Source organism: Gopherus evgoodei, chromosome 13 (assembly GCF_007399415.2).
Source record: "Gopherus evgoodei ecotype Sinaloan lineage chromosome 13, rGopEvg1_v1.p, whole genome shotgun sequence".
Lineage (NCBI taxonomy): Eukaryota > Metazoa > Chordata > Testudines > Testudinidae > Gopherus > Gopherus evgoodei.
This window is the reverse complement of record NC_044334.1, coordinates 30,768,013-30,878,864: the sequence shown is the minus strand read 5'-3', so window position 1 is coordinate 30,878,864 and position 110,852 is coordinate 30,768,013. Positions and strand designations below refer to the sequence as shown.

Sequence of the window (110,852 nt, the reverse complement as noted above, 5' to 3'; positions counted from 1 at the left end):
CCATTGCTGCCGTAACTGTTACCAATCAAAAACCAGTCAGGGACTCATGATGATAAGACCACCTAATGTTACCTATCTGGGCTGACTTTCCCTATGTATCCTCAAGATCTGCAATCCCCTGATGCCTGCTCCCAAATGTCCCTTGTATTTGTCAAGGTGTTTTAAGAGTCCTGGCTCTCTGGCTAGCACTGTAAGAATGGAGGAAAACAACAGGCTCTGAAAGACCTTCTGACAGTTACAACTGGCTTTCTGAGGCCCTTGGCAACCTGATCAGAGGGCAACAAGGTCAGTGAAATATGGGAGGGAGGAGACACTAACAAAATTACACTTGAAGCTGCATCAGCAACCCTTCCTTCCATCACACTATCAAATCTGCCAGTCTCATTCTGCAGCAGCTGTAGGAGCACCTGGAAATGGATACAGAAGCTGGCTATTCTGGCGCTGCCCTGCCATCGCAATCCCTATCCGCTCCCAAGAGGACTATGCTATCCCCTTAGGATCACTGCTGAAAGAGGTGGGGCTGGTTACCTAGCAGTGCATTAGTTAAGAAAGCATCCAGTCACCAAAACGAAAGGCCTTTTGCCCTCCTTAAAGAAATGGTAATGTTCTGTTGTAATAGCCACAACCCTGGTGGCATTTGGGACCAGCCCCGTAAAATATCAGTATCAAGTTATCCTGCCGTGACTCCAGTGCGTGAGAACCAGCCTCAGCGCAGACTGCTAAGAACCAGGGCACAGACCGCACATTGTCTGGAGTTCTATACTTCGATTTCACCCCCCAGTTATCAAGTGTAAACACCTCAGGTTCTATAAAAGCCTGAATGTGGGGCACGGGCTACACTGGCAAAGTTACAGTGCTACTCAGAGAGCGCTGAAGGGAAACTGCTGTTGTGTGTTCACACTGACGGCTGCCTGAGCAATAGCGTGTTCACACTTGCAGCAGTATTCTGAGCAGTGCACTCTGGGCAGCTTTCCCACAGAGCATCTCTTCCTCTTCTGCTGCTAAGACTTGTGGGAAGGCGGAGAGGGTCACGGGGCATCATGAGTCCTGTCCCAATGCCCCATGATGCCTTGCTTCACATCCCAGCAATCCCTGTGCTGCTGTCTGCATTTGGCGCCATCTTTCAACCATTTGTGTACTGTGTGTCCTGCCTCTTCAGGCTGCAGGAATGGATCCCGAACTGCTGACCAGTACGCTGCTCGCTCTGACCAACACCTCACAAGTAGCGGTGGAGTTATTCCTGAAATTACAAAGGCAAGAGGAGTGTGACATTGATCTCACCACGTGTAGTAGCTATAACACGAGTTTGCTTGTAGCATTCACAGAGGTGCTGACCAAAGTGGAACGTTGCTTTTGGGCTTGGGAAACAAGCACTGAGTGGTGAGATCACATTGTCATGCACATCTGGAATGATGAGCAGTGGCTGTAGAGTTTTCAGATGAGAAAAGCCACATTCATGGGACTGTGTGAGGAGCTTGCCCTCAGCCCTGTGGCGCAAGGACATGAGAATAAGAGCTACCATGTCATTGGGAAAGCCCAGGGTGATTGAACTGTGGAAGCTGGCTACTCCAGATTGCTACCGATCAGTCGCTAATCAGTTCGGATTGGCAAAGTCAACCATTGGACTTGTGTTGACAGAAGTGTGTAGGGCCTGCTCTGAAAGACCATGACTCTTGGCAACGTGCATGACATTGTGGATGGCTTTGCACAAATGGGCTTCCCTAACTGAGCAGGGGGGATAGATGGCACGCATATTCCAATTCTGGCACCGGACCACCTAGCCACTGAGTATATTAATCGCAAGAGGTATTTCTCAGTGGTTCTCCAGGCGCTTGTGGATCACTGTGGACATTTCGCAGACATTAACACAGGCTGGTCTGGAAAGGTGCATGATGCATGCCTCTTTCAGAACACTGGCCTGTTCCGGAAGCTGCAAGCAGGGACTTTCTTCCCTGACCAGAAGATCACTGTAGGGGAAGTCAAAATGCCCAATGTGATCCTGGGAGACCTGCCTTCCCCTTAATGCCGTGGCTTATGAAGCCATACATAGGGCACCTAGACAGCAGCAAGGAGCAGTTCAACAACATGCTGAGCAATGCCGAATGACTGCTGAATGTGCTTTTGGCCGTTTAAAACCTGCTAGCGCTGCCTCTATGGGAAACTGGACCTGGCTGATGACAATATTTCTATGCTTATAGCTATGTGCTATACGCTCCATAATATTTGTGAAGGGAAGGGTGAAAGCTTCACTCAGAGCTAGACCACAGAGGCTCAGCACCTGGAGGCTGAGTTTGAACAGCCAGAGACCAGGGCTATTAGAGGGGCACAGCACAGGGCCATAAGGATCAGGGATGCCTTGAGGCAGCAATTTGAAGCTGAAAGCCACTAGTATTTGTTGCTGTGCTCAGGATTGCAGTGCTTGTAATGCTAGGAGGTGACTGGTGCACATGATGCAATAAGGGAGGTTAACGTAATTGTATGTTGATTTGCAGTGGTCTTTTTGTTTTCAGTTAATAGAATAAAGATTGCTTTCAGACCAACACAATTATTTTATTAAAATACAACAACCGGAGGAGAAAATCAAACAAACAAACAAACAAAAACATCAGCAGGGACGGGGATGGGGAAGGGAAGGTCCCAGGAGGAGTCGTCGTCCCAGAACGTCTAAAGATTTGTGTATGTCCAGGGATCATATCCAGCCATCTCTTTTGGAATATAGTGCAGCGGGTGCTGTACTTCAGCAGGGCCAAGCTGCAGAGGGATGGGTGTTGAGTGCAGTGGGAGTCCACAGTGCTGGACTGTGAGGCGGGAGGAGTGGAATGCCGCAGGTATAGAGTGGAGCCAGGAGGTTGATAAGAGTGTGCTGGCATTGTCTGGGTGGTGCACAGGAAAGAGTTTTGCCAGAGCGGCTGCAGGGGAGGGCGGGCGCAGAGCTGCTCAGTTTGCAGAGCTAGTAACACCTGGAGTATGTCCGCTTGGTGCTCCATAAACTTTAAGAGCCGCTCCATGGCTTCATTCTGGTGCGCAGAATTCTCCTTTCGGTCCCTCTTCTCGCTGTCCCACCACTCCTTCAATTCCTGTTTCTTGGCAGCGGAGAGCATCATGACCTTACACAGAAAATCCTCCTTAATTCTTCTTGGCCACTTTCTAATTCTGTGCAGCCGTTCAGCTGCCGATAACAAAGGGGGAGGCTGGGCTCCCAAGGGCATCTCTGTGAAGTTTACACGCAACATTTTACAGTAGCAGTATTGTTTGCAACACAGACAACACTGTTTCAGTGCTTTAAAACACAGCCAGTGCTCACACACCTGTCACTAACTGGCTGGCCCCAGGCAAGCACACATGAGCCACAAGCCCCCCAAAATGGTGAGTAGCCGCAGGGGCAGAGTAAATCACTCTTCCCGGACCCTGCTGTACACTGGGCACGTTGCTCTTGGGGAGAGCCAGCACTGTAGGGGGGACCTGATAATGATTCCTGTCCCCACACTTTGCACAGGACGGATCATTATGGAAGATCTCGCTGCTGAGGGTGAGCAGGGAATCAAGGGAGGGTCTTCTCCAAGACTGCAGCTTCTACCCTGGCCCCTATGCGGCTCACCTGTGTGCAGCAATGGTCCATCCCCCACCCCACCCCAGGATGGCACAGTGGCGCGGGAGAGTTACCGTTAATAGGGCAAGAAACAAAGCAGCTCTGCCGACGAACCTGCGGCAGCGGATTGCTCAGTATCTCCAGGAGAGTTTCCTGGAGATCTCTGAGGTAGATTCCCATGAAGTGGGGGAGTCAATCAGCACCCTGTTCTGCCGTTCAGACTAGGCATGTGGTGGGAGACAAGCCTGCTTTCTGCAACCCTCCTGCCCCCAACAACTCGCTTCAGCAATTCCTCAAATCAGATCCACTTACCAGGGGCCTCCTCTCCTGTTTGCGCTTTGCCAAGATCCGACTGCTGTGACTGGCTAGCTTCCTCCGGGGTAGAAAAGAGCTCCATGGCTGCATGCATCTCTGACTTATGAATCCTCTGCCTCTGGGTCCCTCTCCCTCTCCCTCTCCACATCCTCATCCAAGATTTCCTCCTCCTAGCTCGGTCCACTCAATTCACAGTGGCCTTTGCAGTGGAGGTGGAGTCGCCACCAAGTATCGCATCCAGCTCTTTGTAGAACCGGCAGCTCGTGGGCACAGCACCGGAGTGGCGGTTTGCCTCCTGCGCCTTGTGGTAGGTGTTCCGCAGCTCCTTCACTTTGACCCTGCACTGCAGCGTGTCCTGGTCATGGCCTCTTTCTGTCATGCATTGAGCAATCTGTCCGTAGGTATCATAATTCCTATGGCTGGAGCGCAGCTGGGACTGGACAGCCTCCTCTCCCCAGATGCTGATGAGGTCCAGCAGCTCAGCATTGTTCCAAGTGGGGGATCATCTGGTGCGTGGAGCAGGCATGGCCACTTGGAAAGAGGTGCTGAGATACATCAGCAAGCAAGCAGGAAGGGGACTTTCAAATTTCAAAAGGAATGTATGGGGTGGGGCTGACAGTTGGTCACCTGAGGGCAGGGAAGTAGAGTTCAAACTGGTGGCCAGAGAGGTGAGAACAGGCATTGTGAGACACCTCCCACAGGCCAATCTCAGCGCTGTAATCGACCAGGGTGTCTATGCTGGCACTGCAGCGCTGTGGCCCCGGTGCAGAAAGCTGCACGCCTCTCGTCGGGGTGGTTTATTTAAAGTGCTGCCACTGCGCAGTTTCTGCGCACTAAGTGGCTTGGCAGTGTGTAACCTCGGCGTTACAGTGCAGAAACTTGCCAGCGTAGACAGGCCATAGTGTCACAGACAGTCCCCCGCGATGCTCTATCTTTTCACCTAGGCAAGTCAACCATTGTGAGAGATGGTCCCTCACAGCAGGAATCACAGCAGTAATAATAAGCAGCTAATAAACGATGGTCACATAAACACCACCCTATACCAGAAACCTACTGACTGCTACACTTACCTACATGCCTCCAGCTTTCATCCAGACCACATCACACGATCCGTTGTCTACAGCCAAGCTCTAAGATACAACCGCATTTGCTCCAACCCCTCAGACAGAGACAAACACCCACAAGATCTCTATCAAGCGTTCTTAAAACTACAGTACCCACCTGAGGAAGTGAGTAAACAGATTAACAGAGCCAGAAGAGTACCCAGAAGTCACCTACTACAGGACAGGCCCAACAAAGAAAGTAACAGAACGCCACTAGCCGTCACCTACTGTCCCCAACTAAACCCTCTCCAGTGCATCAGCGAAGATCTACAACCTATCCTGAAGGATGATCTCTCACTCTCACAGATCTTGGGAGACAGACCAGTCCTCGCTGACAGACAGCCCCCCAACCTGAAGCAAATACTCATCAGCAACCACGCAATAAAAACACCAACCCAAGACCTATCCTTGCAACAAAGCCTGATACCAACTCTGTCCACATATCTATTCAAGGGTCACCATCATAGTACCTAATAACATCAGCCACGCCATCAGGGGCTCGTTCACCTGCACATCTACCAATGTGATATATGCCATCATGTGCCAGCAATGCCCCTCTGCCAGGTACATTGGCCAAACCAGACAGTCTCTGTGCAAAGGAATAAATGGACACAAATCTGACATCAGGAATCATAACATTCAAAAACCAGTAGTAGAACACTTCAACCTCTCTGGTCACTCAGTAACAGACTTAATGGTGGCAATTTTGCAACAGAAAAGCTTCAGAAACAGACTCCAATGAGAAACTGCTGAACTGGAATTAATATGCAAATTAGATACCATTAAATTTAGGCTTGAAAAGAGATTGGGAATGACTAAGTCATTACACAGACTGAATCGATTTCCCCATGTCAGGTATCCTCACACCTTCTTGTCAACTGTCTGAAATGGGCCATCCTGATTATCGCTATAAAAGTTTTTTTTCTCCTGCTGATTATAGCTCACCTTAATTAATTAGCCTCTTAGAGTTGGTATGGCAGCTCCCACCTTTTCATGTTCTCTGTACGTGTATATATCTCCTTATTATATGTTCCCTTCTGTGCATCTGAAGAAGTGAGCTGTAACCCACGAAAGCTTATGCTCAAATAAATGTGTTAGTTTCTGAGGTGCCACAAGTCCTCCTGTTCTTTTTGTGGATACAGACTAACACGGCTGCTACTCTGAAACCTGGCAATATTCCAGTTACTTCCAGTCCAAAGGACCAGTCCCTTACCCCAGGTCAATTGCACCTTAGACCTCACACCAAAAAGACCATGCTTGTAGCCAAACAAACTATTGAAAGATTTATTAATAGGAAAAAGGAAATAAGTGAGTTATTTATACACACACACACACACACACACACTTATGAGTTACAATCTTAAGGTTCAAAAGGTAACAGAAGCTTCGATAATAAGCAAGCTCTATATGTCCTTAAGGGCTAACCCAGGCTAAGCAGCTGGGAGCATCTTACTTATGGCCAGAAAACCTTGCCCTTCAAATTGCAAGCAGCACAGAGATACAGTTCCTTCTTGTTTTTTTTATTCCCTTCCCCACCCTTGCACTTTGAGCTGCGAACTCAGCTGATGGAAGGAATTCACTCACATGACTCATCTTCATGGGGTGCGGGGGGGGGGGGGGAGCAATTAATGTTCCACAGTAGTTCACCTGGTGTCAGTGGGCCCTTCTTGTTGGCCAGGGTGTAACACATTCTGCTAGAGACCAGCATTTCACACCAGTTAATGTCTCTCTCCTGTCCGGCAATTTACACTGTCACAGAGGCTTCTACTGCAATCCAAATGTTTAAATATTACCTTGCAATATGGGTTACAGATGTTATAAGGGAGATTAATGCCTGCAGCAGTTTACAAACATTCAATAAAGTCTAAACACTAAGCCCATTTTTATCATCCTAATACCTATTTTAACAATACTAACACACAGGTGAGCCAGACTGATTTCAGCTATGTATCGGTCAGCCACGCGGCACAGAGCACCAGGTCAGGCTGCAGCTCTGCAGCTTTGCTGCCCCAGGAGCTGACCGCCTCGCCGCCCAAAGCATTGTGCCAGCAGTGAAGGAAGCAAGCGAGCTGAGGCTGCAGGGAAGGGGGGGACAGCAGGGGAGGGGCTGGGGGTAGCATCCCAGGCCAGGAGCTTGGGGGTCAGGCAGGACGGTCCCGTGGGCCATAGTTTGCCCACCTCTGGTTTAGATTCTTAGGGCTAGTCTACACTGGCAACTTTAAACGTGGCTTGTGTAGTCACGGCAGAGCACTTGGAGAGAGCTCTCCCAGCGCTCTAAAACCCCACCTCCACGAGGGGTGCAGCTCCCAGCGCTGAAACTTGCTGTGCTCAGGGGGGTGGTTTTTCACACCCGAGTGAGAAAGTCGCAGCGCTGTAAAGTGCTAGTGTAGACAAGCTCCTATACAGCATCCATCACCAGGAGATCTGAACCTGCTCCGTGCCATCACCCATGTTCAAGAAAGATATTCAAGTGGGAACAGGGCCACAGAAGAACTACATGGTGAGCAGAGGTATTGAGGAGAGGAGACAGGAAAAGCTTGGCTTGTCTAGCAAAAAGCAGGCTGTGAGGAGATCTGATTGCTCTCTATTAATACACTGGAGGATAAACACCAGGGAGGGGAAAGAGCTCCTGGAGCTAAAGGACAATGTTGGCATAAGAACAAACAAGGATAAACTGGCCTTGAATAAATTGAGGCTGGAAGTGAGAAGGTTTCTAACTGTCAGAGGAGAGTGTGTCTGGAACAGCCTCCCGATAGGAATTGTGGGGCAAACAATTATTTGAGAGAGAGAGAGAGAGATGGACACATTTATGAGTAGGATTGTATGGCTGGGTTGCTTGTGATGGTGGGGAAGCAGGACTCAGTAGTCCTGGGGCTCACTTCTGCTTTATGTCTCATTCTTCAGGGATTCCCCCTTCCCCCAACAGGTGGTTTGATTTTTGAGGGGGGTCTCCTTCCTCTGAAGCATCAGGACCAGCCACAGCTGGAGGTAGGACACTGGATTGAGTGAAAAAACAACAAGGAGTCCTTATGGCACCTTAGAGACTAACAAATGTATTTGGGCATAAGTGGGATACAACCCACTTCATCAGATGCATGAAGTGGAAAATACAGAGGTAAGTATAAATACACAGCACATGAAAAGATGGGAGTTGCCTTACCAAGTTGGGGGTCTGTGCTAATGAGCCAATTCAATTAAGGTGGAAGTGGGCTATTCTCAATAGTTGACAAGAAGGAGTGAATACAAAGAGAGGAAAAATCACTTTTGTAATGCTAATGAGGCCAATGTAATCAAGGTGGCTCATTTCAAACAGTTGATAAGAAGGTGTGAGTATCGCAGGGGAAATTAGATTTTGTAGTGACCCATCCATTCCCAGTCTTTGTTCAGGCCTAATTTGATGGTGTCCAGTTTGCAAACACCATCATAGGACCTAAACACCTAGTCTGCAGAAGAGAAGAATGAGGGGGGATTTGATAGCTCTTTCAACTACCTGAAAAGGGGTTCCAAAGAGGATGGATCTAGATTCTTCTCAGTGGTACCTGATGACAGAACAAGGAGTAATGGTCTCAAGTTGCAGTGGGGGAGGTTTAGGTTGGATATTAGGAAAAACTTTTTCACTCAGAGAGCGGTGAAGCACTGGAATGGGTTAGCTAGGGAGGTGGTGGAATCTCCTTCCTTAGAGGTTTTTAAGGTCAGGCTTGACAAAGCCCTGGATGGGATGATTTAGTTGGGAATTAGTCCTGCTTTGAGCAGGGGGTTGGACTAGATACCTCCTGAGGTCCCTTCCAACCCTGAGATTCTCTGATTCTCTGATTCTATGAACACATTAGCCACAGCATCAGGGGCTCATTCACCTGCACATCTACCAGTGTGATATGTGCCAGCAATGCCCCTCTGCCATGTACATTTGTGTAGAGACTGTCCAGTTTGGCCAAAGAATAAATGGACACAAATCAGACATCAATAATTATAACATTAAAAAACCAGTGGGAGAACATTCAATTTCCCTGGACACTCAATAACAGACTTAAAACTGGCAATTCTTCAACAAAAATAAATTCAAAATCAGACTCCAACGAGAAACTGCAGAACTGGAATTAATCTGCAAACTGGACACCATCAGATTAGGACTGAATAAAGACTGGGAGTTGTTTTTGCTGATACAGACTAACACAGCCACCAGGTCAGCTTCCAGACTGCTGCACTGGGCAGCACAGCATGGGGAGGAGGTGACCAGCCCTCTGTGGAGAAAGAAGTGGTTTGGGACTATTTAGAAAAGCTGGAGAAGCACAAGTCCATGGAGCTGGATGCGCTGAATCCAAGGGTGCTAAAGGAGTTGGCGGATGTGATTGCAGAGCCATTGGCCATTATCTCTGAAAACTCAGGGCGATCGGGGGAGGTCCCGGATGACTGGAAAAAGGCTACTGTAGCGCCCATCTTTAAAAAAGGGAAGGAGGAGGATCCGGGGAACTACAGGCCAGTCAGCCTCACCTCAGTCCCTGGAAAAATCATGGAACAGGTCCTCAAGGAATCAATTCTGAAGCACTTAGAGGAGAGGAAAGTGATCAGGAACAATCAGCATGGATTCACCAAGGACAAGTCATGCCTGACTAAGCTAATTGCCTTCTATGATGAGATAACTGGCTTTGTGGATGAGGGGAAAGCAGTGGATGTGTTATTCCTTGACTTTAGCAAAGCTTTTGATACGGTCTCCCACAGTATTCTTGCCAGCAAGTTAAAGACGTATGGGCTGGATGAATGGACTATAAGGTGGATAGAAAGCTGGCTAGATTGTCGGGCTCAATGGATAGTGATCAATCGCTCCCTGGCCAGCTGGCAGCCGGTATCAAGCGGAGTGCCCCAAGGGTCGGTCCTGGGGCTGGTTTTGTTCAATATCTTCACCAATGATCTGGAGGATGGCGTGGACTGCACTCTCAGCAAGTTTGCAGATGACACTAAACTGGGAGGAGTGGTAGATACGCTGGAGGGTAGGGATAGGATACAGAGGATTGGGCCAAAATTAGAGGATTGGGCCAATAGAAATCTGATGAGGTTCAAAAAGGACAAGTGCAGAGTCTTGTACTTAGGATGGAAGAATCTCATTCACTGTTACAGACTAGGGACCAAATGGCTAGGCAGCAGTTCTGCAGAAAAGGACCTGAGGGTTACAGTGGATGAGAAGCTGGATATGAGTCAGGGTGCCCTTGCTGCCAAGAAGGCTAACAGTATTTAGGGTTGTATAAGTAGGGGCACTGCCAGATCGAGGGCCGGAAGGGCTGTGAGGTGGCACTGAGCATTCTCTCTTTCAGATGGTTGGTGGGCTGGTTCTTGCTCACATGTTCAAGGTCTAACTGATCACCATATGTGGAGTCAGGAAATTTTTGCATTCTGCTGCAGTGTGGGGTGCCAGCATTTGCCAGCATTACCTGGGTGTATCTCACTTAATCATTTCTCCGCCACTGCAGGAGCCTCGGACACTCATGCACCTCATTCTCTCCCTGTGGCACATACTAGTCTAGTCTCCTGTGGGCTGTAATACTCTGGTATAATTTTGGTTGCTGGGTTTGGTGTGTGGGTGCTGCATGGTGATGTTGGCTTGTGATAGACAGGTCAGAATGGATGATCTGGTGGTCCCTTCTGATCTTAAACTCTAGGACTATATTACCTGTTCAGACTAGAACCCACACAAGAGTATCTCCAAAGGAATTTTCACCCATTAGAAACACACTGGATATGGTCTCAATCATGGATATCTAAAATAAGGTCTGAAAGAAATTAACATTCATTTAAGAAGCAGAGAAACGGAACACACACTATATTGTACATACCTGAGCCTCTTCCAAGGAAATCTGTAGCTTAACTGCTAACCACACTGTTTGAAACCTCCCACCTACAGTTCTGCAAAGAAATACTATGTGGACCCAGGAGTTCCTCCACCAATGGCTACAAAGCAGAACTGGGATATTCCTCCACCACCTGCAGAAACTAGAAAAGAATATCAAACCTGGTGCAACACCAACAAAAGCAGCCAACAAGCCCCCCACTGCAATGTGTCAAAGGATCAAAAACTAAGTCCAGACAGAAGCAGAGTCCACTCCTAGACTTCAGACCCAAGAGTTCCATGAACTTTGCACCAACAAGACTCCCACCAAACCCTTTGCCTTAACAGACCCTCGCACCCTGGAATATGCAGTCTCTGACCAAATACAGACTTAGTAACCATAAACTAGATATAGAAATGGGCCATGTTTACACAACGGGCTAAATCGGCACTGCTGTGATCAATCCAGCGGTGTCAATTTAGCGGGTCTGGTGTAGACACGCTAACTCATTAGGTAACTGAACTGGTCTAACTTAGATGGACTTACCTCGATAGTGTTCACCAGCCCTTCACACAATACTCTTGGGGGAATTCTGTGCCACTGCACATGCGCAAAATTCAGGTCCCCCACAGATTTCTTTGCTTCCCCATAGAAAAATGACTTTCTGACAGGGAAGCTGCAAGAGGAGCTATGCACCACTCCCTAGCAGAGCAGGTACATAATTTCACACACCCAGAGCAGCCAGCAAAGAGGTAAATCACTATAGGGCTGGGGACACCGCACCCAGTGGTTCCTACCATGAATCGGGATCAGCTGCTAGTCCTGGCTGGGCTGGAAGCAGATGACACAACTTCCTCTTCCCCTGCAAGGAGCATCTGGGGCTGTGTCAGAGCCATCCCCAAAAACCTCCCACAGGTGTAGGACGCTCAGCATCCATCCCTGCTTCCTGCCCCCATCACTCCTCAGCTGCGGAGGGAGGGGTCACTGTATGGGAAGCTGCTCCTCCATCTGGCAATTCCTGTGCATCTGGACCTCCCATACGCAGACACCCCCACCAAGCCTCACCCCATACATCCAGAACTCTCCTAGCCCTCCATACCCAAACCCCACCCCCCTGAACCTCAACCCCTGCATGTGGAGTCCCCCTGCACCCAGACCACTCCCCACTGAGCTCCCTACACTCAACCCCCCACCCTGACAAGCCCCACCCCATGCACCGGAGCCCCCATGCTGCTGGCCAACTAACTTCACCAAGATCCCTGCCCCACTCCTCCAGCACCCAGCCCCCCATGCTGAGGCCCCCACACCCCTCCACTGAGCCAGAACCACCTTCACCTGGAAGCCGCTGCAAAGTCCCATTGCCCCTGCCCCTGCAACCCCTCAACAAGCCTCTGTGCATCCAGATTCCCCCCACACCTAGACCCCCCACTGAGCTGCCTACACCCATATTGTCCCCCAGAAAATCCTCTCACCCCACACCTGGATGCTCCCACTCCGAGCTCCTCCACACTTGGATCCTGCCTGGCTGAGCCTGCCTGCCCCACACCGTTTGTTTCTGGGGCAGGCCCAGGCCTCGCGCTGTGGCAGGGTCAGGTGCAGCCTCCCCACTGACTGTCCCGGGGCGGGGCGGCTGCGGGGTGATCTCCCAGCCAGTGGCCTGTGCGCCCCGCTGGGGCCTCTGCAGTCAGTTATTGACCCATAAGACCTGCAGGCTCTGAGAACACTGTGTGCGGAACGGCGAAGGGGCTGGCGCGGCCCCCCAACAGCGAGCGGGGGGAGGAGCCCAGGAGCCCCCAGGGCAGGGTGACAGCCGAGCCAGACTGGCCCGCGAGGCCGCAGCCGCCCGGCCGCTCTCGGGAGCCGCAGGAAGGAAAGTGACGGGAGGGAGACAGGGAACCGCCGGCCACGGGCCAGGCGCGCGGGGCGCTCGGCGTCAGCCCCGCCAAGAGCAGCGGCGTCACTGCCCGCCCCGCCCCTTCCGGCACCTCTGGCCACTTCCTGGGGCCAGCGCAGAACTTCCGGTGAACTGGCTCCGCCCCCACAGCCCGCGCCGGCTACTGCCCGCCCCGTGCCCCGGAAGCGCTCCCCCGCCCCCAGCCTCACTTCCGTCGGGCCGGTGGCGGTTGCAACGAGCGAGCTCCGGGCAGCGCGGAGGCAGCGGTCGGAGCCGGAGAACAGACCGGTAGGGAGCGAGCTGGGGTCCGGGAGGGGGGGTCGTAGTGCCCGGCTCGGCTCGGCTCGGCTCGGCTCGGCTCGGCTCGGCTCCTGCTCTGTCCCCCCCCGAGCGCTGTGACCGCCCCGGCCTGTCTCCCGCCCTGCCCGCTCCGCCCCCCTCGTGCGCTGTGACCGCCCCGGCCTGCTAGGCTCCCCGCCGCCACCCCCCCCCCCGGCCTGGCTCCCGCTTTGCCACCCCCCCTCCGAGCGCTGTGACCGCCCCGGCCCGGCTCCCGCACGGCTCCGGCCTACTGGGCTCTCCGCCAGCCCTCCCCCCGGGCCCCACTCCCGCTCTGCCCTGCGCCTACCCTCTCCCTTGGCCCAGGTGGATTTGCTTTACGGTGGCCCAGCTGAACCCAGGAGCTCGGTGCCGGCTCCTGCCAGGCTGGGTGACTGGGCTCCAGGGTTCCCAAGTCCGGCAGGCTACTGCCGGCTGGGGTCCCCGGCCCCAAAGAGGCACTGCAGCCAGGGCTGCCATCTGTGCTTTTAAGCACCAGCTGATTTTTTTTTTCTGGTGTCCTGTCTTGTTTCTGAATGGTCCCTGCCTCGGGACCTGACCACAGGGGATCTTGCCAGTGGGGTGAGTTGGGTTTAGCTGCCTTGTTTAACTGAACTATATTTATTAAGAGGAACTATTTTGCTAGTGAAGACTTGTCTTTTCCCTTAAATAAGAAACACAAAGCAGTTTCTAGCTGACAAGTAATTAAGGCTGCTGCCCATCTGTGGCCTGTGAAGGAAGTGATTCAAAAGGGCAGCGATATTTCCGTGTAATAAATGGTCTCTGTTCACTTACAGTGTAGAATGCATGTGCCACCTCCTGCTCTGCTCCTGTGTGTGTGGGACCAGTGGGACAGTCTGTTCTGTTACTCCCACCTCTTCTCTCCACAAGCCCAAATTGGCATGGTACTTGCATGTGACACTTCAAGCTAGAAGTTGATTTTTTCTAACTGATCTGCGAAATATCTGGAGGCCTTAATTTTGCGGAAAGTGACATTTTGAAGATGCAGAAACTAATCTTTTGAACAAATAAGCTAGCATTTGGCATGCTTGCAAAACAATTTAAATTCACATTTGTATAGGTGTTCTGATACAAGCACGGTAAAAAGGCCTGGATGGGCACTTGGGTCTACCCTTAGCCTTCAGACACTCCTGTTGTACTTGCTCTTTTCCCTCTGATAATGAGCAAATCCTTGAGGTTTTTGTAAGGATCCAGCTTTATGTGAGTTTTTAGAATCAGCTGACAACTTTGCTTCCTGCATAAGAGCTGAATCTCTATTGCAGCAACAGGGGTGTGTCACTTCCCCACCACTGAATGAAGCCGATGACATGAATTGTTCATTTTGTTTGCATTAACATTCATGCTTCCATTCCTCATGCTGTTTAGTTAGCCTTGGAGCAGGTGCTGTGGGAATGCATATTTTCTGACAGGTTGCTGTGTTGGAGTGGCTATGAGTATGTCCACACTATGGAGACTATGCTGGCATAGCCCTGTAGTGTAGACATAGCCTACATGAACAAAAGGGGGTTTTCTGGCATACACACTCTTGAATGAAGCTGGCATTGTCAGTGGAACCCCTCTTCATAACTTTGTCTACACTGATTGGTATAGCTATGGTGGTTGGGTCTGGGTTTTTTCAGACCTCTGACCAATGTAGCTTTGCTTATATAACTTTTCAGTGTAGACTGACAGTCAGTTTAAATCTTTTTCCGCTCTATTAGTGATCTATCAGATGCCAGCATTTTTAATGTGATTTGTAACTATCTAAACTAAAAACATAGGAACATTGGAAGGCAGTGCCTTCCAAATACCTTAATTTTAAAATTGGATTAATTGTTGTAAGCGGTTGAATATGCTCTGGAGCGGTGCGGGTAATTGTATTGCAAAGTGGCTTTTGGGCAGGCCTTGTGCTCTTTGTGTCGTCTACACCGAAGTATTACAGTGCAACCTTGCAGTTAGAGTAGGACAGTTTTTTTTGCCATATGAAACTTATTTGTTAATCCAAAATAAAACAGCTGCAGCTTTACTCAGCAGTAAATCACATATTGAATTATTTTATATGTAATCTCAATTCCCCCCCCGCCCCCTTGACTCCAGGTTATAGACATAGACTTCAGCTGTTTGCTTTGTGGAACAGTCATTATCGTTGTGCAGTAGATAATGGTAACTTCATAGTTAATATTGCAGGAGCCATTCTATTCCTACCTTATTCCCATTCTCATCTTATCAACATATAAAGCATCTTGTGCTGGAGGTGCTGATGTTTGCATCAGCTCTGTTCTGTCAGTAGGATTGGCGGAATTTGATTTTTTAGTTTATCATTTTGACAGATATCAATGTTTATTTTTAAGCATTTTTTATTTAAATTATCACAGTTGTGGGAAATCATGGGAGTGGGTCAGACAATTATTTAATGACAAGGTGAGGTTCAAAAAGTTGACGCTTCATAAACAGTTAAAACACATTGTTGACATTGTAAATATCCTCAAACCAACAAATCATACCTGTTTTTACTGTTCATTTGCAACAAGCCTAATTTAAAAGTCTAAATCACTGGATTGAGACTGAGTTCTCAGGCAGTATTTTTCTTTCTTTTGCTATATGCAAGTTTATTGATGGAAATATTTTGTTGTTGGTTTGTGAGTGTGTACAGGGTGAAATCAGCACATACTGATAGGCTTGGAAGGATTAGATTTTTAGCTGTCCCCAGTGAGTACAAGCTTTGTGTGTTGCTGGCTGTCAACTGTCCATCTGGAGCATGGCTGTGTAGTTAAAAAGGAGGTTGCATAAACTATTGGAAATGCTGCGTTAATGTGACCAAAACGTTCTGTTGTGATGTGGGTCTTCAGCTAGGCTGAAACGTCTGTTATCCAAAGGTTGAAGATTAGTGTTCCAGTTATGGCACTAACACAAGGTGCTGTGAGTGTCCCTCTCCCTCTGAGGCTCTTTCTACATTTACATTCTTCCAGTTGTTCCTCCCAGTGCAGCCCCTCTGGTGGGAGCAAATTAGCGCTAGTGTAGGTTGGCTGGTGTTTTGACCACTGTATCATCGAACTCCAATCAGAGCAGTTTCAAACAACAGTAATGAAGAATGCCAGGAGCCTTCCCTGCACTAAGTATACTCTCACCAGTGGGGAAACCTTGAGCAAGAGTGTGTGTATAAAAACGGCTAGTGTAGACAGGCCCCAAGCGAGCATGAGTGATCTCAGCAGCACTTCCCATCACCTCGTTAGAGCTTAGGGATCAGGGTTCAGAGTTGTGGAATTTGTAGGCTGGGGTGGCCAATCTGGCTCTGGCCACATGCGGCTCGTCAGAAGTTATTAATTTGTGTCTCCTTGTATAGGCACAGACTCTGGAAAGTTGGTGCCTGTAGCTCCAGCCCTGATGTGCCGGGGGGTTGCTCACTGCTCAACCCCTGGCTCTGCCACAGGCCCTGCTCCCGCTCCACCCCTTCCTGCCCCCTTCCATGAGCCTGCTGTGCCCTGCCCCCTCCCCACCTCCTGCATGCCATGAAACAGTTGATTGGGAGGAGGGGGAGGCTCTGGGAGTGGAGGGAGGTGCTGATGTGGGGGGCTGCTGACGTATTACTGTGGCTCTTTGGCAATGTACATTGGTAAATTCTGGTTCCTTCTCAGGCTCAGGTTGGCCACCCCTGTTCTAGGCAATCCCCTAGATCTGGACATAATGAAGCATTTGGGCAAGTATTTCTGGCCTCATTTATGCAGTTGCTGGTGGATGTTCTAGTCCATGTGTTACATAAATTCATTTGTAAAAGCAGCAAAGAATCCCGTGGCACCTTATAGACTAACAGACGTTTTGGAGCATGAGCTTTCGTGGGTGAATACCCACTTCGTCAGATGCATGTAGTGGAAATTTCCAGGGGCAGGTGTCTGTGTGTGTGTGTGTGTGTATGTATGTATAATATATATGCAGGCAAACTAGAGATAATGAGGTTAGTTCATTCAGGGAGGATGAGGCCCTGTTTGAATCATCCTCCCTGATTGAACTACCTCATTATCTCTAGCTTGCCTGCATATATATATACACCTGCCCCTGGAAATTTCCATTACATGCATCTGATGAAGTGGGTATTCACCCACGAAAGCTCATGCTCCAAAATGTCTGTTAGTCTATGAGGTGCCACAGGATTCTTTGCTGCTTTTACAGATCCAGACTAACACGGCTACCCCTCTGATTCATAAATTCATTTATATCCATATACACATTTATGTTGTTTTCATGGCTCTTTGCTATCCTCATTGTGCCAGAATTTCCACTCCATTTCCTATAGCTAATCTGTTTTTCCTTTTGTTTTCAGATGGTATATTCAAAAAGTTGTCTATGAAAAAGGATTTTTGTTTGTTTCAGTGTGGGTATCCTGTTTAACATGGAACCAAATGTGCCTTTATTAACAGATCCAAGCATTAGATGCAAGGGATATTGTTTTCTTTATTAATAAAATCTATTGGATGAAAACAGTCAATCCAAGAAATTCTGTATCCTAAATATTTCATATCCAACACTGAAGGAACACTGCCAAGTCAAAATGTAGTTAGTTTTAAAACTGAAGCCTGGTCTACACTAAACAATAGGTCGACCTAGAGGCAGCTTACGTCAACCTAATTATGTCAGTGTGCACCAGGGGTTCTCAAACTGGGGGTCAGGATCCCTCCCGAGGTCACAAGGTTACTACATGGGGTGAGGGGGGGCATGATATGTCAGCCTCCATCCCAAATCCCACTTTGCCTCCGGCATTTATAATGATGATAAATATTTTAAAAGGTGTTTTTAATTTATAAGAGAGGGTCGCACTCAGAGGCTTGCCGTGTGAAAGGGGTGACCACTAAACAAAGTTTGAGAGCCACACATTACAGCCTTGTCCCACTGGTTTAAGTGCAATACTACGCCGGCATAACAGCTCCACCTCCACGGGGGGCATAGCACTTGTCAGTTTAGTTAGAGTGACACAGTATGTATAGACACTGCATTACGGTAGAACCTCAGTTATAAACTGGTCAAGCACACACCTCATTTGGAACCAGAAGTATGCAATCAGGCAGCAATGGAGATCATAAAAGCAAATAAAGTACTGTGTTAAATGTAAACTACTAAAAAAATTTAAGGGAAAGCATCATTTTTCTTCTGCATAGTAAAGTTTCAAAGCAGTATTAAGTCACTGTTCAGTTGTAAACTTTTAAAAGAACAACCATAACGTTTGTTCAGTGTTACAAACGTTTCAGCATTAGGAACAACCTCCATTCTGGGTTCCTAATTCTGTGGTTCTACTGTACTTGCATTCCCTATTGCCTGTCTCATCAATTTCAATCTCCATACTCCAGCCATGAAATTGACAAGAAAGCTGGGCAGCTGGAGCCTGGCTGCTCCTGGCTCCCCGCTCCAGCAGGGCTGCTGCCCGGAGGTTCCCTGCTCAGGGAGCCAAGAAGCCCGGATGGCTGCCCTCTGCTCCCAGCCATGAGCAGGGAGGTGAGAAGTAATTAACTGCAATGGGCTGTAAGTTGACCTAACATAGGTCAACTTAAGTCTGTAGTGTAGACATGCCCTGAGTTAACAGTAGTTTTAGCTGCTGCACTTTCTGTGGTTTTACAACCACATATCTTATTTCTTTAAAAAAATGGCTTTTCTCTTTCCATTACAGCTGTCTTAGATGTAGCAGTAGTAGTGAAACAATATTCAGCCACAATTGTGGGCATTTCCTTATGCTGCAAGTCTCTTCAGTATCCTGCTTGAAATAGTCTGTTCAGTTCTATAACTAATGAAGTTAAGGAGTGCTCAACACAGTTCTGAATTAGGTCTAAAGTTAATCCCTGATATGAATTTTTTTTATTTTGTTTTTACTTCATCATAATGTCTTACAGTGCCTCTTTCCTTAAAGTGCTTTACAAACAATAAACCCGATCCTGAAAGATGTTGAGCTCCATCAACCTCCATTAACTTTGCTACAGGGGCACAGCACCTCCCAGGATCAGACTGTACATACACAGGAATTGCTTCTACTGCCATGGAAATGCAGCCATGTCTGGGGTGGATGGCAGTAGTTGTGCAACAGTACCAGGCAGTACTACACAGCAGCATAAGATAGGAAGAGGACAATTTTGGTATTCCTCTGTACTTCAACTGGATATAGAAAGGCAGACGCCAATTACCCAAAATTGAAATTTGGCCAAAATAACAGGGTGAACAACCTTGCTTTGCAGAAAGCACCATAGGATCTGAAATGGTCACATGTGTTCAGGACTTCAGGGTCACAGCTCATGTGAAAGACAGGCTTATGATAGTCTTCAAGCCCTGACTGGAATTATGCCAGCCCTTCTGTATGGAAATGTTGTGGTTATTTTAGAGCTTATGCCCAACAGCTTTGACTTTGTGCCAGTTGCTGAAGGTGGTGTGGAGTGTTAGGTTCTCTCTAGCTGGCTGATGGGTTAGATGTAGTACTGTTGAGGGTGCATGTTATGCTCTAATACAGTGTGCCAGGCCTAGTTTGGGTTATTTGGTGTATCCTCTCTCTTCCATCCCCATATGTGTGGGTGAGGCTGCTGGCTGTGCAATGTGACTCCCTCTAGCCATAAAACAATCTCCTTCCCCTCAGCCCTTCTGTTTCAATGCTTAGCTGCACTGATCTCCCCTAAAAGCTTTTGCATAACTATTCTTGTTTCTTTGCCTGTCCCGGGAAGGATCTGGGACTTCTTGGGATAGTATAATAGAAATATGGTGCAGTGTACTCATGTCAAGGAACTCTTTCATCCCTCCTAAAACAGGTGACTTTTTTTTTTTCCTGTAGTCCAAGTTGTAGCTTTCCTTGTGCTGGATTGGTATTGATTAGTGTTTTGGGGGTCCCTTGATTTAAAACTGAAGCTCTGAAGGCTCTGAGATTCCTTCTCAACTTTTAATTGGTATGTGGATTTTCTTAGACTCTGGCTTTGTGTTCTGTAATTATGGCTCTTAAGCTTTGTACGATTCCCACGAGGCAAAGGGTTTTACTAATCAATCATCCTTTATGCTCAGAAAGTAATGCTACTGGTCCTGACTTACCGCCCTGGGTGCAAACTGAAGGGGAGGAGAGAGGGAACACTTGTCTCACCTGTTTCTTGTAATGACCCTGTACTGTTAGTGTCCTTCATTTTGGACTCATTATTGGATTTGTTAAATGAGGCCCTCATTGCTGTGCAGCTCCCTATCCTGCTTCTTACAGGCTCATGCTCGGCATTCCCCAAAAGCAAATGACTTTCCCATGTGCTTCCCTCTTCTTTTAGACCAGGGCAAGGCAACCCATGGCACAGGGTAGCACGCAAGCTGATTTTCAGTGGCACTCACACTGCCCGGGTCCTGGCCACCCATCCGGGGGACTCTACATTTTAATTTAATTTTAAATGAAGCTTCTTAAATATTTAAAAAAACCTTATTTACTTTACACACAACAATAGTTTAGTTATATGTTATAGACTTATAGAAAGAGAACTTCTAAAACTGTTAAAATGTATTACTGGCACGCAAAACCTTAAATTAGAGTGAATAAATGAAGACTCAGCACATTGCTACTGAAAGGTTGCCAACCCCTGCTTTAGACACTGATAATTGGTGTCTAGCACCCAGATTCCTAGTTGTCAGAGGAAACAGTATATTGCCATGCATTTGCTTCTCTTCCTTTCCATTTCAAGGCACGTAGTCTCTCATGAGATCAGTTCTAAAGCATGTTCCACCACTTCCAGATTTCAATACACTGTTATGGAAGCCAATAAACTTGCGTTCCAAGCTCGCTGGGAGTCACATTCACCAAGTATATTTCAAAACTAAACTCCTAAGAACTGCTAAAATATGAATAAACACAGCGAGGCGTGCTCTTATAATGTAATAACTAGGTAGGTAGTTTATCATAGCTGTAACCGTGTGCCTAATGCGTACAGTTTAAAATGGTTAATGTGGGCATTGCACACTTTTTTGTTTAAAAATAAATGCTGTGCTGCTTTCTTTTCCAAGCAACATTACATGTTCCTTTGTCCAGGACTTGAAGAATGTAACTGGTTCTTATGAACAAGAGGACTAGTACTAGCAGTATGAAACCTGTGCTGCCATGTCTCCTCACTCCCTTGAACTCAGAGGAATAAAGGAGTTGTGTATTGAATGTAATTGTAATTTGTGAATGTGACGGGTTCTCCCTGGGGTGCCACCTGGAACTGAGGTACCACTGAGCCCCCTGACCCACCAACCTGGGCTCCCACTCACACTGCACTGCTATGACAAGCTACAGGGCCCTCCAGCCTGCACTTTCACCAGCTTACATACAGGTAGGGATGCACCCAGCTGCAGTTACAAGCAGGCTCTCTGACCAGTCCCTGCTACTCTCAGCTCCTCAGGCATGCACCGCTTCTGGAGTATAAACCCAAAGTTATACCCTCTTGTGCTGCATAGGGAACTGACCAGTGTAAAATTCATGTTTCCCCCCTGCCAGTGTGGAAAGGAACATGCCACAGCCTTTTGTCCCTGAATTATGATTCCAACACACTAGTTTAGATAAGGCCAAAGCAAGTTTATTAACTATAAAAGTGATTTTGAGTGAATATAAGTGATAGCAAACTGATCAAAGCAAATAAACAAACGCAAACTAAGCTTAATATACTAAATAGTTAAGGTGAGAATCTGCTATTCATACCCAAGAGTTTATACAAGCGGACTGCAGATTCTTAACGGGAAAGTTGTACTTGCTTACAGCTTGGGATACCCAGGTGTTTCATTCACAGGCTAAAAATCCCTTTAGCCTGGGTCCAGCACTTCCCCTAGTTCAGTCCTCCTTCCTCAGGAGTTTCCAAGAGTCTTCCTGTGTGTGGAGTGAAGAACACCAGATGATGTCACTCCCCGCCTTGTATTGCTTTTGCATACGGTGGGAACCCTTTGTTTCAAAGCTTGGTTCCCCGAGTGGTCTGTGGAAAAACACTGACATCCCTAGAGACGTGGTCACATTACGTGTCTTTGTAGAGTTAGAGCAGCCATTACTCAGAGGTTATCTGTAGCCTTCTCAGGCGGGCTCTCCACGTGGGAGATAAGCTTCTCCTAAGGCCTGTTGTGTTTTCCTTATGGCTCATTGCCCTGAATAGACCATTCCCCATCTGCTATATATACTGAAAGCATCTTGTCTAGTGGGCATTACCCTGGTGTAACTACATTTGAAATACCGATACATAGTCAATATTCATAACTTCAGATACAAAAATGATACATGCATATAAATAGGATAATCATTCAGCAACTCATAACCTTTCCAACGACATCTTACATGACTTATCTTGCATAAAATACATCATAACTATGTCACGATCATATCATATCACTATGAAGAATATGGGGTGCAGTGTCAGTCACTTTTTAAAACAGAAAGTTAACATTATAGCTCTGGATCTTGATGAACTCTTTTCATTCTTGGCTTCCCTCCACTTTTTCTTAGTTTTTCTTTTCCTAGAACAGTTGTCTTGAGTGTCCATTTCCTTCTTCAGTATACTCTTTACCTCTCCTCCTGTATTTTTTTTCTCCCATGTTTTGTTTCCCGCTTCTTTTCTAACGCATCCGACAATCTCTCCCACCCACCCACTCTCATACATCTCCACACAGGCAACCGCTTAAAAGGTTTGGAAATCTTTGTAGCCAAAGAACTTAGTCTGTGAGCCCAAGACTGATATGGAAACTGTGGAGGCGCCACTGTTCAGGGAATTTCCTGAAGTAGAAGCCTGCCTCCTCCTTTCCTCAGCTGTTGGGGAAACTGGCCAGTGCCTGTTCTGTCCCTTGACTCTCCTTACAGGAGTTGTCTCTTGTGGTGTTCTGTGACTAGTAGGTATCTGAGAAATTTATGGCGTCACCCCAATCTGGGCTGGCAGCTGAAAAAGAGAATTAGCATCTCGGGATTCATAGGCGCTCCAGAGGGGCGGGGGCTTTACTAGGCTGTGTTGTCTCTACCCCATCTATTTTTGAGTTGCCATTGCTGCTGCTCCTTGCTTTCACAAGCAGCCGCAGGGTGGAATTGACCTTATTTTTCATAGAATCATAGGACTGAAAGGGACCTCGAGAGGTCATCTAATTCAGTCCCCTGCACTCATGGCAGGACTAAGTATTATCTAGACCATCCCTGGCAGGTGTCTGTACTGGGCCCAGTCCTATTCAACGTATTCATAAACGATCTGGAAAAAGGCGTGAACAGTGATGTGGCAAAATTTGCAGAAGATACAAAACTGCAGACTGCGAAGAGCTACAAAAGGATCTCTCAAAACTGGATGACTGTGCAACAAAATGGCAGATGAAATTCCATAATTTGATAAATGTGAAGTGATGCACATTGGAAAACATAATCCCAACTGTACGTATAAAATGATGGAGTCTAAATTAGCTGTTAGCACTCAAGAAAGAGATCTTGGAGTCACTGAGTAGATGTTTTCAGAGAACTATTCACAGTGCTCAGCAGTGGTCAAAAAAGGGAACAATGTTGAGAATCATTAAGAAAGGGGTAGATAAGAACATAGAAAATATCAGATATGCCCACATCTTGAATACTGCGTGCAGATGTGGTCACCCCATCTCAGTAAAGATATATTGGAATTTGAAAAGGTTCAGAAAAAGGTAACACAAATTATTAGGGGTATGGAATGGCTGGGACTTTTCAGGCGGGAAAAGAGATGATGTGGGAAGGGGAAATATAATTGGGTCTAGAAGATCATGACTGGTGTGGAGAAAGTAAATAAGTATTTACTCCTCTTCATAACTCATGAACTAGGGGTCACCAAATGAAATTAATAGGCAGCAGGTTTAAAAAACAAAAGGAAGTATTTTTTCACACCATGCACAGTCAACATATGGAACTCTTTGCCTGAGGATTTTGTGAAGGTCAAGACTATAACAGGGTTCAAAAAAGAACTGGATACATTCATGGAGGATAGGTCCATCAATGGCTATTAGCCAGGATGGGCAGGGATGGTGTCACTAGCCTCTGTTTGCTAGAAGCTGGGAATGAGCAACAGGGGATGGATGATTACCTGCTCTGTTCATTCCCTCTGGGGCACCTGGCATTGGCCACTGTCAGAAGACAGGATACTGAGCTAGATGGACCTTTGATATGACCCAGTATGGCTGTTCTAATGTATTTGTCTAACCTGACCTTAAAAATCTCCAAGGAAGGAGATTCTACAATCTCTCTCAGCAATTTATTCCAGTGCTTAACCACCCTGACAGGAAGTTTTTCCTAATGTCCAACCTAAACCTCCCTTGCTGCAATTTAAGCCCATTGGCTTCTTGTCCTATCCTCAGAGATTAAGAACAATTATTCTCCCTCCTCCTTGTAACAACCTTTTATGTACTTGAAAACTGCTACCATGTTCCCTCTCAGTCTTCTCTTTTCCAGACTAAACAGACCCAATTCATTAGACCTTTAGACCTTCAATAATTTTTGTTTCTCTTTGCTGGACTTTGTCCAGTTTGTCCACATCTTTCCTGAAATGTGGTGCCCAGAACTGGACACACTACTCCAATTGAGGCCTAATCAGTCAGTTTCCTTGCTCTTTAGGGTTCCCAACAGCCTGAGTGAAAACTGACCAGCGTCTAGGCACTTTGCTGCAGTTGAGAAAGCTCTGAGCAGCCTCGAAGGCACTGGTATTGTATGTCTGGCAGACCTAAGGACAGTGCTGAATTAGTGACTAGTTGATGTTTTGAAGGCTTGCTTTGTGACCACATGGGCTAGAATTTTTTTAAAGAAAGAAGCTTGGATTCTGCAGAAAGTTGATGGCACTTGCCTGGGTAAGCTTCTTGCTTACTATGGGTGAGAGCATTTATTAAGTCTTCCACATGTTGCTCATTTAGAGGCGCATATTATGCAAGTCCGTGCTCTTTATCCCTGAAGACTGAGATACTTGAGAGCTATTAGCTTTGCTTTCAGAGAGCAATAAGTGATCAGCTGTTTCCAGCCAATTCTAAGGCCAGAAGGGACCATTGTGATCATACTGACCTCCTGTGTGTTACTAGTAAATCTTTCCCCTTGTTTTGCTCTTACACGGGGCCTCAGCGTCTTTCACTGGAGCTGGCAGCTGCCCTTGCCTCCTTTCCCTTGCTGTGTTAGCACACTGCCTGCACACATGTTCTCGCCTCCCTGCAGGTGTTACCGGGTGATGGAAGAAGAGGTTACTGTTGAGTGTTGCTCTCAGCAGAGCTCAGGAGGTCAAGGACTTCTTTCCCCACTCCCAGAACTACTTTTCTGAAGGTTCAGGCCAACTACTTCTCAACGGCTTCCCTGAGGTGGGGGCGTAGTAGCTGGTTGATTTGGGGGGGCTTGATGCTTACTGGAAGGACTTTGTCATCTCTTCCTCTGCCACTCAGTGGAAAAATTGGTGTCTGGGAAGGAATGAGACTTCTCATGATCGCGCAGGAAACAGTTAGATTTGCCCCTCCTATAGACCCATTGACCTCAGCTGAGCTTCTCCAGGCATAAATGTGGCTTATTGTCAGCTCTGAGTGCTGTTGTGGTCTGCTCCATGTGCCACTGGAACATTGCATTCAGTGCCTGCCTTCAGTCAGGCAGCAGAGGCAAGAGATGGAAAATTGCCAATAGGATCCAACAGCAGAGCACTAGTTTGGAAGATTAAATACTCTGTGTGTTTACTCTGTGACAGCTAACAGTACTAAAGAATCAATGACAACAGAAAATTGGCACAATCTCATTGTCAGCTAGTGGAATCTGAGTACTAGAAGCTTGCTTTCTGCTGAAGCTGGGTTCTTACCCTGGTTACCTTCGGGGATTCAGATGGCTTGGCAGATGCTGGTATCAGATGTGGCCAAGTGGGTGTAACTTATTTCTCTGTCATCCAAAGACTTCCATAGCTGCAGGATCTAGTGCAGCCGTTCCTTGATCTGAGGGTTTGCCTAGCTTGGCCTCTGGCTGATTGGTACTGTAGTGCTTTACATACACTGAGGTACATATTTGGGGGGTGTTGGCTTTTCTTTTGGTGCCTACCTTTACCTTGTCTTTAAAGGCACAGATGTCAGTGAGGCCTAGTAGACCATATTATTTGTATTGTGGTAGCACCTTGGGTGCTGCACACACACAGGACAGTAACTCCTCGCTTAATGTTCTAGTTTTGTTCCTGAAAAATGTGACTTCAAACGAATCCAATTTCCCCATAAGGATTAATGTAAATAGTGGAGGTTAAGTTCCAAGGACAATTTTTTCACCAGATGAAAGTGTGTCTCTCTCAAAATACACACACGTACGTACATACGTACGTACGTATGTTTTTTTTGAAACAATTTAATACTGTACAGAGCAATGATGATTGTGAAGCTTGGTTGAGGTGGTGGAGTCAGAGGGTGGGATATTTCCCAGGGAATTCCTTACTGCTAAATGATGAACTAGCACTCGACTGAGCCCTCCAAGGGTTACCGCATTGTTAATGTAGCCACACACTCTACAAGGCAGCACAAATTGAAGGAGAGGAGACAGCATGGCAGACAGACACACACCCTGTGTGTGTGTGTGTGTGTGTGAGTGAGAAAGAGGAGGGGCATAGCCTCTTTAGGTATGGTGACCCCACTCTAAGAACATTGCCTTTTTAAGTAAATCGGCAAGTTGAGACAGCAGCTGCTGCCAGCAAGCTTCCTCTGTCCTGAGCCCTGTTGTGTCCGTCTTCCTCCCCCCCGCCCTGTGGAGAAGGGGGGTGATGGGACACCCTGACATTAGCTGCTGTGTGTGCGCCCCCCCCCCCCCAGCAAGCAGGAGGCTCCTGGGAGCAGCTCTAAGGCAGAGGGCAGGAGCTGTACATGGCAATGTAAGGGTCAGATCAGATGATAAACATTCACATAAAGAATCTGGCACATCAGAAAAGGGCAGACAAATAAACAGGGACAAGTTTTTTTTTTTTAATGTGCTTGTACACAAATGCTAGAAGTCTAAATAATAAGATGGGTGAACTAGAGTGCCTTGTGATAAAGGAGGGTATTGATATAATATGCATCTCAGAAACCTGGTGGACTGAGAGCAATTAACGGGACACAATCATTCTGGGGTACAAAATATATCAGAAGGACAGAACAGGTCGTGCAGGAGGGGAGTGGCACTATATGTGAAAGAAAATGTAGAATCAAATGAAGTAAAAATCTTAAGTGAATCCACATGTTCCATAGAATCTCTGTGGATAGAAATTTCATGCTCTAATGAGAATATAACATTAGGGATCTATTATCGACCACCTGACCAGGACAATAATAGTGATGATGAAATGCTAAGGGAAATTAGAGAGGCTATCAAAACTAAGAACCCAATAATAGTGGGAGATTTCAATTATCCCCATATTGACTGGGAACATTTCACTTCAGGACGAAATGCAGAGATAAAATTTCTTGATACTTTAAATGGCTGCTTCATGGAGCAGCTGGTACGGGAACTCACAGGGGGAGAGGCAACTGTTGATTTAGCCCTGAGTGGTACGCAGAAGCTGGTCCAAGAGGTAACTATAACAGAACGGTTTGGAAATAGTGACCATAATACAATAGCATTCAACATCCCTGTGGTGGGAAGAACATCTCAACAGTCCAACACTGTGGCATTTAATTTCAAAAGGGGGAACTATGCAAAAATGAGGAGGTTAGTTAAACAGAAGTTAAAAAGTACAGTGACTAAAATGAAATCCCTGCAAGCTATATAGGCAGTTTTTAAAGAGACCATGAGACCCAACTTCAATGTATACCCCAAATTTAAGAAACACAGTAAAAGAACTAAAAAAGAGCCACCGTGACTTAACAACCATGTAAAAGAAACAGCGAGAGATAGACTTCCTTTAAAAAGTGGAAGTCAAATCCTAGTGAGGCAAATAGAAAGGAGCATAAATACTGCCAACTTAAGTGCAAGAGTGTAATAAGAAAAGCCAAAGAGGAGTTTGAAGAACGGCTAGCCAAAAACTCCAAAGGTGGTGGTAAAATGTTTTTTAAGTACATCAGAAGCAGGAAGCCTGCTAAACAACCAGTGGGGCCTCTTGATGATCGAGATACAAAAGGAGCACTTAAAGACGATAAAGTCATTGCGGAGAAACTAAATGGATTCTTTGCTTCAGTCTTCATGGCTGAGGATGTTAGGGAGATTCCCAAACCTGAGCCAGCTTTTGTAGGTGACAAATCTGAGGAGTTGTCACAGATTGAAGTGTCACTAGAGGAAGTTTTGGAATTAATTGATAAACTTAACATTAACAAGTCATTGGGACCAGATGGCATTCACCCAAGAGTTCAGAAAGAACTCAAATGAGAAGTTGCGGAACTGTTAACTAAGGTTTGTAACCTGTCCTTTAAATCGGCTTCAATACCCAGTGACTGGAAGTTTAGCTAATGTAACACCAATATTTGAAAAGGGCTCTAGAGGTGACCCTGGCAATTACAGACCGGTAAGTCTAGTGTCAGTACCGGGCAAATTAGTCAAAACAATAGTTAAGAATAAAATTGTCAGACACAAAGAGAAACATAAACTGTTGAGCAATAGTCAACATGGTTTCTGTGAAGGGAAATCGTGTCTTATTAATCTATTAGAGTTCTTTGAAGGGGTCAACAAACATGTGGACAAGGGGGATCCAGTGGACATAGTGTACTTAGATTTCCAGAAAGCCTTTGACAAGGTCCCTCACCAAAGGCTCTTAAGTAAATTAAGCTGTCATGGGATGAAAGGAAAGGTCCTTTCATGGATTGAGAACTGGTTAAAAGACAGGGAACAAAGGGTAGGAATGAATGGTAAATTCTCTGAATGGAGAGGGGTAACTAGTGGTGTTCCCCAAGGGTCAGTCCTCAGACCAATCCTATTCAACGTATTCGTAAATGATCTGGAGAAAGGGGTAAACAGTGAGGTGGCAGATGATACTAAACTGCTCAAGATAGTTAAGACCAAAGCAGACTGTGAAGAACTTCAAAAAGATCTCACAAAACTAAGTGATTTGGCAACAAAATGACAAATGAAATTTAATGTGGATAAATGTAAAGTAATGCACTCTGGAAAAAAAGAACCCCAACTATACATACAATATGATGGGGGGCTAATTTAGCTACAACGAGTCAGGAAAAATATCTTGGAGTTATTGTGGATAGTTCTCTGAAGATGTCCACGCAGTGTGCTGATGCAGTCAAAAAAACAAACAGGATGTTAGGAATCATTAAAAAGGGGATAGAGACTAAGACTGAGAATATATTATTGCCCTTATATAAATTGATGGTATGCCCACATCTCGAATACTGCGTACAGATGTGGTCTCCTCACCTCCAAAAAGATCTACTGGCACTAGAAAAGGTTCAGGAAAGGGCAACTAAAATGATTAGGGGTTTGGAGAGGGTCCCATATGAGGAAAGATTAGAGGCTAGGACTCTTCAGCTTGGAAAAGAGGAGACTAAGGGGGGGATATGATAGAGGTATATAAAATCATGAGTGATGTTGAGAAAGTGGATCAGAAAAAGTTATGTAGTTGTTCCCATAATATAAGAACTAGGGGTCACCAAGTGAAATGAATGGGCAGCAGGTTTAAAACAAATACAAGGAAGTTCTTCTTCACGCAGCGCACAGTCAGCTTGTGGAACTCCTTACCTGAGGAGATTGTGAAGGCTAGGACTGTAACAGTGTTTAAAGGAGAACTGGATACATTCATGGAGGTTAAGTCCATTAATGCTATTAGCCAGGATGGGTAAGGAATGGTGTCGCTAGCCTCTGTTTTCAGAGGATGGAGATGGATGGCAAGAGAGCGATCACTTGATTATTGCTTGTTACGTTCACTCCCTCTGGGGTACCTGGCATTGGCCACTGTCGGTAGACAGGATACTGGGCTGGATGGACCTTTGGTCTGACCTGGTACAGCCGTTCTTATGTTATTATGTAGTGAGGGGAAGGAAAGCTGAACTACCCAGCAATTGATAGCCTACTGGGTGGCTGATACACAGACAACTTAGGGGAGTTGATGGGGGAGCTACTGGTCCAACTTGGTTCTAAGCCCCCACCAGCTAGCTTCAATGGAATGCTCTTTCCGCAAGCAGTGGACAAAGCAGGCAGCTGCCAAAAAACATTATATGCACAACTTTAAATGACCGTGTTCTCAAACTGATCAGCAATGAAACAGCGTTCACCGGGACAACTTTAAGTGAGGAGTTACTGTACTAGTCAGTTCCTTCCCCAAAATGTTTATGGTCTACGTTGATAAATCAAGGATCACAAGGGAAACTGAGGCACTGAGCTCTAACGTGACTTGCTGGAAGTCAGTGGCAGAGCTAAGATTCCACTTTCAGGTTTTCTGCTTGTGCCTAGTTTGCTAGGAAGGCTGCTTTACAAGCAGTCTGATAATTCTATTTGTTTAGAGACTAAACACCATCTTGATTGTCCTCAGATGCTCACTTTTCTGTGACTCTTTTCCACTCTCTCTCTGGAAGGTCAGCACTATCATTAAAAGCTCAGCATGGTCCACCCTAATCTCTGTTAAAGGACTGGCTACTTAAGTTAGAGCCATTTATTTAGCGGAGTTTATAGAGTGAAACCAGAGCTTGTGGTTTGGGCTGCAACCATCATGTGGTTCCCACCCCCAACCTGTGGTTTCTGTTTAGCATTGCTCATGTTCTGGGTATCCCAGAGCATTTAACAGAGCACTGAGTTACCTCCTGCTGCTGCTGCCACCGTTGGGGATCGGGTTCAGCAGGAGTTCTTGCAGCTTAACATTACAGTCTGTTTGCTAAGGAAACTGTTTTAACAAGGTGCTGGAGTTATCAATTGCTGTCATAGGAAAGGGCTTTTAATTTGCATCTGGGCAGCCAGTAATGAGTAGAATTAACCTCTGGCATCTTGGGACTGGCTTAAGTGCATCATTAAACTTGATGTGGTGCATTGACTCCCAGGATTCCTGACTTCATGTTTTAGTGAGTTCAAATAGTCTGTCTGAACTAATTCTTAAGTCAAAGCTACGCTGTCAGTTTTGATACCTGGCTTCTAAGCCGCAGACACTTCTAACGCACAAGTTGAGTGTCTTAAAATCTTGTAAAGTTTTTTGGGAAAGAAAAAAATATAGGTCAACAAAAATCGGTTGCTTTAGAGTTCAGTATCACTTTGTTGCCTTATGAAGTCCCTGTATGTAGTGGATCTAAGAAACGAAGTGTAACTGCAGTACCCAGAGTATGCATCCACAGAAATGGTCAAAATCAGAATATACCTAACATGACCTTGTGACGGGTTGGATCACAGAAACCCCCAAGACTACTTCTGCCCCTGCTTTCCCTGCCAGCTTGGGACTCCAGCACCCTGTCTTGTTGAGCCAGACACACCAGTCTGCTCCAACACAGACCCAGGGTCTGAACCACTTTCCCCAAAGCTGCAGACTTAACTGAAAGCAACTTAAGAAGTGTTCCTGTCTTTAACACTCAGATGCTCAACTCCCAATGGGGTCCAACTGCCAAATAAATCTGTTTTACCCTGTATAAAGCTTATGCAGGGTAAACTCATAAATTGTTCACCCTCTCTAACACTGATAGAGATGCACAGTTGTTCCCCCACCCCCACCCCAGTATTAATACATACTCTGGGTTAATTAATAAGTGAAAAGTTATTTTATTAAATACAGAAAGTAGGATTTAGGTGGTTCTAAGTAGTAACAGACAGAACAAAGTGAATTACCAAGCAAAATAAAATAAAATGCGCAAGTCTGAGTCTAATACAGTAAGAAAACGGAATACAGACACAATCTCACCCTGAGGGGGGTTCTAGTAAGCTTCCCTTTACAGACCAGTCTCCTTCTAGTCTGGGTGCAGCAATAAACTCCTCAGGTAGACTTTTTTTTTTTAAATAGGTATATCTCCAATCTCCTAGAACTGGAAGGGACTTTGAAAGGTCATTGTGTCCAGCCCCCTGCCTTCACTAGCAGGACCAAGTACTGATTTTTGCCCCAGATCCCTAAGTGGCCGCCTCAAGGATTGAACTCACCACCTTGGGTTTAGCAGGCCAATGCTCAAACCATTGAGCTATCCCTCCCTCTTATGTAGATTGAAGCCTTCCAAGATTTATTGTCCTTGAAGTGTTCCTTGTTTGGGCACTTAACTTGCACGTTCCTTTCTCAAGAAGCTGACCAACCAAATGCTTTACTAAGGCTACTTAGAAATCAAGCAAGTACACAGCCAGTATTCATAACTTTGAATACAGTAATGACACATGCATGCAAATAGGATGAATAGACATTTACAGAGATGTCAACTGGAATGTGTTTTATGCTACATATGGCATTCGTCATATATCCATTCCTAAGCATATTTCCATGAAGCCTTATGGGGTGGGTCCGTGATAGATCTCTTCTTTTGCAAGTGGCAGAAGAAGAGAGAGTCTAGACCATGATATATAGCTAGAACAAAGCCAAGCAATAGAGGCCACACACATAGAATGGTCAGGATTGTGGTATCAATGCTATCTATTCCCTCAGTGCGTGCGCGCTCTCTCAATATTTGATCAACAGCTGAATTTTCTAAAGACATCTGCCAATTGCCAAGACTACTTCACAAGGTTTTTGGTAGATTGGAATTCCTTTACCCAAAAACCTTTCCCTTGGCTTGCTGGTCTCCTCAATTTGGCTAGGAGTGGTAGGGGGAACACAGCAATCTTAGGAGAGGCAGGATGGCCAGCAGTTAGAGCACTAGGGCTTTGAAGACCCAGGTTCAATTTCCCACTCCGCACAGACTTCGTGTGTGATCTTGAGCAAATCACTTAGCCTCTGTGCCTCAGTTTCCCCATTTGTAAAATACTGGGGACTAAAACATTCTCAGTTCTTTCACTTTCCATCTCATCCCTGTATACTTGTTCTGAAGCCAGCTGCATCTGTAGCTAGTATCTCGAAAAAGGTACTTTTCTGTACAGCATGCTGGTGATGTCAGAAGCTAATTAGCCAGACATGCCTGCTTGAAAGGCAGTGTACTTTTAGTGGTTAGGTTAGGTGGGTCAGAGGACTGACAGTCCAAATACCTGAGTTCCAGTCCTGACTCTGTTACGATTCACTTCAGGGCCTTGGATGGAAAGAGTCCAGCGGAGGGCAACAATGGGGGGGCTGGAGCACATGACTTACGAGGAGAGGCTGAGGGAACAGATTGTTTAGGCCATGTCTACATCTAAAATTTTGCAGCGCTGGTTGTTACAGCTGTATTGGTACAGCTGTATAGGGCCAGCACTGCAGAGTGGCCACACTTACAGCAACCAGCGCTGCAAGTGGTGTTAGATGTGGCCACACTGCAGCGCTGTTGGGCGGCTTCAAGGGGGGTTTGGGGAACACGAGAGCAAACTGGGAAAGGAGACCAGCTTCGCCGCGGTTTGCTCTCGCGTTCCCCGAACCACTCTGCAAACCGCAGGGAAGGAGACCTGCTTGTTCGGGGAACGCGAGAGCAAACCGGGAAAGGAGACCAGCTTCGCCGCGGTTTGCTCTCGCGTTCCCTGAACCACCCTGCAAACCGCAGGGAAGGAGACCTGCTTGCTCGGGGGTTCGGGGAACGAGAGAGCAAACCAGGAAAGGAGACCAGCTTCGCCGCGGTTTGCTCTCGCGTTCCCGGAACCACCCAGCAAACCTCAGGGAAGGAGACCTGCTTGCTCGGGGTTCGGGGAACGCGAGAGCAAGCTGGGGAAGGAGACCAGTTTGATTACCAGAGGCTTCCTCAGGTATGCTGGGATACCTGCTTATTCCATGGAGGTCAAGAAAAGCGCTGGTAAGTGTCTATACTTGATTACCAGCGCTGGATCACCAGCGCTGGATCCTCTACACCCGAGACAAAACGGGAGTACGGCCAGCGCTGCAAACGGAATTGCAGCGCTGGTGGTGCCCTGCAGATGTGTACACCTCCTAAGTTGCAGCGCTGTAACTCCCTCACCAGCGCTGCAACTTTCTGATGTAGACAAGCCCTTAGTCTGCAGAAGAGAAGAATGAGGGGGAATTTGATAGCTGCTTTCAACTACCCGAAAGGGGGTTCCAGAGAGGATGGAGCTAGACTGTTCTCTGTGGTACCAGATGACAGAACAAGGAGTAATGGTCTCAAGTTGCAGTGGGGGAGGTTTAGATTGGATATTAGGAAAAACTTTTTCACTCAGAGTGGTGAAGCACTGGAATGGGTTACCTAGGGAGGTGGTGGAATCTCCTTCCTTAGAGGTTTTTAAGGTCAGGCTTCACAAAGCCCTGGCTGGGATGATTTAGTTGGGGATTGGTCCTACTTTAAGCAGGGAGTTGGACCAGATACCTCCTGAGGTCCCTTCCAACTCTGATATTCTATGATGTGATGTGTTGCTTACACTTGTCTCTGTCTGTCTGTCTAATCTGAGATTAATCCTCACCTTTGTAGGCAGCACTGAGATCCTTGATGAAAAATGCTGGATAAGTGCGCAGCATTTGCCAAGCAGTCCTTCACACTTCTAAATGGCTGGTCAAGCCTTTCCGCTCCATATTTGACTTTTTCTCTTTGTAGATCCTCTGCATCCTGACACACCACCATTCTGAATTGTTTTCCTTAGGCAGTACGGTTTCGTTCCACCCAGTGATATGACCCACTTCCATCCATCGCTCCATCTGTCCAGTTTGTATCCTGTAGCCATTCCCTAAGTGCTCATGAAAATAGTTAATGTAGTGAATCTTCTCCACTGCCTTGGGGAACACGTTCTGCACACTGCCCTCTGCACTAAGGAATTCCCCCTACACTCATTGCCTGATCTTAGTTTCGGGATATGCCCAATGAGAGAGTCTTGTGGAATTTACCTTCATTAGGGTTATATAAACATCTGTCATGTTCTATTCAAAAATCTTGCCTGATTGCTGCCCCAGAATGCCTTGTTACCGGTGTCCCTCCCCTCTTCCTGTGATACAGTTTACAGGACTGGATGTACAGCCACAGAATCCTCTGTTATGGACCTGCATCCTGTTTGTTCTCACAGCCACTGCCAGACGCTGAGCTAATGGTTTTATATTTCTATCCACTACTTAGTTTGGTTTTATTGCAGCGTGGGATACCAGACCCCTTACACAGACTCCAATTATTCTCAAGTCTGGAGCTGGGAAGCCAAAAGCAAGATCACAGCAACTGATTCCAATCTGTTCACGCTTGCTCGGAAAACAGCTTGTGTCAGGATCTTGTACACTCCTTCCCTTTTGGTATTTCTGCCCCTCTTTGCTTCTGCCAAGGTTCAACGTTAGGAGATGTGGTCCCCCAACCAGCTAATGGTGGGATATGAAAGCATGCGCTGCAGGATCTGAGAGCTGGAGACCAGGAAGCAGGAAGGAACTAGCTGCTTTAGCTAGTGATGTGACAGCCCCAGGTACTAGCCCAATAGTTCTTGCCGTAGATACTATTCTTGGTGACTCTGTTTTGTTTTGGTGTCCAGGCTGTTATTGCATGATACCTCTGACCTGGACCACTTAGCCATAGTTGTGGCAAAATTCCTCCTCCTTTTGTGTGTCTGGTCACATGTGCTACACACAGTCTCTATGCATCTGGCTCTTTAGTGGAATGTCTGGCAATTTCTGTGTTTCGTACAGGTCACACCAGGGTTCCATTTCGTCTCCAACATGGGACTGTACCAGCTGCTTCACAGGAAGGGACAAAAAGTTATCCAGGAGGCAGTTATGTTGCTCTCCGGCTTATTTTGAAGCAAGGATGATAATGTAAGACTGTATAACTATTGTGTGATAAGAACAGTGTAATCCTATGCTGACAGAGGGGTTGCAGCAAATCCTCCCTATTGTCTTACTGCAAAGAATAGGATATCTGCAGTGATGTGCAGAAAGGTGCTGCAGCGTAGTCTGGAAGCTAAATGCAGTTCGTTGGTAAGGTTGACATTCTGTAAATCATACTTAGTAACTGCAGAAGAAGATGCTGATTAAATCCAAGAGAAGTTAGGCACAAATAGTCTTTTCTTGCCTTTAAACTCATAAAAGCAAGGACATCTGGAAAGGTCAATGTCCAGTCTTACCTGAATACACCACACAGAGCTATTACTCTCTGTCTCTCAAAGGGTATGTCTGTGCTGCAGTTAGACCTCCAGCGGCTGGCCTATGCCAGCTGACTCGGGATTCTGACTCTTCGGATAAGAGGCTATTTAACAGTGGCTAGGCTTTGTGCTCGGGCTGCAGTCTGAGCTCTTGGACCCTCCTACCTCACAGGGTCCTAGAACCTGAACCTGAACATCTACACCACAGTTAAATAGCCCCTTAGCTCAAGCCCCTTGAGCCTGAGTCAGCTGGCACGGGTCAGCCATGGCTGTCTAACTGCACTGTGGGTATATCTAAGGCAGTGGTCTGGTCCCCAACCTTTTTGGCTGGTGGGCGCCAGCCGAAGGACCACTGCGGCGGTGGAGCACCTGCCGAAATGCCGCCCAATTTAGGCAGAATTTCGGGGGCGACGCCGCTTGATTGACAGCAAGCGATGTCATCGAGAGGCGTCGCTGCTGAAATTCGGGGGCGACACCTCTGATGTCGCTTGTCAGCGACAAGCGTCGTCATCGAGAGGTGTCGCCGCCGAAATGCTGCTGCGGCATTTCGGCGGGTGCTTTCCCAAGGGCCAGGACGCGGGCGCATTAAGATGCCCCTGTGGGCACCATGGCACCCGCGGGCACCGCGTTGGAGACCCCTGATCTAAGGGATTGAACAGCCGGCCATGTAAGCTTTGCCATCCAGGCACAGGTAAAAGAGTTAAGATTACATTGCGGTAGCCTTCTCTGAATATTATTTGTAGCAGTTTTACCCTCTGTGTTAAAAAGACATAACTAACAACAATTAATAATAAAAAACCCTCTATCTGTAGTGTTTTTGCAGTTGAAATACAAGACTGTTTGTCGGGACACCTAGGTTCTCTTCCCAGCTCTGTGACTTTGCACTGCCACTTCCCTGCAATGTGCCTTTGTTTTCCTCACTTATAAAACGGGAGATTTCTTACCTAGTTCACAGGGAGGATGGGCCGTAATTCATTAATGTCTGTAAAGCTCTTTGCATGTCTCCAGATGGATGTTGCTGTCTAAATTCAAGAGATTACTACCTTCTTAAAAATGGATGGTGGGGGTGGATGTAGAGCCTGATTCTTACTTACCATAAAGCCCCTTTTTGTGTTAATAAGAAACAGGCCTCTAATACATCATGTCTGGCTTTGTTTCTTCCTTATTCCCCTCTTAGCTTAGACAATTAAACTAACCTGGTCAGTTCTCTCCTGTTGGTGATCCTTGGGTTTCCAACACTGAAGTTTACTTCTTGGGCAATTCTCCTCCACAGATTTCTTTGCTTCCCTGCAGAAAAAGACTTGTGACAGGAAAGCAAAGGGAAAGCTGCAAGAGCAGTCACGTGCCCCTCCCCGGTAGAGCAGGTGAGTTGGTTCGGGCACCTAGAGCAACCCGTAAAGATATAAATCAAGGCTCCTTTTTATTGCCAGAGTGATGTAAAGGACAGTGTGGCCTTAAATGCTTATGGGGCTTTAGTGATTAGAACTGGTCTAAATTTTTGAACTGAAAAAATTTCTATCAAAATGTGCTCCGTGAACTGTTTGCTACTGACCTTTCTGGAGATGGTCAGTAGCCAATATAAATTGTGAGTTTGATTCCCCAGCCCTCACTGCTTCAGTTGCTTATGATGTAACACTGAGTGTATGGCTGCATATATTTGTTGACTAATAACTAGAAATGCAGGGTCAAATCTAGCTACATTACTGTTAGGCAAGGAGGTTTGAGGATTTTCCCCAATGCTCTCCACTCCCATTCTCCATCCATTGTATTGCAGTTTAAATAAATTACCAAAATAAATAAAGTCCATCAATGGCGTCCCTAGCCTCTGTTTTCCAGAAACTGGGAATGGGCGACAGGGGATGGATCACTTGATGATACCTATTCTGTTCATTCCCTCTGTGTCACTTGGCACTGGCCACTGTCTGAAGACAGGACACTGGGCTAGATGGACCTTGGGTCTGACCCAATATGGCCATTCTTATGAAACCAGTGTGATTTATATTGTGGTGTTACTGATAAATACAATTAGCAGAATTTTAAAATATTGTGTGCAGAATTTTTGTTTGTTTGTTTGTTTGTTTTGGTGCAGAATTCCCCCAGGAGTGGAAGTTACACTTAAGTCATGTTTTAAATTTGAAAAAAGAAAATCCTGAGGAAAAATGTATTAATAAAAACTCTCTTTTTTTGTGGAACCAACCTAATTTGGCAGTGCTGCCCTAAGTTCTATTTATCTAGTATATTGAGGGACTCCTGAAAACCCTGTAAGAACATGGACAAACTTGCAGTTGAAGGATTAGTAAAATATCACAGAAAAAGAGACCAGTCTGGAACTTCCCAACCTTCTAAAAAGGCCACCCACTGCTTAGGTATTGGACTGCTGCCAGACTGAATTGGCCCTGTCAACACTGGTTCTCCACTTGCGAGGTACTCCCTTCTCTTCATATGTCAGTATATAATGCCTGCATCTGTAACTTTCAGTCCATGCATCCGAAGAAGTGAGGTTTTTTACCCATGAAAGCTTATGCCAAAATAAATCTGTTAGTCTTTAAGGTGCCACTGGACTCCTTGTTGTTTCTTGTGGATACAGACTAACATGGCTACCCCTGATACTTGACCTCAGCTGTTTGGGATTATATAATATGGCCTAAAGAGCTTGGCTGAGTGTGACGAACTAGGAATGTTCTTAATGTTTGCTCTGAATACTGTGTTGGTGCCTTAGTGTCCCTATGGCAGTTCTTAAGTATCTGGCAGAGCAAAAGGACAGTGCACCCCTCTGTCTCCTAGCAACTGATGGCCTGGGCCCCTCCCCTGCAAAGGTGCCAGCTGAAGGTGTTGGAGACAAAGGGATCAGGTGACCTCCTGGCCCGGGAAAGGGGCTGAGCAGAGAGGAGGGGCTGGGGGGGTTGTTAGTCTGGAGCTGGCTGGGGTCAAGGGTGGAGGGCAGACCTGGGGGTCTGGCTCACTGCCCCCCAGAATGGACCCAGCCGAGGGGTCCAGTTCGCTGTATCTACAAGCTCTGTTTTAGACCCTGTTCCTGTCATCGAATAAACCTCTGTTTTACTGGCTGGCTGAGAGTCACGTCTGACTGCAAAGTGGGGGTGCAGAACCCGGTGGCTTCCCCAGGACCCCGCTGGGGTGGACTCGCTGTGGGAAGCGCACGGAGGGGCAGAGGATGCTGAATGCTCCAAGGAGAGACCCAGGAGGTGAAGCTGTATGAGCTTCTTGCCCTGAACAAGTCTGCTCCAAGGGAGAGGAGGCTCCCCAAAGTCCTGACTGGCTTGGTGGGGAGCAGTTCCAGAGCATCGCCCGGGGACTCCGTGACACTGAGTACTGCATGTTTGAACTTAAAGGAACAGTGCTTCAGAATTGGTGCCTAGTGTTAGCGACTTGGAAAAGGACCATGTTTTGTGAATACAGAGGTGAAGACTTGCACTATGTTTTGAGATGCAATTATTCCTTTACATTTACCCTAGAGGGAGGCTTCCTTGGAACTAATTTCATCATCAGCTTTGCCTTGTTCCTTCTCTCTTCTGAGAACCACTTGCTATGTGGGGTAGGGGAAGGGCTTGGTTTGCATCTTCACGGGCATAAAACTTTCTGCCTGGAATGAAGTAAACAGAGGATTATTGCACTAGTCAAGCTGCTTTTGGTTAGTCCCCAGCAAAACTGCTGCTCCCTCCTTCACTTGCTACTCTGAGACTGGTTTGGCTAATGTGCCCCATAAAGCTTTGCAATGCAGCAGTTTGTCTAAGAGCCTCAGGTTGTGTTTTGTTCATGAAAAGTGCTAACATGACAGCTCTGGATGAAGAAATGCTTGTTTGTCCACAGAATAAGCACAGCACAGGCAGTACAAACTTCCCTCCCACAATGCCCCATTGATGTGCCTACACCCTGAACTGAGGGGGAGGGGGAGTTGAATCTCTTCAGTCCTGTTCTCTGAGGCTTTTGATAAGAGGGCCAGTTAACACCAGTTGGGATGGGCTGTGTGGTGGATGTCTCCCCATCACCACTGCCCAGTCACTCTGCTGAACTGCAGGCTGGTATTGAGGCACATTGGATTTGAACTGGGGTAGCAGCAGTGATTACCATTACCATCCAGTCCAGCTGGGGAGCCACCAAAATGGGCCAGCTGGGGTAATGACACACTAGCTTTCCTTCACTGCCCTTTTTTGGAGGGGGAGGGGAGAAATACACTGCGACCTACTTCACTGACCCTCCTCTGAGGGTTAGGAGTACCTAGGCACCCTGCCACGTGTGTGTCTCCCTCTCCTTTCCGGAAGAGATGCACCCTGCTCCATGCTCATGGTCTTGTTGCTTTTCCTGAGGGAGAGCAGAGTTTCTTTCCCCTCTTGTTTTTTCCTCCGAGTGCTTCCTCTGCTGTCGCTGCTTCAGCAGAAAAGCAAGGGGGTTATCCAGGTGTCAGCATTTTTTCTCTCTCTCTCCTCAGAGACGAACTGCAAACCAGGGGCCAAAATGACAGACTCCAAGTACTTCACCACCACAAAGAAAGGTAACAGTGCTTGCGCGGGCTGCTTTACTCATGCTTCCCAACATCTCTCCTTTCCCAAGGAGGATGCCTCTGCATGGGATTGTTAGCGCAAGTCCTGCTCTCTTCTGCAATGAGGGGTGGGTCTGACTCTGTGCCCAAATTGGGGAACCTCCAGAGTTCTAATTAGCAATTGCCCCCATCTCACTTCAGTGTTTGCCATCCTAAAGATTCAGATGCAGAAGGAATTTTTAGTTACAGGAACTATATAGTAGGAAGAGGAGGGGGAAAGAAATTGGTTAATGGTTAAAAGCTTTTAATAACTCTGTTCCTGCTTGCATGCAGTGTGCTAAGCTAGATGACTGGCATGTGTGCAGTTCTCTCCCATCCTTTGAGTGAGAGCTGCAGGATCTCCATTTTGTGAACAGTTGAGGGAGCGCTGTGCATGCGGGTGGGGTTGGTAACTTGCTCATTAGCTGCAGGCAAAACTACCCATCATTCAGGCTTCTGAACCCCTGACAGATTCCAGATAATATTCTAGCTCCTGAGTGGCAAAAGCAGTTTGCACCCAGCTCAGTGGCCTGGCAGTGAACCGAGACAAGCCTTTTAACTGTTCTTTTATCAGCTTTTGCAGCTTAGTAACACCCATCAGTGCAGCTGTCAGAGTGGCCCTTGCAGATGGCCTGTTTCTTTAATGCGCTTGTTAAAATGATCTGGCGGAAAATCCGATAGGCCTGAAACCTTCACTAACCACTGAAGCAGCAGTGCAGGTGGCTCTCAGGGTGCTAAATTTAAGTATCTGCCAAACCAAGGAAATAATGTAAATGAGTGGAGTCGAGTGTCTTACTGTTCCATCCCTCCACCAGAGGCTGTAATTACCCCTTGTCAGTGAAAGGTGGGAAGGCTGAGTTAAAAAGAGGGCTTAGGAGCTGTGATCCCAGTGAAACATTGATAGCAACAAAATGACCCTCTACCCTGTGACAATAGCATATTCTTTCTGTTGCTGTGGCCTTAGTTGCATACACATTTGCAGGGCCGCCCAGAGGATTCAGGGGGCCTGGGGTCCTCGGCGGCGGGGGGGCCCCTGCTTGGGCAGTAATTTGGTGGCAGGGGAGCCTTCTGCTCCGGGACCTGCTGCCGAAGTGCCCCAAGACCCGCGGCGGGCGGCCCCGCTGCCAAATTACCGCCAAAGATCCAGCTCTTCGGCGGTGGGTCCCAGGATGGAAGGGATCCCCTGCTGCTGAAATACCGCCAAAGACCTGGAGCAGAAGACGCTCCAGGCGCCCTGGGCCCGGCGAGAGTTTTCCAGGGGCCCTGGAGCAAGTGAAAGACCCCGCTCAGGGGTCCCAAACTCTCCTGGGAGCCCCTGTAGGGCCCGTGACCTAGGGCAAATTGCCCCACTTGCCCCCCCCCCCCGGGCGGCCCTGCACATTTGTACCTAGTGCATATGACTGCACCATTTGGTGACAGTGGAGGTGTGGGGACAATGGTGTGTCAGTGTCCTCTGACGCTGAATTTTGAGTCAGTGGACTCTGAGCCACAATGAATGTTCTAGATCAGTGGTCTCCAAACTTTTTTGATCGCGCACCCCTATCAGTAAAAAATTTTTGAGCACGCACCCCTAATATATGTATGTATTTGTGTGTAATTTATACACCTGTACTACTATACTAATATATTATGTACATTATAAAACGTACAAAAAATAGAAATTAAAGGATGAGGTAAAGATGAAATAAACAATATTTTTTAAATTTTTATTGTATTTAATGGTACAAAAAATCTTTTTTTTTAAATTAATTTAGTGAGAGCAATGTGATTGAATATGCTTCATTATTTCTGAAAATCTTGGTTTAATGCTTTGATAAAGCGATTTGAAGGTCTGGATTAGGTTTAGGGTGTGGGAGGGAGCTCAGGGTGGGGTGCTGGGTCTGGGAGGGGGTTAGGGTGTGGGAGGGGGCTCAGGGTGGGGTGCTGGGTCTGGGAGGGGGTTAGGGTGTGGGAGGGGGCTCAGGGTGGAGGTGGGGGAGGAGGCTCAGGGCTGGGGCAGGCAGGAGGGGCAGACCACTTACCTGGGGCAGCTCCTCTTTGGTGCAGGAGGCCCTGCGCAGTGCGGCACCGCCTCCATGGCCACGATTCTGGGAGCTCCACCTTCTCTCCCCCCCCCCGCCCCCGGGCGGGCCACCTGGAACGCAGGGGCTTTAGGGGCTGCGGGGCCCTGGGGGCCTGGCCTGCAGCTCTAAAGCCCCTTTTGGAATGCGGCCCTGCGAGCACGGGCCAGAGGACTCCGGAGGAGCAGGGCAGCCAGCGGCCAGAGAGAAGTGCCGCTTTCCCCTTCAAAGTGCAGCTTCCCTCCAGCCGGCTTTGAAGGGGAAAGCGCCACTTCTTTCCAGCCACTGGCTGTGCAGCTGCCCCTGCTCCTCCACAGGCCGGGGGACTCGGGGCCACATTCCGAAAGGGGCTTTAGAGTTGGAGGCCAGGGACCCGGGGCCCCCTTAGCCTGGGGCCCTGCAGCCTCTAAAGCCCCTGTGTTCCGGGTGGCCCTGCCTGCAGGGGGCAGGGCAGCTTCCCTGTTTGCTCCTTCCCTCCTTCCTCCGGCCACACCCCCAGCGGTGCTCCTCCTGTCGTGCCCCCCAATGGATCGTCTTGCACATCCCACTTTGGAGACCGCTGTTCTAGATCACATCCCCTCCCCTGCGCAATCTTCCACGCGCCTAATCCAATCCCTGTCCCGTTTCCATCCTATAGAGTTTGGCACAGCCTGTTACTCTTTGCTGAAGAATGAGCTGGTAGAGAGACCTCAGGACCCAGAGCACACGGTGCTGTCAGGCTGGGTTGGATGAGTAGGAAAATAGAGACTTGTATCCTTGCTACTTTTGCCACCTGTCAGCTAGCACCAGTGTGTGGCTTTATGGGAGATGGACAGCTAATCAGAAACGAATGGTCTAGCGCTCCTTAGTCAGACCACTGCACGTAGCCATGTGAGAGCTGAGCATGTTATCTCGGAGACGCCACTCCTGCAAAACTGTGGAGGAGAGTGTGAGCTGGCACCCAGCAAACCATTGGCAACCATCTCCTGCCTTAGTTTGGGGACTGTGTTCTCAGAATGCTCTTGCTGTCAGTGTAGGACTGGCGCTCTCTGATCATGTGGGGGCAGTTCTGCTACTGGAGATAAGCCTTTGCGTCAGTTACGACTTAGAACTGACTCAGGAAGAGTGGATTCAAGCTTTGCAGAACTTACCAAACAAGCAGTAATTGACCTAATGCAGCAGAGGAAAGGTTGGGTGGGCACTGAAGCTCAGGGCTAACACCTTGGTAGAAAGTCCAGCCTTCTATAGTTGCTGGGCTGGGAGAGATTCTGGAATACCCACCGCAGGGCTATGTCTACCAGACAGACTCAGGCAGCCCGTTCTGGACAGGTCAGGTTCAGAGAGTGTTCTTAACAACATGATCCCTAGAAACCTTTTATTTACAATGAGAACTTGAATTCTGCAGTAACTGATGATGTAGTGCTTTCCTCTGCCACCCCTCCTCTGTTCATAGATTCTCTCCAGTGGTGAATGGATTTTTCATGCCTTGCCTGGGTTGTAGCCCTTGTGAAGTTAGATTTTGTCTGTTCACCTCAGTTTCCCCTTCTGAAGAACTGGGATAATACCTTTTGCACAAAGATGTTGATGCTTAATTCCCTAATGTGCTTTGAGATCACTAGATAGTTGGTGCTAGAGAAACACAGATTCCTAGACGCCACAGTGAAATTTCAACACCCTCTGTTCCCTTCTGAAAGTGTTGGCAGTTCCCATTTCTGCACACATGAAACAATACTGACCAAAGAGTTACTATGGTGTGTATTTCAATGAGCTGAAGGGGAAGGTCAGTGAAGAGCTACCCATTGGCTATTGCCAAGTTCCCCCTTGCAGATCCTCTTTTTGTAGAGGAAACACCAGGTCTGATTCATAGATGGGCAGGCCAGAAAGGTTCATTGTGATCATCTAGTTTCACCTCCTGACTAACGCAGGCCAGAGAATAGCCCCACAATAATTCCTGGTTAAGCATATCTTTAAAAACAAAAATAAAATCTTGATTTAAAAATGGCCAGTGATAGAGAATCCACCACAACCTTTGGCAAATTGTTCCACGGGTTGATTACGCTCATTGGTAGAAATTTACACCTTGTTTCCAGTTTGAATTTGTCTAGCTTCAACTGTAACAGGATCCTGATATATTCCCCCCTCTACTTCTTACTCCATTGTGTTTGATTTTGCTTCCAACTAGATGCCTCTCCTTCTGGATCCCACTGACACCGATTCTGAGTTAGCCAGTGGGGAACTGGCAAATGCAAGCTGTGCTCTCTCTGAGCACACACATTCTGAGGCAGTCCCAGCCTCAGGGAGCTATTGAGCCCAAACCTTAAACTCTCATCCCCTGAGCTGGTTAGTGCATTGTGCTCCCGCTCCAGTGGCCACCTGCTTTCTGCCAAGTTATTGTAAACTCTCATTGGCCCAGGAAGTGCCGAGTGCCTGATGGAGAAGAGTAACTTGGCTGTGGCTGTGTTCCTGGTGAAGCTAAGGCCTTTACTGAATGTAGCATCTTGAGATGTTACTCCACTGGCTGGGCTCCCTTGCTAGCCTGGGTCAAAAAGAGCTCTTTGCCTTCATTTAATAGAAACAGGCAGGCAATTGCTTTCAGTTCCTGTGGGTAATTTAAAATTGAGCATTCATCTAAGCAACTGACTGTACCTTTCTACCAAAATCTACTGCTTGCCCCAGTCTGTCAGGGCAGGGAATGTTAACTCCTGAATTTCTTTCTCTCCAGGGGAGATCTTTGAGTTGAAGGCAGAGTTGAACAGTGACAAGAAGGAGAAGAAGAAAGAGGCAGTGAAGAAGGTGATCGCCTCCATGACCGTTGGCAAAGATGTCAGGTGCGCTGCTATGCACAGAGTAGAGATGCTTTTGGGATGCCATCTATTGCTGTAGGGTTAGGAGTGCCCAAACTATACCCAGCTGCAGGAATGCACTGGGAGCTTGCCCAGAACCTGAGAGCTGCACCTAATGTGTATTAAATGAGTAGATTATAGCAGCCCATGTAAACTACAGGTCCCAACAACAAAGCTCCTTGGATCAAGACCGAATGTTGCATAATGGGGCCTATGGCTTCTTGAAATCAGCCTCCATTTCCATGACAGAAGACTCCTTTGGGCTCTGTGGGTGGTCTGCACGTCAGTTACCCATTTGTCTTGTGTGAGAGCTTGCCTGTCACTGCAGCCTCTGCTCTGGAAGATGAACGGTATATTCAGGTCAAGTAGCCCATCAGCCAGCAAACTTGACTTGTTTTTAGTAGTAATTTAGCTAAAGGAGGACTGGACTGGCTTCCAGATTAGTTTATTGGAATTATTGCTGCTTTCTTAAATTTAACCATTTATAAAAGGCAAACAAGCCCCTTTTGACAGAGGACAGATCTTCGTTTCATAGATGATGATCTTGTTATGATGAGCCAAGAATAAAATACTAAGCTGAACTCTTCTGTTTTCCTCTCCCTTTTACCCCATCAGGCAGTTGTGTTAAAGATATATGGCCAGCCTCCCTCCCTTCCTCTAGAGGCTGTATGCCTAAATGGTGCTTCTGCCCCTTCCTCTTTTAGGAGTGGTGACCTTGGTCTCTCACACATCCATATGCACCTTTTTAAAAGCATGCATTCAAGGTTATGAGAGAGATCAGCTTCTAGGTCTAGCTAGTAACAGGACAACCACCTAGCACCCTTCAGTGTTAGATGTGTGCTTTATGAAGGTGGCTAAAGCACTGTTCCCATTTTACAGATGTGGGAAACAGGAACAGAATGTTTAAGTGACTTGTCCAGTCTTGCACACTGAGTCAGTAGCAGAGCTGTGACTAGAACCCAAGGGTCAGGCCACCAGGCAGGGCCCCCAGCATCATTAGTTTACATGGCACTTCCCATAGACCTGGTCTGTGCTATGAAGAGAGGCCAGTGTGAGACCCAGGAAGACAGTCTAGGAGAGTGAGGAGGGTGCATTTGAAGGAGCAGGATGTAAGGATTGGATGGAGGGTTCCTGGCCTGGAAGCTACAATGGTAGAAGGCACAAAGTACAGAAAGGGAGGGAAGGATGTGTCTGTGTGAAGTAAAGTTAGGCGCATAGAGAGCAGGTGTCTAGCCAGAGTCTGATCCCTACATCTAACCAGAATGAAGTTTCCCTGAAGTCTGAGATAAATAATGAGTGATTCCTCTGAAGGGAAGCTACCTTCTTGACACACGAATGCAGAGTACGGTTTCAAGCAGAATCCATTTGAATTCAGGGGAATGCTGGGAGCCTCAAAGTCTTAGATTCTGGAACTTCATCAAGTGTTAATAGAGATTAAGTCAACTGAAGAAATATATGTGTGTGAGCACTTTGAAGATCTATTTCCTGTGCTCATGAAGGGTTCTGCTTCCTCAAAGCTTTGTTGCGCCTCATCAAATGGCTGGGCAGTATCAGAACAATGGTAGCTTGAGAATCCATTCCCATCAGTGGAGAGCGTGACAGCAATTTAAGAATGGCTTTTAACACAGTAAATATTTACTGTCTGGCAGATACCAAATCACTACTATATTCCATATGTATGGGTTCCCCCTTAACTGATCTCACCCCACAGATTGCACCGTTTTACTATTCAGTTGATTTGCTAGGGCATGCATGTTAGCTTTAAAACAATGAGAACTGGCCAAGTAGGTCCAGCAATCTCTGACCTTGACTGATTTTTTGAGAGTTAGGTGTCTGAGTATTTCCTTCCCCTCCCCCCCCCCGCCTGCCCAGATTCACTCCTGAATTGTTCTAGCCTCATTCTGCTTTAGACTTGGTGGCCTGACTAGCTTTTTTAGATGTAACATCATTGCAAGGGAAAACTCACTAACAATCAAGTGGATCTGGGCTCTGCTGTATTAATAGCACACTTGCCCATACACCCAGCTCTGAAGCTGTCAATGGGCTCTTACACAGGGCTATTTCTCCATACAACGTATCATGCATTCTTGCAGCTCTAGAATATTTTCACTCATTCACTAGGATCATAGACGTCTTTTCTAGCTGCACTCTGTTAGGGAGTTGTTACAGCTCTGGAATTCAGTGCTGTCCTTGTGAAGCTGTGTTCCTGATAAGAAGGATGCTGTATAAAGTGAAGTGTCTGCTGTCTCGCTTTTTCTATTCTGTCTTTTGATGCAATAAAGTTTCCCGTCAACACTGTGGAAAGATGTGACCACACAATCTTTTTGACTGAGTGTGCTGTCATGTCTGAACAGCCATTGGATGATTACTTGTGGTACAGGACTTTGTTCAGCACATAGTTTAGCTCTTAAAAGAATTTATACTTCACTGTGAAATTCGCTGTGTTGAAGCATTTGTGCTCAACATGGCTGCAGGTGGAGGAAAAGCAAGCCTCCACACTTAACCATGGTTCTTTTAAAAATTGTATGTGACATAGTCCACAATGCAGCTTTAACCTGGTCAGTCTCATAGTGTAGACTGATTCTAATTGCTGGAGTCACTGATAAATGGTTTTCTAGATCTTTTAGATAGGAACATGAAACAAGTTTTTAGGGGAAGGAGGGTAAAAAAAGGGGAAATGGCTAATGACTATAAAAGTGAGGACAAAGTCCCAGAATGAATCAACAAATGCTTTTAAAAGGGAGCCTGCCAGTGAACAAGTCTCTAAAGGGAATAGCTGCTAAGCAGTTAGCCTGGAGCATAGTAGGGAAAGAATAGAGGTTGAACAAGGAGTGTGGCTTTAAATAGAGGACAAAATGTGTATTTGATGTCCACTCTCTTCTGTATGTGCTACAGAACTGTACAGCTGTCTGAAGATGATCTGAGGGAGATTCCAAAAGCCACTAATAGAGTTTCCTTGGCTATCTTACTTACAATTGATGTAGGTTTCTTTAATTTAGTGAAGGTCTATTAAGACTGGATCAACTTTCAAGGAATTGGAGAACCAAGTTTGCAACCAAAATTCCAGGGTAGAGCATTCTGGGGTGAGGAAGATGACCCCAAGCTTTATCCATTAGGGACTGCTTCGTTGAGCTTATCTTAGTGGAGATCCATGAAGAAATCCAGATGTTGGAATGGCTCCTTCAGAGAGCTCAATGGAGTCTCACAGTTGTGTACCTAAAAGGTTTTGGAAATACTGTGGCAGCTGGGAGGGCCGGAGGAGGTGATATGTGGCTGGGCACATGCATACCTCTGGTTATAGAGGTGAAAGTTGAACATGCCCCAGCTAACTCTCACATCTCCTGTCTCAGTAGCACTGGGATAGTTTATGCTGGCACTCTGTGTTTCAGTGCACTCTTCCCAGATGTGGTGAACTGTATGCAGACCGATAACCTAGAGCTGAAGAAGCTGGTCTACCTGTACCTGATGAATTATGCCAAGAGCCAGCCAGACATGGCTATTATGGCTGTCAACACCTTCGTAAAGGTGAGATGGGATTGCTGCTTACTGTGGCCATGTACACCTGCGTCGTGGAGGGCTCAGGCTTGGTTTGCCATGTGTATCCAGAACCTAAGTCATTCAGCAAAATCCCTGACTGAATTTCCACTCCTCCTCCTCCCCCTCCCCCTCCTCTCAATGAGCTTAATATTGCTCTTGGGGAGGAGGAAATGGGACCGGGGCAGCTCCAGGCACCAGCACACCAAGCATGTGCCTGGGGCAGCTAGCCACGGGCTGCGCTCTGCCAGTTGCCACAAGGGTGGCAGGCAGGTTGCCTTCGGCGGCTTGCCTGCGGAGGGTCCGCTGGTCCCACGGCTTCGGCGGACCTCCCGCAGGAGTGCCATTGAATCCGCGGGACCGGGAACCTCCCGCAGGCAAGCCGCTGAAGGCAGCCTGCCTGCCATGCTTGGGGTGGCAAAATACCTAGAGCCGCCCCTGAACGGGACACCCATCACCCAGTTCACCCTTACTTGTGCACCATAATCCTTCAGTCCTGGGCTTCCCTTTTCACCACTTCACCTAAGAACTTAATCCTGACCTGGAAGAATCTCCCTATGAGTGGGAATTCAGTCACTGTGTGTGCCCCTCACATCAATCCTACCCAGGCTTCCCAGGCCCTGTACTGTTCTCCCATCAAATGCTGTGATGAGAGAATAGTATGGGGCCTGGGAAGCCTGAAAACTGAATTGCCACTTAACCAGCTCCAGAGAAATGTGTGCAGGTTGGCTTTCTCAGCCTTACCTCTCTGGTCTTATGTAAATCAGCTGTAATACCCTGGGGCTTGAGCACTGGCTGAAGAAGCTAAACTTGGCCTTTATTTTAGCTCAGAAGAAATACTTCCATGGCAGTTGTATTTCTGTTATCCTCTCATAAACTGTGGAAGTTCTGTCCCCTCCACGAGCCTCCCATGGCTAATGTCTGTCCTGGACCATCAGCAGAGTTCACCAATAAGGATGGCTGTAGCTGAGAAGGTCTTCATGTTCTCCTTGCTGTAGGCGTCTGCAGCTGCAGAATGAGTATGTGTTGGGAGCAAAGATGCTGCCAAAGCAGAATTTGAAATGCTTTTGGATTTGCTAGTTCCAGTTCATGCTGGAAGCCGAATACCCTTTGTGTAGGGGTGACTTACAGGTGAGGAAAAGAGTTGCACTTGATGGCTTTTGCAGAAGGTATGTAAGCACTTGGCAGAGTTGGCATTCAGGTGACACCTAACCGGTATCTAAATGAGAAATGATGATGTCAACATCCAGACAGCTAGCATTAAGGGGTTAATATCTGCACTGTGGCCCAGGCTGTCAAACTCACATTCCTGAAGTCCTAAATCCATATTGAGGCGCCTAAGTGAGTGACCTGATTTTAGCACTCAATTCATGGCACCACTGGAATTCTAATCACTTTTGTTTTGGTTCCTGAATATGTACTAAGAGCTCCAGCCCCCCTAAGCCTGAAAATTGTGGCCCAAAGTGTCAGGAATCTAACTTTCTTTTTTAACCCCTGTAGGACTGTGAGGATCCCAACCCTCTTATCCGTGCTCTGGCTGTGCGCACAATGGGCTGCATCCGGGTAGATAAGATAACTGAGTATCTCTGTGAGCCACTGAGGAAGTGTCTGAAGGACGAGGACCCTTATGTGCGCAAGACAGCAGCAGTCTGCGTGGCAAAGCTTCATGACATCAATGCCCAGCTTGTGGAGGACCAAGGTTTCCTGGACACATTGAAGGACCTGATCTCAGATTCCAACCCTATGGTGATTGTTCTTTTCGGCTTTCATTTGCTGCTCTATGCTGTCTTCACCCCCTTTCTCTCTTCTCCTCCAGACTTGGTCAGTTGCTCTTCCCACTCACTTATCCTCTCCCACTAATCCACGCATAAACCTCTGCATGGCTCTGTGCATTCATTGCTTCAGCCAGGGGCATTTGGGAATCTTCCAAAACATGAGTATGCCGAGATCTCTTCAGTGGTCCTTAGAAAATGCCATTGTACAAAGGAGGCTTCTCTAGCCTCCAGACGCTGTGGACTCTCCCTCCTCTTCCCCCCCCCCCTTGCTTACACTACAATATTATGGGGTAGCCTCTTGTGAGAGCTGTGCAGATCTCTCTGCTTGCCCTTGTAATCCTGGCCTGGCCTGGCCTTCCTTTCCTTTTGCTGCCTCTGCAGTATGCTGTTTGTTAGCAGGTAACCATTCAGCCCTTCCAGGTGCATCCCGGGTGAGAAGGCCCTGCTTGCTAGTTTGAGGTAATCTGAAAGGAGATGGATACTGTAATAGCCAGTGACTCCTGTGTGGTTAGTGCCTGCTCTGACAGAGGAATGGAGTAGATGATGCAACGAGTCTTCTCCATTGCAAGGTGTTCTGTGCAAATGTCACTCACTCATGTCTCTGCAAAACCAGACAAGCTTAGGAGATGGGGCTTGGAGGTGCATTAAAGCTGTTTTGGGGGCAGGGGTGAAGGCTTGTATCACAGAACTCTGCTGATGGTGCAGAAATGATTCTGATGCCGGTACTGCTTTCTGGGTAGTCATTGCCACCAACACAGCCACCTTGACTAAAACCCAACAGGGAGCCATGAATAGGTGCAGTGCCTGACAAGAGGGGAGCGATATTGGAACAATCATGTCTGTGTCTGATGCCTTTTCAGTCTGTCAGAGCAACTGCATGGAGCACTGGCACTAGGCAAGAGATGTGCTTAGTTCTAGGAGCATTCTTGTAAAAGCTATGGATATGTCAAAGTCAATCTCCTCCCACTCTGCCAGCGGGACTCTTCCTGCCTGTCAGTTTCTTCCTTGTGCCTCAAAGGGCTACACTTTCTTCTTTAGTTAGGTCTTAGCCCTGCTGCTTCCATCCTTACACTCCTCAAGAGAAGCTTATCTCTTCTGTGGATCTCCTGGCTAGGTAAAGAGGCCGGGGAGAGCGCTTACATGTGATCTGGTGGCTCTAGCCTCTATTCTTTGCAAGGGTTCAGTTACCATCGAGCTGCCATCCAGGAAATTAGGGTTTTGGGAAATGGAAGCTCTGGTGTAATGACTCTGGCATAAAATGGTGGCTGCATTTCACCAGTTCCTTTGTGAGCTCACTGGCTCTTAGTTCATAACATGCTTTGGGGTTCTGGATACCAGTCAGGGTGGCTTAGTGAGCATTGGCTCTGAAACATCTAGGGAATCTGGAGCCACGATTTGGAATCCTGTCTAGGTCAGTTTAACCATTTGTCCTTCGGAAGCTATGTAACTGTCTTGACTGAAACCTTTACAATCAAGGGCCTGTCTGCTCTGCTTGGGCACCCTTTGCACTTATGGGTAGCAATTAGCCTTACCTAGCCAAAATTTCCCTCCCCATCTCTGCTTCAGACCATTTGGCTGCTGCTCTCTAGCACAGAGGTGGCTGCCTGTATATAGTTGGTAAGCGCTCTAGGATCCTGCTGAGATGAAAGGTAGGCAGATGTATTACTTAGCCAAGATGAAAACCATGTAACATCCACATCGAGCTTCCTCTTGTGAGGGGACTTGGCAGCAGCTAGGCCTGCAGCATTGTGTCAGAGCTCCCAATCAATGCCAAGGATTTGGGTTCTCTCCTCATGATCAGCCCATGGCAGCATTTCCAGCTCTGAGTGCAGTGTCCTCCCTCTCTGCTCTGCCAGGATTACTTTGACTGCAGAAATCAGAAGGGCCTAATGGAGGAACGAACCTCCTTGTTCTCTCCAAACCCCTATGCCCTGAAGAGAGCACTACAGCAGAAAGTCAAGAAGCACTTTTGTGTCACTGAAATGCATTGACAAGTCTGTTTGGCCTGTAAGTACAAACAATTCCCCCTTAGGTTTTTTTCTTTCAAGCCTGGATGATCAGATTAGTTTTTAGCTGATGGCCAAGCCCTGTTCTGATCTCTAGCACAGCACTGATGCCAAAATCCAATACTACAGCTAGCCAGCAACTGGGGACTCAGAAGTTAGTGAATAACCCTGCAACACGGGTAGGTTTGTAACATCTTTCGCTGTGTTACAGGTTCCAGGGGAGACTCGTCACATCCTTGATAACTTGTGGACTTGCGCCTTCCTCTTATCTCTCTCCTCCTCTAAAAGAAAACCCTGACTTTGGTGCTGGAGAGTATTTCAAAACCTACTAACCACCATGTCTCCCTCGCCCCTCTCTCTTCTGCCCGTCAACTCTTACCACCCACCCAATTAAGCATCTGCATTGCTGTGCAAACCTCACAAGCAGAGAGCCAATGGCTTCAAAGGAGATTAATGGTGGTTATTTGTTTAGGGAGCAAAGGTGTTGTGGTCAGTGTCTGAACAATGGAGGATCCCATCTTCCAAGCTCCATGGTGAAGGGCTGGGTCTGACTCCAGCTTCACTTCACCAGCGCACACTGAATATTTAAAGAGGTTACCATGTGGGCCACAGGACCATGCTAACAGTAATTACTCTCAGGTCTCCTGTGTGTATGTTTATTTGTGTGAAGGGGGTTGGCACTCAGTTGTCATTTGGAGTCTCTGAGAGGTGCTGTTGGCAAGGATGTATGTCTGTTTTCAGGGAGCTGGGGGGCTTGTAAATCTGGCTCAGGTTCCATGCAGTTATGAGCTGCTTCTTCCTATCCCTAGTTGACTTTTCCCTGCAGCCCAGGTTGGTGGTAGTGTAAGAAATTGCTTGTGGCTGGTGTGATGGTGAAGCCACTGATAGAGTCGCGGAGGAGCATGTGTCTTAAAGCTTTTTCATGTAGGGTATTCAAATGTGTCTTGTCCAACGAGCGTTTGGTCAAAGAGCTGTGGTTCCCTGGCAGTGTGCAGTGTTCTTGGCTGCCTTGTGGGTCGCCCTGGAGTGCCAGTAGCAGTTTCAAGCCACAATAATGCCCTGCAATTCTTAGTGTCTTTGCTGAGGCAACCTAAGTGCTTACAGAGGTGGATAAGCCCCCTGGCTTGCGGAAGGAGGAACTTGGGCACAGAGGTTACCCGCAGTAACACAGGTAGCTCCTGGAAGAGCCAGAAATAGAACCTGGGTTTCCTGACACCCAGGTCCCCATCTGCTGTCCCCCAGGCAATACTGCCTCCTTGCATCTATGTGACTATGAATGGGAAGGTGTTAAATGTGCAACATGGATATTAATTGCCTGCCTGTCCTCTCTCAGGTGGTGGCTAATGCGGTAGCAGCCCTTTCGGAAATAGCAGAGTCTCACCCAAGCAGTAACCTGCTGGACCTGAACCCCCAGTCTATTAACAAGCTGCTGACGGCCCTGAATGAGTGCACAGAGTGGGGCCAGATCTTCATCCTGGACTGTCTGGCTAACTACATGCCTAAAGATGACCGGGAGGCCCAGAGGTGAGGAGGTCGGGGGGGGGAAGCTGTGGCTCCTGCTGTTGGGAGGCCCCGAGGTGGGGGAGGGGAGGGGCTGTGGCTCCTGCTGTTGAGAGGCCCCGAGGTGGGGGAGGGGAGAGGCTGGGGATCCCACTATTGGGTTGCTGTGGTATCTGGACATTAGGGATCCAGAAATCAGGCTGATTGGCCAATGACTTGTAAGCTACATGGGGCCTATACACTAGACCTTGTAGAGCACATCCTTCCAGTGAGACCCCAAAACATCTTTTTTGGTTTATATTCCCCAGCCAGTGCAAGGAACAAGTATCACTAGTGCCCTGGGGCATATCCCTTCCTGTTCTTCATCTGAGGCTCCACTGTTATGCTGTTCTGTTCTGTCAAGGAGACCTTAACTCTGCTTCTTCCTGAGTCTGTTTTGGCTTCTAGGTCACCTCGAGGTGATGGCTCAGAAGTGGCATGAGATACTCTTCTTTGCCGGCTGAGTTAGTTCACCAGCACTGGCAACGAGGTGATGGGACCCTGTCACTCATCCATTGTTGGGTTTGCCCCTCCAGCAGTCCTGTGAGCCCAGATTACTTTCAGGACAGCGGAGCATGAAAGAAATGGATGAAAGCGGTCCCTAGTGTGAACCAAATACTGGCAGAAGCTTGTAACCTTGGTGGTACTAGCAATGTTTGCCTTAAGGGTTAAAACTCTTTTCTATCCAGTTGCTTTATATTTGTCTTTCTTGTTCTCCCTTCTCCCCACACCCCTCCCAGCATCTGTGAACGGGTGACGCCCCGGCTGTCCCATGCCAACTCTGCCGTGGTCCTGTCAGCAGTGAAAGTGCTCATGAAGTTCATGGAGATGCTGTCGAAGGACCTGGATTATTATGGCACCCTGCTGAAGAAATTGGCTCCTCCTCTGGTCACATTGCTCTCGGCAGAGCCTGAGCTGCAGTACGTGGCGCTCCGCAACATCAACCTCATCGTGCAGAAGAGGTGAGATGCAGCCGTCTAATGCTGATGGGTGGGGAGGCATAGTCAGCTCCTCCATGCCAGGCCTGGCTGGCCTCAGGCAAACCCCTCTCCCTGCTCAGACCTAAGCAGTGGGGCCTTAACCACCCAGCAATCTAATGCCATGAATACAATCTACTTTGGAAGCTGCACAGCAGAATCTAATATATGTGGCCCAGCCCCATTATGATAGTTGAGTTACAGATGTACAGTTTGAGCTTTCAGAACCCCTAGTGATGAGAGTAATTGACATGGGCTTGCTTTAAATCCCAACAGAATCCTCCCTCTTCCCTCGGCAGAGTTGGAATCTCAGAGATTCTGTGAATCAAGAAATGAAATGGACTAGAAACTAAGGATTTGTCTACACTGCCATCACAGGATGCCATTGCAGCTCACGGGGGCATAGCCAAGCTCGGGGCCTGGAGCAGGGAAGTCACTAAAGCACACGCTGTCATGGCTTCACTGTGCTGGTACCTGAACTAGCCAGATCAAAGCTAGGTCTAAACAAGCTCTAATGACACCCTGTGATTGCAGTGTAGCTATATCTTTAGAGACAAGCGTCACCCTCCAAGTGAAGTGTGTACTATTGGTTGCCTTCTCACACTTTATGCTGTATATGATACAACTGTAAAATTCTTTGTTATCAAATGTGTCTAATGATCTTGGAAAAAATCATTTTTGTGTTGCTCTTTAAAATGCAGCTGTTCCTTTTCATATAAAGGAATACCTGAAAGGGCCCTTTCCTGTGTCATGCAACTTTGAAAATCTGCCTATGCCCAATGGGGCATTACAGGCTAAGATATGTAGACAGCGTCTTCTTTACAAGTTCTACAAGACTAACCAGCCAATGTAAACCATACCTAGATGGTGAGTTCTGTCTGCCAGTGGTTAAGGGAGAGTCCGGATCAGATCTTTACATTTCTTTCCTTGCCATTATTGCATGTTGAAATTAGAAGCTTCTTCTGGAAGTGGAGAGCAAATAAAACTGAGAAAGGTAGATCAGCTAATAGGTAGTTAAACTAAAAGTCAGTCCCATTCTCAGTTTGTAGAGAACTGATGGTCTAGTGGTTAGGGTACCAGGCTAGCACTCAGGAGACCTGGCTTCATGTTCCATGGCAAGTCACAGTCTCTGTGCCTGGATTCCCCATCTGTGCAATGGGGTTAATAGTATGTCTCCACCTCAGGGGTGTGCATAAATACTCTAAGGCCTTGTCTGCCTCTTGCTGACAAAACCAGTGGAGGGTGTATACACTACAATGCTACTTTTTGCAGCAAAACTCTTCTGTTTTGCCTAAAAAATAAAACCACCTCAGTGAGAGGCATAGCTTTTGGCAGCAAAGTTAAAGCGAGAAAGCATCAGTGTAGATGCTGCCATTTGTTGTGTCACCATAACTGGCCTCCCCCAGTATCCCACAATGCCCACTGTGACCATTCTACTCACTGTTCCGAACTCTGCTGCCCTGCAGGCATGCAACCCTCGCCTTTCAAAGGTCCAGTAAGCTTTGACATTCCTCAACATGAAGAATTCATATTCTGAGCATGTGGCTCCCAGCAGCACAACAGCAAAGGCTCTCTTGCCTGGACTGCGTTGGTCTGTGGGCTGAGGAGGATGTAGGAGAACTGAGAGGGAATCGCAGAACCATTAATTTGGAATCTGGCTCTCCCCAGCACTAGGAACAAAGTGGCAGGCAGAGCAGGCTGCTGCTGCTCAGGGGTGAGGACTGAGAGACTGTCAAGCTGTGTAGAGGCAGGGGCTGATATGGGGGTGGGTGTCCCTCTCCCCTGCCTCAGGATTGGTTGTTTCCAGCTGCTGTCTGGACTCTCTCTCCCCCAACACACATGTACTCTGTCTCTCCCCCACATACTTACACACGTTCCCTGTCACACACACTTTCTCCACCACACATGGCAGTTGAAAAGCAGCTGGCAAGGCAATCTAGTAGGATGCCCATGGAATGATGGGATTCAGAAATCTGCATCATGTGATGCTGTACCTGCCCCATGATGCATTGCAAACCCTTCCCAAAGTGCTGTGCAACCAGTTGCATAGTGGGATAGTTACCCAGAATGCACTGCTCTGTGTCAGTGTAAGAGCTGCTAGTATGGATGTGCTCTGCTGACACAAGGAGTATAGTGTAGACATGCGACAGCAGTTTAATTAAAGCAGTTGGTGTATGTTGGCATAACTTTTGTTGACAAAACTCTGTAATGTAGACAAGGCCTAAAGATTGAGCTCAGATGCTAAGGTAATGGTGGCCATACAAGTCCCCAAGAGTTTTATATCCTCAGCCTTTTCATGTTGCCGTGTGCAAGCCCCAGAAGCAGCTGCTACTGCAGAAATAACCCTGTTGTCCTCAAGAAAAGTGTGTTGGGGAAGGAGAGGGGGGAATTGTATTAACTATCTCCAAACTTTATAGCTGTTTTTTTCCCCCAGTTGTGATACTCCTCCCAGCCCTGCTCCATGCTGTTCATTCGTACTGCTACTGCGGTAGAGCCTAGTGGCCAGGGCCGCCCAGGTGAGGAGGGGAGCAAGTGGGGCAACTTGCCCCGGTCCCCGCAGGGGCCCCCATGAGAGTTTTTCGGGCCCCGTGGAGCAGGGTCCTTCACTCACTCCAGGGCCCCCAGAAAACTGTCGCGGGGCCTGGGCCGCCGAAGCTTCTTCCGCTCCAGGTCTTTGGCAGCAATTCGTCGGCGGGGGGGGTCCTTCCGCCCCGGGACCCGCCGCTGAAGTGCTGGGTCTTTGGCAGCAATTTGGCGGTGGGAGGCCCCACCGTGGGTCTTTGGGGCACTTTGGCGGTGGGTCCCGAAGCGGAAGGCCCCCCTGCTCTGGCGAAGACCCCAAGCCCCCTGAATCCTCCGGGCAGCCCTGCTAGTGGCCAGCAAGATCAGACTCTCCCTGTGGTGGATGCTGTGCTTCTCAAGGCTTTCAGGAAGCTTTATTGTGCAGCCATCTGTGGTTAAGATCCTCTGTCACAAGGTCTTGGTCAATTCTTCAGCCCTTTCTATGCTCCAGTATGTGACCAGTGCTTCTAGCTAACTCAAAAAGGAATCAATTTTATGTTTCAGGAGGTCAGGGCATATTTCTCTTGCTGCCTCCCTCCCATGTGCTACATTGTACAATGCTGTGCTAGCTGCATTAGAAGGGAGAAGGGGTCACTTACCTCAAAAGATTGAGGTTCTGCCACTGCCAGAAGCAGGATATTGATCCTGAAAGAAGAATGACCTGATCTAGCAAATCCCATGTTCCCATCCAAGCTGGGTGTGCTGCTTCAGACTTGAGGGAATGGTGATGAGGAGCAGCATGCGACTAACACCGAGTCACTCCCCATTCACCTCACCATGAGGTTCTGGAAGCAGTTATGTTGACACAGGTGCATGTCGGACATCCTCAATACATGGTGGGAGGGGGAATCGGCACTGGATTTTAAAATGGCTTTTTGCTGGCTCACATGATAAAATGTAGAGAATTTGAGTGTCATTTAACACCGCCTGTCTCCCCCTCCAGGCCTGAAATCCTGAAGCATGAGATGAAAGTGTTTTTTGTGAAGTACAACGACCCCATCTACGTTAAACTGGAGAAACTGGATATCATGATCCGCCTGGCTTCCCAGGCCAACATTGCTCAGGTCAGCCCTCCTCCCCAGGGGATCCAGCCCACTTTGTGCCTGCTGGATGTGGCAGGCTGTGGGAAAGTTGTTCCCCACTGTCACTCTTTGGCCTGGTGTAACAATCTGCAAGTACCTGAAAGGTGTAAATTGTGACTAGAAGATTCGTTCTGGCCAGTGAAATGGGGGAAGGGAGTGGTGACTGGGTGAAATTAAACTGAGGAGTTGACAACATTACTGGGGGGGAGTGGGAATTTCGTAATGGGGAGCTCTGTTAGGGTCTGGACCTAAGCCCACTGAAGCCAATGGAACAGTGCAGTCTTGGGCTCCAGGCCTTAGACTGGGGAGTAGTCTCCCAAGGGCAGTGATAGAAACCCCAGGGTTGGCGATATTTAAACTGGCCTGACTAAGGGCAGAACCCTGTCTTGGCCCCAGGGAGGGCTAGACTGGCCTTCTGGTAAAAGTCCCTTTGTCCAGCACCAGTTTCAGGGGTGAGGGCTGAGTTCTCTAGCATTGTTGCCTTCCAGCATTCTCTACAGACCAGTGCCTGCTGAGAGAGCTAAGCAAGTTCTAGAAGGATCCCTTTTCTCTCTCACTTCACCTCCCATACCAGCATCAGCACAGTGGGAGAGGTGGAAACTTCTGCTTTACACCTGTGCCCTACCTATGCACATGCATACCTCAGTTTAATTCCATTGCCTAAGAGTATCACTGCAAGCCGCTTTGCTTTCAGCCAGCATTAAACACCGATGGGGAGCCTTGTCAAGCAGCCATATCTGGTTAGCATTCTGTGAGGGTTTTACTTCACCTCACTCATAAATATTGTGGCTAATGAGATATTAAGAGTGTGTAGCTCTTCAGAATATTGTCAAACTGTCTCTAGGAAGCCAGCAGACCACAATGCTGTCAAGAATGTTGTGTCAGCCAGAGCCTGTGGATGTTTAGGAGCCCATTATCACATCCCTTTTGAGGGATCCTGGCCCTCTACTGCAAAGGGCAGGGGCATCTGCTCCAGTGACTCCTTCCTGGCAGGACAGGTCTCACCTTTTTGCCTTCTCTGGCAGGTGCTTGCTGAACTGAAGGAGTATGCAACAGAAGTGGATGTGGACTTTGTGAGGAAGGCAGTCAGAGCCATCGGCCGCTGTGCCATCAAGGTTGAGGTGAGTGGCAGGATGCATTGGCCAGCATGACAAGGAGAAGCCTCTTTTTTGGGGGGAAAAGCTGGGACTGTGGTTAGTTTAACAAGAAATTCAAGCCTGAGCTGCTTAACAAACCAAAGCTACACCAGCTGGGGGAGAGGGGAAGGGTAATCTTCATACATGGTTCCTCTAGATGTGCCCACACACATCAACTGTTCCTCATGTGCTGTGTTTAGTCGTAGCCTAACCGCAGGAGGCCAGATTCAGAAGTAGGGTGCAAAAAAGTGTAACTTCACATTTGGATTGAATTAATCGTCCCATGACTGTTTCCATATGTCCTCTCTTCCCCTCTCCTCCATTCGATGTGCTGAGCACTTGCAGCCTCAAGGAACAAGATCTAGAGGAATCTCTGCTTTTGCTTTCTCAGTGCTGAGACAAGCTCGAGAGAGATGGGACTGCAGTGGTTCCATGAGAGAGATTTCCATCAGTATTTCTAGCGAGCGGCATGAAATTTATTTAATCCGTCCGCTCACTGGTCTCAATTGTCAAGGCTTCTGCTCTAGTACTGCTGTATCCTTGGGCTTTTTGCCCCCGTGCTAAAGTGGTTATTGCTTGCGACAGACCAGACAGGGAAATAGGTATTTATAAGCTTCATCAGTGAAGCAAATGACTAACAGTTTGTCTTGTTGAGAGACTGTAGGAGTCTTGGGATTAAGTTAAACCTTCACTTGGGTGTTCCCACTCAGGAATAATTTGGAGGAAAGGACTATTGAATCTTCCTGAAATTCCAGACGGCCCTTCCCCATGGTTTGTGTTGTCTCTAAGCCACCTATTTATAGACAAATTCAGGATGAATTGGGTTTGACAGATGTAAAATTGTGTATTAAGGCCAAATACTCTAAAGCAAATTAGAGAAATAGCTTGGCGATCGCAACCTAGCCCCGATGGAGATAAACTGTTAAACAAGGCATAACTGGAGCTAATTTGGCCTTCCCTCACTCAAATCCACTGTGAGTGTGTGAGTCTGAGTGAGAACCTAGTTAGCCCTGTTTGGAGCTCTCTCTACACAAATCCCATCATTCTGCAGCTGAGAGATTCTCTTCTGAGCTGGGCTTCTTACCATGTGCAATATTTGGCTCTGCTTTTGAACTTTCCCCTTGCGGTTGACTTAAGAAAGTGGTAACTAGCGTTTCTTATCACCATGATCTCAGATGAACAATGTTAATAAAATTATAGACTCCCAGCCTCTGCCTTTAACATAGACGTCTGGCAGACTTCAGAGTCTTCCATCACCATTGTGATAGTCAGGACAAGAAGCCTCTATTGGCACAGAAAAATGAGAAATGAACAGGCTACATCATTTATTGGTAAGTGCTGCATATAGGCAACATGTTATGTGGCTCAGGCTTAAATTTTGCGTTAAAAGTGAGATGGAAAAAAAGATTAATATTCTTTCCCCATAGATAGGACAACTGTTTAAAATGAGTTGTCCTGCTAGTGATCAGGACACATTCTGCTTGTTTGTGTCATTAGCATAGTGCTCTGCCTAATGTGGCTGGAGTAGCTGCCATAGCAAAGCAAGGCCTTCCACTTAACTTGTAGGCATGTATCTGTTGTGTGATAACTTTGGAACACTGTTTCTGATCAGTTTCCCTAGAATGCTCCCTGAAATTTTGGATTTTTAACAGAACAGGGACTTAGTGATGGGAGGGTGGGGAGCAAGGATCTGCAAGTAAATGGCTGGCAGGGAGTCTGGGAAGTTTTGATGGACTTCCCTGGAGTGCAACCTGGAATTGGAGTAATGATGAGCCTTCTGTCACACCCGACTGGGCTCCCTTACTGTGATACTCTGACAAGTTGCAGACCTCTCCTGGTCCTGCACTCACACAAGCAGGGACACACCCAGCTGCAGTTACACAAATGTCTTTGCCAGTCACACAACAATAGAGAGGCTTCAGCCCCTAGCCCAGGGGTAGGCAACCTATGGCACGTGTGCCGAAGGTGGCACACGAGCTGATTTTCAGTGGCACTCATACTGCCTGGGTCCTGGCCACTGGTCCAGGGGGCTCTGCATTTTAATTTAATTTTTAAGAAACTTCATTTAACATTTTAAAAACCTTATTTATTTTACCTACAACAATAGTTTAGTTATATATTATAGATATATAGAAAGAGAGCTTCTCAAAACATGAAAATGTATGACTGTCACTCGAAACCTTAAATTCGAGTGAATAAATGAAGACTCAGCACAGCACTTCTAAAAAGTTGCTGACCTCTGCCCTAGCCTATGATCCCAGAGCTGTACTGTCTTGCCCTGACCAGAGTAAGTTTTATTACCCAGTCCGCCCCTCCCTCCCTCAGTGTGGAGAGGACAATGCACCAGCTCCTGTTACTGAGCAGATTTCCTTTTGCACTTCAAACAAACACTATTTAGGTAAAATGTCTAAAACAGATTTATTAACTACAGAAAGATTGTAACTGGTTATAAGTAATAGCGTACAGCTCAAAGTTGGTTACCTAGGAATATACAAAGTAACAATCGAAGTGCTATGTACTAGACAGTATTTGAATCAAGCAGTGTCTCACCCTGATGGTACAGGCAGTTTGCAGATCTTTCATACCCAGGCTGGGATTCCTTCTTCCCTGCCTGGGACCACCTTCCCCAGTTCAGTTTTTGTTCCTGAGGTGTTTCCAGGTGTTGAATTGTAGGGGCAGTGAGGCCAAGTGGTGGTGTCACTTTCCCCTTTTATAGCTTCTTCCATGTGGAGGGAACTTCTTTGTTCTAAGCAAAATCCCCAGCACAGTTAGTGGTAAAGTACAGGCACAAGATGGAGTCCAACATCCCATGCCCTTGTATCCTTCGATCAGTGAGTATGTGAGTAATGGCTGCTACGACTAAAGTGTTCGCAGGAAAGCCCATCAGATGAGGATAAGCTTTCCCCATGGCCTCGGGGCACTGGAACAATTTTTATAGTTGTCGATTGAAGGGGCCATAGTGTTCATAGTGAGGGTGCTGAGAGCTATTGAGCCAAACTGTAAACCCTTTATATAATGGCAACCACTTCAAGCCAGGGGGTGTGGCAGTGCCCCAGCACCCTTAATTCCAGCCTCTAGGCATGGCCCATTGTTTTTGTTGCTAGGCCGTTATCTTGACTAGTCCATTTACAATTGCTGACTAGACTAGATGTAAACTAACTTGTGGGGCTTATCCAGGAGCAAGCACATTTGCAATACAGATGCATAGTCAATATTCATAACTCCAGGTACAAAAGTGATATGTGCACACAATTGGGATAATCATATTCAGCAAACAATAACTTTTCCGTTGATGCCTCACATGACACATTTTGTACAAGATGCATCACAATTGCCTGATAATTGTATCATGATGGTGAATATGGAAGCACTGAGTATCACAGAAGTATGGGGAGGGAAGCAGAGACCTGGAGTGACGGAGCTCTCAAGACCGTGTGTGTGGGGGGGGGAGGAAAAAGTGGAAACCTGGAAGTGAGGAGAAATGCAGGGAGCTCAGATCATGCCATGGGAGGGACAGTGCTGACCCCTGGCATGGGTGTAGGGGAGACATGGGGGCACACAGAATCCCTGTCAAGGGGGCAAATGGGGGGCAATGGTATGGGGGAAAAGGTTAATTAAGAGAGCCCACAGCCTCTGGCATGAGGGGGAAGAGGAAATGGGCAGCATAAGAGCCCCTGGCAGTAGGAAACGTGGTGGGGGGAGTTGCAGGGAGTTTCTGCGAGAGAAGGGGATGGGGAGGGTGACCCCCCTAATGAGCTTGTGGAGGGGATGGAGGATACAAGGAGCTCCTGGTATGTGCGAAGAGCTCCGTTGAAACAAGCTGTGAGGTGTGCGTCCCTCTAGTGTGTACAGGAGCTGTCTGAGGGGATACAGGTGCCTCTGCTTTCAGTGCCCAGAAACTCTGCCTTGCTGCTGGTACCACTCTCACCCCATCTCTGGGGATGCACCAAATGCGGCTGTCAGTTCTCTCTGTTCTCCTCTGCTGCTGACTGACCACGTTCCTCTCTTCTCTGAACAGCAATCAGCAGAGCGCTGCGTCAGCACGCTGCTCGACCTCATCCAGACCAAAGTCAATTATGTGGTGCAAGAAGCCATTGTGGTCATCAAAGACATCTTCCGCAAGTACCCCAACAAGTATGTGAGCACTACCTGCTGACCACTCCCCTGAGCGCTGCTCCAGTCAGCCTGAGCAAATGCTCACTGGGCCAGGCTTGCTGGCGTGCTTTGCTGCTGTTCTTACGGCTCAGTCTAGCAAGTTTTCAATGGCTTGGTATGAGGGAGGGCCTGTTCTGGGGGAATCTTTTTGCGCCTGCCCCATATTTTAAGACCCCATTTAGGAAAGCTTCTAAGCACATGCTCAAGTTCCATTGACTTCCATATGACTTAAGCACGGGCTTAAGTCCTTTATGAAATTGGAGCTGATGCAAACCCCTTATATGCCAGCCATAGTTATTCCCAGTTGCATGAGGGAGGACACGTGAAGTCTGGATTTTGCAACACAGTATGACATGGCTGGCTGTCAGTTATCTGTGAGGCTGACAGTCTTTGTGACTGAATTCCTGGCTGGATTTGGACTGTGCATGAAGCGGGGGTGGCGTCTTTTGTGAGTATAAAGTTGGGGTACAGAAAAGCCAGCCATGGCTCTGAACCTCAAGACCCAAAGATGGGATGGACCCCCAGAAGCAAGATCAGATAACCAGGCAAGACGTTTGAAGAGATTTTTGGGTCCAGACATTAGCATATTCCACTGGCTCTAACCTCTCTCCTGCTGACTCAGCTTCTCTGATGCTAGTATGTGACAACATCCATAGACATGAGAGAACAGTAGGGCTGAATGAGACAGGAGTCTCAAATGAGCAGCATCTTTAGTGAAGAGCCCTGATGTGTGTGGAGGGGAGCTGGGCTCCTTGTTGCATTACAACATGCTGAAGTCCCCTTCCCTCTTCTGTGTCTCAGCATAGCAGGGAGGGGGGTAATTCAGACCTTTTCTATAGTGAATCGGGGACTGTCACAAACAGGGAATAATGGCATCTGGCAGTAATTATCAGCTAAAGGCTGCTGTGACAGGTTGGACCCCCATTCCGGGTGCCACCTGATGTGCTGGGGTCCCACTGAGCCCGCCTATCCCACCAGCCTGGGTTCCCCTTACCCTGTGCTGCTGTGACAGGCTCCCAAGCCGCCTTCCAGCACATACGCAGGTAGGGACACACCCAGCTGTAGAATCACACAGTCTGCAATCAGCTCTGTGTGCGAGGACTCGGCTCGGGGAATTGCCCTGCACTTTGGTGCACACACCCTCTGGAGTGTAAACCCAAAATTACATTGTCTTGTACGGTGGAGAGATCTATAGAGTGTGAGCTCATAAAATCGCTCCCTCCTTCAATGTGGAGGGAGATATACGCAGCTATAGGCCCCCCAAGCATGAATTGCGCAGATTGGATTTTTGAATAGACAAACAAGTTTTTAACTACAAAAGGTAAATTTTAAGTGATTATAAGAGATAGCAAACAGATCAAAGCAGATTAGTGAGCAAATAAAACAAAACATGCAAACTAAGCTTAACAGACTAAGGAATACTGGCCACAAATAATTTCTCACCTTAAATGTTGTTTCAGACAGGTTGCAGAGTTTCTTGACAGTAAACTACACCGCTTGCAGCTTAAATCTCCAGAGATTCCTTTTACAGGCTGACTTTTCTCACCTGGGCTCAGCCCCTGCCTCCACTAGCTTAGTTCCTTTGTTTCTTCAGGTGTTTTCAGCAGTCTTCCTTCTTGGGTTGGGAGGCAGTGGAGAAGAGCCCTGATTAACTTGCTCCCCAGCCTTAAATAGGATTTGCATATGACGGGAATCCTTTGTTTCCCATCCTGTGGAAAAATACCAGCAATTTAAGATATCCTGTACCAGGTGACATGATCACATGACCCTGCCGGGTCAAAGCAGCATCCCAGGAAACTTCTCAGGAAGGATGGAGATTAGTATCTTCAAAGCCCTATTGTCCATCCAGGCTGTTTGCATACTGTCTGGTAGGCATTGCCCAGGTGAAAACACAGTTGTAATTATTACTTAGTCAATATTTCTAATTTTAGATACAGAAATGATACATGCATACAAATTAGATAATCACATTCAGTAAATCATAACGTTTCCAATGATGCATGACCCATCTTCTATAAAACAGATCTTAGTTATGCCATATTCATATCATAACAATATTTCTATGAAGAATATGAGGTGTAATGTCACAGCTGCCACCGAGCTGGAGAAGATAGCAGAGGGTGACCAGGATGAGTTGCTTATGACTTAATTCTCTAGAGAGGCTAGAGGATCCAGGCCAATACCCTCCAAAAAAGCGATGACGTAGCTGAAGTAGACCCAGCCCCAGTGCGCGTGGCAGACTCGCACTATACAAATACCTGTTTTTTTGTCAAAGGCAAAAGCCCTGGGCACCATCTGCTGCTAATGAAGGGTCTGTCTCTAGATGCTGTCTCTGAACAGAGCACAGCAGAGACTCCCCAAAGGCGGCGGTAGGAGCCAGGAGCTAGAGAAGTGTTTGGAGGAGAAGAATGCATGTGCTGGAGCCCTTGGAATCTCCTCGCTTTTGTCTGGCTGTGCCATTGCCAAGTACAGTCAAACAAAGGGAGACGAGGGGAGCTGAGCTAAGGGAGCCTCCCTTCTGATGGGCTGCAAAGGGCTTCCTGTATTCTTTGGTTTCAGTTGACCTAAAGCAAAAATGTTGCTTTCTCAATATCTGACTCTCCTCACAACCTCTCCTGTTCACACTCCAGCCACCCCCTTTTCCATGTTCTCCATCCTCCCTTCCTTTCTTTTTCAGTCACCAGTAGCTTCAAGGATCTAAACCTAGCAGCAAGGCCTGTAGTAAGTCTCCACTTCCCCTGCTGGCCGTGACACAATGGAACAGACCTCACTGAGTCTCAGTGGCGCTGAACCTAGCGGGAAGACTCAGGCTGCATGCTCTGAGAGGCTGTGTAGATGCAGGGTGTGCTACAGTCACGCTAGAAGGAGCGATCTTAACTCTTGTCAAGATAGGCTCATGCTCTGGGGCATTCATTCACCGTAGCTCAGACTGCCAGTAATCTCATCTCTACTAGAAAACAGCCCTGAACTTTCAGGGGGCAGGGAGTGTGACCACCTCACTACTTACCACCTTGTGCAAAACATGCCAGTTCATGCACTGCAAAGAAATTCTCCTGGGGGGAGGCCAGGGGTGGTTGGATCTGTCCAGTTCCCCATGAGCTGCTTAATTCTGTGTCTGCTGCTATGAAGGTACGAGAGTGTGATTGCCACTCTGTGTGAGAATCTGGACTCCCTTGACGAGCCTGAGGCCCGGGCTGCCATGATTTGGATTGTGGGAGAATACGCAGAGCGAATTGACAACGCGGACGAGCTGCTGGAGAGCTTTCTGGAGGGCTTCCATGATGAGAGCACCCAGGTGATGGGATGGAGCTGGAAAGTCAGGTGGACAGGGCTGGGGGAAGGATGGCTCAAAGGACTGAGCATGGGTCACAGAGCTTGTTTTCTCTAGGTCACTGCTTATCCTTTACAAAGAGACCTGGATCTTGAGCTGTCCTTTCCTCTAAGATGAGATTTGCAGGGCCAGCATGGGGGAAGCTTGCCTTGCTGCTGCTTGTGCTGTTCCTGTTCTCTGGATGAACTGAGGACTCTGATCTCCAGAGCTATCCCTATGTCACCTAAGACTGTGCAGTGTTTGTTATCCATTAACTTGTAAACTGCCTCCAGAGTTCTTGAGTGGTCCCTGTGTGAATGTCTGTGCTGCTCATTTACAGAAAACTTAGCCAGTAAACAAAGATGTATTTTTAGTTTGTATGCTGTGCTGGGCGGTTGTGTTGAGCTGAGCAGTGTAATTACTTCTTCATTTCCCTAAACACTTTTACCCCATGGGATGTTCTTGAGAGCATGGCTTCTGCACCTTGCCCCCAGGCGATGGGATCTCAGTCAGTTCTCAGATCAGGACATGCCCACAATCACTTCTGCTGTGGTAAACTAAGGTCAAAGCAAAACAATTGAAACACTGGGTGTAGCTCTAGATTCTACCTCTAGCCTGGAGGAGGCAGGGATTGAGCTTGCGAGGCTGCCCTAACCCTAGGATTGTTTGGGGATTAATACTATGTACTGGGCCTGGGAGATGTAGAGTCTGTTCCTGCCTCTGCCACTGACATCCTCTGTGATCTTGGGCAAATCACTTAGTCTTTCTGTGTCTGTTTCCCACCTGTAAAATGGGGATAATAGTTCCCTGCAACACTCTGGAAGCGGGGGGATAAGCCTATTCCCATTTATAAAATGCTCTGATACTGACATGGGGAAGGGGCCTGGAGAAAAGTCTGTAAATAAACATAAAATATCCAAATAAACTGTATGTACCATAACATTTCAGATCAAGAGGATGAGGGGAATTGACCCTCCTCATGTGCGTGTGAGGCGTAGATTAATTTTTTTAAAGCCAGGAGAGACTGTTCAGCTCATTCAGGGCTGCCCAGAGAATTCAGGGGGCCTGGGGGTCTTTGGTGGCAAGAGTCCTTCTTCTCTGGGTTTTCGGGGCACTTCGGCAGGTCCCAGAATGAGTGAAGGACCCACCACCAAATTGCCACCGAAGACCTGGAGTGGAAGAGGCTCCGGGTCTTTGGCAGAGGGTCCTTTAGTTGATCTGGGTGTGTTCGGCGGCATTGAAGGACCTGCTGCTGAACACCCACTGAAAACTCTCGTGGGGGCCCCTGCGGGCCCGGGGCCTGGAGCAAATTGCCCCACTTGCCCCCTCCCCTCCCCCCAGGCCATCCTGAGCTCGTGTAGCCTGCCCTCCTGCATGCGCTGGCTCTAGAGTTTCACCCCAGTTGTTCTCTGGTTGAACCTAATAACCTGTGATTGAGCCCTCCGAGATTGTGGGCCTTAGTGAGTGGTTTAAGGAGGCTGCTCTTCTGGCCTGTGACAGTCTTGCTGGTCTGTTGGCTGATGACTGTTTAGCATCCCCCACTTGTAGTCGGTCACCCTGGGTTAGAGTTTTCAACTGGTGCAGGCTTGTATCTGTGCACGATGGACGTTGCATTTGCTGGTGGGGTGCACGTGCTTGACATTCAGACGTGCGCATGCCGCCCATGGTCTGCCTGCTTCCTAACTCTCTCCTGCCTGCACCGTGCAGGTCCAGCTGCAGCTGCTGACTGCCATTGTGAAGCTCTTCCTGAAGAAGCCCACTGAGACCCAGGAGCTGGTGCAGCAGGTGCTGAGCCTGGCTACTCAGGTGTGTAACGAGCTCTTGCCCGTGAGAAAGGGGCAATTTGCTTTCTGGGTTTACCCACCACCTCCAAAGCTAGTGGTGCTTTCGGACTAGCATTTATGGACAGCGTGGGGCTTGCTGTGTCAGAATGGGGAACGGCCTGGGCTATCCCGTTACAGAATGGAGAGGGGCAAATAGTGGGAGGACTAGACAGGACTCCCCAGCCATTTAGCTATGCTCCAGAACCAGACGATGGTACAGATTATTCTAGAGAGCAGGTCTGCAGACAGGTCTCTGGACTCTTGAGAGCAATGGAACAGCCATATGACTACTGCGCAGCTACATTTGATCAAACATTGTTCTGGTGCCAACATACTGGGAGATCTCTGGGCTGCCAGTTAAAATCTGTGAAGTCCTACTTCCCAGAGCTGCCTGGACTATAGAACCCCTCCAGCAGCAAATCTTGGCCTTTGGCGGGGGGTGGATGATTGGGCTGTACTGAAGAACTACTGGGTATGGCTGCGAGGTAGCAGTAATGACTTTACATGGGGGGGTGCTGCCAAAATGAATCTTTACATTAATTTTTTATTTTATCCTCTTAGGACGCCTCTTCTGTTCTCCACCCCCACAAAGAAAACGTCAATCTCTTATTTTCTCATTGCGTCGAGCCTCTTGGTGTCAGCTCTGACCCTGTAAACCCTTTGATCCAACTGCCCCAATAGGAGCTTTACACTTGATTACATTCTGAGAGCCAGAGGCTAGAGCATTGCTCTGAATCCTGGCAGGGCTACTGGAGGAGAGCTAGTGGGAGCAGCAGACATTTGCCTTTTCACCTCGTTGAGTCTATTTAGTGTTCAGAGGATGAAGTGCTCCTTCCAGCAGGAGTGGCAGAGCCAGGGCTTGTCCTTCACGGGGAGTCCGTGGAATTAAAGGGAAAGCTGATATGATAACTGCTATGAAAGTTCAGCAGCTACCCTGGGGCAGCAGTAAAGTGCACTGACTCCCAGAGGGGGATTTCACTCAGTCCCTCGATGCATGCTTGCCAGTGTAGACTGTCACTATGTGTTTGGACCCCACTGTGCTAGGTGTTATACAGTCTGGTTGTTGCCTTTAGGTGCTAAGCATGGCATGGCATGGTATGGTATTGCCATCCTTAATTCTGCACTGCTTCCTGCACAGCTAGGCCTTCAGGCAGCAGCCACCACTCTCAGGCCGCCCAGCTCTGAGGGCAGCAACGCAGAAGTAAAAGTGGCAATACCGCGACCCCCCCTAAAATAACCTTGTGACCCCCCCTGCAACTCCCTTTTGTGTCAGGACTCTCAATTTGCACAATGCTGATCTCCCCCATTAAATCTGTATAGTACAAGGTAAAATCACACAAAAGACTGTGGTCTGTGACGCGTTTTTCATGACCATGAATTTGGTAGGGTGCTAATCATGTTACTTGGGAGGGCTTTTTGGAAACAGACGGAGGGTTTTCTTGGCTAGTTTTATGTACGATAGTTTTATGATTGATAGAAACATCTCTACATGCAATTAATTGCTTTGGAGATTATCATGTGTGCTAAATAAGTCACTAATTAAACCTTTTAAAGCTTTTCAGTAATTCCTAGCTTTGATCTCCTCTTGAGCCCATTTTGCTCTCTGTTGCAGCCTTACCACAAAACTGCTTACAGCAGACTTCTTCAGAAAAGGGAGGAGATCTGCCTGTCTTCCTTTATCCCATGTTGTTTCCCCACTAAAGATTACACACGAAATGCTTACACCTTGCAACATGTGTACAACGGGCAGAGTTGATTTATATTTTCTATTCTGCCCCCATTCCCTTACCAAATACCTGCAGCAGGATTTATGTCAGGGCAGTTGGCCTCTGTCCTAGAGGGACATTATTAATGCTGCTTCCTAGGCCAGTGATTAGTAGTCTGTATCCTCTTCCCCTGCTAGATTCAGCCAACCCATGAATTGCTCTTAATTGCTGCATTTCCCAAAGGACTCTGATAATCCGGACCTGCGAGACCGTGGCTACATCTACTGGCGTCTGCTCTCCACTGATCCTGTAGCTGCCAAGGAAGTGGTGCTTGCGGAGAAGCCCCTCATCTCCGAGGAGACGGACCTGATTGAGCCGACCCTGCTGGATGAGCTGATCTGTTACATTGGCACGCTGGCCTCTGTCTATCATAAGCCTCCCAGTGCCTTCGTGGAGGGGAGCAGAGGCATTGTGCATAAGAGCTTGCCTCCGCGGACAGGGTCGTGAGTACCTGGCATCTGTCTAGCTGCATCTAGCAATCTCTTTCTGCTCATTCTGTTGACTGTATCTGCCCTCTGCAGGCTTTACCTGGAAACTGCCAGCACTTGTTCATTTAGGCTAAGCAGTGCTGAGCCACACTCAGTCTGCCCCTTCCCAGGGGATGGACTTTGCCGTGGGGCCAAGTTACCCTCCATATTCTCAGCAGTACATGATCCCCTCGCAGGGTCTGCAGAGGCCACTGATGATCTCAGCATTGAGCTGAAGATCTTTGAGGTGCCATCTGGTGTTGGCTTCAGGTGCATGGCTTATACCTCTCCACTGGGGAGAGTGTCCCCCGCAGGAGTAAGTCAGCATAGATTGAAGTAAGTGGCCCCCTTTAGATCCAGTGTTCAGGATACACCTGCAAGTGGAAGACAAGTCTCTCTCTCTCTCTCTCTCTCTCTCTCTCTCTCTGATCAGTGTAGTAATGCTGAAATATTGACCCTCTGGCTTGGGTAGGCTCTGGCTGGGAGAGGCGCTCGCTCACTCAATATTCCTTGCCCTAGCCTGTTGGAATGAAATCTCTTCCTTCTGCAGTGAAGCCCCATGTCTGTTAGGTCACCCAGATCTTCCTATTGTGTCACATGTTTCACCTTCTCTAACTCCTTCTGCAGGAGCGAAAGTGCAGAGAGCCCTGATGCAGCCCCGTCAGGAGCCCCCCCTTCAGAACAACCAGCTGTCATCCCAACTCAGGGTGACCTCCTTGGTGATCTCCTGAACCTTGACCTGGGCCCCCCAGTGAGCGGACCTCCTGTTGCTACATCCTCTGTGCAGATGGGGGCTGTGGATCTTCTTGGAGGTGGCTTGGACAGCTTGGTAGGTCATGGGTTTGCATGCCTGATTGCTAATGGACAGTGCATTGGTTGTGAATCAAGGTATGTCCCTCGCTGACAGCTGTGCTCATCTGTTGTCTGACTGTGTTAATAACCTAGACCACTATGGAGCATCTTGCTAATGATACACTAGGCTTCCATCATCACCTTAATGATGAATCCAGGTCCATGTAGTGCGTACCTCCCATTCCAGTTGTATGTTCTCTAGTCTAGGTTCTTCCCATCCTGAGACTGGGATTTGTACTGAGAGCACACCCAGCTTAATGGGAAGCAGTGCACACAGCATGATCTGGCTTCTAAACTGGCACACTTTCCCAGCTAGGCTGGAAATACCTGACCTGGGCAGTCAGTGTGTTGGCAGGGCACCCAGCACAAGAGGACTGGGAGTTGTTGGAGAGCCAGGCTGATGTCAAAATGGAATGCTGGCTTGGCATGAAAGGTGGTTGGATTCCAAAGCTTCCTCTGAGTTATAGGCCTGTTACTGGTCTGGTGTAAGGGTTGCTCACCTCTTTGTTCTGTCACTAGCAAGCAGGTGCCATGGTAGTCCCTCCCTGATGTGGGAGGAAGGTCCCAGAAGGTCTGTAGTAGCACATTTGTGAGCTGAAAAATCAGTAGCCAGAGAAATAACTAGTGTTCTGCTAGGGACCTGTTTAAAGGGGTGTAGATCTGGCCCAAGTAACAAGTCAAGTTTGCTCAGTTTCCTGGGTTGGTGTCAGCAAAGTAGGGTATCAGTGTAAACAAACCAGAGGAGGGTTCTGCGCAGAGGTACTCTAAGCTGGCAGAAACCTGTGGTGTCATCCAAGATGCAAGTTCCAAAGCTAAAAAGCACCAGCCAACACAGCACCTTCCTGGCTCTGTTCGTGTCCTGGGCTAGGGTCTCTCTGGAGACCTGTTGACTCCAGTGTTTCAGTCGCCCCCTGAATACTTATGCCAGTCTGTACTGAGTAGCAGTGAAGTTGGACTAATTTCTGTTCCCTCCCTCCCCTTCTCTTGTCTCCCTGTTTGTCTCTCTTCTTTCCTGGCTTGTGTCTCTGTGCATGTGGGTGGCTCTTCTCTTCACCTTGCCTGCTTCTGCTTGGAGATGGGGGACGAGTCTGAAGGGGTATGGATCAGCCCTTTTTACTAGCTCTTTGGAATATACCTAGTCAACCTCCCATGTGCTCCCCTCACCAATCCCTGCTCCCTCTCACAGTAGCATAGAAGGAACAGTTGGAGTTTGAGCTACTAAATGCCTGGAGTGGGGTGTGAAGAAAGGCCATCAGTTAGCTTAGTTCAAGGCCATCAGACCCATCTTTCATATAGTGCCGTCCCACTCAAATTATAGCCAACTACCTTAGACCCTTTGGGGCTCCCACTGGGAACCTGCTCCAGCACCCAGTACCCCACCTCCAAGGCAGCAGAGAAGAGAGAAACTTTGTTCTGTAAGAGTGTCTATGAGCTGCCCGTCTCTTCTGAACTATCGGTCTCTCTGGCTGTCTCTGTCCGTGTCTCTGCTCTTGGTTGGTGTGTGTGATGCTTAGCTTGTTAGATGTTGGCAAAAAGAGCAGATTTGAAGCAGACAATGAAATAACAAATGTGTCCTGGTGACTCTAAGCTACAGGGCCTGCTAAGCAGTCTTGGAACAGTTCCTGACCCCACTTTTCATCCAGTGCTTTTTAAAGATCCCCCCCTATCTGGCCTGCTCTTTATTCGCCTGCCACTGCTCTCAGTGATGTTCCTGTTTCTTGTCTCTTTACAGCTGAGAAGCGATGTAGGAGGCAGTCCTGCAGTGAGTGTGCATCTTCCATGTTTACCAGTCTGTCACATTTTGCACCTTCCTTTTTGTTCTCTCGTTTCTTTCATGGCGCCCAGAGTAACTGGCTTCCTTGTTTCATACAGATGGGTGGCACCGGCTTTACAGCTCCCAGCGCAGTGATGCCTGCAAACCTCGGGCCACCCCCCAGTGGTGGCTTGGGAGACCTCTTTGATCTGGCCGGTGGAGTGGGCACACTGTCAGGATCCCACGTAGCACCCAAAACAGTGAGTGGCACTGCCTGTCCTGACCTCCCACCCAGGGCTTTGGCTCTATTTATCTGGGCTGTAACATTGCCAGGTTGTATAGACTGCTGCTATTTAAAGATCAGCATAGAGTGGAGATCCACGGGCAAGTCTTAAGCTGCCCCAAGCTGGTAGAACTTGAGAATGCCCCAGGAATGAGATGAAGCGTAAATCCTCAGGTGAAATTGTGGAGGGTCATGTCCAGCAGGCTGTACCAACACATGGAGGATGTTCAAGGGTGACATATACATTAATGTGTCCTAGATATCCTGTCTGTGTCCAGGTGGGTAAGTCTATAAACAGGGCTCCTCCCCATCCTAGAACAGCTGGTGGTGGGACAGTCTGGAGACCCCCTCCTTTGAGGGGGGGCTGCCACTTGTTAGGCCTCAGAGTGATGGAGAGAATGAGGGTTGATCCAGAGGATCCTGCGTCCGTAGGAACCTGAGCCTATCTGTGCATAGAGGCAGCACTAGTGACCTTGCCAGTGTTCTCGCCTGCAGTCCCTTGCAGGTATTCACACCCTGACCCACATTAATGACTCCTTCCAAGAGCCAGTCAGTGTACTGGGAAGATGTGACAAAAAGGGCCTGGGTCTCCATGGGCTAGAAAGTGCCTGTTCCTTGGCAGTGAGGTTACATGCATGTCTGGTATGTTCCTTGCCTTTGTGAGCTGGAGGAGAGCCAGCGAAGCTTGATTTTAAATCCTTAACTTCCTACCTGTAGCAGTAAAATGTTAGACTTGCAGGTGAACTGTCTGACTCTGTGCTGTCCTGACAGGTCAGGAGCTCCTGCTGTTGAGACCTGGACTCTTAAGTCCAGTTTAGCTCCTCTGTGATAGGCAGTTCACCTTGTGTTTCAGATCAGATCAAAATAATTTTCTTCTGTCTTCACATATTGTAGGTTTGGCTCCCAGCCATGAAGGCCAAGGGCCTGGAGATTTCTGGCACATTCAGCCGCCAGGTGGGCGCCATCTCCATGGATCTCTTACTAACAAACAAGGCCTTGCAGGTCATGTCTGACTTTGCCATCCAGTTCAACCGTAACAGGTAAAACACCTGCTGGCCTGCTAGTGCAGCACACTATGCATCCAGTGATCCCAGGAGTCTGCTCAGGCTGGGGAGGGATGCCCTCTTTGGCAGGGTGGGATATGGTTGGAAGCAAGAGGTGAGCTGTCTGCAGAGCTCCTGTTGGTCCATTGATATGGGAGTACAGTTGATTGAACTTGGCAGTGGCAAAACCTGTAAGCCCCCGGCCTGGAAGGTGGGTCTGTTGCTAGTTCTGGAAGATCAGTGTTGCTGTACCAATCAATGCTCATGAGATCTAAGCTCAGAAAAGACCTTAGGATGGGAACAGCTTTGGCAAGAGAAGTGCTGGTGTGTGCCCTGGGTGCTGTCGGGGCGGAAGGGGCCGTGTGCACTGCACACGGCATATCTCCTGCTGGCCAGTACCTTTAACTTTACAGCCTGTTCTGTTTGGGGTAGCAGGCAATGGGGGATGTGCAAAGGGCAGTGGGCCTGTCTATACAAACATATATAATTCACCACGAGCGGGAATGTAAATCTACCCCATGTTAACATGCTCTACAGTAAATGTCTGTGTGGAGCCTGCTGCTGTCCACTAAAAGCTCCATTGTTCACTTTGGTGTATGCTCCCATTTCAAAGTGGAGTCGGTCTGTAGTGAGCTCCGATCTAGTCCGCTTTGAAGTGGGAGCAGATCAAAGCAAAAAGTGGGACTTTTTAGTGTGCTGCAACAGGGTCCATGTGGACTGTCAAGGTTCCTTCCCTGCTCTGAACTCCAAGGTACAGATGTCGGGACCTGCATGAGAACCTCTAAGCTTAATTACCAGCTTAGATCTGGTGTTACTGCCACCACACAAATCCTTTAAGAGAGATTTGAGAAACTCTGTCTACCTTCCCCCCAGACTGTCTCCCTCCCAGTAGCCTTGAGACTTCTCCACCAAGTTCCTGGTGAACACAGATCCAAACCCCTGGATCTTAAAACAAGAAGAAATTACCATTCCCCCTCCTTTCCTCCCACCAATTCCTGGTGAGTGCAGATCCAACCCCCTTGGATCTTAAACAAGGAAAAACCAATCAGATTCTTAAAGAAGGCTTTTAATTAAAGAAAGAGAGGTAAAAATCATCTCTGTAAAATCAGGATGGAAGATAATTTTACAGGGTAATCAGATTCATAGAGCCAAGAGGAACCCTCTCTAGCTTTAGGTTCAGAGTTACAGCAAACAGAGGTAAATCCTCTTAGCAAAAAGGCATATTTACAAGTTGAGAAAACAAAGATAAACCTAGCACACCTTGCCTGGCTGTTACTTACAAGTTTGAAATATGAGAGACTGGTTCAGAAAGATTTGGAGAGCCTGGATTGATGTCTGGTCCCTCTTTGTCCCAAGAGCGAACAACCCCAAAACAAAGAGCACACAAACACAAGCCTTCCTCCCACCAAGATCTGAAAGTATCTTGTCCCCTTATTGGTCCTTTGGGTCAGGTGTCAGCCAGGTTACCTGAGCTTCTTAACCCTTTACAGGTAAAAGGATTTTGGTGTCTCCTGCCAGGAGAGATTTTATAGTATTGTACACAGGAGCGCTGTTCCCTTCCCTTTATAGTTATGACATGGACGCTTAGAGCACAGTAGGTTCGTACAAAGTAGATCTACGCCCCAGCTTGTTGCAAATGGAGTATTTCTATAGTCAGGCCCTAAAGGAAAAGCAGTGACCACGTGTCCACCAACTTCTGGGAAGCAGAGCCTGCATTTTTCCTTTAGTTATTCTAGGGCCGTCACTGCTCCTCTTGCATTACAGCCTGGGGGAGTCCAGCCATCTAGGGAAGCTAAACCTCAGAGTCATCCTGGTGCTCAGCAGAGGTTCAGGCTGGACAAGCACTAGAAGTGGCTGTGGAGCCAGAGGGCAGGAGTGACCACGTAAAGCCTGGGTAGATAGCACATCCTGTAGTCCCATCAAGGTAGAAACAGCCTCATGTGATGATCCTTCTCTCCCTGAGTGCCCATGGTGATGAGTAAACCTGAGCCTCTAAGAAGTTGACTGAAGAGGCTGGCCCTCAGTTGAGAATAGAGATTGAACGACAGACACACACATCCCCGTTGCTGGTAATGGGTCCTCCTCATTAGCCGTGTGTCTTCTGCTAAGCTGAATAACGCTCCCTCTGAGTCCAAAGGAGCGAAAGGCGCTCCAGCTCCGGCTCACGGTGCGTCTGAGGGCTCTGGAGTTGTCCCTACTAGTAGGAGGTTGCCTAGAAATAAAGATGCAGGGTCTCGGGTTTGGATACCTGCCAGTGCCCCATACCCACCATGGTTGAGATGTAACGGGTTTGAATCAACAACCTGTGATGGTCAGACATGCCGTGCTCTGCTTTGACTGTGGATGATCTTGTGTGTGACTGTTGAACGTGCTGCTCCATAGTTTGGGCAGAGGATTTGAATGGAGTATGTGTGAGAGGTAATGATGCTGCGTGAGTGCCCAGCGTAGGCAGAGAGAGAGGAAGGAAGGAGTTGCAGAGAGTGAGCAGACAGGCTATCGGTGTGGTTTAGTGTCCCTGAGCACATCACAGGCTGGAATTGCGCAGGCCAATCTGCTATGCTGCCAGATCAACAAGGTGGAAATACTTACAAGCTGGTGTGTGCGCCAACCAGGGAAGGAGATTTGACATGTGCTGCCATTAGCATCCTCCCACCACCTGGCAGGAAACTTACAACAAGCAACATAAATCCTAGCAGCCGCCTTTCTCCTTCCACTAACTCACTCTCTTTGGGGTGTCCCCACAGCTTCGGCTTGGCGCCAGCTGCTCCTCTTCAGATCCATGCCCCTCTTGCTCCTAACCAGACTGTGGAGATCTCCCTCCCTCTGAACACAGTAGGCTCTGTCATGAAGATGGATCCTCTCAACAACCTCCAGGTGAGGCTGTGTCAGGGAGGCAACTGAAAGCAGCAGGGATGTGCTGGTGGCCTTCGCTCCCAAATGCACACAAGCATCATTAGTGGTCCAGTCTGAATGGCACAGTTGGGATGGGATGGGCAAGGAGAGTCAGAGCGGAGAATCTGAAACTCGTACCAGCAGCCATGCATGTAGGGACTGGCCAGTCCTCTGAAGGAGCTGGACTCTATAGATGAAGTTTAGTTGGGGGAGCAGGAAGGGAAGCTGTGATGAAATGGGTAATGGCAGAATATTGAGAGAGGTTGTGGAGAGATGCAATATTTCCCTGCTGCCTTCTCTCTTTCTCCAGGAAAAGGGAAACCTCGTTCTGGTCCAGTGTCAAGGTCTGACGCAGACCGGTTTCTCTGCTTACAGAACAGGGAGCATATGGCTAGGCCAAGAGATGCAACTGAATACACTCTCCCAGCTTCACAAAGTGCTAGCAATCAGTACCCAGGCTTGGCCTGAGGAAGGAGACAACTGATCTTTCTGGGCCCGCTACTGAATGGGAATGGGGTCTAAGAGGAGGATAATTACAGTAGAGTGTAAGATTGTAGGTTTGGGACTGGCTGCTGTTTTCCAGTTTTATTACAGTTCTGCTCTTCAGTCAAATAATGCTGGCAGTGCTCAGCCACTGTGAGCAACCAACCATGTGACCAGTTTAACTCTTTGCCTAGGAGATAAAAGGCTGGGATTAGAACTCAGGAGTTCTTGGTTCCCAGCTCTGTGCTGATTCCACTAGACCCTGTGTCTTGCATCAAATACATCTGTGTCTGTCATGTCAGGTTTCACCTGTGAACTGCCTTCCTGGGCTAGGTCAGGAAGAGAAGCTAACACCCTCTGTCCCCTTGATACCAGGTTGCAGTGAAGAACAACATTGATGTGTTCTACTTCAGCACCTTGTACCCCCTGCACATCCTCTTTGTGGAAGATGGGAAGATGGGTGAGTTGATGGGATTCTCTATCCTGGACTTGAGGGAGAGGGTAACGAGACAGGGTGTGGTGTGGGTGGGTGAGTAAACGGAAGAGGGAAGGTAGTGAGAGATCTCCTGTAGGCAGTACAGAAATGTTGCCTGTATAGATGCAATTCCACTGCTGATCCTTAGCTGATGCCGTGTCCTGTTCAGGTGGAATCCTCAGTGTGGTATTTCTAGCCTTGGAGTTCATGACTCTTTGGACTCATTTTAAGAGAAATTAAGAGAATGAATCTGGGAGTGTCACTCCGCAGGGCTGAGCTCTAATGAGCAGGGCAGGAGGCGTCAAAGCCGAGTTAACCTCTGCCTCAGTAAGCCTGGAGTTAGGGCTGAATTGCCCCTTACCAAGCTGTTGGTCCTCGCTGCTTTTCTCTTCCACAGCAGGGCTTGGGAAAGGACTGGAGACTGTTACTGAGCATAAGTAGAGCCAAGCCTCACTTTCATCTGATTTCTGACCCTTCTAGGAGTCCCCTAGAATGTTGTGTGTGTGTGTGTGTGTGTGTATATGTATGTGAGAGAGAGAAATATACATGTGTGCATGCGCATGCATACCTGTCTACACAGGACACTACAACCATGCTGAAAAATTAAGCAAGGATATAGCAGAACAGTGCTAACTAAATTCAGCCATGTTCCAGTACAGTTCTGCCCTCATTGTTCAAAGCCTGGATTGTACAGGCATATTTTTCTTGTATCCATTACTGTTTTCTTCTTCTACTGAAATACTTTAAACAGGGTTAACCTATGCTTTGGCAGTTAAAACTTAAACTGAATTAAAGCCACTTTAATCTGAATGAGTGTCCGCACAGTGGTTTAACACAGTTTAGCTAATCCACTTTCAGTTCACACCTTCAGTTAATCTGGATTAATTTTCCAAGTGTCCCCATGTAGACAAGCCCTAAGGGAATAAAGTAGTGATGCTGACCACCTCCCATAGATTGCTGGAGGCTACTCCCTGTGGGTGTCTGTGGAAAGGAGAGGAGTCCTTCCTTAAGGGGCTTGCGCAGAGTTGTTTGTCTGGAGCTGATGTGCAAGTGAGGTGGCTGATCCCACAGATTTCACACTGTGTACCTACTTCTCTCCTCCTCCAGAGCGGCAGATGTTCCTGGCCACCTGGAAGGACATTCCAAATGAGAATGAAGCCCAGTTCCAGATCAAAGATTGTCCTCTCAGTGCAGGTAAGTTCCAGTAGTTCAGCTCCTTCAAAACGGGGCCTTAGTGTTGAGTTGGTTTGGGCTGTACCTAGTGTCCGCAGGCTGTGGAAACCTGTTGGTTGGAATAATCCACATCTATAGAGCCAAAAGCAATACTTTATCAAAGGCAGCACCAATTGCTCCCCCCTCTCTGGCTCTGATTTCCTGTGGAGTGACAGCAGGTATTGCCAAGCAGAGACAGCTTGACTTGATTAAGAGTCAGCAGAGTAGATCACTGCTTTGTAATGCACCCATGGAGCCCTGTCAAACCAGGGAGCTCGCTGAATGCTCCAGTGCTGCCCCCTCCTGCAGAGAGGTGATGGGCAAACAGGTCCCTCCCTGCTGCGTGGTGAGGTTCTCTTTCTGCAGCGATCCATTAGCGCCTGAATTTCCTGCCCCTTGCCAAAGCAGAGACTGTTAATTGTGCCATAGTGTGTCTGACAATTCTGGATCAGATAAACTCCTGCTGTGTAATCAGAGAGCAGGTCTCATTTCATTTCCTCCCACACCTCCATATCCTTATGTGTCCAAGCAGCTGGGGCTGCCTTAACTGGATGGGATTGTTAGTTCTTGTTTTCTGCCTGGGGTCAGATGTCCATTCTGAGACAGCAGGAATCAAGAGGGTGAAAAACCAATGCAGACCAAATCCCTTTGTCCCTGCTGCTTGGTCCAGTGCAGCACAATGTATTGACCTTTACGAAGTGAAAGGTAGAGGAGACTGAGTGGCTGAGAGACTTAGTAACAAGATACAGAGCATTTCACCTCTGAGCTGTTTATCGTACTCCATCTCGGGATAGAAGTGAGCAAATGCTACTGCCGCTCAGTGCTGGTTGCCTGAAATGAGCTGCCCTTGCATTCACCTAGAGACTTGTGCCTCTGTCCCAAAAGCCACAAACACCAGGTGGTATTTAAATGGAGCCCTTCTCAGGGTGCTAGGAAATAGTGACTTGATCCTGTCTGTGAGAGGCCCAGCTAAGCTCAGCCCAGCTCCTCCCTTTAAGAGTCACTATATGGCATAAGGATGCTGACTTCAAGGCTTGCTCATCCTTAGCAGGAGTCTGATAAGGAAACTGCTGGTGAATTCTAAGCCTCTTCCACCGTAAGTCTGCAGTGAATGATACAGAGAATATGCTTATGTATGTAGTAGTGCTGTGGATTTGCTTGGACAGCATACTTGTCTATGAGTCACTCGTGGGGGAAGGTTGGCGTACAAGTCGGGAGCAGAGTAGCTGTTCTTGCAGCTTAGTGCCATGTGCTAAGAGAAGCAGAACCCTGAATTTGGGTTTTGGCAGGTAAACAAAAGGAACTGATGGTCAGACTTGGCTTTAAATTCAAAGACTTCACACACTCTTACTGATCTGGGATCTCAATCCTCTTTTAAGCAAGGTGTGCATGTTCCAGGCCTTCTAACCAGAAACAGCTGGTTCCTGAGCACACTGCATGGTGACATCCAGCTGACGTGGTATTTCCAGTGCTCCTGTCCATAGCAACTCATCTGCATCTGTCTATCCATACAGATGCTGTTAGCAGCAAGCTTCAAGGCAGCAACATCTTCACCGTAGCCAAGAGGAACGTAGAGGGACAAGACATGCTGTACCAGTCTCTCAAACTGACCAATGGGATCTGGGTCCTGGCAGAGCTACGAATCCAACCCGGCAGTCCCAGTTTCACGGTAAGACCAGCTCCTCCCTCCTGTTCCAAATAGGCTAGCACATAGGGTTGCCATCGTATTTCAGAAATACGGGACTGTTCTCTTAGCACTCCCGCCCCACCTCACACTAAGCAGGAGTTGCCTCCATTGGCCAGGGTTACAGCACTCAGCAGCTCCCCATCTTGTTGGACAGAGGTGAAGAAATAAGGGACGTCCCTTGTAATTAGGGACTGTTGGCAGCCCTACTAGTACTCCTCAAGACACTAGGCTTGTTCCCTGCCTCCTCTGCTTGGAAATCTGAAGCAGGGCCAACTTTCTCTTTCAGTAAACAGCAGCCTTGTGTTAGTGTGTGAGAACAGGGGGTGTCACTGGCCAGTCTGTCTTGTTGTTAAGCTGGGTGATCTGCATAATGGTGATGGGGCAGTGGCACTTCCTGAGAAGCAAGGGGTTAACCTGAGCTCAGCTTTCCCTGGCTCCTTGGAATGGGCTGTGACCTGGCTGGTGGGAGAATGTCTTTAGGAAGACAAGACTCCTAACTGGGCCCATAGGACTGGAGTGAGCTGCAGGCTTGGAAGTTTTTCTGTTTCCCTTTTTACTGTGTTAACTCTGATTTCTGGCTATAAGAATATCCCTGGGGCGGGGGCAGGACCCTTCACCGACTGCACCAGCTGAGTTGTTCGAGTTGTTGTGACACAGGATAAACACTGCATTACATTAAGACAACTCAAATCATTTTTACTGTGTTAGTTACTAACACAAGTAAGGAAAATGCTTGTTTTCATAGCATTCCTTTAAATTCAGACTAAGCTTCCTTTAAAAAAAAAAAAAAAAAATTTCCCTTGAGCATGTATCCTGGACCACAGAGAGAGCCAGACAACAGCAGCTGCAAAGAATAAACCCAAACACAGATGATTGCAATTAGCCCTGCACTTACCTTGTCTGAGACATGAGTGCTCAGTCATCAGAATGTGGTGAGCTGTTCCAGCCAGCCCCAGCTGAAACTGGCTGTAGAAGTTCCCCTGGCAGTTTTTTTGTTCTGTTGTGTTCTGATTAGCTCTCTGTTGCATCTGGGTTCACATTTCTCTGTCTGTTTTGTTGCTGCATGCCCACCGCTGGCCTGCCCTGATGTTGCAGGATTTGGAGGTTAGCAGACTTTTTCCCCCCCTTTTTTGCTGTATACAGCTGCCCTCATCATTTCACCACTGATATTACCTCCCCCTGTCCGCCTCATTTCATTTCTTTCCCTCATGCTATTGCTGCCTCCAGCACACCCTGAGTAGCATGGGGCTGCTGATGCATGGTAGATCCAACCACAGAAGGTTTGGGACAGGGGCTGGTGGGAAACAAGAACCACAGCTCTGAAAACATAACATGTCACACACACTCACTCACAAGTGACTAGCCAGATGCAGGTCCCTTTCTGACTACTCAGGTTAAGTGCCAAGCACCCATCCTCTGGACATCAGGCCCATCTTATGGTGTCTCCATACACCCACCCCAAAATGGAGGTACCCAAAATCACTAGTGACTTCTGAAAAACCTTGTCCTAGTGACTGCACCCTGTGTCTAGCCCCCAAGTGGACCTTGCCTGTTGTGTTCTAGATTTCTTCTTTCCCGTTTTATTTCTGGGTTTAGGAACTAATTGAGCTCAAACCAAAGAGAATTGTGTAAATTTTAATCTTATCTTTTTAACTAACTTCAAGGCATTAGTTTCAATTAAAGATGAGACACAACACTTCTTGCCCAGGTGAATAATGTATTAAGAGACAACAGTTCAAAGCCCCGAACAGGCAGAGGTAGGGAGTGTGCGTGCATGCGCGAGTGACTGTCTCTAGCTCATTTGTGCTCCTACACCTTTTGTGCCTATAGGTCACATGCATATGGCTTGCAGGCAGCTCTGCCTCTCAACCGGCCCTGGGGAATGAAGCTGGGTGAGGGAATGGATGGACGGGACCCAAATCGGGAAGGGAAGCAAGTGGGTGACATTAAAAACTGCGAGGATCAATTTCTTTAGCCTAAATAACTGTCTGTAACCTTAGTCTCATGACTCAATATCTCTGAGGTCAGTTTTATAACAACGAGGGGAGACGTTGGTTGGTCTGTGTGGGATGGAGGTGAAGTTTGGCCTTTGGAAGCCAAGGCCTGGTTGAGTGGCAGGGCATCGGAGGTTTGGCTTTGCTGCATGTCCATGGCACCGAAAGCTTTTGAGGCTTTCTTCGAAGGCTTTGGATGGCCATTCCACTAGGTCTTTAGCATGCTTCTCTTCACCCACCCAAAAACCTTTCGCTAGAGGTTCCAATACAGTGCCCCAGTTACTAACGGCTGGTGAGTTGAAGGTGAGTGCCTCCCTTGCAGTGCTGAGTAAGGTGCCAATGAGTTGTTTTTCCCTCTTTCCGTGCAGCTGTCTCTGAAGTGCCGAGCGCCAGAAGTATCCCACTATGTTTACCAAGCATATGAAACCATTCTGAAGAACTGAGGCACCCACCTCATCCTCCTCTCTCTCCTCCCGCGTCCCAAATGAGGAAATGGATACCAGAACCTGCGTGCATGTTTCCTCTTGACCTTGGAAGGAACAAATGCAAGATCAAGATAGTTTGGAAACTTCAAACTGGCGCCCTCCTGATGCTGAAAATGGTGTGAGCGGCAGTGCCTCGCAATCCATCTTCAGCTCTCTGGGGATGGGGTGGAAGGAGAGCGGGGCAGGGGGAGGGATCTTGTTGCAATTCAATGCATCAGTGTAGAATTCTTTCATGTGAAGTAATGCAGTGTCCTTTTTGCTGACGTTGCCCCCTTAAGAGCCCTGTTTTTTTTGCCCTTGTGCTCTTACTGAAATTAAGAGCATGCATGAGAATCTGGGTGGAAAGGCAGTGCCCATTACATCTCATTACTATCTTCAAATCCATTTCCCCCGACCTTCCCAGCCAAATAAATGAATCAACACTTCGATGTTTAAATACGGCTTGTGCTGCATCGCCAAGCCCAGCCCTAGGAAGACAGTGGTGATGGGTCTCTTGCATTTGGACGCATGTGTTGTCTGGTGAAAAATTCATCACTAATAACCCCTCTTCTGATGGGATAGCTATGCTGAAGCACCACTTTTTCCTCCTCCTTTCATGGTGACCTGCTACTTGGGGTGGATTTGTTTCCAGTCCTGCTTGGAAAAATCCATAAGCTGCTTTGTGCTTTACATGCCTCTGAGCCTCCCTTATTTCTAGGAGTGCACAATTAAAAGAGACTCTTTGCTGAAGCTTGGCACAAGGTCTCAGCCTACGGGGGGATTGGGGGAATTTTGGGGTTGGGGGAGGTGTAACAGGAGTTGGAAATAATTTGGGGCTCTTTGCCTCTGCAGATCAAGTTGTTCTGTAACTTGCCGAAAGCTTTCTGTCTGCAGAGTGGACAGCTTCAAAGGCAGCTAGCTAATGATGAATTGATGCCTTGAGTATTTTTTCAAGGTGGCAAATCTCCATTTAGAGCTCTCCTTCCCCCTTTGACATTTAACTGACCAAGGCACTTGCTTTTCTTTGTTCTGCAGATAACAAGCTCCATTCCCCTGCCTCTGCAAGCCCTCAGGTTCTGTAAGGGATAATGCAGTTCCAGACCTGGAACAGATATCTCAGTAGGTATCTCAATAGATTGCATCTGTTCCTTTAAAAGGCTAGTTTGAGTTTACTCCCAAACACTGAGGTTCCCTTAAGTAGAGGGCTTGATCTCTTCCTAGGCTATAGGGGGTTAGCAGGAGTAATCTGTCTTGGAATAGAATAGCCCATTTTCTTGCGCTGCAAACCCTCCATTCAGCATGTATTTCCTCAGTCTGGTTGGGATTGTCAAAGAGCCTAGGGGACTAGGTACCATTGGAAGTCACAGCCTGTACCCACAACTGCTATGAAGAGGGCTGTTACCATCTCTGGGGGACATAATGCACACTCAGAATTAACATAGGGAAGGACAAAGTACTCGTTTAGTATTAGGGCCACAGTGACCCCATAGGAGGTGGCTCTGAAAACTAATAAGGGATGTACCAAATCATATGCCAATATTCATTATAGTCCTCCCATCACCATGGGATGCTGATTCTTGAATTGAGCTTTCCAGGAAGGCGTTTCCTCGTGTATGACTGGTTTGCTGACTGCCTGGAACACATCAGGCTTCTGTTGCTGTCTCTGTGAGGCTCCCCCTCCAGTCTCTGTGCTGTTCCGATTCCTTAACCACAACAGCAGATGTGATCAGCCATCTGCACAAACCCCTCCCCATCACTGTTCTCAGTATAGGTTTTGATGGGTCAAAGGAGTGGGTGGCATCTGCATTTTTTTTGTGCCCTTGGGGCTCATATAACTCTCCTGTGCTCATCAGCTACAGCAATCCCAGCAGAAGTGGGGCGTGGCTGTTTCTCGGCTGAGCATTTAAGGCTTTTCCTATTTGTTGCTGCTGTAGGGGGCAGGGGATACGGCCTTTGGAAATCAGTGACACTAATCTTCTTTCCCCCTCCAGAAATAATAATAAAAGCAATTGACTGCCCTTAAATAGAAGTGTTTGCAAGTTTTCAGATCCCTACAGTAAATATATCTAATATATATAAATATAAATATATATATCTTGTATGTTTACTTGTGTTTTAAAAGAAGTAACACTGAATAAAGGTGACATCTTCCCATCAATCTGCTCTGTGTAGAGGACGGGGTCAGGGAAATAGATGGCTCTGAGTGACAGATGCTCCTTCTATGCTGGTTTCTGCTGCCTGTGGTTGCTTGGTTGCTAAATTACCTTGCTACTTGGACACATTTCTTCTACCTCTGGCATCAGTTTGAGTTTATTGCTGATGTTCAGCCATGTGACCTGCAGGGGAGGAACTGTCCTATTGAGAAACCAGAGCAGGGTTCTGTCCCTTCCACCAGTGGTTTATACAGGTGCATTTCCCCACTGCAGGACCCCAAAAGGGTTGTTTGTTAACTAAGTGGCAGCCAAGGATTCCAGCAGCTGGAGCTTCCTCAGGCTATGTCTACACTACAGCTGGATCGATGCACTGGGGGGTCAATTTAGCAGGTCTAGTGAAGACCCACCAGATCGACCACAGATCGCTCCCCGGTCGCCCCCAGTATTCCACCCTGAACGAGAAGAGTAAGATAAGCCGACGGCAGAGTGTCTCCTGTTGACCTAGCACGGTGTAAGCAGCAAAGAATCCTGTGGCACCTTATAGACTAACAGACGTTTTGTAGCATGAGCTTTCATGGGTGAATACCCACTTCCTCAGATGCATGTAGTGGAAATTTCCAGGGGCAGGTATATATATGCTAGCAAGCAAGCTAGAGATAACGAGATCAGTTCAATCAGGGAGGATGAGGCCCTGTTCTAGCAGTTGAGGTGTGAAAACCAAGAGAGGAGAAACTGGTTCTGTAGTTGGCAAGCCATTCACAGTCTTTGTTCAGTCCTGAGCTGATGGTGTCAAATTTGCAGATGAATTGAAGCTCAGCAGTTTCTCTTTGAAGTCTGGTCCTGAAGTTTTTTTGCTGCAGGATGGCCACCTTAAGGTCTGCTATAGTGTGGCCAGGGAGGTTGAAGTGCTCTCCTACAGGTTTTTGTATATTGCCATTCCTAATGTCTGATTTGTGTCCATTTATCCTTTTCCGTAGAGACTGTCCAGTTTGGCCGATGTACATAGCAGAGGGGCATTGCTGGCATATGATGGCGTATATTACATTGGTGGATGTGCAGGTGAATGAACCGGTGATGGTGTGGCTGATCTGGTTAGGTCCTGTGATGGTGTCGCCGGTGTAGATATGTGTGCAGAGTTGGCATCGAGGTTTGTTGCATGGATTGGTTCCTGAGCTAGAGTTATTATGGTGCGGTGTGCAGTTACTGGTGAGAATATGTTTCAGGTTGGCAGGTTGTCTGTGGGCAAGGACTGGCCTGCCACCCAAGGCCTGTGAAAGTGTGGGATCATTGTCCAGAATGGGTTGTAGATCCTTGATGATGCGTTTCTTTCTTGGGTTTGTCTTGCAGTAGGAGGCTTCTGGGTACACGTCTGGCTCTGTTGATCTGTTTCCTTATTTCCTCGTGCGGGTATTGTAGTTTTGAGAATGCTTGGTGGACATTTTGTAGGTGTTGGTCTCTGTCTGAGGAGTTAGAGCAGATGGAAACAGATCAACAGAGCCAGACGTGTACCCAGAAGCCTCCTACTGCAAGACAAACCCAAGAAAGAAACCCACAGGACTCCACTGGCCATCACATACAGCCCCCAGCTAAAACCCCTCCAACGCAGTAAGTCAACCTAAGCTACATTGTATTGACATAGCTGGAGTAGCATAACTTAGGTCGACTTACTGCAGTAGTGTAGACATAGCCTCAGTGTGGTGTCTGGGCCAGCCCAAGATATTGGCTAGCAGGAGCTATTGAAACTTGATATGCACTTTCCGCTCAGAGCAGAGATCACAGGGGGGTTTGTGTCTGAACCGGCTGAAGACTAGCGGATCACATCACTCCGCACTGGCTGGCCACAGCTGTTGTTGCCCGTATGGCCGTCAGCTCAGGTGGTCATTGGTATCCATACCATCTTCTCTCTCTCTGTCAGCCACTGACCTGAAAATCCAACCCCCTTTCCATTACTGCAGCCTTGGACACCTGCTGCCATTGCTTTTCAGTCTGTCTTTGAACATCCTGCTTGAAAGCCTGTGGAGGAGCATAGACAGCAATAATCCTCACTGACTAGGGCAGGAGCCATGCAACACACCATTCTGAACACAAGAGGAAGCCCAGAACTGGGAGTAGAGGAGAGAGTAAGCTGGGGAAAGCTGTTCTAGTCTCAGCTATGTACTGCGTTTATGCCTGCTCTCAACTCAACTTGAAGTGGAGTCCCATTCCCAGCCTCTGTTGCATCTCCAGGGGAGTAAACGCTTTTATACAGATATGGGCTTTCTGGCCCCAGGTCGTTGGTTTGGAGATAATGGGGGAAGGTCTGGACTGCCATAGTCCTGCCCACTTCATCTCCCTGTCTCCCAGTGCTGTGTGTAGAATATGTAAATGCTAAGGGTAAAATCCAGGTCCCATTGAAATCAATTGGGAGTTTCCCCGCTCCCCTCAGTGGGGTGAGGATTTTACTGTGTGACTACCAAGAGATAAGGAGTCTCCTGTCCTGCTGTGTTGTGAGTGGATAGGGAAAGGTCTGCAACGGTCATTTACTCTCTGCATTGGTAGGCTGAGCTTTCACCGTCGATAAACCCAGTGGAGTAGAAAGAGCCAAGGCTACACTGCCTTGCCAGCTCGTCTGCAGTTCTCTCTGACGTTCTGCTTTAGCTGAGCTATGAGCTGGGGATTGCTGAGGTCTCTTAATCTTCCTTGCGCCTATGGAAGCCAGCTCTGTTTACATCCCTGGAAGGAACAAGAAGCTGTAAAATGGCTGACGGGAGCACAGTAGACGCGTAGGTCAGGATTGTGTGTTGTGGACCAGTGGCCTCTGTCTCAGCTGTTACAAGATTGTTGCTGAAGATTTCACTCTGTACTGAACCTGCTGAGCAGAGGAGTTTGTCACTGGCCATGGGACCCATCTCTGCTGCTGTGTCCAGAAGGCTTTGGCTTCCCCTCTGCCACACAAGCAGGACAAGAGGGGGGGTCGATTTAGTAGACTCATTTTTTGGTGGTTGTAGCAATCATTTGAAGTACACGGAGTTCAAAAGTGTGCTGCTCAGATCCCAGTGTTAAAGATCAACCTGCTCCTGGCCCTGTGATCATCTAGCCTACCTGGGGAGCCGAAGGACGGGCCTTTTATGATAGCTGGCACTTACAGCACTCTTCATCCCAATAACACAGGACTTTCCCAAAGGTGGTAAGTAGCGCTGCTTTCACTTCCTCTGCCCCCTCAAACACAGTGCATCCAACACTGGGATAGAGACACAGAGGTGAAGTGACTTACTGTGATCACGCAGCAAGTCCCTTCCTAGACCCCTGCTCTAACTATTTAGACCTGCTACTGCCTCCTGTCAGGATAAAACTGTTACTGAAATACCTGTTGGCTTATTCTGTTTGCTGCACTGGCTGAGGCTTAATGGCGTCTCAATCCCTTTGCCAGTGAGCAAAGATTAATCCATTGAGCTGGTCTCTGCACCCAGCGGGGCTGTACTTGGGCTGGAGCTGGCACTGTCTGTCATGCAGATCGCTGCTCTCTGAGCTGTGCATTGACTGGCTCTCTTCTTAACCATAATGGAGTTGGACAAATCCCTTCTCCACTGCTTTCACAGCTCCTCATCTCCATGCCCAGTCTGACCTAGCTGTCTTCACCCCATGTAATCTATCAATGACACCAGTTAAATTAAAAGGCCTTAGCCCTTTTGCCAGGGAGACTGAAGAGCTGCTGAGATGACTGGTGGAAGGGGTGGGGTCAGGGGGCAGAAAGTATGCCATGGTGTGTGTTGTGGGTGTTCGCCTGCTGACCTAACATCTCCTAGCTAATCGGCACAAGATTAGTATGCATCAGGGTAACAGGAGGCAACTCTGTTTACTCAGACCCAGTCTGAACACACCGTTGGCCCAGTTAAACTAACGGGGTGATGGGGGGGGGTTGTAGAGATTATACCTGGGTTTATATCCGCTTAGCTGTAAACATACAGGTGCAAGTGAAGCCGTTCCAGACTATAATTGCCTGCACAAAAAGTTGCACTGGTTTAACTAAACAGACTGAATTTAAACCAGCACAGCCTGTGTTTGGCTGAGCCCTCAGGGATAACTTATCCTGATGGTAGCTGTATCTTAGTCTCCTAGGTCCTTGGCATTGGATCGCTGTCTAATTCAATCCAGACAACAGGTATGTAGAAAAGAACCGCTCAAGAGTGGCCTACCCCAAGCTGTGAGGTAGTTGTGCCCAAAGGGATTAAAAATATCCCTGCCCTTGTACCTGGCTGCTGGGCAGTAGGAAGGTGGCTGCAAGTGCTTCCTGCCATCTGGGCGGATGAGAACCAGGAGCTGGTTTGCATTCAGGCTGGATGGAGTTCCAAGTCTGCATGAGCTCACTTGCGTTCCATTGGATTAGAGCCTAAATGTGTCTGAATCAAAGCACGGGGAGGGAGAGAAGTCTGCAGGGGACAGCTCTGGGGAGTAGGGAGGAGGAGGGGACAGGAAGGAGCTGACTAGCCAGTTCTCTGCTTCAAGGGAGCTTTTTTTGATTAGGACTTGCTGTGGCAGCGGTCTGTGGAGCAGTCTGGCCCGCTGATGGCTGCTTGGAGAGGAAAGGTTGGTCTGGTGGGTAGGGCACTGGCCTGGGGCTCTGGTTCAGTCCCAGGTGCTGTGTCCCTGAATCTCTGTCCTCAGTTCCTCATCTGTAAAAAGGGGGAGGGGGGGAATGATTCTCCATCTGTCTTGTCTGCGTAGACTATAAAGCCCTCAGGGCAGGGATTGTCTATGCAGCACCCCATCTCAGCTGGGACCTCCAGATGCTCGTATAATACAAATAATTGATCCTGGTCTGGAACCCGAGGAGGGGTGACTAGTCCCTAGGCTGACTTGTACATCACTCTGGCTGAGCCTTTAATCCTGCAGGCAACTTTCTCTGTGCAGGGAGTACTGTCCCCTTCCTCCAAAGGTGTGAAGGGCCCAGCAGTGCCAGATCACACCTTTTTCTATTCATAGCCATCCTCCCCCTCTATCTGTTGCAGAAGAGGAGCAGTGTCCTCCCCGTTAAGCCCATCAAAGGCTCTTTGCATTAAAGCAAGGTGCTACCTGCCACTCTCCTCTGTCTCAATGTGTTATGGCTCTTGCCTTTTGATACCTCAGTTACACAGCAGAAGGGAATTTATAAGTGGTGTTCATCTTGTTGACGCTGGCTTCTAAGCTCATGGCGGAGAGACACCCTCTTGATGGAGAGTTATGTCAGTCATATGTTGGAAACCGCTCTCCTCTCTAAGCAGGGATTGCATTGCCCTCTCAGTTCACAGATGGGGAAACTGAGGTACAAAAGAGGCCAGCCACTGAGTCAGTGGCAGAGCTAGGAATAGAACCCAGATCTCTTGAGATTTGGAGTTAAAAATACTCCTTTCTGTTACTGCCCAGTTTTTTTGGTTTTGTTTTTTTAAGCATGTGATTAGAAATAAGATCACAACAGATTTGAAATCGGCTACATTGAAAATGGTATTTGTGTGTGGCGGGTGGCTGTTACATAGGAAGCATCTTTGTGAGAAAGCCCCTTCACTTATGCTGCAGATATTCTCGAGGGTCACCATCCCCAGTTTAACTGATTGCTTCACAATGTGCTCGGAAGGGGATGAGGCTGCTGCAGTTGTGCTCTACTTCAAGGCATGACTCACTGGTGGTGCTTTGCGATGCTAACTGGGCTGTGAGATGGAAATCTCTAATTTTGTTCGTGTTAAACTCCATCTGACTGCTCACCATCCTGATTATGAAAAGCTCTAATTAAATTCCAGTAGGTGTGACGGCATCTCCAGGTGCACTATGGGCTGGATGGCAGCGCTGCTCTCCTTTTGCACCCAGAGGACGGTTCACCTGACTGTAACTTCTCTTAGGAATGCAGGAAGTGCTGTACTGGATCAGACTCATGGCCCATCTGGTCCAATATCCTGTCTCTGACACTGGCTGGCACTAGACGCTATGGAGGAAGGTGCAGGTGTGGGGAAATCTGCCCATCAGTGCAGTCTTTCTAATCCTTAACAGTTAGAGATCAGTTGAAACCAATAAACAACAAGGTTCATCTAAAACCTCTTACTATTTTACTCTATCTCGGGCTGTTCTATCCAGTGTACGTGTCCAATTCCTCTTTAAATCTCATTAAATTCTTTGCCTCAGTAACATCTTGAGGGAATGAATCCCACAGTCTAATTAGGCCCTGTGTGAGATATTTTTTCCGCCCCCTTCAATCCAGTTTTGTATGTGCCCGGTGGGCTACTGTTTTCCCTCTGTGTTGGGCTCTTCTTTGTGTTCTGCACTTTGGTGCAATCTTTCATGGTCGAGTGGCTCATACAGCAAACTGCGAGCTGCAACTCCTGGGCTCTGCCTCTGACTCAGCGCATGATCACAAGCAAGTCGCATCACCTTTCTTTTACCTCCATTTCTGAAAGGTCCCTGAGGGTGCTTTGGGAGTCTCCAGTGGAAGTTGAAATGGAAGCGATATTGTTACCCACCTATGTGCTGTACTCTGTGAGCAAGCACTAGACCAGAGGTAGGCAAACTACAGCCCACAAGCCGGATCCAGCCCATGAGGGCTTTGGATGCAGCCCATGGGATTGCCACCCTGCACCGCTGCCAGAAGCGGCTGGCACCATGTCCCTGTGGCCCGTGGGGGAGAGGGGGCAGAGGGCTCTGTGCGCTGCCCTTGCCTGCAGGCACTGTCCCCAGCAGCTTCCATTGGCTGGGAATGGGGAACTGCAGCCAATGGGAGCTTTGGGGGAGGTACGCACAGGTAGGGGCAACATGCGGAGCCTTCTGCCCCCGCTTCCCCCAGGGACTGCAGGGACATGGTACCAGCCACTTCCAGGAGCGGCCTGGGTCCAGGGCAGGCAGGGAGCTTTCTTAACCCTACTACACGCTGCTGCCACTCCAGGTAAGCAGCACCATGCCAGAGCCTGAACCCCTCCTGCATTCCACATCTCGAACCCCTGCCCTGAGCCCCCTCGTACACCCTGCCCCCCTCCTGTGTCCCAACCCCTTGCCTTGTGCCCCTTCCTGCACACCACACCCCGCACTCCCTCCCACACCCTGCCCCCCCCCCCACATTCATGGCCCTGTGTGCAATTTCCCCACCCAGATGTGACCCTTGGGCCAAAAAGTTTGCCCACCCCTGAACTAGACAGACCCTATCCATGTGAGTACTAATTATCTTTAATAGTTGCAACTCTGGTTAAAAGTCCTTCACAGCCTGTGCAAATATTCTCTACATCTCCACGTGCTGTGTCCCCATGGCACAGGGTCGCTGTTCAAAACACTCAGGCACCATCCAGAGTAAGTTGCATGATGTCTTCCTACTGCTGCTAATAAATGTTCCCACCACTGTGGAACCTGCACTCTGGATTGAATGCTTGTGAAGGGCAAGGACATGGACTGCTGCAAACTTCCTCAGCAGTGCCCTGTGCACACGAATTGTCCCAAGCAAAGTGAACCTTGTCATGGGGGGAGGGGCAGGTCTCGTCTGTGCTGCCTATGATCCAGTAGCACAGTTTGCTGTTAGTGGCATCAGCTCGTGATGGCACTGACATAGCGATTGGGGTCTTCCTCATAGCGCTGCCTGCTTACAGGAATGGCAGCATCCTCTGGGATGTCTAGACTAGTAATGTCAAATGGGCTAAGAAAGGCACTGTGGCCTCATGCTAAGGGGTGGGTGAGCAGGGCAGTAGCTCTGGGTGCCAACAGCCAGAGGCGCTGTGCTGCTGGGCCTTTTTTTGGAGGGGGTTGGCCCTCGGTGCCAGGGGCAGAGAAACTGCAAAACTTTTTTTTTTTTTTTTTTTTTTTTTTTTTGTTGTCCAGCAAAACAGGTAGGGCCACCGGTGGTGACAAAAGATGTAAAGGATCACACCCCCGCTTTCTGGGCAGATTAGGCAGCAAAGAGGGGGTTGCTAGAGTTAACGCAGAGCCTCTTGGTTGGTTGTCTGCAGTATGGATTGAACCTGGGACTTCCAGATCTTAAAGACACAGCTAAGGCTGCAGTCACCCATCAGCCTAGCCACTGGCAGTGTGTGGGGCTTGGCATTGGAATCCACTCGCACTAGGCCTGAGAGGCCTCCATCCACAACCTGCTCTGAAGGGCACCAAAGCCTGTCCTCCTCCTGGAGCTTTGAGGAGGGCTGAGCTGCACCATAGAGCATGTCAGTCTTAGGGAAGCTTGGGCAGGAGGTGGTGGATTTTGTTGCATGTGCTTGGGCTGATGGTCACAATCCAAATGCTTATAAATATGCTCTCTAGTGAAGAATTCATCTCTGGCTGCCCTGGCTCGCAGTTTGGACCCTGCGTTTCCTTTAAGCTGTTTGGGGGCGGAGTCCTCGCAATAGACTGCAACCGAACTTCTAATTCCCATCTCTCCCCCCCACCCCTTTCCCCCTTCGGTTTATTTTCTGATGCTTCATTCCAAAAATACATTCCACTGACCAACTCCTGTTTATAGCATGCTTCCTCCTCCACTTTCTGCTGTCATATGCTAGAGATTTCCACCATCTGTTCTAGTACTCTGCAAATCTACCAATACCGCGTGAACATGTCAGCATCTTCTTATGGAGAAATCCTGTAGAATAAACAGGGACAAAACCATCTATAGATGGAAATGACGACTGTAAGTAACAAATCAATGTACAGCATTTGGGCATGATCCCAAAGCTCACTGAAATCATAAAAAGGTTTCCCATTGGCTCTGGATCACCTTACCACTAGCCTTCCATTGCTGGGCTTTGAACCAGCCTAGACAGTCCTGTAGGAGCCATAGTGTAACCTAGTGAATAGATAACTGGACTGGACCTCGAGCCCTGGCATCTAGTCCCAGTTTGGCCACTGACCTTGGGGAAGTGCGTTCACATCTCTGTGCCTCAGTTTCTCCATCTATAAAGGGGAGATAATGACACTGACTTCCATTGTAAAGCACTTTGAGATCTACTGATGAAAGTGCTAGGTAAGAGGGTAGGTATTATTGCTCTAGAAGAGTTCTGCTGCATCTGTTATCGCCAAGGGCCCATCAAGTATTCTGAAGCCGACCTGAGCTAAATTTTGTGAGACTGGTGTGACAGACAAGAAATATTTGCAGCAGCTTCTGATAATTTTTTGAATAGTTCTTGTTAAATTCAATATAAAAATGAATGAGAGAGTCTGACAGCATCTCTTCTCATTTAGTCTGATATTAAATACAATTAATTTGCCCCTAAATCTGTTGTGTGTTGAAAATGCGGAGTTCTGTTGTAGATGTTGCCAGGGAAACGCAGGAGGTCTTGGCCATTGGCTGGAGGACAGCTGGAGCTCTTAAAATTTATGAAGGTGTGGCAGAGGGTTTCGAACTGGGCTAAGCTGGACATGAACATGATCAGCAGTAAAATACTTCAAAAAATTTGATGCTGGAACTTACATCATTAAGTTTTGAGTCAATGCCTCATTGACATGAATGGAGCCATTCACATCCCTTGCAGAGCGCTGTTTCAGGCTGGCTGCAGCCTCTGACATAGGTCGCTGCATCAAACCACTCTGTTCAGTTTCAGAATGTTTCCTCTGCAATCATAAGGGCTAGAAAGTTATTTTGAAATGAAAATTTAGATTCTGGAGCACAGCTCTGCAGGAAGGGGTGGATTTTATGGCAGGTTCCAGGGTTATGAAAAGGAGTCCACAGGCCTTGGTTATAAGCTGTAGAACCTACCGCCGTTATTGCATACACTGTACCAGATCTCTAGTTGCTAAAAGCAGTGGCGCTCCATTGACTTCAAGTGATACCAATTTACACTCCACTTCAAGATCTCACCTGATCTATCTCCATCCAGGTTTTCATATCAAGCTTATCCTCATGATATCTAAGCTTCATCTAACTCCCTCTACTGTGTCACCCTATAGCTCTCCTGTTATTTATCCCTTCCCTCTTCCTGCTCTTGAAAATACTCACAGGCCTCTAGTTATCCGAATGGCTTTGCCATTGAGCTTATGCCCTCCCAGCCATGGCTCCTTCCTTGTATGCAGAACTGAAACATACAGTTTAGGCTGCGATCGAGCTGCTCATACCTGTGGCGAGAGGCAGGAAGTGGCACATGGCATGACAGATGCATTCCTCAGGCAAGCTCTCCAGCTCAGTGGTATTCCTGCTTCTCGGATTTCTCAGATGGGGGCAGACAGGATCAGGTGGCATCCTATTGGCCTTACTCAGATACAGTAGATTAATGTAAAGCTCTCAGGTCCCAGTTAGACATCGACTACACTGAGGATCTAATCGTGTTACTGCTCAAAGCTGCATCAGTATAAACGCCTCATGGAGATGGGCAAAGCTAATGCAGAAAGTAGTGGGTGTGTTTCCTGCTTGAAACCCTGTGCATTGCTACCATTCCTGGCTTAGGGGTTTGCATTGGGGCAGCTGCATCCTTGTCTGGAGTCGGGGATGATCCCCAGTGCAGACAATGTCCCCATTTGATCCCAAGAGCAGAGAGTTGTCCGGAACCTGCTTTCCCCTAGCCTTGTGATCCTTCAAGGCCCTCGTTTGAAGGATTTGCAGAACGGGGCCTTAGTGTTGATCATTCTGTGGCCACCTGTCCATCAGCACTAACCTGGCATCTTCCTGTACACTCATTTCACTCAGGCCCCCAAATAATACAAGCTAGTTCTCCAGCCTTCTTACTTTCTGCGGGTGAGGAGTTCCTCTTCCGGCTGCTGTATGCAGCTTTGCAACAACCCAGACCCGATGTCTGCCAGACAACGGGGGCAGGGGCTTCCTTTGAGTCGAACAATCTAACTCAGTGCTGCAAGGGGAGCCTGTGCATGAAACCTGCACAGCTGGTTATTCCTGGGAAATACGTTTTAATGAAGAGGTTTCATTACCCCCCTCCCTGTTCTTGATGGAGGCGCTTAGATTTCAGAGTCCTACCCTAACTCCAAGAGCAGGCTATAGGAGAGCGCTTGCTATTCAGGAACAAAGCCACCTGCATTCTGGGTGATTATTTTCCCCCTCCCCCTGTTAATTATTAAATATTCAGAGGTTTTTAAATTTTGAAATGATCCGTGAATCACTGTTTTTGCAGACAACTCTCTAGTTTTTCTCTTGACCCACTGTCCCTTTGTCATGTAAAGACTTGAGGATCTGTCAATAAAGGATCAGTAAAGGCCATGGAATGGTTTAGTTCTCTATTTTATATGATTAATTTTTGAGTGGTTCCCAGAGCTCAGCTAGGAAGATTAAATTCCCCTTCCCTAGGCCTGGCAGCTTGCTGGAGTCCACAAACACTGCTTTCAGTGCTGTGTGGGGCTGAGTTAGTACTGCCTGCATGCTGGCCAGAGAGAGAGCTGCAGCTCTTTAAAGAGTCAGCAACAGAGAACCACTAAATATGCATCTTGATTCATCTCCACAGAGAGTTTGCCCCACACTCTGCAGCAAATGGTTCCCACAGAGAGGGGCACATGAAATATTCATGCATTCAAAGCTTCATCTGTATTGTACTCGTATGCTGTAATGTCAGCTGTTCCGTGGCTGCTTTTCCTAAGGCAAAAATGACCTGCTCCAATATTCTCCACCCCCCACTGGTGGTGTCAATAGAGATGATTCCTAGGGGGTACTTCTCATCAATAGATCTGTCTCACAAAGGACAATGTAAGGGCCAGCAGCCTCATTATACTCACCGGGAACCATGACACACACTTGCTCAGGGTCACCTGATCTCTCAGAGGCAGGAATTGAGCCCAAATCTGATTCCCAAGCTAGTTACCTTCCTTCTGGACCATGCTGTCTATCTTCTCTGTGAAGACTACACGGTGAGTGAGCCTGCCTACCCCATTTCCCTGTGTGTGGAGGGATGGCTTTTTAAAATGGCTGTAACAGGATTTCTCACTGCTTATTTCAGATCTTTCTGATTGTATTAGTCGCATGGGAGAGCCATCTCTGATGTGCTGGTATCTTAGAGTTAGTACAACACAAACAGAATCATACAAACCGTTCATTCTGAAATAGTAGATGATGCTCAGCTGTGATTACAGGTTCAGCTCATCTTAACCTGCCAGCCATTCTCACCAAAAGGGATGATGAAAGACAGAGCCCTCCTGAGCCCAAACCACCAAGTGCAGGCAGTGGGGGAATGACACCAGCAGGTCAGCTCATAGGCAGTGCAGGTTTTAGAAGCCTGGCCTAGCCAGGTAATTTTAAATGAACAGACCATCTGTGGCAAAGGGCACAACTGCAGTCTCCAGTGGGGAAATAACTCATAAATACTCTGGTACCAGAGTCTGAGCACACTTACGTGAGGTAGTTAAATCCTGTCACAGGGCCTTATCCCCATCTAAATTGACTGGCTCATGGATTCCAAAGAAAGTACAAAGCTGTGCAATATCTACCCTACATGCAATCTCAGATGAATTGCATTCCTGCTTGGCAGGTGTTGGCAGAGAGGATATGAAGACTTTATTGTCCAAGGAGCTAATCCTGCAGTCCTTGTGCATCCAAATGTGGGTGAGTTCTCAGTACATGGGGTGAAGGGACCAAGCCCTAGGCTAACATTTTAGAAAAGCAATCACGTTTTATTTGCAAAGGTGACATAGGATCAGCTTGTCAAAGGTCTCTAGGTACTTCAAGATGCAGCTGGGCACTTTTGTAGGTCCCACTGAGTGCCTAAATACACGTGTAAATCTGGCTAGGCTACACTACCAAGGCTGTCCTGGCTAGGCCCCCTACCCGAGGTGCAGCTTAGACTGCCAGCAGGAGTTCTTTTGCTGGTGTAAGCTGCATCTAGATGGAGGGTTTTGCCAGCCCAACTATGTCAGCGGGGGTAGGAGGGGGTTCCACACAACACAGCTATGCCAGCAAAAGTTTGTACTGTAGAGCTGACCTTAGATTCCTAAATCAGACAGTTCTGAAAATGTTCCCCTTGGTACTAGACCCACTCAGCAGAATGTTAAATAGCTGTTGCTGGGCCCATGTGTCTCCTGCCCTGGAGAACAGCCACCTAACTTAGTTTGCCAGAAAACATCTGCAGGTAACTCAGGAAAAATGGTGAGACCCTGCGGTGTTAGAAACCTCACAACACATCTCCATTTGTGTCATCACTGCAGCCCTTCCCTTAGTGGCTTGTAGGGTGTGTCTAAAACCAGACCTCATTCCTTCAGCCTTCCAGTGCACCTCTGTATTTCCTTGTAAGACCTTCATCTCTGTGCATCACTTTTACACCAGGGATGGATCCAGGCCGTCATCTTGAATTTGAGAAATCAGGGGGCTTCATATGTGCTATATGGCTGCTAAAGGATTCAGCTTGGATCAGAGCTCTGTTGTGCTGAACACCGGACAGAACCATAAGGTATTGTCTACACTTCGAGCAGCACGTGTAATCCCCAGCTCCAGCAGACATACTCACAGCAGCTCCGACTGAGCTAGCATATTACAGATAGTGTAGCCATGGCAATGGGAGGGATTAGCTGCCCCACGGACATGCCTAGGGTCTTGGCCTGGATCATACTTGGGAAGGCCAGGGACTTCTGCTGCTGGGCTATGATCCTTGTAGCACATTGGCTCGCTCACAGCAACTTCGAGTGCAGCAACATACTCAGGGAGATGGGCCCTTTGCAGTCAATAAAAACAAACCAGACAACAGGGATGAGAGAGTGAAACATTGAGCCAGGTAGGAACTGCCGCACTGTCTCCGATCTGTGGGCTGTGTTTACTAGTCTGTAATTCCAAAGTCACCCCTAGAACCTTTTTTAAGCAGAAGTATAGCATTTGCTCCCCTCAAGTCCTCTGCTCCAGGGGCTGTTTTTAAAGAGGGATCTTATATTTTTGCTAGTGGCTCAGACTCTTCATAGCTGAGCTCTTTCAGAAGTTTTGGATCGTCCAGCAGTCACGCTTTTTAATGTATCTATCTGTTTCAGCCCTTCTTTTTCTGATGCCACATTCTCGTGAGTAAGTCCAGGTTAGGATTCTCCCCAGATTTATCAGGGGGAGGGGGTGAAGACTGATGCAAATGGATCACAGCTTCTCAGCAATGTCTTTGTCTCCCTTTAAGCCCTGGTGATCCAGCAGATCACTGATTCTTTTGCAGGTTTCCTCTCTCGGATATACTTAAAGTAGCTCCTGTTTGTGTTTACATCTTAGCTACTTGCTCTTGGAATTTCACTTTAGCCCCAGACACTATGGAATCCTTTAGGTACAGCGCTGCTCCCCCACCTCTTCGGTCGGTTGGTCTGTCTGTCTGGGATAGCTCTAGCTCAGGGGTAGGCAACCTATGGCACATGTGCCGAAGGCGGCACGCGAGCTGACTTTCAGCGACACTCTCACTGCCTGGGCCTGGCCACCAGTCCGGGGGACTCTACATTTTAATTTAATTTTAAATGAAACTTCTTAAACATTTTAAAAACCTTATTTACTTTCCATACAACACTAGTTTAGTGATATATTAGAGTGAATAAATGAAGACTTGGCACAGCACTTCTGAAAGGTTGCCGAACCCTGCTCTAGCCAGACATCAGCCTTCCACTGATTTTTGTCATCCTACCATGTGTTTGTAACGCCTGTCATAGTAAGGCCCTTGGCCAGTGAGATACTTGAGCTCATCAAGTTTTTTCTTTTAAGCGTCTCATTTTTATATAAACATTTACAGTATTTATTTATTTTGGCCAGGAGCCTGTATGAGTGGAACTGTCTCTTTAACTCCTTAATCTGACACCCTGCACCCCAAAGAGAAGCTTCGTCTCTGCTCTACATCAGTTTTGCATCCTGCCTTTTGCTGGGTACAGAGTTCCTATTGTATTATCAACATCTTTAACAGGGGTCTGACTTGTGTGCTCCTCAGCACCTGTCACACTTCCCCAGCTGCTCATTTAAACAGTCAGTTAAAATCTTACTAATGTGATGCGCCTCTAGTCCGTGTTTTGATTAAGGTGCAGCCTTTTATCCTCTGGACAGGTTTCCCCTTCTCCATACAGCGCCCTAGCACCTGACAAATGTAACTGACCCTTTCGCAGAAATCAAGGCCCTATTCAGCAAGCTCCCTACCCAGGTGCCCAGCTTTGAGCTTGTGCATGATCACATTGTCATCACGGCGATTAGCACACGCTTCACTAGCTCACTGAAAAGGGGCCTAAGTGACATGCCAAGGTCAACCCAACTGCATTCTCCTTGGGGGGCTTACATGCCCAAGTTCTGCAACAAGCCCATGCCAATGGGTGACCCCGACAATGCTTGTTTGGGGGAAGCACGCCAACCAGACAAGTGCAGGATTTGTAAAGGGCTTGGCCCCACAACAAAAAAGGAGTGAGACTTTTGCCTCAAGCAGCTCCTTATGGAGGCGGCACTCAGACTGCACCCTACATCGGCATGGCAAGACCCAGCACTGGTGGCTTGGTAGAAGTGGCACCACTGAAAGACTCTGGGAGAGACCTGTGGCACTTCAGCTCCCCGGCACTGAAACAGGTGGGATCAACCTGGCACCAGTCCTACTCCCTGGCACAGAAGCAGGGGAGGAGTGGATCTCCAGCTCAGAGACCAACCCCTTTGGAGCCAGCCAGTGGGGCGCATCCCAGAGAGGAGCACCCAGTGTCATTGGACTCCCCGAGCCAGGTCATCGAGGAGGTGGAATTGTCATCCACCCCGACACCTTTGAGGCTACAAGGGACCTTATCACCATGACAGCGCCGAGGTCACCCACCCTTCACACCAAGTCTCCAGTACCGCAATGTGTGGCACTGTCTTGAGGCAAACCGGTGATGCACTGTCCCTCAGCACCACTGGTGGAATCCTGGCACTTGTTGCACTAGTGACACTGCTGCAGCTCACGCCAGTGCTCCCGCTCACGACGCCGATCCTCGCGTCAATCCCCATCGCGTAGCAGGTCCCCCTCCTGGCACCACTCCCAGCAGTGCTATGCTGCTCACCAATCCAGCTCCGCTAGGCACCACCTAGCCATTGCGGTCTCGGTCCCTGTCTTAAGATTCTGAGACTGGATCTAGATACTCAGAGCGCGGCCGGCACCCTCTGGCTGTGGAAGCCCTGTGTCAGCGACCTCTGAACCACAGCTGCCGGAGGCTTCCACCAGTTGCCCCACCCCTAGGGGTGCCGAGGAGGTACCGTTTCCTCACCCTCCCCTGAAACAAACCCCAGTTCCTGAGCCTGATCCAGGTGTGCCTGGCCCAGCCAGTGAGGCAGGACAGGAGGACCCTGTTTCCCCCATTAGTGTCCTTGTCTTCCTCCCTGGATGAGGCACCTCTGTCTCGGGACCATCCCCCATAGACAGCCGCGCCCACCAGGACCACCTTTGCAGGGTGGCACAAATATGGGCTTGCAGGCCGAAGAGGTGGTGGAGTCGGAGGACCCAATAGTCGACATCCTGGCCCCGGAAGATCCATCGAAGATGGCTCTACCCCTCATCAAGACCATGCAGGCTAATGCTAAGACCATTTGGCAGACGCCAGCCTCCATGCCTCCCACCGCAAAGGGTGTCGAGAGGAACTATTTCATCCCATCCAAGGGTACGAATATCTCGTTACACATCCTCAGCCTTCCTCATTGGTGGTGGCTGCAGTAAATGAGGAGGAGAGGCAGGGACAAGAAGCCCCAGTGCCTAAGTCCAAGGATGCCAAGCACCTGGATTTATTTGGGTGCAAACTATATTCTACAGTGGGGTTGCAACTCAGGCTTGCCAACCAGCAGACAGTTCTGAGTAGGTACAGCTTCAGCTCCTGGAACTCTATGCTCAAGTTTAAGGAGCTGGGGCCAACTGAGTCCAGGGACGAGTTTGGAGCTATAGTGGAGGAGGGCAAGGCAGTGGCACAGACCTCTTTACAGGCCTCACTGGACATGGCAGTGCGCACCTTGTCCTCTGATATCTCTATGAGGCATAGCTCACAGCTGTAGGTCTTGGGACTCCTGCCAGAGGTTCAACAGACCATGCAGGACCCGCCTTTTGATGGGGTAGGCCTGTTTGTGGAGCAGACTGACTGTCAGCTGCATGACCTAAAGGACTCAACAACCACCATGAAATCCTTGGGTATGCACACCCCAGCAACCCAATGTAAACATTTCCAACCTCAGAAGCAGCAGCGCTCCTATCCTCCTTGGCCAGGGCAGGACTTTTATAAGAGGAAGGGGCAGGAATGGCAGACAAAAGCCTTCCAACCCCCCATCCAGGCAGGGACAGAGCCTAACTAAACCATTGTTGGGTTCCAAGCCGGCCTTTTGAAAGGGCACCTGAGGACAGGGCACCAGCCTCACTTCCAGATCCTTCCCCCTCTTTGAATCATCTGTCCCACTTCTACTGTGCTTGGTCCCAAATAACTTCAGATGGCTGCGTCCTCCTTATGGTAGAAGTGGGATATTCTCTCCAGTTCTGCTCCTACCCTCCCTTCCCTATCCCTCTTCAGGGACCCTTCTCACAAACAACTCCTTAGCCAGGAGGTTCAGGCACATTTCACCATGGGAGCAGTGGAGGAGGTTCCTCAGGATCTAAGACTCAAGGGATTCTACTCCTGATACTTCCTAATCCCAAGGCCAAGGTGGGAGTCTCAGATCCATTCTAGATCTGTGAGGACTCAACAAGTTCATAGTCTCCCTGGGCACCATTATTCCCTCCCTGGATCCAGGAGCCTGGTATGCCACCCTGGACATGAAAGACATGTACTTCCATATAGCAATTCCACCTGTACACCAGCAATTCCTACACTGCGTGGTTCCCCACAAGCATTACCAATTCACTTTCCTTCCATCTGGCCTCTCAACAGCCCCTCATGTGTTCACCAAGGGCACGTCGGTTGTGACTACTTTCCTCCATCAGAGGCGTGTGCAGGTATACCCCCATCTCAGGGGCCGCAGCAGGGGGCAGGTGGAGTCCCAAATCCGATTGGTCAGATCTACATTTGAGTGAGTGGGTCTTCTCCTGAACTTGAGGAACCAACTTGACTTTGGAACCAACCCAAAGAATAGACTTCAGCGGGCAGTGTTAGTCTCAGTTCAGGCAAGAGCACTTTTGCCAGAGCCCTGTTTCCAAGCCATCGCGGACATCATTCAAGGCCTCCCAACAGTACCCAACCATGACAATAAGGGGCTGCCTGAGTTTCCTCGACCCTAGGGCTGCCTGCACTTCCATGACCCGGCATGCCAGACTGAGAAGGAACTGAGGAGGCACCAGCTCGGCAGGATCATATATTGAGCGCCAGGAAGGCGCCACTGCACCAGGCTCCACAGCTGACCTAACGGGTGCTGCTAGGGGAAAACTTTCTGCCAACTGTGCGCGCAGCGTGCACACACCTAATTGGAATGGACAGAGCAACACATCTCCAAGACTAACAGGTTTTTTATTCATTTAGTTAAATAGGAGCCTAGGTAGTTGTTAAAGATAATCCTGTTTGGGCTTGATGCTGAGGGTGGGGTTTTCACTGAAAGGCTGTCATTTCTTTTTATAATTAAATCATTTCATAAGGCAGAGGCTGAACGTAATGAGCACCCTTCATTTACACTACTTAAGCATACACTGTGTGTTGGGATCTGTCCTGAGTTCTAATGGAACAGCTGTTGCAAACTGCCGAATATTCGCTGATCATTCTAATGAAGCTCTCAACATAATCTCTCCACTTCAGCTTTCTCAAACATTGATGGTTTTTAAACAGGGCTCTTCTTTCAACTAGCGCCTCAACATCCACTGTTTCTACTAAGGTCTGATCTAGTTTTTTAAATGTCTGGGCCTTGCTCTAGGTCTCTCAGTGCAGTTCGTCCTCTCTTGCTCTAGGCTGTGCGCCTGCTGCCCTTTCCACACAGCAGTAGCCTCACTGATGGTCATTGACTACTTCAGCTGCATTAAGTTAAGCAAGTGTTTGCAACACCAGGTCTAGTTCATAAGCGTGTGTGGACAGGGGTCATACTCCAACATTTCCGATCAGGAATGTTTAAAGTCACGTTCCTCAGTCTCTAGTTAGGCCCCTAAATAAATGGCCTGATTTTCAGAGGTCCTGAACAGTCAATACCTGAAGGCCTGAGCACTGCTAGGTGCCCAGCACTTCTGCAGATCAGGCCTTTTGCCTGTAGGGAAGATCCTAAATGGAACCTGAGCCTGTCACTCCTCAGCCCCTCTGTGCGCTCCCTGTGCCCGTCTGGAATGGCTCACCAGGGCCCAACCCAGCTGTGTGAACTTAGATCCTTAGGCACCACCCCAGCCTCACCATGGAGATGCAGCTAGTCCCCTGGGGGCTGCCTTGCCACCTGGACAAGCCTGCCTTGGTGATCGATGGGGTCTTGCACCAAAAATCACAAGTGTCCAGTTACTTGCTGTCACTTACCCCAAGTCAAGTTCTTCCCCATCAAGCCGTTCTACTCCCTCCCCTCAGTTCACCCAGGGGCAATGCCTGTTCCCCCAGCCTCCTCTTTGGGGAGGGGGGGAGCTTTGTCCTTTGGTGTGTCACAAAGGCTCGTTTGGTTTCAAGGGATGTCTTGTGTGTGGGATGAGCACCTTCTATTAATTAATGCTTCTTTCTGGGTGAGTTACACAGCAACAGCGGTTTATGATGCAACTATTCACTGAATCTTTAGAGCCACCATACCCATAGTCTAAGTGGGATGAATACATGCAGCATACTCCCAGCATTTCATCAAGTCTAAACACATTCTTAGCAACTTACCATCTCTTTTAACAACGCCAGCCCCCAGGGGAGCCAGACTCCCAGCTCTGTGCTTTCTGAGAGGCCTAGGGCCTTTGGCAGGAGCTAGCAGCTGGCCTGCCCTCAGCCTCACCTGGCGCCCAAGGGGCCTAGGTAGGTGCACACAGGTAAGCAGGGGTAGGGGCAGGAGTGGGGCTCCAGTCATGTCTGAACAATGTAACCTTGTCTTCTCAGCTCTGCCAAGCCCCAGGGGCTGTACTGGGCTCCCCTGCCCTGCCTGAGCCCTGCAGAGAGAACGGGAGACCAGTGATGCCAGTAACAGAATTTTATCAGCTTCCTCCTGCCCTGTGGCCTTGCCAAGTGCGCTGGGGCCCGGTCCCTGCCCTGCCCACCTTGGATCATGGAAGGGGGAATTCTGTCCCTGTCCTGCTGGCCCAGTCCCGCTGGGCTCCTCGACGCAGCCTGGGCTTTTTGCAAGTTTCCCTCCGTCCCTCAGCCTACTTGGATCGCGAGCCAAAGGCGCTGTGGGGTCGCAGCCTCTGTTGGCCTCCGACGAGATGGGGGAGGCGAAGGCACCAGTGGGGCTGGGACTGAAGTCGGCCCAGCGGAGTTTTGCCTCACAATTCAGCTGGTGCTTCCCTCCGCTGGCCCAGCCCCTGGCATTAGAGCACCTCTCTCCAGCCGGCTCCTCGGATCCTTTCCCCCTCGCCGGGAACGTGCGCCCACCCCCAGCCCCCGTGTGCGGTTGGCCGCGGGCTGGAGCGCAGCGGGCGGCCGCATTCCGCAGCTGCCCCGATCCGAGCGGCAGCGCTGGGAGGCAGGGAGCCACCGGCCCGGGAGGGAGGCGGGCTGAGCGGGGCTGCCTTGGCCAGGGTGCTGCAGGCAGAGGGGTCGGAGCTCGCTGCCAGGGCGCGCCGGAGGGTGGAGGAGCCCGCGGCGCTGGAAGGAGGACGCGGGTGTAATGAGCTGTGCCGAGCGCTGGCTTGGTGACATCCCCGTCCTGCGTCCGCGGCTCCAGGGGCCAGCCCGGCCTCGGGGGGACTGGGCCTTCCCTGGCTGAGCTGATGCTGCTCTAAGGGGGTAGCCGATGGGCACATGCCCTGAACAAACTCCAGTCCAGCAGGGGCGTGCAGAGAGCGCCAGGATCGCCTTGCACCGCCGGGGTAGGAGCTGCAAAACTATCGGCCCTGCGGCAGCGGGCGGGGGCCGCCTGCACTGGACACATCCCCCAGCAGCTCCCGGGCGTGGTGGAATCATTTCACTGGGTTTGCTGTTTTCCGAGGAGACTCAGATCTGCCAGCCTGCGGCGAGCGGGATCCCCGCGGGCGGCGCTGGGCCCGGACTGGGGAGAGTTACGGAGATCACTGCTGCTCCAGTGGGGTCTGCGGTGACACCGAGCGGGGGCTTCCCCTCCCCTCCGGCTCCGTGTCGTGGCACGCTGGGTCAGCCTGCAATGAGAGGCACTCAGCTTTGCCGTTAGCTGCGGGCCCGAGCCCCGCGCCACCTTTCCGGCTTGGCTGTGGTGAGCCCCCGAGCCCTCAAGGGCCTTGGCCTGCCGGCAGCCAGCCACTGCCGCGGGCCCGGGGCAGCCTGGCGGATCGGCTCCGGGCGCTGGATGTTCCGCACGTGTCCGCGGAGCGCCCAGCTGGGCTCGGGCACTGGGTAGAACTTTGGCTGCTGCCTGGCAGAGCCCTGAGCAGCCTGCAGGAAAGTGCCCATGGGCCGGGCGGGAGCTCTCCGAGGTGCTGCACGTGGGTCATGGTGGAAACCTTGAAAGTGGCTGTTCTTGGAGCCCCAAAGGTGGGGAAAACCGCCATCATCCGCCAGTTCCTGTACAACGACTTCACAGAGACATACAGCCCCACTGGGTCCCGTGACATCTACAGACCGTCGGTCATCTACAGCGGGAACATGTACGACATGAGGATCGTGGACGTCCCCCGCCTAGCTGCCTTCCCAGCAAACAGCTCTCAGGTAGGAGCCCTCCCGCACTCAGCCAGGCTGTGTGCCTGGGACTCCATGGCTCTGGGTTCTGCCCCTGAGCCCTCGGCAGATATTAGAGATGGAAACGCTCTGCTAGGTCCCATCTGGCCCATCCCTCCCATGGGCTGGTGCACTGGTTCCCAGTGCTTTGTCCGGTCTAGTTCCAAGTGTCTGGAGCAACAGGGTTTCCATCACTTCTGTAGCTAACAAGGGGGTGGCCTGGAGAGCAGCAGAGGCTGGTGGAATAGTGAATGCCCTTTGCCCTCTCCAGCTAGACCCACCAGCGTATGTTCTGCAGCATCAAAATGTGTCTGTTGCTTAACTGAAAAAAAAAAAGTTCCTTGCCCTACAGAGTTTGCAACCTAACATCTAACTAACAACAGAAGAGAGGGATTCTTCAGAGCTGGGTACCCAATCCACACTGGAAATCAATGGGAATTATGTGCCCAACACACTTAGGCATTTTTTAAAATCCCACCCAATATATCTCTAGGCACATAAATAGAAAGTAAATGTTCTTCTCAGGCTGGGTACTTGCACATTAAGCCAGCGGCCGCAGCTTCTCAGATCACCTTTCTTTTCATGTATTTAAAGTCACTTTTCTCCATGTCATTCATACCATTAAACCAAATTCTTTCTCCTGCACTTCCTACTTGTCCTGATGACCTTGTGATCAATCCCTCAGAGGAGTAGTCCTGGACGGTGCTTTGTTCCATCCTACTTCAGCTTCGGAGACTAAAAGAGAACGCAGCCCGTGTGCAGTTAATGGGAAATGTTGTCATCCATGGAGTTTTTTTAACATTACTGATTTAATCCAACGTTCACCATGTGTTTGGTTCCGAACAGTAGGGAAAGGTGGTTGTTCTGGGTGTGAATGAACAAATCCTAAATTTGCATGCCAAACAGGGATGTGCTGAATGTGCTCAAACTCCTGTACCAAATGGTATGTACACACACACAGGCATTCACCTACACACACGCACACACACTTGCACACATGCATCATTAACCCTTTGCTAGGTGGATCTGAAATTAACTCCCTTTACAACTCATCTTGCTTTGGAAAATCACATCCTAAGTGTTCAGCACACATTCTGGGCAGCATGTAAAGTCATTTGCCTGTACACACACACTCCACAGTCCTGCCCACCTTTTAAGAGGACAGCGAGGATCATATCAGCAATTAGCATATGCACAGAACAAGCAACCAGACCCCTTGATCCAATTCAAATACTTTGGGTGTGTTCACAGCCCATTCTGAATGAGAAAAACTAGATGAGTGAAATTGTAAAGCACAACTTTGATTACTGCATTTGTTCAGATTCGGGGCTAAAATGGTTATGAAGACAGAATTAGCAGAGTGAAGAACCTTACAGAGTTCAGGTATCAAAATCCCACTGGACAAATTGATCTATAGGATAACATTGGCTAGTCTATTGATCTACAGGACTATATTGACCGCACCAAGTCTGATCTTGCAGAAAAAAAGAAGGCAAATTACTCTGCAACCTACGTTCTTGCGTTCCTCACCTTGACAAGCTTTCTGAACATGATGTCAAGTGTTCCATGGAGAGTCAGTCACATCTGATTCATCATCCTTTTGGTGCACAGCTACCATAACAACTACTGCATGGCTCCATAACCACCTTTATATAAATCCAGGAGCCACAGAGATTATAGGATTGAGCTGCCCATTAATAATCTCTGAAGGTTTCCAGAATAACTAGTCACTGTTGCTTGTGTAACTGCCCATCCCAGTAGACATGATCTTGTAGGCCTCAGAGACTATGACAATAAGTACAGTGTAATTGGCCCCACATTCATCACTACCTTCAGGCCTGTTTGAAAATCCTTCCTCCTGCCTTACCTGCCCATTCAGACAAAGTTATCCCTCTGAAACACCCAACAAATCGACTGGCCAACCATCTCACTAGTTAGCTGGCCATGTGTAGGCAATAATGTAGTTCAGGAAATCAGCCTTCCTCATATTAAGCAGTACCTGCCACCACAAACAGCTGATCCAAATGGATGGGTTTACTCCTGGAGGAAGGCACTACTCAACAGGGAGGGCTGCAGTATCAGCCCCTTAGAGATTAGACATCAGGTTTCAGCTCTGTTTTACAAACCTCACTCTCTGAAAAGCAGCCACCCCTGGGGTGACAAGCAGTAATGGTGTCAAAGCAGGGGCATTTTCTGGGGCAAACAAACTTGTCTTTTCTTTTAAACAAAGTGTCTTGAGCTCATTAACACACAAGCAGAGCAAAACTAACCTTCTGGTTTTAAAGTCCAAAACACCCCATGTGATAAGCTTCTGGCACTCTTGTTCTCTCTCACACAGATGAAGGGCTTTCAGACTCAGCCATGAAGACAATCTGCCAAGCCAAGGGATATGCTCTTTCTAGCTGTCTGCTCCACTTACTAATA

At 48.4% G+C, this 110,852-nt stretch overlaps 2 protein-coding genes and 1 non-coding gene across 9 annotated transcripts in view; all 3 read left to right on the top strand.

The window, feature by feature from the left end:
• The first annotated feature begins 12,907 nt into the window (after positions 1-12,907).
• Positions 12,908-86,878, top strand: AP1B1 (adaptor related protein complex 1 subunit beta 1). Of its 6 annotated transcripts, XM_030582816.1 has the most exons (25): positions 12,908-13,011; positions 37,305-37,395; positions 38,241-38,455; positions 40,479-40,541; positions 45,330-45,435; positions 48,840-48,975; positions 50,485-50,730; positions 54,099-54,289; positions 55,045-55,266; positions 58,787-58,907; positions 59,951-60,046; positions 64,080-64,195; positions 67,346-67,511; positions 69,234-69,332; positions 71,299-71,558; positions 72,210-72,411; positions 74,167-74,196; positions 74,307-74,447; positions 75,365-75,510; positions 78,258-78,387; positions 79,264-79,348; positions 80,471-80,557; positions 82,090-82,244; positions 83,358-83,366; positions 84,625-86,878. In XM_030582816.1, exons 4-25 carry the CDS (start codon positions 40,505-40,507, stop codon positions 84,697-84,699), a joined length of 2,856 nt encoding a protein of 951 aa, XP_030438676.1. In that variant the 5' UTR covers positions 12,908-13,011; positions 37,305-37,395; positions 38,241-38,455; positions 40,479-40,504; the 3' UTR covers positions 84,700-86,878. The 6 variants fall into 6 exon arrangements, with proteins under 6 accessions (XP_030438676.1, XP_030438675.1, XP_030438674.1 ...); XM_030582815.1 differs by lacking the exon at positions 38,241-38,455; XM_030582814.1 differs by lacking the exons at positions 37,305-37,395; positions 38,241-38,455.
• LOC115661254 lies at positions 77,437-77,536 on the top strand. The gene has a single exon (XR_004003060.1). It is a non-coding gene; the product is annotated as a small nucleolar RNA SNORD125 (small nucleolar RNA).
• Positions 86,879-108,203: 21,325 nt separating the features above from the next.
• RASL10A (RAS like family 10 member A) overlaps positions 108,204-110,852 on the top strand; it is a 16,149-nt gene continuing 13,500 nt past the window's right edge. The window contains exon 1 of one of the 2 annotated variants that reach the window (XM_030583341.1): positions 108,204-108,380. In XM_030583341.1, coding sequence (XP_030439201.1) covers positions 108,204-108,380 — 177 coding nt within the window. Of the gene's footprint in view, positions 108,420-110,852 lie in introns of both variants that reach the window. The other variant, XM_030583342.1, reaches the window with a different exon arrangement.

What these genes read in the sequence shown, in the direction of transcription:
- AP1B1 (XM_030582814.1), top strand. Translation starts at nt 40,505, where the DNA reads ATGACAGACTCCAAGTACTTCACCACCACAAAGAAAG. An exon ending in ACCGTTGGCAAAGATGTCAG is followed by an intron (nt 45,436 to 48,839) that starts GTGCGCTGCTAT and finishes TCTGTGTTTCAG; the next exon opens with TGCACTCTTCCCAGATGTGG. An exon ending in TTCCGCAAGTACCCCAACAA is followed by an intron (nt 64,196 to 67,345) that starts GTATGTGAGCAC and finishes GCTGCTATGAAG; the next exon opens with GTACGAGAGTGTGATTGCCA.